We start from the raw sequence: 144,179 nt of genomic DNA on the forward strand, positions 1-144,179 counted from the left end.
GACCGATAGCCATTCGCTGCCGCTTCTTCAGCCTCAACTATCGTACAGTCTTGCAGTGATGCGCTGGTGATCTCGCGTAGGTTCGAATCAGTCACCGTTGCTACCGCTTTGCTGTTGCTCTGCCCCGCTGCTCTGGCGTATGTGGCTGCGTCCTCGTATACCGTCGTTTCTTGGGGTGGTAGTGTCTTTTGTAGGTATCCAGCCCTCGACTCTCTGCGTGCTTTGTGTAAGTCGAGATCCGTGTTCCTGGGTATGGGTGCTACTTTTAGTGTATTGCGATACTCGTCCGGAATTGTTTCGGTCCTCTGTATCTCTTGAAGTTGATCGGCGCAGCCTACTTTCTTCAGGAGCTCTCTGCCAGATGGGGTTTGCTGTAGTCTGCGCAGTTGGGCGACTAGTTGCGCCTCTCTCAATTCCTCGAAGGTGTTGTGTAGTCCTAAGGCTAGGAGCTTTTCGGTTTAGGTGTTGTGGGGAAGGCGGAATGCGGTTTTGTAGGCTTTGCGTAGCATCGCGTCCGCCTGTTGTACCTCACTCTTGATGGGATTGTAGTAGGGGAGACTGAATGCCACTCGGCTGACCACCAGGCTTCTGACCAGCTTGAGTGTGTCCTCCTCTCGCATGCCGTGCTGTCTGTTTGAGATGCTCGTGATCATGCGGGCCACTTGTGGGGTGGATGCCTTGAGTAGGGCGAGGGTGTGGGTGCAGCGTTGGTTTGACTGTATCCACATCCTCAAGATTCTGATGAGCGTCTTTTCCGGTATCGGCTTCCCCTCGAGGTAGACGTTGAGCTTTAACTCGTCGCTGGTGGGGACTGTGAGGTTTTGCTTTCCTCTTTAAACTCTCAAGAGCTCGGACTTCTTAGTGGAGCACGCTAGCCCTCTTGGTCTGACGTAGCCCTCTATGCAGGTGGCTGCCTCTTGTAACTTCTTTCTGAGCGAGCCTGTGTTGACCCAGATGGTGATGTCGTCGCCATACATGGCATGGTGTGTGCCGTCAATTTCTTTTAACTGTTTTGCCAAGCCAATCATGGCTATGTTGAAAAGCGTGGGGGAGATGACCGACCCTTGAGGCGTCCCTTTGTTTGGAGTAAGGAGCTTCTCTGATCGGAGCTCTCCCAGGCCAATCGTTGCCGTTCTGTTTGAAAGGAAGGCTTTGACGTAGCCGTAGACTCTCCTCCCGCAGTTCAGGTCGTTCATGCCCATGAGGATAGCCTCGGGGCTTACATTGTCAAAATCCCCCTTGATGTCCAATTACATTATTATATTCTCCCCGCTCCTGGGGACGTTCCCGAGTACTTCTTTGATTTGAAGCAGTTCGTCTTGGGTCGATAATTTTGCTCTGAAGCCGAACATGCTGTGGGGATACAGCTCATTGTCCTCCATGTACTGTTGTAGTCTCAGCGTCACCGCTCGTTCGTACAGTTTTCCCAGGCACGATGTGAGCGAGATCGGTCTGAGGTTCTCAGTTTGCAGTTTCTTGCCCGGTTTAGGAATCATGGCTCTTGTTCCACTCCTCGGGGACGGTCTCCGCTTCCCAGTCGGTTAATTCTGCGACTAACTCATCGCTGAGCTTGCGGATGAGTGCGTTATTGATCTTGTCTGCACCCGCGGCCGTGCTTGTGGACGTGTTTTGAATCGTTGCGTAGACCTCGCGTTATGGGTCTGTCCAGGTTATCGTTTTCTCTTCAGAGGTAGCGCTCTGCTTAAGCTGCTGGGTTTGTGTCCCCGAAGCACTTAACACGCACCTTCTCCAGGAGTTCCGAGTCTGGTCCCTCGAACTGGTGAATGAACCGGTAGATGGCTTTGTTGTTTTCTGCCTTGGTCTTGGTCGGATCTATGAAAGCCTTGAGGATATGCCACGTCCTCACTGTGCTCAAAGTTCCGTTGAGGGAGTCGCTGAATTGCTGCCAATTTTGCCTTGCCAGTTGTGCCGCGTACTCCTCTGCTTTGGCTGTGACTTCTGCGATCTTAAGCTTTACCTTCCTGTTGTACTTTTGCTTCTTCCACCTCTTGGTGAGCCTGCATGTAGCTCCCCACAGCTTGAGCAGCCTGGCGTCTACCTCGGGTGTCTGCGTCGTTCTCGAGATTTCTTTGGTGTACTTGCGCTGTTTTTCCTTGAGCATGTTTCCCCACTCTTCTATGATTGGATCTCGTTCTCAGTGAGATTCCCATCGCATGCCTCTCTAAAAGCGATCCAGTCCGTAATCTTTGCCGATCCCAGCTGACGCTTTAGCCTGTCCGAGGTTACTTGCGTCTTGAGTATGTTGTGGTCACTGCCCAGGTTCCCTAAAAGGTTCTCCCACACTGCTTGTTCCGCACCTCTTATGAACGTGAGGTCGGGGCAGTTGTAGGTACTAACGCTGTTTCCGATTCTGGTTGGAGTGTCTGGGTCTGTGAGGAGGTTGCAGTCGATGTTCTCTCCTGTCTCCACTAGTTTGCCTTTTGGGTTTGCTATTTGGTATCCCCAGCATTTGTCCATGGCGTTAAATTAGTCTCCTAGGATAATTAGCACGTTGCCTTTCGCTAGTTTGCGTGCGCCGTGGAAAAGCTCGTAAATTTTGCCTTCCTCTGTTTCGTAGGGCTGTATGCATTCACAATGAAAATACTGCCCCTCTTACTTTTCTTCTTTGGTATGATTTCTACTATCACGTGCTCTACGTCGGTGTCGGCTATCCTGTCGTGGCTTATGGCGATGAGTGCCTTGCTGACTAGGGTTGCCGTTCTTCCTTTCTCTTGAGTCTCGTAACACGTGCATCCTGCGAGTGTTGGTGTGGTGCCCGTATCTTGAAGCCCTATGATGTCGGGTGGTGTTTGTTGTGTGTAAATGTATTGTTGGAGGAGGCCCTGCTGCTTATGGTAGCCTCTCAGTTCTATTGCCATATATGTAAGGTTTCTTGCTTGCTTAAAGTTGTACAGCCCATGTTTTAGCTTCGGTGTTGTTTGCGGATGTGTTGGCGAGGGCTGCCAGCGCGGAGCGGTGGTAGGCCTTCTCTCTAATGTTCTTCGGTAAACTTCTGCTTGCGGATGCTGCTCCGGAGCTCTGTGACTTGTAATTGCACTTGCTGTATTTGTTGCTGCTGTTGCTGCATCATCTGCTGCACCGTTTGCAAAATCTCTGCTTTAAACCTGGCGAAATCCTGGTTGCCTGCTTGCGACGGGGCTTGGGTTTGTACGGTTTGCAGCTGCAGAGGGCTGTTCGACCTAAGGTCTTGCACTGCCTTCATTAGCTCTGCTATCTGGCATTCTAGCTCTTTCTGCATAGCGCGTGATAGCTCTAATTCTCGTCTCACGCTATTTTCTCCGCGTCCTCCTGTCTAGGCTGTTCGCGGTTGCTGTTTGTGTTGTTCTGTTTGTTAGCTACCCCACCCGAGTGCGGAGCAAACCAGGGGTTCTCGGCTCCCCAGCTCACCTTGACGCCGCCGCTCTTTCGGGTAGGCTCCTCCTTCCTCTTCTTCTGTTGCTGCTGGCTCCCTCCCTTGATGGCCGGGGGCGGCAGGGGTGGGAAGGACCGTGAACGGCTCCGCGAGGTCTCCCCCTCCGAGCTGAACCACCTCGGCTTCTTGCCGCGGTCGTCACGGCTGCGGCGTCTGCTCTCGCGTCCACCGCCGTTGTTGCCGCCGTTGGCCGTGCCTCGCAGCTCCCTGGCTTTCTGTAGTCGATCTTGGCACTCCCTCGATCCGGTAGCGTGGTTGCCTCCGCAGATCAGGCATCTCGGGGTACACAGGTGATCGTTTGGCGGGTTCTGCATCCCACACTGTTTGCAAGCCTTGGCTTCCGGCGTGGGGCACACGTCGGAGCGGTGACCTTGGCAGCAAACGTAGCAGATTTGTCTTGTAGACCGGTACGGGTAGCACTTGTACTCGGCTCCGCAGTGGATGACGTGCTTCGGTGTGATGGGTCCGTCAAAGGTGATGGCGGCCGTCTTTGTCTTGCCTAGTCTTCGGGCGCTGTGGATGGTGACAACCTGTGTACGCGTCCACAAGTCGGCTTTCAGTTCCTCCGGTGTCGCTCCGTGTATCACGCCACGCCGGGTGTCCGCCGGTGCGGCCACGTAAGCGTTCACGTCGTATGAGTGTCCCTCGATCGTAAGGCTAGTGATGCGCCTCGCAAGCTGGGCGGCTTCTTCGTTCGGCGTGCGCATGATTATTATGTTGGATGCTGTGCGGAGCCTGGTGATCAGGTCTCTTCCCTCGAACTTGTTGCTGCATGCCGCGGCTACGGCCCAGGCCACTTGAAATTGCTGGAGCGACTTGACTACTAGTCCTTTCGGTCGCAAAATAATCTTGAAATTGTCCCTGGGAAGCGGGGGCAGCTCCTGGCCGCTGCGCTCCTTTCCCACCTTTTTTCAGCGCGCCAGCTGTCAACGGAGGAGCCGGGGATTCCCCTCCGAGGTCACCTTGAGCGGGCGGGGAATTCCCGGCGCTGGCGGTGTTCCGTCAGTTATACCTCTGTCGCTTCTTTTGGCGTTTGGTCATGGCCAATTCCCAATTTGCTTCGTCTTCTTTTTGGGTGTCTTGCTGGTCCTGCATGGCGGAGTCCTCGATCTCCCCGTCCGCCGAATTCTCGGAGTCGGAGGCGCCGGGGTAGTCGTCGTCGATCTCTTTTACTTCTAGCAAATTCTGGGCTAGTCTGCTCGTCGACGGCTCAAAATTCGGATACTTCGTGGAGCGGGAGTTGGTTCCAGGCTGCATCGCTATCGCTGAGCGGTCCTGGCTGCCCGCAAACGCCCGTAGTCGTGCTAAGCCTCGGTAAGCTTAGCGGCGAGCGTTTCCTGCCTAAGTCGCCCGAGCCACGTGGAGGCTTCAAAGTCCGGTAAATTGCCAAAAAATGATCTTACCGTCTTGAAACCGGTGTCCGCGGGCGATACAGCTTGTGAGCTCTCTCAGATCCAACCAAAAGTTGGCGGCCCGGTGGGTCGAGATAGTCCGTGGGGATCGGAATCTACGGAACTCATGCGACGCACGTCCGCACTGCTCGACCTCGTGTCAGCTGTCCACCTGGGGATCATTAACGTGCACTGGCATCGCACAGCACACAGGCGCCCTTAGCGTTCCGCCTCCATCGAAACGCGGCCGCCGCGGTCGGGTTCGAACCCGGGTACTCCGGATCAGTAGCCGAGCGCGCTAACCACTCAGCCACCGCGGCGGGTCTCGTTGTTGTTCCGTTGTGCGGTTTTGCGCGCTTCTCGGAGCCACTTCACGTTTTTGTTCACATATGATGACGTTCAAGTACGAAGACATTTTTAACATTCCTTGACAATTGGGAAAGGCTTGTAAAAAGTCGTCGTGGTTTTCTGAGCGCCTCAACAGCCGCTGTTCTTCGTTTGACTATTTTCAGCACACTGCATACCTGACAGAAAAGCTGAAGTACAGATATCTGACGATTTCAAAGCTTAGCCAAGATCCTCTTGAGAATCTGTTCGGAATCATAAGGCAGTCTTATATATATACACACACATTTGGGGTTTGCTGCCCCAGCGGCCAGTGCCGCCGAAGGAGAGAAAGCTGAGGAAGACGAAGCTGACGCTCTCGAACTCTCGAAATGCTGTATTGAATCCATGTCAAATTGGTTTCAGGCCGGGTTGTTCAATTTGGTGTGCTCATACTGACCTTGAGAGTCGTATTAAATTAGCTCGCAATAGAAAACAGTTTGCTGCGCTTGTCACCTTGGATGTCAGTAAAGCATACGACAGCGTGGAGCACTCGACTCTATTACTAAGATTACAGGAACTCAACTTCCCAAGCTATTTTGTAGCCTGGATTTCTGTTTTTTTTAGAAAATAGAGAATTTTACTGCTGCCAAAATGGTGTTTCCTCAAGGAGATTTCCACAAACAAGAGGTGTTCCGCAAGGATCAGTTCTCTCACCTGTTCTTTTTAACATTTTTTTAAGCTCAATTCCATGCATTGAAAATGTGAAAACTTATGTGTACGCCGACGATATTGCATTTTTTGCATCAGAAGGTGACATTCACACTCTTTATCGAACCCTGCAAAATTACCTCAATGTTCTTGACAACTGGCTAGGAAGAATTCATCTGTCCCTTAATGTGAAGAAATGCGCATTGTTAGTATTTCCAGTTTCTGTTCCTGTAAACATCTGCCTGGTCTATAGAAATAACATAATACCTCAAGTTCAGACGGTGAAGTATCTCGGTGTCATATACGACTCTACTTTCTCCTGGCGGCCACACATTGAGCAAGTTTCTGCAAAAGGAGTTCGGGCCATTGGCATCCTGCGCAGGCTTTGTAGTGCTAGGTCAGGCATGAGAAGGCATACGCTTCTGATGATTTATAAAATGTACGTCCGCCCAATTTTGGAGTTCGGGTGTGTTTTATTCTCAGGAGTTCCTGCCTATAAACTTCGCCCTCTTGTGCTTTTGGAGCGTGAGGCGTTGCGCCTTTGTCTGGGGCTTCCAAAATATGTCGCCAATGCTGTTCTGCACCTTGAGGCGCGAATGCCTTCGTTATCAGCTAGGTTTCGCCTTTTAACAGTTCAAACATTTTTAAAATTGTGCGACTCACCTCTTCACGCTTCCAGTATAATATTTCTTAGTCAACCTTCCGCCTTTTTAGTGCTGCCTGGTCTCGATTTCATACCCCGCAGATATGTTACGTGCAGTCTCTCCTTGATCGCATAAATATTCATTTCACTGATGTCCGCCAAATATATAACAACTCCTCATCTGTCCAGATTGAATTCGATGACATTTTCCCATCGAATGCAAAGCTGCAGCCCTTCCCGCTTCTTCAGGGTCTATTGCAGGACCACCTAAGGTCCTTTCCCTCTCATGTTCTTATTGCTACTGATGCCTCGCAGGATCGCGAAAAGGCAGGTGTGGGAATTTTTTCACCTTCACTGGATTGGTCTTTTTCTCTCCGTCTTCCTGACTTCACTCCAATTTTTCTGGCTGAATTATTAGCAGTAATCTTAGCCTTACGAAAATTAGAATCTACCGTTTCCCAGGTCGTGGTTATGACAGACTCTCTGTCCATTTGCTCTTCCTTATCCTCACCCACTGACTCTCGGCCATTACGCCTCTTTAAGTTCCTGATTCCGCTGCATCTAAATTCGGTAAGGTTGCTTTGGGTACCAGGTCACATGGGCTTTCACTTAAATGAGGTTGCAGATTCCTTAGCAAGAGCCTCTCTCAGCGGCCCAATTGTTGCTGTCCTACCATCGTGTGCATATACAGCTGCGGTGAGGTTTCGCAGCTACACAATATTTCAGGAATTTGCTGCCTCGGCTCTTACATCATCTCCCGAATATCAGCATCTTCTGCATCCTTGGAGTAGCAAAGACTGGCGCTCACGCAGACTAGAGGTCTCTTTCACGCGCTTGCGTTGCCGGGTTCCCCTTCTAAATTTCTACCTTCACAGATCTGGCCTGGCAGCTTCCCCACTGTGCCCTTTTTGTGCCGAACCTGAGACAATAGATCACTTCCTGCTGTTCTGCCGCCGCTTTTCTCATTTGAGGAAGCGTCTTTTGCAAATTCCATTTCATCAACTGGGCTTGCCTGTGTCTTCCGCGGTTGTTCTTTCCATTGGCGCTTCTTTGCTTGGACGAAGCGACAGGAGTGTGCGCTCTGCTGTGCAAAATTTTCTTCAAGAAACGCAGCGACTCCCATTCTAATTTCTTTTTCCCGATCTCAGTCAGTAAGACATTGTAACTTTACAGGCATTGTGTACTATTATGCACATTAAGCAATTGTCCCGTCTTCGATCTCCAAGTTAACTGGACCGCTTTCCTTCCCTCTTCCAATCTATCAGACTACATACTATTTCCACTGCTTTTCCCGTCAAAAATTTCCTGTATCCAGTAATTAACCGCCTGTGTCTTGGCCACTCCCCCGTAGTGGGTATGTGCCAGCAACGTCTGAGGCCTTCCTTCCTTCCTTCCTCTTGGCTTGGAGCTACGCTGTGTTGACAAAGATTTTGCCTGTCCACATTTCTTGTGCGTCTGATTTGCGTCTTTACATTTGCGTCTTGACGCCCTCTCACGCTCCCCTGTGTCCTCTGAACTCGACCAACCTTCTATTTCCAGCCTCACGCCTTCTTTCAATACCATTGATATGGCTTCTGAGCAGCGCAAGGATCCTTGGATAGCTTCTATTCTCGATATCTTAGCCAACCGCTCTGCCAGCCCCCCTTCTAGAGCACTCCGTCGTCAAGCCCGTCACTTTGTCGTGCGTGACCAGCTGCTGTACCGTCGCAACTACCTACCAGATGGTTGCAAATGGCTGTTCGTGATTCCCCGGCATCTCCGCTCCGCTATTTGTGCCAGTTATCATGACGACCCGCAATGCGCTCATGCCGGTGTGCTGAAAACTTTTACCCGCCTACGTCTTCGGTATTATTGGCGAGGCATGTACCGTTCTGTCCGTCAGTACGCCCGCTCTTGCTTCGAATGTCAGCGGCGCAAGGATCCACCACAGCACTCACCGGCTCCTCTGCAACCTTTACCTTGTCCGGCCCGCCCTTTCGACCGTGTTGGAATCGACCTTTATGGCCCTCTTCCTAGCACTTCTGCTGGGCACCGTTGGATCATTGTCGCCATAGATAATCTCACGCGCTATGCGGAAACTTCCACGTTACCAGCTGCAACGGCCTCCGACGTCGCCGGTTTCATACTTCAAAACATCATTCTTCTCCACGGTGCGCCTCAGGAATTGCTCAGCGACCGAGGTCGCGTCTTTTTGTCCGGCGTCCTGGAGGCCCTTCTTCGGGAGTGTCACATCGTCCACCGTACAACTTCATCTTACAATCCCCAGACGAACGGCATGACCGAACGCTTTAACCGGACCCTCGGCGACATGATGGCCAAGTACATTTCATCTGATCACTCCAACTGGGACCGCATTCTACCATTCGTTACCTATGCTTGCAATACTGCAATGCAAGCAACTACTGGTTTTTCCCCGTATTTTCTTCTCTACTGCCGGGAGCCATCTTCAATTATGGACACCATACTCCCTTACCGCCCAGATTCCTCCGAATTTACAACCGTCTCTCAAGCCGCTGCGCATGCCGAAGAATGCCGTCAACTCGCCCGTTCCTTTACTGCTCACGATCAGTACCGTCAGAAAAGTGCCCGCGCCACTTCTACCTGTCTGCCGCCGGCTTACCTTCCTGACTCCTTAGTTTGGCTTTTGGTGCACTCCTTCAGCCCGGGCCTGTCGACAAAACTGCTAAGCAAATACCACGGCCACTATCGTGTAGTTCAGCAGACATCTCCAGTTAACTACCTCGTCGAGCCCCTCACGCCTTCGTCTGATCATAGACGCCGCGGCCGCGAAATCGTCCACTTCGTCCGCCTGAAACCTTACTACGACCCCGCTATCACCTCGTGCCCTTAGGCCGCCAGGATGGCGCCTTTTCACCCCGGGGGTATTGTAAGACATACAATTGGGGTTTGCTGCCCCAGCGGCCAGTGCCGCCGAAGGAGAGAAAGCTGAAGAAGACGAAGCTGACGCAGTTCAGTTGGCGAAGAAGACGAAGCTGACGCTCTCGAATGCTTGGCTTGGAGCTACGCTGTGTTGACAAAGATTTTGCCTGTCCACATTTCTTGTGCGTCTGATTTGAGTCTTTCATTTTAGGTTCCTAGTTAGATCCTAGTTTCATTTTATGGTCTCGTAAAATGAGTATCGCAAGGTAATCATCCTCAGATAGTGATAGATTATCTGCTAAACTTTGAATACAGATGTGATGGAGCATGCCCAGATAAGCAGCCTTCAAATGCACTCATGAACAGAATTCAGCTTGTATGCCAGCGCATGACCACGATGAGCACATAGCTAAAAGTGACTGTAGACTTTTGTTACGATAGCTACATTACGGTAGCATTTCGAGCCTTCAGCGTAGCGGCGCCTCACCCTGTGGCTTCACCGCCACGTGGTTAGTCACGTGGTGCGGTGCAGCTGCTGCTGCCGGCGGCGCGGCGCGCCGGCGAAACCGAGCTGCCACAGCTGTGCGCATGCGCCGTGTCAAGTGGGACGAAGATGAAGGAACGCCCAGCGAAACGGAGCGGCGAAAGACTGACTTTGCAATTCAACTGAGGAAGTTTCGCTCGGCCAGCTGTAGCTATCGCGTCACTCCAGGTTTAACCAGGGCTAAACCACCGCCATTTTTTTTCTACCTAGCAGGGTATGTTGCACGGAAGTGTGTATTGAAGACAAATTACCAAATGTGCATAAACTTGCTTACAATGTAGTCTCCTGATGAAAACTTTTTCTTTGCGAGGCTGACAAAATACCGCGACCGCGGAGGACTGCTGTACCTATCGGCGCAGCTTTATGGCTTTGTGTTGCAACTTGAAAACTTCACAGAATGGTTTAGCTGGAATGAATTCCATTCCGAAAGTATTCTTGATGTGTTGGAAGTGGTTAGAAGTAGACCGCAGCAAGAAGTTGGTTGCCCCATTGGCGCAGAAGACCTCCGTGAATACGTCATAATGTTTCATGACTGCACTTCTATGTGAAAGAAATTAATTCAAAAAAGGTAGAAAAACGCGAACGGGCGAAGTACCTTAAACTGCATGAGTCGTTGCTAACGCTACTCTGAAGTGCTTGAACAAGTTTAATGAAAAAGAGGCGAAATGAGGAAATGAGCGAGCATATATATGCAGTGGTGGCAAATCTGCCGCATTTGTTTCAAACAGCACTGGCTGCATGACTGCCCAAATAAATAAGAAGTCATTGTTACTGTTATCTAAATGGCTTGCGGATAGGTGTCTACGTGCCGAATTCCTTCTACCTATCGTTTTCCTGCCCCTCTGTTTTCTGCTCATCTCGGCTCGTTGCAAATGAAAATAATTGTTGCCCCCGTCACTCTTTTAATTCCGCGTTTGTCCCTGGCACGAATCAAAGGCCGCTACACCACATGCTATTACTATTGACGTTAATTAATAGAAAAATTGTACAACTCCTCTGTGTGCAGTGCATTATAATCTCCAGCAATACTCCCTCATGCAAAGTCCCTTGTGAACCTTTGTGAAATGAATAAACATGTGCACAGGCCAGAAATAGAGTTCATTTCAAGGTGTGCTTAGCCATTTTGGTGACACCCAAGCGAATGCCGCGATAATAATTCAATTCGTCGGCGTGGCTACCACGCCTACTGCAGTGCATGCCGAATGCGCCACTCGTTTTTTTTTTTTTTTTACCAGTGAAGACGCGTGCAGCGCCACCTCACGCCGCCACGCCATGTCGGCACCGGCGAGGTCACCCCGAGACGTGCCTGTGAGCACACTACCCAATGTAGCGAGACTGTAGGAATGCGCAACCGGACAGGAGGAGGCTGTTGCGAGACCAGAGGAATGCGTAGTATGAAGTCTGTCACCATGGACGGAGTAAGGGAGCAGTTACCGTGAAAGGAGATACGGCGAGTGCGAGGATGCACAACCGGAGGATGGCTTCCATAGGAACCGTCCAAGGAGCGGCCACTGCGGAAGGAGGAGCGAGAGTGTGGCATGAGCGGAGGAATGTAGCACAGTCTGTCTGCGGCTGCTGCGAAACGCGCCGCCGGAAAGACTCGGTGGAGGTGGTGTTGTGACTTTGAGGTGGTCCCGTAACGCTCGCCACCCGTTTTGTGACAGAGCGTCGCCAGCTCTCAGTCGGTAGCGAAGACTCCGAGTCAGGCGTCGATGAGAACAACGAAAGGGGTTTTATACATTATGTACAGAGCATTATACAGGACGAGATCGGCACAGGGGCCGAGAGCTAGCAGCAAACGCGAGTGTTCTCGCGCGGTGACGTCCGGCGAGGCTCCAACGCGTCACACATCACACTCCACTCGGGAGCGGCACACTCAGCACGAGCTCGGAAGATCGGAGTCCGGAGTCCTCTCCAGGCGGCAGCGTTGGGGCTTATATAACCCCGAGAAACGGTCGTCACACAAACGCACCAATAAAAAGCGAGCTCTTGACAGCCGTCCGAGAGGTCCAACCAGCGACCGCGCTGGCCACCCGCTTCAAGTTTGCCGCGCGCGGTGACTCCCAGGGGGAAAGGGAACCGGCGCCTGGCTGTCTAGCAGTGCTGCAACACGTTTGGACATGTTGCTCGCCGATGCTTCTCCATAAGACGCGCTGCCTAGCGGCGCAGCATCATAGCTTGTCCAGGGAGTGTTAGGGCGCTGTCGCCTTGCGGCTCAGCACCGGGCTAGTCCAAGGGGTCTGTCCAAGGGCGTTCGCAGGAGAATTTGTGAAACTTGTAAATGTGGAATCCGGGCTGGTTGTCCGGGCACAACAGTGGCGCCGCGCGCCTGGTACGGCGAACGAGTATTTGTGGAAAACAAAATAATAATATCTGACATCTATATACATGCATGTCGCTGTCAAATTCTTTGCCTCAATGTATTATGAAATGAAAAACACGACGGATACGAGTGTATAACGCGAATGTTTGAGCGTTAGCTGTGGTATGACAGTAAATAATTTTCATAGACATGTTCTGTTCTACAGCTACAGCTGTTAAGCGCCCGTTCCTGGGTCCTGCGTCGGTGTAGTAGCAATAGTATTATGCGCAACCGTGGAAGGAAGGAGTAGGGTATGTGAGAGCGAAGGAATGCGTAACCAGAGCGTGGTTACCACAGTAACCATTTGGAGGGTGGTTGCTGTGGAAGGAGGAGGGCATGAGAGCGGAGGAAAGCGTAATCGAAGGGTGGCTACCATGGAGAGAGCAGGGTATGGGGGCTAGAAGGCACCACAGAGCAGGGTATGAGAAGCGTGAGGAATGTGCAACCGATAGGCGGTAACCTTTAAAGGAGAAGGGTATGGGAACCACCCGGACGCTGGTTCCCGAGATGATAGCACGTCTCGGTTTTGGTTCCGCGGCCTGCAGCGCCTTCACCGGCGATCGGCGGACCGGCGCTACGATAAAGCACAAGGCAGTGAGTGTTATCAGTGTGGCGGCGCATGTTCAGATGCAGGCTATCTCAAACCAGGCGTTATCGGTAGGCGTCGCGCATGCAGCCAAAAGCTATCCTTTCGAGCGCTCTAGACAGATGTGCTGACGACTGTACGTGGTTTTCCTACATATGGCGGCCACTATGACATTTTTTGGAAGTCATCACTAGGAATAAGCTTGGTTTCATCATTCTGCCGTGGTGGCTTCTTTAGGTATGAAACGCGAAAGTGCGCATGTAGTGAGACTGTCGTCATTCCATCCCTGCCGCTGACGGGAGGAAGCTCTTATGGCTTGCACATGTGATCTCTTTTAATTTCTTCTATTCCCCATGCTTCTGCGGTGAATAGGCTCGACGGCCCGATGCGACGCCACACGCAATTGCATGATGCCGCAACAGGTGAAGCGAGGACCCTGGAAACTGCAAGCCAGCAGCAGAGTTTATAGTGGAGCCGCGAATTGTATGCCGGTTCCCTTCCGGGGCATGCAAAGCTGAAATGATTACATTACTTGCTTGTTGCAAGTAATAAAATTGTTAAGTAACCCACCTCAGTTGCAATTTTTTTCAGTTCCGGCACATTGATGCGTGCGGTGAAATATATTTTATTTTGTGTGTGTTGGGGGGGGGGGGGGGAGAGAGAAAAACGAGCCTTGAGGGTATAATGCGATAGCATTAATGGCTCCCTTCAGCTGCCTGGGGGCCTCTCTGCGTATCGCTTGACCTAGGTTCTGCCTACATGTCCATATGTGCGGAATTGGTCATTCTTTACACTCATAGATCCCTGGGAGTCCTCATACCCCTCGTGGTGCAGCGGTTAAGCGATGCCCCACTGCCATAGCAGGTGGCTGTTTCAAACACAGCCACTGGTGGGGCTTATGAGACCCAGGTTGCTCCCCCAGCAACCTCTCGCGACCAATAAATTTAATTGCCACCTGCCACGGTGGGCTGTTTGCTCATAATCCGGTGGGCAGGTTGTGGTGACGTCACAAGGTCATGTGACCTAGGTGACAGGAAGACCACCTGTTTTTTCGCTCACAACGCCGACGCCGGATTTTCTTCAGAACGGGAGCCTGAACGCTATCGCGTAAGAACTTAAATTTTAAGTGCCGAGGACGTCCTGGGCGAGTGTCACGAAGCCAACTGGTCCGGCAGCTGCTCCGAGGCTAGCCAAGCCCGCTACGCTGGAGGAGAAGGGTATGGAAAATGGGGGGCCCGAATGGCAACGGGGCACTAAATTAGCGTAGGGTTCGGGACAGTTGGGGCATGCGCAGGAATGTCGGATACGGAAAAGAACAGGCAGGACTAAGGAGTGTATGTAGGTGTATGCGCCGAAGAATGCGTAGTTGCGTGTGGTGGGAGATTTGTCCTGAACAGGAAGGGACCGGACACCTGAGCGTGAGCGGTGGAACTATTTCTGTGGGAATGCATGCGTGACTATGGCTTTGTAGATAGTGATAGTTTCTCCCTCCTATCCTTTCTGGCTCCGCCTCTTTGTTTCGCCTCCTGTTTTCTCCCTGTCCAATTTGTTTCCGCCAATTGCAGATCAGGTGCTTAAGACAACAGATAGCAGTATCCGCGGCTGGCGCCCATCTTTTCTTTCGCTTCTTTTTTTTAATAAATCTACCACCACTGTTTGTTACAGAGTAAAGTGTATGCCTATTCAGCAGGCTACCGTTGAGAAACGAAACCTATTCCGAGTGCAATAGGCCGAATCTTTAAAATGCCAGTTCATCCATTGGCCTTGGGGCAGTGAAGGCCATTCCACTGCCACTAAATTGCGGCCATATAGAGAACTGATACGATTCTGAAATCATTACATCACTGGTTTGCGAGCACAGCATATGGCTACGCTGCGCGCCGAACAGAGGATATCGCCTATTAGTGAGGCATCAACGGAAGCATAAGCATGATCATATATTTTTGTGGCGCAAGAGCATATATGCCAAAGAGCGCCAAGGCACAAGGTAATTTTCTTCTACTCACGGTGGGGTCAAAGACCCATTTTTCTAAGCATTTCACTGCAGGTAATCCGAGCACCGCGTCAGGGAAAAGCTTGTGCCCGTTATATCACTGGTGGGTACCCGGCGGCACTGGGCATCGAACCGCGCACCTCCCGCTTGCGAGGCGGATGCTCAGCCACTTGTCCACCGCTGCGATCGAAAGCGTTAGCACCGCAAAAGAGTGCTGATGGAAATGTCGGGGGAAACATTTCGAAGGGATTTTGTCTGACACGTTTGAAGAGAGCATTGGAAACGCAGGGCGGCAGAGGAACTAGGCGAGCTGAGCAGCGCTCCCTGTGGAATGCGGTCAGCGGTCGACAAACGAGACAAAGCCACTTCCCCAGGGATTGAAAGCATCTCAGCCTCTCTTTCCGGTCAATATCTCAATTTAAGAAACTACAGCAAGAAAGGAGCAAAGACTGAAATTCGGGGGACACTAAAGCTCCACCTGAAGGGTATGGCGCGCTAGCGTTAATGGGTCCCTTAAGCGCCTAAACTAATTTTTTTTTTAGATTTCGACCTTTTTATCTTTATTTACTTATTTTTGTTCTGTTCTTATTCACCACAAGACACGCGACCAAGGGGAATGAATGTTCCTCAGTGGTCGAGCGGTAGCGGTTCGAGCTCAGTGGTGTAGGAATGACGTCACGGAACTGTAGACCAATGAGGAATTGTGTAGTGACGCCATCACTGTTGCACTGCGTGATCGTTGTAGGGCATTTGAATTACCCGCGCGAGGTCATGTGGTTGTGGCGCCACGATCCTCTAGACCAATCCTGATTTTCTCGACATGACAACGCCAACGCTAACTACAGGCACTACGATGGTTTCTCCGTTGAACGGGACCCTTAACGCTATCGTGCTAAAAGGGGCAAACGAACGATGGTGCGCAAAGTTTTATTTGAAACCCCGGCGCTTTTATACCAAAGAAATGAAAATTATCTGCATCTTCTCTTTTTTTTATCTGCTGACGCCGTCAACCAAAAACTCAACTTCTTTCTTCGATAGTGCCACAGATGCAGTGCTGCAGTTTTCACAAAATGTACCAATTAGCGAAGTTTGTTTATGGCGGTTTAACGTTCCAAAGCGACTTAGGCTAAGAGGGACATTGTAGTGACGGACGCTGTGGTGAAGGACACTAGTGAACGGACGCCGTAGTGAAGGGCTTCGGATAATTTCGACCACCTGGGGTTCTTTAACGTGCACTGACATCGCACAGTACACGGCCTGTAGCATTTCGCCTCCATCGGAATACGACCTCCGCGGCCGGGATCGAACCCGCGTCTTTCGGGTCAGCAGCCGAGCGCCATAACCACCGAGCCACCGTGGCGGCCAACTAGCTAAGGATCCACCCTTTTAATATCCATAAGTTGCTACCTACGCTTTTTTTTTTCTTGCACTCGTGTCGCAAGGATACGCAGGGTGTTCCAATAAGTAACTTTACATACGGTGCTTACAGCCTTTCACGGACTACGAAGTAGCCTTGAGACTTTTGAAAAGTTTGTTAACAAATTAAGAGAACGTAAGTCCATTGCCATGCACCAACCGGTGGTTCGGCTTCTGCTGGAAGATGGAGAAATAAACGAAAACTAAAACATATTGCTCACTTTCAGCCAAATTAAGCAGGCCACAAACCGCGCCACCAGATTACAGTGGCCGCGGCGGTGGCTGAGTGGTTAGGGCGCTCGGCTACTGATTTGGGGTACCCGGGTTCGAACCCGACCGCTGCGGCCGCGTTTCGATGGAGGCGAAACGCAAAGGCGCCCGCGTGCTGTACGATGTCAGTGCACGCTAAAGATCCCCAGGTGATCGAAATTACAGATACAGATACAGATAAGTTTATTTCCCATTTCAACTGGAGGGTTTCCTGGCTAAAAGCTGCATGGGCAGCTTGACTGGGTCCAGGAAGCAGTAGCACAAGCAGTACAAGCAGTAGCACACGAACGGTACAAGAAATTTTCAAAACTCGTCACACATACAGCAGTAAAATATTTGAAGAAAAACACTCGACACATATATACACTGACTCGAATAATGTTAAAAAAAGAACACTAAAATGGCCATACATATGTTGAAAAAAAAAACATTGAAAACATTAACACTCAAGCAAAACTTTCAACAATCAACAAGTGGAGGCATAGAATGGTATTTGAACAAAATATTTCCGCAGCTCAGCTTCTGTATATGCCGTTGTATGTTGATAAGTGTTTAAAACATGGGGAAGATTGTAAGACAACATTTGTAATTTATAGTCGGTGCGAAAGCGGGATATGTTCCATGAGCTCGTACTTCTTGTATGTATGTTAGCACCACGCGTGTCTAAATATGCTAAGGTGGAGTAAAAACTGATGATAGATGCCGTGGAAAAATACATTTTTTGCAATAACTTAAAATTATACAAAAGATCAAAGCAGACAATGTTATGAGCTTGGAAGGCGTATTTCGTAGTAGTCATGATATCTATATCGGCGATTATTCGAACAATTTTCTTTTGCAATACCAGAAGCTTATTTATGTTATTCTTAGTCGTTGTGGCCCATACTAAGCTACAGTAGTTAAGGTGAGAGAAAAATAATGCATAATAAATTTTTAATTTGCATTTTAAAGGTAAAGTTTCACGGCATCGCGAAAGGGCTCCGCAGACTGACGAGAGTTTTTTTTTGCAGAGGTGTTCGACGTGGGCATCCCAGTTTAAATGACACGAAAAATAGACTCCAAGGATTTTGTGCTCTTCAACAATTTCTATTTGTTGATTTTCAAAGTATAGCATGCAATTCGGTGTTGTCGGTTTGTTTCTTGCGGGAAATATTATAGCCTTGGACTTTTTAGGGTTTATCTTTAATTATTCATCATTGACCACGTAGATAATGTATTGAGTATATCATTACATTTTACAACTAAATCGTTAAGGTTAGGGCCTGAAATAAGTATTGTACTATCATGATTATCCATGATTATCCAGAGACCTCCACTACGGCACCTCCTTCTTCCCTTCTTCTTTCACTCCCTCCCTTGTCCCTTCCCTTACGGCGCGGTTCAGGTGTCAGCTGAGACGTGAGACAGATACTGCGCCATTTCCTTTCCTCAAAAGCCAATTTTCATTTTTCGCTTTTTGTCAAAGGATACCTGCAGTTTGTCCTCCGTTTTTCTCCATGCACGCAGTCTGACACCGTGTTTCGAAATATTAGCGGATCAGTATAAAAAAAAACGGCCCAGCTTTCAAAGGACCGTGGCTTTAGGCGCACCGCGGGACTCGCGCCCCTTTCGAAGCTTGCCGCCGCGCCGGGAACGCTGCGGCGGCTCCTGCAAGATGGCTCCACCGGTCGCACCGACCCTGCACCTATTGTCCAGCGCGCACTCGTCGGCCGCGGGTCAGCTGTGACCGGGCCCTTATGAAAACCGACCATGATTACCCGATAACGCCCGGCCAGCGCTCAGTCCAGCCATGCTGGACTACATACTGCCGGACTTTTTCGCCGAAGAAAAGGTGCGTACACCGTGCGCGATCGGGCGACGTTTGAACCGTTTCCTCGGTAGTCTGCTCCAATAGCGGCGATCTCTCGTTTGCAGGCGACGACGCGCTCGTAGCCGCGCTCCTCCTCGGTACCGATCTTTCTCGGGCGAATTAGGAGCTCGGCTACGCCGCTGCCAGCCTTCCACCGCGAAACGGCGTCTGCTCGGCACTCAGTGCACAGCGCTCACAGGGGGCCTTGTGCGGCTAAGCCTAAAAAGCGAATGATGCCCGGAGCGGACGCGCAAATTGTGATTCATGAGCGCAGCTTCTTTTGAAAGCGCTGGCTCGGCAGTCCTCTCGTGTGGGTGGCCGCGGGGCTCAAACGGCGCGTCGTCCCTGTGCGATAGTTGCGCAGCTTTTCTGCGGTGTCGCGGTGCTCGAGAGAAAGCCCACTTCACGTGTGGAGAAAAGGGCATGTGAAGCGAACGGGCACAAGCAATGACTGAACAGTGGTCGCCGAACAGGCATGCGTCGTTGTTCCCAGTGACCTTCGCGTTCATCCTGAGGTGATGTCACGCCACATATCTAGCTGCATTCGTGGCTGCTTGTGGGTACTTCTCTGCTCGACAGTGCGAAATATCGGCGTTGTGATTTTACCTACATTTCTCGCTGCCGTTTCACAACGGCCCCATACGAACTAAACTGTTGACCTTAACTTCTGACGCAACTTTAAACTTCATTATTCTAGTTGCCCAAACCCGCGCATACCATTAGACTATTGCTGATTACGATGAATTCATTACATGCAGTGTTTGTTCCGCGCCCCAGTATTTGTTTGTGTGTACGCTTGCGAGCGTCCGTGTGGGTGAAGCTTTAGGTTTTGTTCTCTTGTTAACGCCCTGTTCACGATGTTGCTAACCTGAGATGGCTTGACACTTTATTGTGTAGGGGTGTTCAAAGCAGCTGCTACTGCCGAGCTCAGAAAAACCATTGTACTCATTGTCATTGCTTCATTTATGCGTGCTTCACCCGAAAGTGATCATATAGGAGTAGTATACTCACATAGACATATATTTTCATGTTTATCTGCCCACGCATTGAAATAAAATGACGATGTTACTAGCTATGAGTGTAATGTTTCGTCCTTAAGACTGTCATCAGGCTTGCTTTTTTTGCGTGTTCCTCAAAAGCGGTGAATCTGATTCGTCTAACAAAGGTTTGGTTCACTATAGTTGAAGCACAGTGACCGATATTTAGGTTATCATCCCAGCTATCTAGCAACAGCCTTTAAGCTTTGTGCACTCGTTTCTTCTTGAATGGTTCAAAGTAAGAAGGCTTTCATTGCACTAGAGTTAAAGAACAAAAAATACAGAGGGCAGACATTAAAAAAGGCCGACTTTAAGGCTAGGTACCTAACCTTCCAGTACGCTCACCGCATATATCTTGCTTTGCCATTTCCGGCTACAGAGGCTTCCTCACAAAACGATTATAAAGCTTTTTGGGACGAAACTATGGCGACTCATGCCAATGCGCTAGACATCCAAGGGGTCTCGCTTCTATAGTCGCTTCTTTTACGGTGCAATGTGTATAATAGCGTGGCGACGAAATCGGTCGAATGTATGATTTTGCTTTTAGCTCTGCATCAGTCCTGAAGTAAACTGTTACCATGAATTATTAGATATAGTTTGAGCAACTATTTTTTTCATTATTGGGTTATTTGTTGTGCTTATCCTTGTCACTCCACATTAATCATGTGTGTAGTAATTCGGGATAACTTCACGTTTCTTCCAACATGTGCCGTGAGTGGCTTCGAGTGGTGGTGGTGAAAACTCCGAGACTTAAATTTTTCTGCAGAAAAGGTAGTGTTTCCGCTTACATGAAGCTAGTAATAAGACTGGACAATGAACAGAAGTTGCAACATGCACTGTATGCCGATCCGGTGTAGTTCTGCAAATTTTCTGGAACCTGCATAAAGCAATCGGTGCCTTTAATATGTTGCGCAGGATAAGCTGGGGCCAGCACGAGAGGTCATCTGAACAAAAAAGTGGTAGGGTTTTAACGCAGTTAAACCGAGTAAACGTGCGAAAGCATGCGTTCATTCCTCAACTGGAGGGGACATGTAAGCTGGCCTCAAGGGTATGACGTGATATCTTCAGCGGGTTAAGGCCCATACGTGCGGAATTGGTCATTATCCGCTTAACATTCGTAGATGGCGGCGAGTCCTCATATACCCCAACCAGTGCAGTGGCGCAGCGGTTAAGCGATGCGCCACTGCACTGGCAGCAGGTGGTTGTTTATACGTCACAGCCACCGGTGTAGGGACTGTGCGAGCCATGTTGCTCTCTGCGAGCAACATTGCTATGTGGTGGGCTGTGATGACGCCACAGGGTTACGTGACCTCGGTGGCGCGACGCCGTCCTCCCATTGGCTACAGCTGGCGTGAAGCTCCTCCGAACTTACCCGAGCTTACCCGAATAACTCGGGTCAGTTCGGGCACGTACGGAGCACAAGATAGGATGACAATGCAAGACAAGATTCTTGCTCGGGGGAGGGTACGTCTCAAGTAGAGCTTTCGCGCTAAAATGAATCGCAAGAGTTTTTTGTGTAGTTTACGATGAAAGGCGATGTCCCACAGAGCTACGCAGGGTCCACTACTGTTAAGCTGCATGAAATGGCGGTTGTCGGCAAATATCAGCCCCACATATACTCTTGCTATCGAAGTGGTAAAAAAAAATGAAGAAAAGGTAGAGTGCGAAAACACCGCAGCGTTTTAGGAAATCAAGACCTGTCGACAACTACAATTAAGTGAGCAACGCGTGGTAGTTTAGGATTCACTTATATAAATTATGTACGAACGACGGAGATTGCCTAGTAGGGAGTGAATCGTTCTTCAACCTATGTGGAAAAAAAAAGAGTAAAAGAGAAGGAGCACCCGCACAAACAGAACAGGTGCCGAATCGCAGTTTCTTCATTCCGCGGCAGCCGATTATTTTTAACGTCTCGCTTATAGCCTTAATTCTATCGTTTCCTGGTCTTGTGGGTTTGATGAGTTTTCCCCTTCAGAGGCTACGAGGTCGGGAAGTTCCTGATTAAATAGGAAAATACGACATAGTCGGGAGCATTAAACGGACGCTTGCAAGCTTACCCGCTTCTGGGGCGTTTTCTAGTTAACAGAAAATTCCTCTTTTCAGAAGCCAGCCGATCCATGCTGGGAAAGGTCCAGGCAATCAGTTGAACTTGTCGGATTCCAAAAACCTTGAATCTAAGAATGATATGTGGTTTTGCTAATACCATATGAAATTTCCCTTAACGTCACTGGTTATAATTTGTGCCATGGTTGTTGGACTAGAGCATTTATAATTTTCCGTGGACTGGACGGCACGCACGAAACTTAGTCTCAGATTATTTTCCTCAATTTGACCTTTTTTTTTAATCTTGCACACAGGCGGTAGTTTGTTTACTACCATGATTAATACTGCACATAGTGAGCAAGTCTGCGTTTTCTATAAGCATAAATAATGCCTTATGGCCCGAACCACACAGATGCTACAAGAACTGACAGTCATTATATCTGGGCTCCTCAGCTTGTTTCATTATATTTAGCCGCAGCCATTTCTAAACTGTTATGTTTCGTCATGTCAAAGCAAATTTTCTGCTGATATGCTCTATTAGACTCGAGGACCATAAAATGTCGTCCTTGGGCTAAATGTTTCGTGTGAGAGACGCAGCTTGAGGCTATCTCTTTGATTCTCACTTTCATAGGCTATCATAGAAAGTGTAATCCAAAACGTTGCGATTTTCTTCAAAAGTTGTCGCGCTGTATTTTTGACTGCGGCCGCGACAAATCGCTACGGCGCAGGAATGTATCGCTGGTGGTGGCCAACTGTTAAGTTTAAATTCCGTCCCAAAAGAAGGGATGCAGATTTAAAGCCATATAATGAAGGTTACTGCTGCCTGTTGCGTGGAAAGATACGGTGCCACCCCCGCAGTTCCTACACTTCGCTCACCTAAAGACCTTCTAGTACAAGAAACAATCTGACGGGAACGCGTATGATGATTAGAATTTACAAATAATTCAGTGCACCGGCAACTTCATTCAATAAAATGAACTACTTTCGGAAGTATAGCTTTCTAGGGGTTCAAAATTTTCTTTAAAGTGGTGGTTTAATAGGAACGGTAGGGTGCATTGCAAGAACTGTCTGTTGTAGCAAAGCATTGGGTGTAAAGGGCTCTTCACATCCAGGGCATAAACACAGCTGTTTTCGAGAACAACTTCTGGATGATGTCAGGACGGCGTGAAAAGAACAAGGACGAAGGAGGTACAAGAACACAACAGGACAGGCGCCAACTTGCAACTGATATTTATTCGCCCAAACCCTCACATTTTATGAAGCACCCGAGCCATATCGCAGAAGCCTATCACACAAGAATAATAGATTGTAAACAACAATCAGAATTAAGGAATTAGGTGCTACTTCTAACAGACCGGAAGATACATTCATGCATTCAGCACTACACTCCTGATAAAAGCAAACTTTGTTTTGGACTAAGTCCCAAGATTATCCTAGCGCAAAACCAACAGGAAAGCAATTCATCCTCACAACAAAGACGCACGCTTGGCCAAGGCAAACAGATCGCAATATCAAAATTCGGCCCCATCAAAGCTGCTGTCAAAGACTATGACTAAACCGGAGAAGAAACGACCGGTTCGCCCTATTAAACATGAAAAACAGTTCACCAAATGCAGGTCACAAGTTGTGTATCAGATCCCTTTAAGCTGCGGTCTCGTTTATATAGGGCAAACCGGTCGATGTCTCAGTGAACGTGCCAGTGAACACTTGCGGAATGTGCGCAACCAACATGGAAGCTTCCTTGCAGACCACTGCAAAACTTGCAAAAAGTGTCGTCCGGAAACTTACCTAAACAATTTTTTTGAAGAGCGGAAAAGACAAATTTGGGCGAGAAGTAGTAGAGGCATATTTTATTAAGAAAGCGGAAAGCGCATGCGTTAGTATCAGTGACGCTGAGGTGGCTTTTCTCGAAGGGTGTCGTTAGGTTCTAATGTGTTGAAGTTTTCTCTGCATAGTTTGTTGTTCCTGGATGTGTATTAACAGCCAAACGAGAATTGTGTAGAATCCAGTACTTTTAGTTCTTTGACGCTGAGAGGATTTCTCGAAGGTTTGAAGTTTTCATGTCCACCATTTTTTCCGAGTTTGTTGTTGGTCATTCATTCATTATCACACGATGTGTTAAAGCAGGAATTTTGATATTGCGATCTGTTTGCCTTAGCCAAGCGTGCGTCTTTGTTGTGAAGATGAATTGCTTTCCAGTAGGTTTTGCGCTCGGATAATCTTGGCACTTAGTCAAAAAAAAAGTTTGCTTTTATCCGGAGTGTAGTGCTGAATGCATCTTCCGGCCTGTTAGAAGTAGCCCCTACTTCCTGAATTCTGATTGTTGTTTACAACCTCTTATTCTTGTGTGATAGGCTTCTGCGATACGGCTCGGGTGCTTCATAAAGTGTAAGGGTTTGGGCGAATAAACCTCAGTTGCTAGTTGGCGCCTGTACTGTTGTGTTCTTGTGCCTCTCTCGTCCTTGTTCTTTTCGCGCCGTCCTGACATTGTCTAGAAGCTATGCACCAACTAGCCCAAACCAAAGTACTTCTCAAGAACAATGACGGCTTCAAGCCGAAAGATGATACCGCAGTTGCGCTATGGGGATGGAAGATCATTACTGTTTTGTTTGACTGGGACCCAAAATTAATTAGAGGAAAAAGCATAGTACGGCTGGACAGCGTTTTCTCTCTCCCTTATTACGCGCCTAGAGGAATGCCGAAAGAAGGCGTCAAGCGCTTTATGCGGCGCGGACGTGGCTTTCCGCGTGCCCGTACAGGACGCGTATAAGGGACCCGAGCGGGCGCCTTCCCGTGGTGGCGCCTGTTTATAGTGCGCGTCGTAAATGTCAGCCTCCTTAAGCCGTCGAGCTCGCGCACTTTCCTGATTCGCTGCTCGCTGTACAGGCGCAGAGGCAGGTCGGATCTGCCTGCCTGCTGACAAGAAAAGTGCAGGGCGCCACTGGACGACACAGGATTGCAGAGGGAATAAGCGCCCCTTCCAGTCAGTTCGGAGGATGCGTCGGCGCCTTTCGCGCATTGGCACTGGTCACGCGCGCAATGTCGTCCACATCCGGGTGGTCCAAAGGGGTGACATTAAGACACGTCGACGCCTGTGCGGACGGAGCTTAGAAAGGAGAAATCCTTCGACTTTTCCGCGCCGATTCACGCGCAGTGAAGCGGTGTGCCGAAGTTAGCCGACGCTGCACCGTCCCTCTTACCTTCCTCGGCATGGTGCCGCTGAAAGGGCCATTCTATGCGGTGCCAGCTGCCTTGGTGGCATTTCTGTTTTACTCGTTTCCTTGACTTGTGAGGCACTACCCTGGATGGCGTTTGCGGTGTGCACTGTACCGGGTTATCTGAGCCCTAATTCCTCCCTTAAACACCGCCGCCTTACGCTCCGTCGTCTGGTCATGGGATTGCAGAAAGGGTGCACGTAAACGGAAGAGCTCTTGACGTTCCTCGGTTCCGTTTGCGGTGCACCGCACGCATTGGAATGAGAAGCAACGCCACGCAGCATGCCGTCATCGAACTGCACTTTGGACAAAGAGCTGAAGAGCATAACTATTTCTGGCGAATTTTCGCATCTTTGAATGCTTAACGATGTGACGGTTGAAGCGCGGTCAGCGACGCGACTGCGTAACTTAGCGAGAATATCTCGTAACTGAGGGACGTTTTCGATAAAACGAGCGAGCCATCTTCGAACCAAGATTTTTTTTTTCAGGCACAGAAGCAGCATACCAGCATTTTGCGTGGAAAATTATTACGAAACATTTCTGCTTATTTCATGGAAACAACCACCGAAACTTATATTGGTCATATATTGCGCAACCTGCGTCATTCACAATCACGGCTTGCTCGGAAAATAAAGCGACAGAAGCGCACATGATGTAACGATCACCACGAGACGTTTTTGCAAAGGGACGATAGAGTTGAGGACTGTTGAGTGTAACCAGGATGAACATGAACACGGGGACAGCGGAGCGGAATATGCCAGATAGCACTGGCTGGTAACGGTCACCACCATCGACAAGAAAATAGCCGCAGGTGATATCCTTTCAATAACCGCGCATCACTAGTTCATCTGCCCACACCATGGAGAATAAGGCCCGCTGGGACTGCTTCGCAAAAGACGTTTCATTTACTTTAGCATCACTGCTTTTGGCTCACCTCTTTAGTATTCCAGTGAGCTCACTCAAAATATCAAGCCTATTTTCGAACCCTCCTGGCTTCACTCAAGCGCGTGCACACTGGACTGCTCAAGCTTAAGCTCAGCAAAGCGCACGATAACTGGGAGCTCGGCTCGTTCAGGCTTAAACTCGCTGCATTATTTAGTCGTACCTTGATTCATGATGATTCGCCATCTTGAGGGCCAGTGGCGACTCTGCTCGTGCGTGCTTACGGCGCGAATGAACTCGAGTGAGCTGACTCCTGAAAGAGCCCGTTAAATACTGGCGCTAGTTTACGACATCATCGGCTTAGTTAGGGGAACAAATTCTATCAGAGGGCCAAGACTAGCGTTCTGCTGCGTCGCCCGCACTTCTCCATGCGAGGCATCAAGAATACCATCGGAGGAAGCGGCGCTTAGCAACACTCTGTGAACACAGTGGCGACCGATCAATAAAAGCCCTTCACGTCCCATTCTTAGCAGCTAGCCCTGGAAAGGCGACAAAGGAAGGGGGCAAAGAGCAAAACAAATCTGGCAGGTCACGACAGCTCCTCAAGTGCCGCCCTTGAGAGGAGAGCCCGCAGGTACCGTGACACTGTCCGCGGCCTCACTGGCAAAGGGAAGTGCGCAGACTGAAACGCAGCGATATCCAGGCACAGGAGATCTACCTTTGCTCAAACGTCTGGAACTGCATAACGTTGGATACAATTTCACCTCGACCCGGCTGATCACCCTTTCAGGTGGGGACTTGCCTATATTGTTGACGAAGAGCAGTGCCTAAGATATGTTCACGGTGCAGTTTATGGCATCGCAAGAGACTTGCTTTGTCATCTGGCTGTGAGTTTTTTTTTTTTTCACGCGGATCGGAGAACGATGTCACGCTTGCATTTTTGTTTCCAGTGAATGATTATCGCAGATTCATCAACCATGATTTCCTGCTTTCTGTAAAGCGGTAACCGCATGAAGCGACGTTCTTGGCGACGCCACGCACGATGGCGACGGCCGTCGCCTATCGCCGCCGTCGGTACACCCGCACGAAGCGGAGAGACTTAAGGCGATAGAGCGGCGCGTTTTCAGTGTTGCTCTGTTGCCACCACCTCGCTGTTCAGTCACCTCGCGCCATCAGAGAAGTATGTCTGCTCTAATACCCCGTTTCTAGTACTACATAAATAGCATAGAGGGCGATAAAAGCACTGGTGAAAATGCCTCTTGCATCTGTAAAAGGAACACAGCGCAGTGGTTCCAAACTGCACTCAGCGGTACTGAGACTTGCAAAAAGTGACGTTCCTCTCCCACACCTTTCCATAATAATTAACAATATATAAGCAACAACAGCCTCTCTTGTTCTGCTAATCCTACCAACCTTTCACTAAACTATTTCGATGCATGGCTCATACGTAGCGAGCGTCGGCAGCTTCCCTGAAGCTGCGCTCGCAAAATAGCTAGATTGGAAGTGACATACTCTCAAAGCCTCTGGCTATTGGCTAGTCTCGCGAGCTGCTTCCGTGCGATGAGCGAAATTTTTTGCAAACCCAGGGACTGAGCGACAGTGGCTCCGCGGCCACCAGCTCATCGCGCAATGCCATCGCACGGCGGGTCGTCATGAATTATCACCAATAGCGTTTAGCGCTTTAGTCTAAGTGCCCGTGCGCCAATGTGCGGCTTGTAAAAATTGTTGCCAGCCAACATTGGCTTTTCATGGTGATCTTAGGAAGAAAATGTACCGCCTACTTGATCCGTCTTGAGGCTTTGTGCTGAATATCAGATGTTGTACTGTTATAAATCAGGTGAATATCCTAAGCGTCATCTTCTAGTGATTCGCCTATGTGACAAAGATATCGGAATAATATCAGGTTAGGTCCTATTACAGTTCTATGGACGCTTTCGAAAAACCTGCAGTTCAGACGCTGTCAAAAGCGCAAGAACGCAGTTTTCAGGTAATTTCGGAAAGTCTGCTTTTCCGCGTGTGTTTAAAGTGGCCCCAAGAGGCAGTGCAACGGCTGTCAGCATTTTCATTACGATGCTACATGTCTTGCCACATGGACTGCCCTGGATGGGAACTATGGCCAATGATTTTTTTTCTATTTCTGCTAATACTGCTACTTCTAAACTTCTGATGGCAAGCACGTAGCCAGGATTTTTTTTTTTCGGGAGGGGTCCGATATAAATCCTTGTTTTTGGGTAGGGGAAGCTTAACAAGAGCGCTAAAGAGAATTTGAGGACGGGGGGGGGGGGTGGGGGGGGGTGGAGGCCCTCAGCTCGGGCCCGCCCCCTTTGGTCTCACACGCCGACGACGGGATTTCGCGGGGTGTACCTACTACTGCTATTGCAGCAAAAGAAACGAAACAAATGAAAAAGAAATTCGAATAGGTCTTGGACGTATTCGCTCAAAATTCCAAATTGTCTAATAAAATTATCGAAGATTCTAAAATACGTCCATTCGACCGTTCAGCAAATTTCCTGTGGTACACTGTCTGTCACGAACTTGTAGAGGGTGGCTGAACGGGTATCTGGAACTGCATAGTGCGAAAGAAACTCATTCGCGCATTCGATCCACGATTTCTTTTGTGCTTCCCAGCAGAATCAGCAGTGTCAGATGACTACACTGGTAAGAAAACTACCCTGCTAACGTAGTAAAACTGGGTGCATCACCAGGCACCAACCGGTAAAAAAAAAATCATCTTCCACCTACGAGCGTCGACCCGCCGACCTCCGCCTTAAACTTACTTCCAATGCGCACGTGCAGATGCCTCCATCCGTGAATGTGCACTAGCGGCTGCGGTATGCGATCACAGTGTACGCTATGCTAAATCTAGTGTTTACATTAGATATTTTATTTTACATTTGCAGTATTGATAGTTGTTATTTGACATTAGTTTATTATCTTACAGTTACAACATTTTTATTTTTCATTTATATTTTTTTACAGTTGTGTTGAGAAAATTTTTTTTTTCCGCAGTTGAGTACTACTGAAAATTTCTCTATATGTGCACCCGTATAGTACACGGGCGTTTTCTTGCCCATTCTTCAACCTAACAGCCGCCGAGGCCGGCTGCATCTGCCCAACGCAGTCGCGTAACACCTAAGCTTCTTCTTAGGGTTGCTTCGCTCCCTCGAAAGGTAAGGACCAGAAATTTAAGAGCGTCTTATATGTCTGCAAGGTCCAGTGATAAGCACTTTTAATCTCGTTGGGAGGCATGGCAGGCACGTAGCCAAAGGGGCGAAGTGGCAGGGGTGTGCGAATGAAAAGGCCCAGAATCCCTCACCCCCCCCCCCCCCCCCCCCACCCAGTTTTAAGGGCAGTGCTTCGCCAGCAACCCTTTCGCCTCGGTCATTTTGCTAGGTTGGCTGGGCCTCACCGAAAACAATACAAAACAAAACTGGAGAGGAATCAACTGATGCGGCGAAGCTGTTGGAGCAGGGTACTTTTGCCTTTCGCTTTATAGTGGTCGCCTTCCCACTGCATCTTTGAATTTGATTTCGCTGACACTTGTTCGTTTCGCTGCTGCATGGGCTTCTGTAGGGCGGAGGTGGGTGGCGCTTCTGAAGGGTGGGCAGGCACGTAGCCAGGATTTTTTTTCAAGAAGAAGGGGGGTGGACGTAATTCTATTATTGGGGGAGGGATGACGGGCAAGCCCAACAAAAGCACTGCTAAGATATATTAGCCCGGGGGGGGGGGGGGGGGGGGGTAGAAATGAGCTCGATTTTGGAGGGGACGAAGGCCCGGGTCCCCTCGCCCCCTCCTTTATACGTGCCTGATTACTACTACTACCTCTACTACTACCACTATTGCTGTTACTGCTACTACTAGTTATAGTAGTAGTAGTAGTTGTTGTTGTAGTAGCACTCGTAGTAGTAGCAGGAGCATTAGTAGCCCTACTACTACTACTACTACTACTACTACTACTACTACTACTACTACTACTACTACTGCTACTATACTACTACCACTACTGCTGTTGCTGCTACTACTAGTTATAGTAGTAGTAGTAGTAGTAGTAGTAGTAGTAGTAGTAGTAGTAGTAGTAGTAGTGCTACTAATGCTCCTGCTACTACTACTAGTGCTACTACTACTACTAGCTCTGCTACTACAACTACTGCTGCTTAAACTACTAGCGCTACTGCTACTAATAGCGCTGCTACTACAACTACTGCTTCTGATATTACTAATACTACTACTACCACTACACAACTACTACTTTTTAAACTGAGGTTCATCGTACCAGCAGTACTACAACTGCTGGACAATTCAGAGGAATTATTTGTGATTTCTACAATATACACTCGGCGATGGTTGCTAGGCGTTATAGAGGTAGTTGTTATACAATGGGACCTGAATGCAAAGCACTAATTACAACGTCTAGTAAAACGAAACATACAAAGCGCAAAGAATTTATAATAAACGATATATTACTAATAATAAATTTAACTCTCAAGGTAAGAAGTGTTAGCGCTGAAACTAGTTTATTGTCAAGTGTATTCCTGACGAATATTTTACGCTAGACAAGCGAGTATTCAGCACATTTGCGGCAGGTTACAGAGAAGTTAATTTCGAAATTACGCCGTTACCAGAAAGAGTAACCCAAGGAAAGGAAGGGATTTCTGCTGTTTCAGCCCTGTAAAACCGCTTAGTCAGTTCGTATAGCAACTTTAGTCTAAAGGAACGATTGATTTGATTAAATACGAAAGGAATTGCCTTGCCGAAAAATTCTGCAAATGAAGTCCGCGTGAAGCTGCCGCTGCATTTACAGTAATAATCGAGAAAGAGTCTAAATAAAAATGTTAAAACTCATCGTAGCTCGTTCTGCGCCAGCAGGGTTCTAGGTTCAAATTTCCAACGTCACACACTGTGATCATGCTGGATGTGTCCATCTCTAGTTCTTGTTTTCTTTGCCATTATATTTTTATGAGAGAACTGAGCAACGTTTCTGTTCATTTTTTTTATCCTCTGCCGCTTTTAGTTATTCTTAATGTGGGTTAACATTTGGAACATCGTTTCCACTTTCTCGTCTGAAGCCTATGAAAGCCTTTGTATAGGTGGTTGCGCTACATAAAAACCGACAAAAAGTGATGAAGACGTTAGATAAGCCAAGTTTCGAGAATATTATGCCTTTCGCATGCGAGTACTTAGAGCAATTGAATCGTCGTAATCGCTGTGCGGCGTGTGCCACTTCTCTTGTGAGGCGTCTTTGCCACAGCGTGACCGTATTTGCGGTGAAGCCCGATTAAAAGTGAAAGGAGAACGGAAGGCGCGATTGTCAGAACCGAATGGAGTTCTCTTGCATATTACAAGGAGCGCAACGTGCTTCTAACAATGACAGGAGTTCTCTTCCATATTACAAGGATCGCAACATGCTTCTAACAATGACAGGCTCAGTTTTCTCCACAAATTAACGCACTCTCAGCTTTACGTCGCATTTAAGGGGCCAACACATGATTTGTAGTGGATGAACAGATTACACACACATAGACTACATAAAATGCAGAAAAAGGCCGTTCGCATTATTGTTCGCATTATCATTGTTGAAAATAACACCAGTTAAGGAACTTTACAATGCATTGGTCAGTCACCATTATGAAAGAAGCCGAAAAATACACGATTCCTTTTTTGATCAGTTAGCTAACCTGCAAGCAGTAACTAAATATTACATAACACGAAGCAACGACAGCTGGTATATGCCACCTTTTATGGCCAATTACGGTCGTCAAATGCTTCGCTTTCAAATTCGTAACGTTCTTTATTCTTACAGCAAGTTTTAAAACCTGGCATTCAGTTTGATTTGTTGAGTACCTCCTTATATTTATTGTATGTTCCTGCTCCTTAGGCCAAAATGTATGTTTAAGGAGTTCTATTTTGTGTATCATTTGTGTCATCTCAATGCTTGTGTCTGTTTTCAAAGCAAATTCTGCCGTAAGCTTCGTTGCCTTTTTTTGCTGCTATCTGTACACTGTTTCTGCTATCTGTACACTGTTGCTGCCGCTGTTTTCTGAAGGAGGGGGGTGCACTACTTTGTCAAGCCAAACTAAGGCTTTTTGGGTGCACCTCCTCACATCACCTGATGTTGAAATAAATGCATTTTTATTAGTATTTGAGTTCGTGAACAGCGAAAGGGGACGAAGAGCCTATTGAAACTTTAAAAACAGGGCCTTAAACTGAAGAAAAAAGTATTGAAGAAAATAACGGAAATCTGGAGAAAGGACAGAAGAAGGAAAAATAGAGGGTGACCTAGAGAAAAAGTCAATGGCTCAAAAGATTAGTGTAACCGCAACCTGCAGATATTAGATGATTTTTTTTCATGCGGCGGCATACAGAAAATCACAGCATGAAAGATGACAATAGCATGATTTAATTCATGAGTTCATGTAGCTTGTCCTAGCGCAAGCGCTCCGGCCCTCGATAGTGCCTCCGTGGCCCTCTTCTGTCTTGTAATATGACCGTAAGGCGCCGAGCGATCGCTCTGATCGATGACTGAAGATGGAACGGCTGACATGACGGTGACAATGAACAAAAAAAAAGGGGGGGGGGGGGGTGACTGCCAGCGAACTACGTTATAAGATGAATGAGGTGGACGTTTTCCCGCGCGCAGTGCTTCGGGCCCGTCTACCGTGTTACGTTGATCACTATACTACGCATGTTCTCATCCTTGTCCTTAAGTGTATTTCTACCGTAAGTACTGATACAACAAGCCTACACGTAATAACGTTCACTAGGTGAGTCCAGAAACAAAGACACTTAGCATGCAGAAAGAATAAAGCTGCAACCTTCTTTGAGCTATATGCTGGGAAAGTTTTATCGTTGCATTATAAAGGCTCCATCTTCCGAAATATGAAATGGATAGCTCACATGACAGCAAGCTAATTAAAAAGGCTGGGTGTGGACAGACAGTGCCACGCGTGCACAAGCAGTGCGCCGCAACGACCGCTCGGCGAACATCGTAAAGTTGGGAAACCACGTAAGCACGGTACACCTGCCCGGAAAAGAAAGAAACGCTCCCTCATTTCGAACTAGATTTGTGACCGAACTGGCAAAGCTGTTCCTGTTTTCAGGTGTTTATGGTTTAGTTTAATTTCTAAATGAGACCCTGAACAGTAAATGACCTAAAAAGTATTACCACTTTGAGTATAGTTCCTGTTCAAATAGTAGTGTCTTATTTTCATTCACAAGAAAGTGCGACGCAATCATTAGACACCATACAAGGGCCTACTTGAAAGCATAATGCCTTTTAACGCGAATTTTATTGAATTTTTTTCCGTCATCTAGTGATGTTTTCCGAATATCAAAATTTCCTCTTCGGGTATGTGCATAACAGGAACCGAATTGCTGCGTGGACGGAAGAATTTTTTCTGCATTGTTTCTTGCAGCGAAGACAGTATCCAGCCGTATAGTATAGCCTTTCGCTGCGCGATGATTTGAATCTCATGTCGATTTAATATAGCAGTGCGTGCGCTTGTGCTTGCAAAACTGCAAGAGGTTGTGTGTGTTTACCGCCTCATCCCTTATGCTCCTTATGCTCTTCCATAAACTATCTTCAAATGATCATTCCTTTAGAACTATTTTTAATGTTGTCATCAGTGAAAAATTCGAGGGGCACTTAAGCTCCGCCTTAAAGGTATCACACGACAGCGTTAAAGATTATTTACTACTTTCTTTCTTAATTGGTACCTAACTCATTAGCATGCATAAGTATGCATACTAGACCACGTGGCTTCATGTTAAGGAGATGTTTGTGCCATGGAGGGTGAATTGCCGCCTGTGCAACACACCAGAGACAATTGACCATCGTTTTATTCTGTGCTTTGATGCTATGTTCTTCTGGGACATATAGCAACGAACAATTAAGGACATTTACATCACACCCTACAGTATCCGTTTTTTGCCTGTGGAGAAAAACTGTGTTTTGCCATATGATCTATTTATGTTGCTGGGACTATTTAGTCTCTGGAAGAGCCGCATGATGGACCGCCACGCCGAATCACCACGGTCGTCGAAATATTTGTTCCGTGAGCAGTGCGCCTTGGTGCGGGGCGTATATGTGCTGCGCTGGAAGAGCCGCTTAGCTGGCTGCCGTGTCTAAGTGCGTGTGTGTGCCTGCCAGACTTTTCATGTTCGGTAGGGTGGGGACATGCAGGGGTATGGTGGGTTCGTATGACGCAGCCTGGTGTTCTTGGCATGAGCATATTCAGATTTTCCTGTGTGGCAATTTTTTCATGCAATAAAGAAAAAATTGCTGCAATGGCCAAAATGTAGCATGTCTGATTCGCAACCCAAGGGTCATGGGTTCGATTCCGAACTAATAATTTTTAGCGTGAAAGCGCTATTCCGACGGGTAAATCCGGAGCAAGATCTTGCAATGTTTGTGGGTCTGTGCCAAGTGGAATAATTAAATAAAGAGGAATCAAATAAATATTCGCGACTGGGATTCGAACCCGCGGTGGCGAAAACAGATCAGCTACGCTGGCCACTGCGCGAAAGCACTGGGCTATCACCGCAGCCGAATACGTGTTATGCTAGCTTCTCGCTCATTTTTTTTTTCGCTTTTCTTCCGTGCAGGCTCGGATGTCCTTAGAGCCTTTGGTTCAGGAAGGAGCCCAGCACGGAGCCATATGCCACAGTCGGAGCTGCAGCCCGACAACGGGTTTTCAAAACCCAGCATTCCGAACCGAAGTCGTAAGAGGTAAGAATGAGCCAAACAGGCGATTTTTTTTCCACTGCAAACGAATCTGGCGTCATTTTTTTTTTCTATACCGGGCACACCACCTACACGGTCCGCTGAATGCACATTTTTCTTTCTTCTACCAAGGCTGTTTTCTCTGGAATGACGCTAAACCGGTCAGGCTATTCCGTCGGGAATCTAACCGTAGACAGCAAGCTCTCGAGATGCTGCTGTGATCAGTTGCGTCACTGGGACGAACTTCCGCAGAATCCGCGAAAACTCGTCGTTGCGTTCCAATACCACGTCCCTGACTGAGAGGGACAGGATTGGTGTGGTGTGCGAAGTAAGGTGTTTACAAACAACCAAGGTAGCGACGACAATAACTGGACCGTTTGCGGAACATGCGAGGCTTGCCTACAACGAAAAACTATCTGAACCGCGAGAGCGCAGCCTGTCCTCGTAACACAGTTAGGTGCACAAATAGCGCCTTTAGTGCGATCCAGATGTGCGCATGGCCCTGCTAACACCTGCCGCGTTGTGGCTTACCAGCGTTGCAGTTAATTGTCGCCTTAAGAATACCTTTCCAATGCCCGGTGGGTGGCCGCACATGGTAGCATTGGTGTCGAGAAACAATGCTGTCTGATCCCTCAAAGCCTAGAACATGATTATGCAGTTTGAATATCCGATTTCACAGATCGGAAAGAAACGCTTCTCAGGATACTGTTCGCAGATTCTATGAGAATTTCTCCGTGATCATGCGCAGAGCCCTGCAAGGTGTCCGCCGTAACAAGGAATGCCGTACCCCATCAACACCAGCCTGCTGGGCCGATAGAAGAAGACGCCGCTACGACAGGTTAGGCTCCAAATTTGCTGCGCCACTAGTGCAAGCACTCGCGTCTAACGCTATCACGTGGCACTTTCGGGAACTCAAAAGAAGAGGGGAATCAGTGTGATCGACGACAAGACAAAGAAAGGGCCCGTATATGAAAGAGAACAATTCGTTTGCACAAAAAAAAAGAACACATTGCGTCGTTATTTTTGCTCCAAAGTAGAAAATATGGTACGCTTGTTATTCGTCTAGCAGAAAACTAAACGTGAAAGAGGTAAGAGTGCGCTTGTAATTATTGGATGAATGTTCATCGCATGTTCTCTTTCTTATACCGCTACCTGTACAGCCGTGAAGGAGAAGTTAGAATCATCGCCTTCGATTTCGAACGGCACTGATATATCACGTGACGATGCTGTGTGCGTTGTGTGTCGTTCTGGCTGTTGTTTGCGAACTGAATTATGCTGTAGACTGCGACATTGACCGTTCTTCCAGCATGCAGTGCAGCTAGAAACGAGAGGAGGGGCGTCCCTTACCTTAGGTACAGATGCGCGTCGATTTTCAATACAATACAGTTTATTCGGCAGTTTTTCATACTCACAAGTCTGCTGGTCAGCCTAAGCACATAGCGCTTGTTGGCTGACCTGGCAGTTGGTGGATACATCATATGGTTTATGGTTTATGGGGGTTTAACGTCCCAAAGCGACTTACGCTACGAGGGACGCCGTAGTGAAGAGCTCCAGAAATTTCGACCACCTGGGGTTCTTCAACGTGCACTGACATCGCACTGTAGACGAGCCACTAGAATTTCTAGATTAGAAAACCTAGAAATTCCGCCTCCATCGAAATGCAAATGCCGCGGCCGGGATCGAACTCGCGTCGTTTGGGTCAGCAGCCGAGCTCCATAACCACTGAGCCACCGCGGCGGCTTGGATACATCATAAGTTACAAAGTCACAACGTTTACGCTTTACGTTTATGATCAGGCAGCAGGATGCCGTCCTGCCAGACAAAAAGAAAAAATCAGATCAAAAAGGAAAAAGGCCAGTAGTGCCAGTAATGACAAGCGCAGAAAAGAACGCCAGACACATCAGGCATGAAAATACTAAAAAACAACGGTTCATACATGCAAAGCCACACATAGATCTCAATCTTTTATTGTTGCTAAGACCACATCCTACGTTTTTCACCAATGTACAGATCATCACTAAGATCGTTAAATACCGCAGAGACACAATATTTCCTAGCTTTTCTTTTTACCGTAGTTTATGGAAAGTGTTGGCTTAATGTATCTTTCTGTTTTTCTGAGTGTTACTTCTTTGTGTACAGGTACTCTGAAATCCCTTGCGAAATAGTGCCGCGTAACCACTGAAAAGCGAAACATTTCGCATACCTTGAGTATGCCTAGTTTGGAGTACTTTTCTTTTTTAGAGGTCGTGTGTGAGTCGGTGCCATAAGCGATACTATTTTCTATTTTTTTGATAAGCGTATTAATCGTTTGCATTTTGTATTTTATGCATGTGCCATATAGAGTTATTTCATAGCTCAAAACAGACTCCACTAATGCTTTATATATTGTAATTCTCAAATTAAGAAGACATTTCCCACGCAGATTGCAAATTAAATCCGCCTATTTCGTAACATTTTGCGCAAGTGCTCCACATGGTTATTCCAGGTTAAATGTTGGTCCAAAAAAGGGCCTAAATATTTTACCATTGATTCAGGTCTTAGTGGCACACATTTACAAGTGCAGCAAGCAGAAGTGTGTAGGTGTAAAGACGGTTGGGAGGGTAGGGTTACAGGCTTACGTAGATTTCTGAACCATAAAATAATTGTTTTGAGGATTGAAAAAAAAAACAATTTTCGCCAAACCAGGCCAAGATTTTATGTTGATTACGGAGCGAAGTTGATAACGGAAGAAAGGTTTGGCTGGAAAAAAATAAACAATTAAGGCGAATGCCCATTATCAGGGGCGCGGTTCGAGCCGCATTTAGCGTTGCGTTATGCGTCCGTAAGCTTTCTCTCAGACCGCTGCTTGCAGTCAGTGCGAGAGAATACGGCAGTCGCGCGGCGTTCTGGGGAAGTGCACCCTCCGCTAGGGGCAGCTGGACCACTGGAGCTGGGTTACGGCAGCTGTCGGCACCTTCTTCCAAATTGTAGTCGATGAAGTAGTGACCTGCGTCAATACACTAGGGTTTCCTCCTAGGTTTAAGCCACGTCGATGAAGACGACCTTGGTAGTTGTGAAAAATTCACGCGCTCTAGACTGTTCACCACTTGACAGCATATCAGCCACCTTACGCAGCAACATTCGCTGAGTTTCGATCTCAAACCGCACGTAAAAACAAAAAGAGAATGTAGCATCGCTCAAACCAGAAAAGAAAGCATCGAAACAGAACCGGACGCAGAGGACAAAGGCGTTGTGTTGTGTCCAGCATACAAGCACAACAGCGATCGCTTCCACGCCGAGCTTCCCCTCGCACCCAGCCTGCGTCACATCAGCAGAATGGGCCTGTACACAGAGATGAGCAGAGCCGTCACGCCATCCCACGGCGCACATAGCGGAGTGTCTGCTCTCATCACTTCATGCATCACCCATGGACTGCGTTCATTTCGCGCCAGGTCTTGTCAATGTTGCACGACGCGCGGCCCCGAACAGGAGCGCTCCCGGCAACGCCCCGGCGGCGAGCGGCATGCGGGCGGCGGCCAGCTGTCGGCCTCGCAGTCGCTACTGCGCCGTGGCTCGCGCCACACTGCACCTGTTCGCGCCGTCGAGCGACTCGTTGCGACCACGTCCGAGCACGCAGGGCGACCAGGTGGCCAGCTCAGTTTTCCTTCCCGAATTCCCCGAGTTGCCTCGCTAGAACTGAGGCGTGGATAGACTGGCCCGTGTTTCTCCGTCATCGATGTCATTCCTGGCGGAAATGCGTTCTTTCGCTTCGGCAAACCGCTACGTGAAGGCCTCGTCCTCCGCGTTATTTCCGGGGGCAGTTCTTTGCTGTTAAACAAGTGGCGTCCGGTGGCACTTGCATTGATAAGTTTAGATTAGTATCAAAACCCCGTCGTGTTCAGTAAGTTTACACTATCCAGCAGATTCAACTTAGCTGGCTAGTACGCAGTAACGGCGCATCTACTACGAGCTTGGACATGAAGGTGAAACAACTGCCGTACACAGTGAGTTTGATAAAACAAGGTCATCGCTGGGACTGAGAGTTCGTTAAGAGGAGCGCCAAGTGAAATTGTTCGGCTGCGGGACCCTGCTGGCAGACCACGAATCGCACCGAGTCCGCGTGCTGACCGCCAACACGTCAACATGGACGGCAACATGGCTGATGACGAAAGCGAACGCGAGCCTTTCGCGACTTGCGTGACTCGTCGAGCAAGCAGACGCCCGTTGTTGGGTAAGGCTGAAAGGTGTCACTTGTGCGATTCTCGCTCCCTCTTCGTCTTTTTCGGGCTATCTCGATTTAGTGCATTATTATTCTTAACTCTTTTTGGTCCACAGTATTTGTCGTACCTTGCTATCTCCGCTGCAAGTCTCTTTCACACGTACATTGGACAGACGAGGAAGAAAAGACAGTGTGAAGTGGGAGGGTTCGAAGGGACTGCCGGATAATGCTGGCGACATCCAACCCACCTCTTTCTCTCTTGGGAGCAGGGTTAATGGCGTCGTTCTCTATTCACCGTATTCGTTTAAAAAACTCCACACATTCAAACGCATTGTCTATTACGAACGGATGAATCAACAGATTACGGTTTAGTGCTTTAATTTTTTTCCTCAGTAGAAAAAAAATTCATATGCTGTGCTGAGGTAGCATTGTATGTATGATCAGGTGCATACAAAGCAAGCCTTTATGAGCTGGTTTTCTTCCAGACTCCTCATATTGTAAGATTGGTGGGGCAAGAAATGTAAGCGGCGTTAAATAGTAATAGAAATTTATATTTTTTTTCGCATCGCCATTGCTCTACCCTCTTTACACCCAAACGGAAGCCTCCCTTTATATTTCCTCACCCGCCGCGGTGACTAAGCGGTTTTGGTTCAATCCCGCTGCGGCAGCCATATTTTGATGGAGGTGAAATACGAAAATGCCTGTCGATGTGAGTACACATTAAAGAACCCCTGTTGGCAGGGGTGTAGCCAGGTGGGGGGTGGGGGGGGGGGAGCTTATGGGGCTTCGTTCCCCCCCCCCCCCGAAATTTTTTCGAACTGTCACGCACCGCTGGCCAAAACAACCATTGGCGGGGGAAGTCACTCTGGATTTTGCCACCTACAGTGTCTTTTTCAGACTTTTCTAGACATTTTGGCGCGAACATTGCTAACTCGAGTTGGATTTCGTGGCAACTCCCATGCACCTGCAGTCATGTAACGCAAGGGGCCCCATCCTAGCACAAACTTTCAAGGGCCTATCGATGGCTCGCTGTTGCGACTAGAATTTCGGTGCAATTACTCGCAATACATGACCGGCGACAGCTGTTGCTGCGCAGTACACTGGAACGAAGGACAGCGTCATTGAGATTTTTCCCTGCCCGTTGCACACTTACAAAAGTGTAAATGTTCTTGAACGACAAACACTCATTAAAATATTTGTCCTCTACATACTAATTTCATGGCCTTTACGTTTTTCATATCAGCGGCATGCACTGCTTTGCTGGTTCCGGACCGATATAGTTCTAGACTTCGTGTGATATTTTCTTCACTTAATTAATACGCAAAAACATGGAAGCATTGGCATCAGTTATGTATCCAACGAGTGAACGATAACGGGATAGTTGGTGTGACATGATTACAAGACCTAAAACTGAGCAGGGGACAAGACACAGGACAGAAGCAAGCAGGACGAGCTCGTCCTGTTTGCTTCTCTCCTCTGTCTTGTGCCCTGCTCAGTTTTATATTTTGTAATCATGTCTGCCAAGATTTTTAAGACATACGAATACATTACTTTATTTAAAAAAATACATATTTCACTTGTCTAGACAGTGCGTAGTGTTATCTAATACACAATGGCATTGTCGATGGCAATGCAGTTGTTATTGTTGCGTTTGATCCTTCCACAAATTCTATGAGGAGGCCGCGCTGCAACATGAGCCCGTGATTCATCTTAAGTGAGAGTAGTGCAGCGCGAAAAACAGCGACAGAGGGAAAGACACAAGCAATAGGACTGGCGCTGACTAACGACTGCCGTACTGCAACTGTAGCGAGGTGTACTGGCACGCAAGATATTTGCGTCCGCAGCGAACTGTGTCCTTGTTGCGAGAGCATTTAGACGCGGGTTCGATCCCAGCCACGGCGGTCGAATTTCGATGGAGGCAAAATTCTAGAGGCCCATGTACTGTGCGATGTCAGTTCACGCGTTAAAGAACCCCAGGTGGTCGAAATTTCCGGAGCTCTTCACTACGGCGTCCCTTACCTTTGCTTTGGGGGTTGCTGTGGGACGTTAAACCCCCATAAACCATAAAACATTTATCTAATAACACAGGACTTGATGTCAATGAAGAAAACCTTTCGGCATGTGGGACGGCGTACTTTTCCTTGCATTTTTGTACCTTACCTCGGATTGTGAATGCTTGTGTTGAGCGAAGCGCAGCGAAACAACAAATATCTGTTACGTGCACGTGGCTTTCAGCAATCTGGAGAACCAAACTCGCGACGTGCGCTGCACGGCATTACTGAGGTTTTGTTCTCGAATTTGATGATATCGATAAAGACAAGGCTGCTTGACGAGTGTTCGTCAAAATGCTATAAATGGTGAAATGTTTTTAATGCGCGAAAATCTGCTTGCCTTTCACTGTGCTGCTCCTAAAAGCGTACTTCTGCCGAACTGAAATGCAGTCAGTAAATTGCAGCTTCGGACGAGGCAAATAAATATGGTGGACATCCATTTGAGCGCAGCGATGCAGTAAGTGTAACTGGTCTCAGTTTATTCCGAATGAATACCCAAAATAAGTTATACTGACTCGAAGCTCGCGCTGACCTTACTGTCTTCAAATGACACCCCGCTATGCAGTAGTGGTGCGAGGGAGGTCGTCCTTTTTTACATCAATCTGCTCCCTGTCTTCTAATAACGTCCGATGTTCTCATTCTCACCACGTCCGAGTGGGCCCCTTTTTGGGCTAGTGCCTCAGGATCCGCTTATTCGACACCGATGCACCGCCGTGCGCCTCTAACAGGCTCCATAGCGGACGAATGTACTGCTTCAGGGCAGGCGACTTCATAGCGGCCGGTGAAAAGCGCAATCATTCGCGGCCTTGTAGCAGCGCGGCGTCCTTGCGCCGTGGCCGCCCTACGGCCAAACGCGCGCGTGGCGGCTGGAAGGAGGCTGAGCGGGCGCCCGCAGCTCGCAGGCGAGACGAGCGCTGCTGCTGCGGCGAGGCCGACAGCGACCAGCGGGGCCCGCCGGCGTCCGGGGCTGGTTCCCCGGAGAAGCCCTCGACCAGGTCCACCACGCCGTCGCCGTCCACGTCGTCCGCCGCCGCGGCCGCGGCGGCCGGGCTGTCCCGCAGAGCCGGCGGCGCCGACGGAGGACGCGTCCAGACGCGCATCAGCACCGACCTCACCCCTTTACACACAGCGGTCATGTGAGGGTGCCTCTTTGTAAGCCTGCGCTACACGCGTGTGCCTGTGCATGTCACGGCGCGAGAGACGATGGCATGGACAGCCGCGAGCGTTGCTCGCACGGGTCACGCGGAAAACGTTTTTTTTTTTTCATTATTATTACGGTTAACACCGCTAACGCTTTTGTAAACCTGCGTATTTGCAAACGTGCGTTCGCCTTGCAGTTACCGCTACCAGATGCAGAATTCATTGGAATTTGTCCTGGGGCTTGTTCGTACCAACGGCACCATAAACGAGCTCGTAGTACCAACTTGCTCGAGAGGCATTTTTTAATGCGACAGCACTACTTCACAAAGTCTAAATGGCTCACCGAGCTTGTATGAGGCTTGACCTTGAGGGTGACCTTGGCCAAACAATAAATAGACAAATAAATAAACTAAATATTGTCGCGACTCATACCCGCGGCGATGCGAACAGATTAACTTTGCTGGCCACTGCACAAGAGCACCATGCACTGCCGCCGACGATCTAATATCGTGGCCACATGTACCAACGACTCAACAAAGCAAAACCATGAGCCAACCATGCAGGCTAAACACAAGCTTTCGCACGTCTATTCGGTTTAACTACGTTTTAAAACCCTACCGCTTTTTTTTTTAATTTAAAAGCGCCGTTTACGGACAGAGCAAAGCATATAAGCACATCTTGAACCACGAAAAGCCGTTAGAGACTTAACAATTTCGAAAACCGCTATTTCTGCGTAGAATGTCTTATTTATATTTCGGACAATTGAAAAAGAGCATGACGCGACACTCAGACATCAAGAAGCATGGAACGCATGGCTCATAACAGCACTTATTTGCTTGGGAATGCTAATCACCAAATGTCAACTTTCTTTGGGCCAACTATAGTGAACGTAACACCAGGCAAGCGTCGAGTAGCGTGTGTCGCAGACGTTGGCAATAATACAGTGCAGGCTCCCCGCACATCACCCTACCGCGCACTCAGCTGTCGCTAAAACACAAATGCTAAAGATAGCCTCAAAAACATGAAAATAGCCTCGCTTGATGGGCCACTTCCTACCAGCTAATCTATCAACTAATTAGTCGCCGACCGACGCACTAATGAATTAATCAGATAATAAGTGAGGTAATCTTTGAGTGTCACGGCCCAACTTTTTTTTTTTGCTTATGTTCGGGTCATGTTATTGATTTGTACAGTTCTCCGGATGTCTTTTAATGTGAAATGCCCGCTGACTAGGAGCGGAAAACATTGGCCCCCGATTTACCTACTCAAGCTTAATGCGAGTCTGGTGCGTTAGCACGTTTTCCCTTGTTTCGCTTTCATTCTCTGTGTAGCTTTTCTTGAAAATTCGAGTTGCACCAAAATTTTCTTGCAGTCATTCCTCTGCTTTCTTCTCGTGACAAGCCGCCTGAGCAGCTCCTTGCGATTCGAGTCGTCGTTCCCTCTGTTCGGCTGTCACCCGTACGCGCCTCGCTGTGTAATGCACGTTCCTCCAACGACTTCATCATTCGCCTCTTCTTTCTCGCTCTTCTTCACGTTTCTCGCTCTTCATTTATCTCCGCAATAAAGGCCCGCCAAACTAACCTCGATTTATTCTGTGCATTATTATTTTTTTCGCCTGCCGGCCTGCTGCCTCGCTATATCTGCTGGATATAGCGAGGCGCTTTCTTTAGCGTTGCTGTGTGCATGCGTGTGTGTGTGTGTGTGCGTGCACTAGTGAACTTGATACGCCTGCTTTCTGACGCCTGCACAGCTGCCTTTTGGGGGCATTTTTTTTTTCAATGTAATTCATCTCTGCTGTTGAAAAGGTGAGCGTGTGAGCGGGGGGGGAGGGGGGGGGAGTGATGAAGGGACGACTGCGGTGGACGAGCCACCACCCAGGCGAGGCACGGATGCGCTGCTGACGTGTCTGATTTGGCTCTACGCAGCTCGGACTCTGAAAACACGACGGCCTCGGAGTTTGTGTCCGAGAGGATACAGACTCTGGTACGAGCCTTTTCGCACCGATCGCAGCGGGTCAAGGAGCGCATCGCGGAGCCGCCTACGCCCAGCCCATGTGAGCCGCTTTTCTTCCCTTTTTTTATTCTTTTTCCTCGACCGTTTTCTCCGCCCCAATGTGTGCAATGGTCGCAGACGACCCAAATCGAGAGCGCCATCAATATGTTTTGTGTTGAATGTCTGTGTGGCGTCACCACAATTTTTGTTGCATTTTAAAGCGAAAGCTTTACTGGCCGCGAACTTGCGATTTCGCCGTGGCGGTGCTCCGAGGAGGCACATGACGTCACAACGCCCGCCTCGCCGCGGAGCCGCACCGGTCTGACCGGGCCGGCGGCGGCTGGTGCACTCGGCGCGAAATAGCAACGTGCTCCAAGTCTCCGCCAGTGCGGTCAGAGTGCGCCGAAGCCGCCGAACGCGTCGGTGGTCAAGCGCAGTTGGAGTATAAAGGGTCTCGCATTGGCCGACGTGACGTCACCGTGCAGCGCGCCTTAACAGAGCCTGCGCTTAACCGCTAACCAACGTATTCGGTGGCGGCATCTATGGGAACCACTGAAACCCCCCGCACACTCACTAAATAAAAAAGAAACTTGTGCCGAGGCTCAGAATGGAACCAGGTCCTTTGGCGTTTGAGGCGGAGACGCTACCACTCCGCCACGACGGCTTTTTTTCTTTATTGCATGGAAATAGTGCTGAGAAGGAAAGTCCAAGCTTGCTTACGACACAAAACACCAGGTCACCTTACCCCTGCGTGAGCCCACCTTCCAAAACATCAAAAGTCTGGGAGGCACACACATGCATTTAGACACGGCAGCCAGCTAAGCAGCTCTTCCAGGGCAGCAGTTACTCCCCGCACCAAAGCGCACTTCTCACGAAACAAATATTTCGACGACCGTGGTGATTCGGCGTGGCGGTCCATCATGCGGCTCTTCCAGAGACTAAATAGTCCCAGCAACATAAATAGATCATATGGCACAACACAGTTTTTCTCTACAGGCAAAAAAAAACGGATACTGTAGGGTGTGATGTAAATGTCCTTCTTAATTGTTCGTTGTAAAATGTCCCAGAAGAATATAGCATCAATGCATACAATAAAACAATGGCCAATTGTCTCTAGTGTATTGCACAGGCGGCAATTCACCGTCCATGGCGCAAGCATCTCCTTAGCATGAAGCCATGCCCTCACAGGCAGCGTGCATGTGTGCAGTTTAAAGAAGAATGTTTTTGCGGCAGAAGAAATGCACAATCGCCTAACACGTTTTAAAACGTTGGTGTCAAGGAACTCCAGAAAAGGTTGCTGATACAGCGGTACAGGGAACAAATACTCTGTAAGTGCCTGAGTCATCTGCCTTCTGGAGAGGCTATACAGGTAGTCTAAAGAAAAGCGCACAGTGAGGAAATTGAAGGTGTCAGCAACTTCCTGAATGAATCCCCATAAAGGCCCCTCACGAGGGTGTCCAGTCGGTGCGAATAGGAAAGGCAAACGAGCACTGAGACGCCTAATACGCACAGCAACTAAAAAAGGGTGGTTTGACGATTTGAAAAAGAAAAAAAGAACGCTAAACAAGCTGATGCACGAATAAGTGAACAATGCCGATTCTAGAGTCCGGTGGACTCCGCCACGACGGCTCAAGCTTTAACCATGAATTAAGGCGCATCTAGTGAATGCACTCTTCCGATGCAGAAGTCGCCGCGCTTTCGCTACGTATATTCTGGCCTAACAGAGCTAGGCCATCAGCATTTTTTTTTAAATTGCTTGAGCATTCCGCATATTGTAGTCGATTCGTTTTTCCTATAGTGCCATACGAAGACTCTGCAGAACCTTTCGTGCATGCCGGGCCCCCGCCATTAGATTCGAAATATGACGGAGAAATTTCACATACTCTGTCATCACTTGAACAGTTAGGCTTCACGGGTGACTCCTGTACTTAGTTTTGGAATTGGTTTAATTAGTTATGTAATGAACACTGTTGAAGCCCCTTGTATTTTTAGTGACTATAGACTCAGTCTGCGTGCCCGTCACGTTCTGCCGCCGAGCACAGGTCACGGGACCGAATTCTGGCCGCAGTGCATGAAGGGTTGGGGTGAAATGCAGAAACGTTCGCGCGCTGTGCGAAGTCCGTGCACGTTGGAGGACCTCAGGTGGTTTAAATTAATTTCGAGGCCTCCACTACGGCGTCCCTCATAGCTTATTGCTGCTTCGGTACTGAATATCGCTACTTATACCACTGATAAGCTCTACAAAAACTTGACGTTATTTTCATTTTATCGTAATCGTCGGGACGCACTTGCAGAAATATGCCTACTTTGCTTTCCGTTTTTTAAGCCTATTTTCCTGCAGCGCCCCCCTGCCGCACCGCGGAGGACATCCCTCCCCATTCTGACGTTGGCAATTGTCGCAGAACTCCTGTCGTTGTGCAGCTTTCCTCTAACATGTCTGACGCTACACTGAAGGCACGTGCCTGGTCACCAGAGAAAACATGACAGGAACAATGTCTGGGCTACGTCAGATGTGAAATACACAGAAAGCTGTAGTGTGTCCACTTTGTTTTCGTTTGGTTTTTCTTGTAATCAAATCAGTTTGTGGCTTGAGCACACTCGCGCATGACTGTTATTTCATCTCATCGCTATCCTCTTTCTCCCTCCATTGATTCCCTCCGCTTTTTACTCACGCTTTCATCACGTTTGAAGACCACTCACTTCAGTCTATATCCAGCTTACGCGTTTAAATGGTAAACGCGCTCTGCGCTGTAACAGTGTCCCTTGTAATGTGCCATCACATTGTAACCTCACGTATACCCCGGACGAGTGACAGACACATCGCGTTGGCACGTCATTTCTTTTGATCACTTCGGGGAGCAAGTTTGATGCAAAATGGCCTCCACGGTTTCAGTTTTCGCCCTCACCTCGCACCCCATGCACGGCACACTGTCTGGACGCCATTCCCATGCCCCACTGAACAATCTGGAATGACTCGATAACGTTACACCATAGCATTTTCCCTAAACTAACGCGTCATTGGGCACGAAATCTGCGTGTGGCTTGTGGTAGCGCTGCGGGCAGAGGCCTCAAGAGAGCATTCCTTCGCCACGCAGCTCCCCCACCCGAGAAGCGCGAGGACTACGAAAGCCGGCTACGGCTGGACTCGTTCGCGCTCGTCGAGGACGCGCCGGCCGAGAGCCAGGCCGAGTCGGAGCAGCTCATCAGGATAGCATGCTGCTCCTTCCCCAAGAAGGCCTGCCTTTTCCCCAGGACCATCGATCCCCAGAGTGAGTAATAACGCCAGTGTGTCCGCCTTGGGACTGGGACATCGCGGTCTGTCGAAGGCGCTAACTCGGGAGAATTGGCCACTGCGGCAGTAGAAGTTTCCGTTGCCGAGCAATGAGAAAGATGCATTGCCATACGGAGATTGACGTGTGGTTCATGTCATGGCTTGCAAAGGCACTCAAGCGCGGTTTGCAGTCATGTCCTTCGAAATGTACGCTTCCTGGACGGAGCAAGTTCTTTTGTGCCTCTTTCAAGCAGGTCAAAAGCGCGATCCAACTGCGCAGGCAGAGGTACCGGCTTTTCGCTTGCGCTCAGAGCTTCTGACCGAAAAAACATTGGCAGAACGTTGCAGTGGACGCGTCTCCGGGGGAGAAAGGGAACATGTCACGGAGCAAAGGCAACTTAGCGCGGAAGCAAGGATGAGTGTGCCTCGCGTCGCAGGCAAGCTGTACGTCTCGTGGCAGCTGGCGGTGAGCGTGTGCTTCCTGTACAACTGCTGGGCCATCTTTCTGCGCGCCGTATTCCTGGAAGGCACACACACAGACGAGGCCGGCTTCTTCGCCTGCGACTACCTGTCCGACCTTGTGTACCTGCTTGACATGCTGCTCTTCAAGGCGCGCATCAAGTTCCACTCTGCTGGCATGTGGGTGGTAAGCGTGCTATAGCGCCTTCCAATGACAGCCTTCTAGCAGAACAGCAAAGTTGCACGCCCTTAGCTTTGCCACTGATTAACGCGGCAAAATGTAGCTCTCTCGAAGGAAAGCAAAACTAGAATAAAAAGGCTTTTTGTCGACACTGGCTGTCTATACCTTTCATTTAAACTCCAAGTACAGCCACCTCTTGTTCTCATTAAGACTTCAGTTTTCGTCGTGACTTTATACTGTCGCCAACACCACAATTTACTTGTATAGTCGCCTCTTGTAATGCCGCCAAGAAATATGTTTAAGTATTTACTGTACACAAGTTTCATCTCTCGCAGGAAGACCCCAAGCTCACCCGACGGAATTACTTCCGCAAGTTCATATTCAAGGTAACAACTTCAACCTGAAACTTTTCAAAAGAAACTTCTTGGGAATTCGTTTGGCGCTTGCTATTTGCCTTACTGCACTTGTGTTAATGCTGGGAAGTGCCGATAACAAAAGAAGACGCCGGTTGGCAGGGGGAATGACGTAGAGTTTTGCTGGTTGCTATACGAAGCGTATAATGGCCTACGTTTAATTTTTGTTTCCTTCCTTAGCTTTTTTTTTTTTTGCTGAGATGTATGCAGCGCATAGTTCTACCCATCTTTTTTTTTAAGTGTCGTCCTGCACTGAAGTGTCACTGTAGCACCTGGATCACCTGCACATTTCCCTTATTTGTCATTACAACCAATATACCTTGAAATGGTCAGAGTGCAAAACGTACGCAAATTACATATCCGAATCACTCGCAACATTGCCCAGAATAGCTCGCGTTTCAAGTGAAAGACGACACCACGCGTAAACGTGGCGATGTCTTCCACTTATTTGGGGCGATGGGGCGTGCTGCGACGACGAGTTATAATTAAACCTGACGGTCAGATTCCGACGGAAGTAATGAAAAAGAAACGACCAGACATTTAGACTTCTTCGTAAGAAAACTTTCAGCGACAAGGATAAAGCTTAGGGTGATTTATCCTTATCGCTTTCTGGTGCATTAGGTGCTGTCTTTCCTTCTTTTTCCTGAGTGCGAACCCATGCAAACCTTACCACCACTGCATGTGGAGCACGGCTTGTCATGTTTTGATCAAGCGTCGCTCTATTCCTTCAGTGCGTTGAATTCGGCGCTTGTCTGCACGTATTTTTCCTAGACTCGAGCATGCGTTGTAACACGGATAAGTCCCGTATATGTAAGTCATTTTGTCAGTAAATGCCAGTTGATGTCCAGAGTATTCATTTCTAGGTTTTTCTTTTTATAGTATTTTTAGCGCTAAAATGTATGCTTTTACATTTAGCGAAAACTGATGAGGTCGCCCCGTAGCGACCGCTTGGCGAGTCTGCCACCACGCTCACGCTTACAGCGCCTTTTACAGCGCTAGCTGTCCTAGTTCCCCCACTTTGTGTTGTTGCCGTCGTTGACGTTGTCGTCGTCGGTGCTGTCCCGTTAGCATGCCTTTTCTCCTCCTTCTCTCTCCGAGGCGGAGAAGGGGAAGGCGGGGGAAAGAAGAAGAAGCGCAAAATAGAAAGGCACCGAGGAGGGAGGTTGCATGGTGGCGCGTGGTGAAAGTAGTTGTGGGCGCACACAATCTGGTGGAGGAGGAAACCTACCAATCGGGGGTCCCTAGCTAACCTCTGGAGGACAGGCTGAACTGCGAGGCCCGTAGAGGGCAGGAGACAAAGGGCATCCTTGCCGGACACCGCGGCCCACAACAAACGACTCCGAAACAAGACCCTGTACCGTCATCGCACAGGTTGGTCCTTAGTACATGACTATTACTATCCTCTGGAAATCAGAGTGAATGTCATCCACCTCTAGTACTTGGAAAATGTAGTCATGGCTGATGACATCAAAAGCCTTCTCCAGATGAAAGAAACAGAGGATGCCTGACAAGTTACGTGACTGAGCCTGGAGAAAAATATATCTGAGGGCAAAACCATGGAGATGGGTGAAGCGACCTGGAACACAACACGGCTGGTATGGGTCAGGCAGGTCCCCCAGGAACATAGTTTAACCTCATGGAAATGCACTTTGTGATGAGCTTGTAGTCGCAGTTCAGAAGCGTAATAGGAGGACAGGGCTCGCAGGTCACTGTGTCTTGACTCATCCTTACAGAGAAAAGTGATAAGCCCTTCCCGTTGAGTGCCTGACAAAGCCCCATCGTTGAGGAGCCTTTTCACTAATGAGGTAAAGGGACCTCCAAGCTGCTCCCAAAGTTTGACCTAAAACTCAACCTTACGTAAGGCCGCCCAACCTGGACTACGATTCCTTTTGAAATACTAACTGCGGCAAACTGTTCCTCTGTTATAAGTGGACCACCTGGGATGTTTATCACTTCAGGAAGCCTCTCAAAAGGGAAGGAGGCTGACAACAGAGCAGGAGCTGTTATAAAGAGCAACATAATTGCCATGCTACGTCGAGAACGCCCTCAGATCGGCCAAGGCGGAAAGTGTGGACTCGGTGCGCACAAAGTGGCGGCGGAGGAGGCGCCTGCTGCATCAACTTTCCCTCTCCCACCTCTCAGCGCGCGCTGCCGCTCTTAAGCTATTCCGCTGACGTTCGAGTAGTGTCCGATATTCCTTACGAAGTGAAACCAGTGCAGCGGCAATCCCCGGACCACTCGAGAGGGGCATTGAAAGCTGGAGGATCGCGTCGGAGACGATGATTTTCTCCTCGCGCTTTTTGCGTGCCCGTCGCATTCCCCAGGACCGGCAGCATTCGCAGACCTTCACCCTATCCCAACCTGTACACCGTCTGTAGTATCGTCTACTGAGGAAGCCAGGATAGTTGAGATGTCACTATCTCCTGGTCTAGGAGCAATCGTGAATTGAGACGTCACGGTCCCTTGCCGCGTGGAGCTAATGTGCCATCGACGAAGCGAAGGATAACCAGTTTATGATCTCTAAGTGCTGTTGGAAACGTCCACCCGTCCCCATGTTTGCGTACGCAGACGACCTGACTATCGTCGTCCCGGACAAGACATATGTGCGCTCCTTTTTGGACGTCATAGACGGGTACTGCAGGGCAAAGGGGGCCACGTTCAATAGATCCAAGAGTGCTGCCCTGTATTTCAGGAAAGCACCGTCCAGTCCACAGCCCCATCATGGTCTGTCCGCGAAGGACCAGGTTCGAATCCTAGGCTTCCATTTCAATGCCGACGGGCTATCGAGGCCAACTGGCTTCTTGCTAAAGAGAAGCTTGAGAGAGTTAGAGAATACGGCAAATTGGCGTGTTCCCTCACTGCACGGGCTGCTCTCGTTCAGGTACTTCTCGTTCCTGTCCTACGTCGGCTGCATAACACCTCTGCCGGTACGTACGAAGCTCCAGCTAGACAGGATTCTTTCCAGATTCCTCTGGAATGGTATCACACACCAGATTGGGAGGCATACGATGAAACAGCCTAGAGACAGAAAGGTGGGAGGGCGAGGGGGGTGGGGCATCTCAGACCTGGGCATAGTAACCGCAGTGTTACATGTCATATGGACCCAGACAGCCCTAATTCCGACATGTCCCTGACTCAAAGTTTGACCTTTAACAGCACCCGCCTCCGATTCTGCTCAGAGCACATACTCGCATTATATTCCTCGATCTGGCTCTCCATCTTCCTTCTACGCCCAGGCAGCAAACTGTCTGGAGCGTCGTCGAGGCGTCCAGGCCGATGTTAATATATTCTGAAAACTCCGCTATAGGACCTGACCAACCTTTCAACACCAAGTCCTCCACCTAGGTACAGTAGTGGATATCTTTCTCAGCAGCGTCTAAGTTGGAACCCAATACTGTCAAACATTCTGGATGCCAGCAAGGCGTCGTTCATGTAGCGTCTTGCACGTGGTTGTCTCCCAATTCGCAGAACAAAAGCATATTCTTGTTCCTTCTTTCCACGCACCATTTCCGAATGGAACCGACTGCCAAGCGATATCACCAACCTGGTATCTTCAGAATCCTTCTTGTCTGGATATCACCAACCTGGTATCTTCAGAATCCTTCTTGTCTGCTGTTTCGGCTCATGTATCGCAGTAGCGTGTCTAGTACACAGTGTATTTCGGTTTCCTTGTTTTTATTCTGTTCACTTAGACTGTTTGACGTCGGATGATTTGCCTGTACTTTTTTTTTTGCTTCCCGTTGGTCTTATTGAAATTTGTCCTCGTACTGTAATCGCCCTTTGTCGCTGTTATTTTGTTGTTAACACTTTGTAATTTTTTTTCCTTTGTGCACTCCTGCCTTGACCGCCAAAGGGCAGTCGGCAGTATGTATGAAATAAATAAATAAATAAATAAATAAATAAATAAATAAATAAATAAATAAATAAATAAAAGGGCGTTCATACGAGCTAGTCTGCATCCAGTTTGCCCGTTTTGTGGTGGTTGTGAGGACATTCTTCATCTTTTTTTTCGCAATGTCTTTTCCAGAGGCCCTTCTTCGCCGAGTGGCCGATTTGTTTAGCCTTCTAGGCGTGCCTTACTAGGCTGTTCGATACCTCTACCTTTTGCCAGGCCATGCCGTGAAGCAGTTTGTACTTTTGCTCGTCGAGTGCTTCTACCAAATTTGGTCAGCGAGATATGCCGCTGCATATGGTTGTATAGGGTGCCAGGCGCCTCCATGAAGTGCTCGCAAAGGTACGAAAAATAGTCTGGTTCCATTTGCGCCGTGAAAAGCGTCACCTCGGCAAGTAAACGCCTGCAGGCATGCGGTGTCATGCATTCGTCATCTGTACGGTCCCGGGAGACGTTATCACTGTCACGATATAAGGAATGGTGGTGACATTACAAGTGTAAAAGAAGGTCCGGCCACCTTGTCGGCTTGCTGCCACAGTGGTGATCTTGGCTGTGCAAGCTCTTCGGAGTGTCACCGCACGACTACCACTCGTGCCCGGGCAGGGCCATGATCCTGAACTAAAAACCTCGTTCCCACATTGAACAAGGTGGAAGGAAGGGGGGGGGGGGGGGGGGTGACGTAAGGATGATGATGGGTCAATAGGTTACGTGAGACCTTGGCGTACGGCGTTTCTTGTGCCACATCCTCTTCCCATCTGACAACGGCAGGGTGTTGTTGTTGTTGCCTTGGTCGCATGGCAAGGTGTTATCGAGAGGCGGCTCTCGCTCACCTCCGGTGACGTGTTCGTTTGCAATGCGCGTGATTAGCAGCTCTGCGCGCGTACCGGAGCAGTACTGACCGCCAGAGTGATGATAACACCCCGAGCAGCGACGTGGCACATCACTCGCGTTGCGGGAAGGCCATGGATGCAGCCGAGGTGACGCTACGTGCTCAGGATGTAGTTTGTATGCGGGAGGCCAGGCACAAACGTTAGGCGAATCGAACAGAAGGTGAACGCTTTCGGGACGCAGCCCACAAACGCTCTGCGCGACAAGATCCTCAAGTCCGCGCCCACACACTTTTCTGATTATTATAACTCTCCAATAACATAAATACAATCGTTCTACCGTCACGCGTGTCGTCGTTATTGGAGGTCAATCGTTTCGCGAGCAAGATAGCGCTGAGCACTCATCGTAGCTTTCTGGTAAGCGGCTGCAATTCTGGAGCGCAGCTCTTAGGCGCGCGTCGGCGTAACAGGCCACCTGACAGCCGTGGCAGATGGCGTGTCCTAGCGAAACGCCTCCTGCCACGGAGAGAGCGGAGGAATGGACGACCGGAAGGTGGCTGCCACGGGAAGATCCCCGAGGGTGGCTCCACCTGTCGGCGGTGGCAGGTGGCGTGTGAAGAGCTGCGCTAAAATCTCCCATTACCGACTATCGTAATCGTCTGTCAATTTTTTACCACCCTAGCTCCACGTGCATGCGCACTTTCCGCCTTCTGTCTCTCTTTTTGTGGTCGCGATGGGAAGAAAACGAAACAGCTGTACACACGGGCCGCTCCGCGTTCTACAACAAATACCAACTACCCGTAAACCTCAATGGTCACACATCGAATCCGCGCCAGGATCCGTACAAGGATGAACTGCGACGATTTCTTAGAAGTAGCTTTTCTTTGTCGCAGCTACGCCCTGACTGATGTGAAAAAGAAATTGTGTGGAAGATTTTCTTTCTTTCACTTTTTCCATATATTGAAACAGGTGATGTGATGTTTGTTTCACTTGTCTCTTTGCGGAGAAATAATTTCAAACATATTACAGCGCGCTTTAGGCACAATGCCTCCGGGCAAGACTCCCTAGCATACAATGTAGTGTAACCCCACAAATAGGTAGCGGTGAATTCGCCTTAAAATATGTGACAGCTTTTATTTTTCTGCCACGCGCGGGCCAAAATTCGAAGTAAGCCATGAACGGCTGTCACTGTAAAAGTGACCGACCTCTTGCCCTTGGCAGACACACAGCGACTGCACAACAAACTGCATGGCCTGACCACTGCTATTGCAAGCCCTGGTCGACATAAAAAGTGTAAGATGTCCTCTTAGGTGACAATATTCACCGCTGTACCACAACGCCAGTGTATGCGTGTCAGCAAAAGCGCGAGTTAGTGGTGAGAGTTCATCGACGACGTGACCGCGCGCACGGCTCTCTCTGACGGTAAAGGGCGAGATAAAAAGGCGGGTCAAGAACTGACTTAGCTGCAATTACCCGCGCTAAGTCTGGTCGCCTTGCGTGTTGGTGCGCGTGAATCACGATCGAGGCCTCGTTACTCGTCGCAATGTGTCGCAGATGGACGTGGCCTCCCTGCTGCCTCTGGACCTCCTCTACTACGTCTACGGTGTGAACCCGCTGCTCAGGCTGCCGCGCATGCTCAAGGCGAGTGGCCGTGCTCTAAACACCTACCGTGAAAACGTCGGTTTTTGGCAGGCTTCTACAACCCGCACTAGATGCTTATCCAACACACATGACACTTCTTTCTTTTTGGGGGAAAAGAGGGGGGACAGCGCAAACGGACGAAAGACAGGAAAGGAACAGGAATACACAGATTCTTTCCTGTATGTCGTCCGTTTGAGCTGTTCCACTCATAATGAACTATTACCAACTAGTCTAAATGTTACACCTTATAAACTGCGTATTTATTTCTGTACAGATACAGACATTTTGGGAGTTCTTCGACCGCATCGATGCCCTTGCCAAGTCGCCTTACGTGATCAGGTAAGCGAGCTTAACGAAACAAACGGTATGCAACGTAGTCAGGCAGTGAAATGTTGAGTGGTCAAATCTCAGTCTGAAGGGCAGGATTACTGTTTTTGATTCAAGCTGTATGCTAGCGAAAAAGACTTTTTTTTTATTAGCATATGGCAAAAAAATAAGACTAAAAGGTAAACGCAAGGTTTGGAAGCTGTATTTGTTTTTGCATGTCTTTAGAGTTATTTATTGCAGTGTGAGGGAAGCTTTAGCACAGGGGGCTAAGATATCGAGAAAGAGCTAAGCAAGTTCATCGCATGCTAATCTCTTAGCATACCAACAACCATTAACGAAAAAATATCCGTACATACACCCCTCTAGAAGGCATATAGAAGTTTAACCAAGATGGTTATATGCCTTGCAAGACAGGGAAAATAACTTTACCAATATTTTGTTGGAGGCTTTAATTGCGGCAGTTTGTCCTGAGATAACAGGATCTTCGGTTTTCCCCCAGGGTGTTGCGAACGCTTCTTTACATGATGTACCTGATCCACCTCAACACTTGCGCCTACTACGCCATTTCCAAGTACGAAGGCATTGGCTCTAATCCTTTCGTCTTTCAAGGCGGCAACAAGACCGCGTAAGTAAACGTTAGAATACTTTTTTCTAGACCTTTCTTTTTTTGTGTGTTCCGGCGCCTATACACCAGCATTACATTGTCATCCGCTTGAAGCTTAACAAATCGTTCTTCTATTGAATAAGCTAAAATTGTAATGACAACCCCGCACAATGAAATGTCACGAGGAATGAAACGAACTGTCAGCAGCGCATGTAGTAAATCGGCGATACCGAAAGGGTAAATGCAAGGCAAAGCATAGGGAAGAGGCAGGTCGCTCAGGCCCATTCCTGCGTGATGCCACCCCGCTTGGCCTGCGAGAGCGCCGCCCATTGCAGGTACGTGCGCTGCTTCTACTTCGCCTTTAAGACGGCCACGTCGATTGGGAAGAACGCCAAGCCGAGCAACGAGCTCGAGTACGCGTACATGACGCTCTCGTGGCTGCTGGGCGTGTTCCTGTTCGCCTTCCTGATCGGCCAGGTGCGCGACATCGTGGCCACGGCCACGCAAGGCCGCACCCAGTGCCGCCAGGCGGTGGACGCCTGCGTGCGCCACCTTCGCCGCCTCGGCCTGCCCGACGACCTGCAGCGCCGCGTCCGCCTCTGGCTCAACCACACCTGGGCGCAGAAAAAGACCCTCGGTGAGCGCAACCGCTCTCGATTCTCAGAGGGGCGCCCGAAAGTGTTGGCACCACTGGTCGATTAAGAAGCTTACACCCCTATGACGGGCCCTCAATAATAACAATAATAATAATAATACTCACTCAGAAGGCTGGCGTTAACTTAGCCCCACTTGCGGCTGTCTAGCGCCTCTCTGTAGTGCCTCTGTTTGTTCGAAATTTATTTGCATTTGAAGAAGCGCTCGTCGGAGGTAAAGGCTTTGCACTTGCGCCAGTCTCTGCATCGCACTCACCGCGGCGCCTCAGTGGCTTTGGCGTTAAGCTGTTGAGCATAAGGGCGCAGGGTCGAATTCGGCCGCAGTCGCACCTGGGGTTCTTTATTTAACCTGCACCGACGTCACACAGCACACAGATTTTCTCGCATTTAGCCTGCAACGAAATACGCCCCATCTGCTCAACGCCGAAGCATGCAGGTGTGGAGCTCTCATTTTGACATTTAAACCACTTTTTTCATTGTTTCGTTCTTTCTACGGCTGAGAACGAAATTAGGTGCACAGGTAAAAAGGAATTATTGTATGTGAAGAAGATTGACCCCGTAACAGGACACCAGCCACTCGACAGCTTTTTCTACCGAATGGATCAACTTGGGGAATAAGGCTGCGGGCTTGCACCCAAAATTCAGTGGAAAGGGATTTACGAATATGCTGCTACTGACAAATGCAGCCAGTGGTAGGTCGCAGCCTAGTAGTAACCAATTTCTTTCAAACGTAAGAAGTCCGTCGGAAAGCAACTTGTGGCGTGGGAGAACGTGCGTGCATTGTTGCGTCAAGTCAAAAGGCGTGCGACCGAGCCATGAAAGTCCAGAAAATTTCATATCCTTTTTCCCTCGCAGTCTAGAAGCGGATGAACGCTATCCGCTTGATGTTGCTTTTGGCGCAGGGTTTTCTTCGACGCAGTCATAGCACCTCTTAACAGACACACACACAAAAAAAAAAACTTGGGGCCTTCTTGACCACATTCTTAAAGAAGAAAATGCGATAGCATTTAGTCTAATGTTCTCTAATGACCAGTGAGTGTATAATGTTCTTGCGATTTTCCCACCAAATACTCCTGTTGGAACAGGTTCCATTAACCTTTATGTGGTATGCATGGGTCATCAACTTGTAGAATGTTAGGGTACGGTACCTTTTACTGGATTATCGTAAGGGATTATACTAATGCGACCAACAAATGCACCTTGATCCATTTTCTCGAGTGGGTCTACTTCCAAAATTTTGAAGATCCTTAGAATTTTTTTGGCGATGGGGCAACTTTCAAATTTTGGGGGTCCGGACATTTTTTCAACTTTGTAGGTGCCTATGATTGGTCTACTGGTGGTCACGCGGTGCTGATGACGTGACGACCCTATCAATCGCATTCATAGATGGTGGGGAGTCCTCATACCGCGCGCTGGCACAGTGGCTCAGCGGTTAAGCGATGCGCCACTGCCCCGGCTGGTGGCTGTTTCAAACACAGCCACCGGTGGGGCTTGTGACCCGGGGTTGCTCTTCCCCAGCTTCCGCAATGCTGAAGCGCAGCGCTAAGGTGGGCTGGTGGCAACTGCATTGAATGTCGCAATGGCGGGCAGCTTGCTCAGAATCCGGTGTGCGAGTTGCCACCTTCCATTGCGAACAGATTGTGATGACGTCACGAGGTCACGTGCCCTTTCTCTACCAATCAGGGAATTTCGCGGGGAATTTCAAATTTCGAAGTGCTCCCTGATTGGTCAGTTGCGTTCACGTGACCCTGCTGACGTCATCAGAAAATGAAGCAATTGGGGGATTTCGTTACGAAGCAGGAAACTGCATGACGACAGCCTAAATGCTATCGCATTAATATTCAAGGCGTAGCAAACGGATGAAATCGCACGCATGTCACGGCGTGGGAAACAAGGACCAGAGCCTAGCGACTTTCTTTCTTCGGATAAGGATGCATATAGGAGTAGTTTATATAAGCAGTACATGCAAGCTCGTCTGTGTAATCGAAGATAAAACGGCCACTTTCCCGTGGTGCCTTTCTCTAGCGAAAGGAGCGCGCCACGCTGTTTTGCGTAACCAGTTGCGTAACACTGCCAGCTGTGTCAACGGCCATTTGCAATTCAGTAGCTATCTCATTGACTATTCTAACGCTTTAAACGGAGGTAAATTTACAGCTATAGTTTCTTTTTCCTTCATTGCGGGGGCGTTAGTTCAATGTGCACAGCTTGGTTCGTAAATTTCGTGCCAGATCAGACTAGACTCAATCTACAGTCGACTTATATTCACAACTATCCATCTTCTACCCAGCACAACTATCCACTTGTCCAACTTCTTTCGATTGCAGACGAAAACTCCATACTGGCCACGCTCCCTAGAAAAATGAAGACCGACATCGCCATCAGCGTTCATTACAACACACTGGCCAAGGTTCAATTTTTCCAGGTGCGTTCAGCGCGGCAAGACTGAGACATTAGTCTTCGCTTTCCTAAGATAGGCACATTTCTTTCCTCACTTTTTTTTTCTGTGTGCAGGACTGCGAAAGGTCAATGCTGCGAGATTTAGTATTAAAGCTACAGTCGGTTTTATTCCTTCCTGGAGACTACATCTGTCGTAAGGTGTGCATGTTTCTTCTTTTGTGTGCCGTAACATCAAATTTCATTTCATCTCTTCGTGCACTCTGTCCAAGCTGCGCATCATTTAATGTTTCTCGTCTTTCGCAGGGGGAAATCGGTGTGGAAATGTACATCGTCAACAAAGGCGTCATAAACGTGATCGGCGGCGAGAACAATAATGTCGTGCTCGCCACCCTCACCGAAGGCAGCGTGTTCGGGGAAGTCAGGTGCGATCAGGCGACATTCTCGGGGCTTCTCGCAGAGTGGGATTGCACCCTCTTGGTGGAAAACCGCTGCCACTTGCGACAGTGCCTCCGCGTGTTTGTTGCCCTTCTGTATAAAGCGTAAAAGTCAACCTCTTTAATCACATCCCAGCATCGCGTGGTATATGTCAATATCAGCAGCCGATATTTTATTTCTCGAGCTTTCAGTATCACTGCACAAACACCGTGGTCCAATTTAGCGTCATCCACTGTCCTCGATACACCAGCCGAGGCCGTTTGCACAGAATGGCCTCCAAGAAGAATATTTTGCGCACGCAACGCCCAGAGTAACTTATTAAGAAAGACACTCCACTGCTGCACGCATACTTCTGCACGTCATGCTCAAAAAGAATACTGCTAGCCTATGACAGCAATAAAAGAAAGCGTGTCTTACTAAGGTAGAACTCCTAATAACTGGCTCTGCCTGTACCTCAGTAAATGCACAGCGGGAAAGACGAACACTCAGCCAAGTCTCAGCTGTGCGTTCCGTAATGTCACATCACACCAACTAATTTCACTGACTGTTCGCCTTTTATGTTTATACCTGGATAGTGCAACGCACGTCTATTCGTTCGGTACTCAGCGGTGACGGCCCTGGACGTATATCATTTGACGGTACACCACAGCTTCGTTGTATATTGACGGTGTTATGTGTCATGCATTAACAGAGCGGCGGTAACGGTATGAAGTGTGCAAACCGGTGGTACTTGAGTGGTGTCCTCTTGGCGCACGCGATGCCCTTCATTCCCGCCTGCAGCCTCCTCGGACTGCCTGGCTTCAATCGGCGCACTGCGGACGTGCTCTCGGTCGGCTTCTCGAACCTCTTCGTGCTCAGCAAAGACGACCTGAACGACGTGCTGCACGACTACCCCGACGTCGAGGCCATGCTGCGCCGAAAAGCCAAGTGAGCTCGTTCGCGCCCTATTCATTCTCGCTGTCTCGTATCGTATAAAAATATTTGATTGATGCGTGAGCTACCCACTGCGCCCCGAATTTGAGAAAGCACTTAAGTGCATTTGCATCTCCGCTGCATGAACAACCTAAACAGGGAGTAGTCGCCGTCCTCTGCTTCGGAACGTATGGTAGCCTGTTGACGCAAGCACTTGCCCCTCGCAGCCATTCCTTACACTCGCCCAGATTTCCACCCTTTTGTTACGCTTTAAAATTTAGTTAATCACACAAGTTTTCCCAGTTCACTGTACGAAACAAGAGAGTAATCCCAATATAGGCGACTGTCAAAAGCGCTGCTTCGGTTTTGTACTGGTTACATGCATTACTGCACTTTTTTTAAACTTCAGTTCAAAATTTATTTGTGAAATACAATGAAGGCTGAAATTCAAGACGTCAATGTTGTTCTCTTTAACCCTTTCATGCGCCGCTTAGCAAACATTTTATTACACCTAAATAGTATACTTAGGCATCAAGGACGGCAATTCTTTACGCTTATAACGCGAAACTCCAACGGGGTAATTTTACAAGCATGTAAAAAATTTCGTCAATAGTTGAAAATTGTAACACTGAAATAGCAGGATTTGACAAACACTCGTTAGATCGTAGAATCACGTTCCGTTTCGAAGAAGCATATGAGGCTAGAAATTATGGTGACAAAATCTATTGGCATGAAAATGGAGGACGTGTTAACATGCTCACTGTTTTATAAAATATTATCTGCTGCGTTCACTAGATGACATAAAAAAACCACAAGTTTGCATCACGAAGGATGCTAAATTCACCTCAAACAAAGAAATAAGCGCTAAGTGTAGCAGGCTAAGAAAAAGTTCGCTTCTCAGTTCGAGTTCGCTTTGTACACAATTCTGTACATAGAGCCTCATATAGTTAAATTCTCTACTAGGCATAGCTTACAGAATTATGCATCTATAGTCGTCCACATGACTGCCTAGAGCACTCTAACAGTGCACCAGGTGTACACTATTGCCATTTACGAGTGGTCTCTGACCTTACAGTACATGCACATTCCCTTGGATTGTGTTAACTCCTCTTGTCTTGAAAAGCTGTATCGGGTCCTCCATACTGTGGCGATTGTCATGAATGCACAATACAGCCCGCTGTTCAACCGTTGTGGACAAGTATGTGGACAACTGTAGTCTCATTACGGAGCTGTGGACTTCTGGAATATTTTTTTTTTGAAATTCTGCTACTTTTACATATATTCATTTAAAATTCAGGGTCTTAAACAAAAGGCTGCTTGCAATAGGCATTGGATATGACATTCCTCATTTAAATGTATCGAGTTTAATTCAAATAGATTCACTGGGCTTTGAGGGAAAAAAAAATCTTCGCTTCTGTATATTTAGGTGAAACAGCCCGAGGCAAGCCTTCCTTCAAAGTACATTCTGTTTGGTGTGTTGTGTTTTGTGGCGCATAAGCAGCTGAGGCTATCACGCGCCAAACACAGGGTTGGAAAGATCTCACTGTTGTGCTGACGGACTTCTAGTTTAAATATGTTGCAGTCTGTTTATGACATTTCCTTCTTTTAAGAGGCTAACAACTCGCGATAAGTCTACTATTGCATTCTCTCCTCACAGTAGATTGGGGTGGAAAGGAACGTGTTTGTCGTAAAATACTGTAAGTTGCTTTTTTTCTTAGTTTTATTACGTTTTCTGCATGAAAATAAAACCTGGTTTACTGCGACCACTTCACCATATAATTCACAAAGAGGATTTCCTTGTTTCATGAGCATGAAGTCACGTGTAAGGTGCGTGTGCTCAATGCAAAGACGGCTTAAGATGACTTCAACAAGGCATTCTTGGTGTTGACAAGACTTCCATTCGTTGAGGTTCGGCTTTACCGGATGCAGTTTGTTGTTGATTTCAATATCCCAAGTGGACTCCCATTTTTTTTATTAGTTTACTCTCTACCAGCTTCAAGCAATCTTTGTGCGGTATATTTGCTTTCTCTAGTTTACCTCCGTGAGCTCGTGCAGCACACGCGTCAGCTCTTTAGTTACTGGCTATGTCGACGTGGCTCTGGGCCCAGCATAATTTTATTGCTTGTTCGTATATGTTTTGGCTGTTGCTATATTGTGGGTGATATCTCCTATTAACAGCTGCACTGAGTTTCTGGTGTAGATTATGCTGTTATTGGTGTGCTATTGTAATATTTTTTTCTGATTTCGACAGACATCAAAAATTTATGAGCTTTGCGGTAATCGTACTGTTTTCTCCCAGTATTCTTGCACAACTGCGCTTACAACATAAAGGCCTTTTTTAAAAAGCATTCCAGTTGAAGTTTATGTTTTACTGTCATTCACACTGGCTCGTCAACCTGAACAAAATCCACGTTTTCGATGCGCCTGGACAAGTTACGCCTGGAAGAATAGATCGTAAGGACGGCGCACGGTAAGTGCGATGTTTTAATGTGCCTGCAGAAGCCAGATGATGAAGAACCAGGCGTCCAACGAGAAGACGCTGGAGAGCAAAGCCCGACGTATCCACGCCGAGCCAATCATAAAGACACCTCCGGCAAGACCGAAAACTCCCAAACTGGTGCAGACCGTGTTGCAGGTGGGTGTTGAGACAAAATACTTTTTAAACAGCAGCGCAAATTTCTTTATTATTACATCTCATCAAGTCTTACCTAAACAACTCATTAACAACAGCGCAATAAATTAGGTGATCGCAGCCCTCAAATGCAGTGCTCAAAAAAGTTGAACTTCAGGCCTTATTTTAAAGACTAAAACTATTTCCTGAGGGCCATTTACAGCATCGGGTCCGTAGTTCTTCGAACTTAGCAAATGAGTCTGCGTCACAAAGTATGCCTTAGCCCCACTATCTCCGCTCAACGATCGCTGGCATCCCAGAAATCTAGGCCCCTTAGTTGGACTGACTGCTCCTGTAGAGCGTGCTCTGCCACAGCGCTTTTCGTAGAGGGGAGAAGCTACCTTGCAGCGATTTTCACGCAAAGTTGACTCGCTGCCGCGCAGGTGCTTCGACCGGAGTCGAAAACTGGCTCTGCCCTGGCGAGGCGCATGTTCGGCGGCCTAACCAGCCAGCGGCCGACTAGCGGCAGCGAGTCGGACAGCAGCAGCGACTCGAGCGAAGCCATGGGGCGGCCCACGACACTCAGCTTCCGTGACGAAGACGGTGTGGAGATGCGGGTGGACACCTACCACGACGTGACCCAGAATGCGTTAACCCTCAGGGCCACCTCGGCCTCGGGACTGCGCGTCCCGCGTTCAGTGCCGCCGCGCTGCAAGAGCTCGCCCGCAGGTGAGTATCGGCTGCCTGTGCCCACCGGCACGTGCAACGGGCAAGCTGGAGGGCACAAAAAAGACGTCTTCATTTCAGAACATTTATGCCGCGCACGCAATCTATTGTGAGGCGTAGCGAACTTGCTCTATTGTGCAGAACACTATGTCTTGCCCTCTTATGTTTAACGCCAGAGGTCCAGTAACCCGAACCACGTCAGCAAAAGTACCAGTACGCACGCCACACGCTGTCGTGGCACCTACGATATCGAGGCACTGGAGTCGCGCAGCTGACCAGCCTTCTGCCCAAGGCGTTATTTATTTGAGGCGTCTTGTTGCACAAAGACAATTTCTCGATAAAAAAAAAAGGGGGGGGGGGGAGTAGGTGGTCGCCCTTCAGCTGCGGAACGAAAAACCAACGGCGAAATCCAACATTTGGGGCAAAATGCGACAATGCACGAGGCAAAATGATGCGCCCTTCAAAAATCACGAAATTACGCAGTCTTGCAGTTAACGCACATTGAGTCGGCTCCATTGGCACCAAGTCAATCGTTTTGAGCCTATCGGTACTGCGAACACTGGATCCAGACAGAACCCGGCACTGTTTTGTTTCATGACCCGCTACACAGCACGCAGTTCTACAGCCAGGATTTGTGTGTAGCATGGCTAACGATTCTTTACAACTTCCTCCCCTTCTTTTTTTCGATTTGGTTTGATTCGCAGCACCGCGAACCGAACAGTGATTGTTCCGCAGTAGCTAGGTGTGCTGTGCACGTAACCATTCTTATTCGCCGGAAGAGTGCGGCGCATAGGTTGTAAAGAAATTTTGTGCATTTTCATCCCCTCATATTCCCTTAATTCATTTCCTGTTCTGTGGCGGGCGTCTTTAGGGAGACGAAAACACTTGGCGACACGGGCGCTGCTTGATGTGCTTTTCAGTGTTTTCTTCATGTGTTAGTCGCGCCGATATACAGAGCGACTTTCCTATACTTTTACACAGGATATTCAAGGGAATAATATGCGTGTTCGTTGTAGCCAATAATCTGGTTTATGGCTTATATGGGTTTAACGTCCCAAAGCGACTCAGGCTATGAGGGACGCCGCAGTGAAGGGCTCCGGAAATTTAGACCACCTTGGGTTCTTTAACGTGCACTGCCATTGCACAGTACACGGGCCTCTGGCATTTCGCCTTCATCGAAATGCGACCGCCGCGGCCGGGATCGAGCCCGCGTCTTTCGGGTCAGCAGCCGAGCACCTTAACCACTGAGCCGCCGCGGCGGCCCGCCAATAATTTGAAATACGACTATAATCATGCCGTCAGTTTAGGAGCAGTAGAGAGAGAAACTGAGGCCGAGTTCGTTCCCTGTGGCTGCCGCAGTGATGCGGCACGTGGAGGAGCGGCGATCCGAGCGGGCGACTCCACCAGCACGGCGGCCGCGGCCCTCACCACTGCGACTACTCGGCCGCTGCCTGGGCGCCGACAGCCCAGAGTCCGCCGGACGCCGCCACTGGCGACCCCTGACGGCACGCAGCCGCGTAACGCCTCTCACACCGCCGGCACCGCACGACCTGGCTGCCGAAGGGCCCCCCGCCGACGAGGCGTCTGCAACGTTGCGGCACAGCGGCGGCTCGGCACCTTCCTCCAGGGCAAGCCTCCGGTCCGCGTCGCTCTCGGGAAACGAACTCTCCGACAGGGACGAGTTCCGCCTCGTGTCGCCCGGCTTCCCGTCGAGCTCATCCCCAAGCTGGAACTTTGAGGAGCCGCCCTGCTAAAGAGGCCCGCCACGCATGCAACCCGCGCTTCCACAAATAGCTGTGTCGCGAACGTCGTCGATTTTGACGGCCTTCTTGAAGCATAGGGCGGATGGGCGCTGATATGAAACCATGAAAATTCAGAGTAGAGAAAGCCTCACAGGAAGCCATTGTCTTGAGAAGAGTAGACGCGAAACTGTCCACCGAACATACAAGAATTATTTGCTTTCACTTGTACAGTGGTATGTGAGCCACATACCAAACAGCTCGGAATTTCAAAGCGGAGTGAGCAATGAGTGCCCTCTCACAGTGTTTTTTTTTTACAATGAGCACTAAGCTATCGCGAAGCGAGCTGAGGAGCAGAAAAATTCAATTTTATGCTTGTCTCTACTATGCGTACATTCAAGCTAGACACCAAATACATCCTAATGGTGGAGCATGTTGATCAATGTACCTGAGAGTCGAAGTAGACACCTGCGGCGGGACGTTTTTCTGCCTAACAAATGAGCGACGCAGGTGAAAACCATAGTGTGTACATTATTAGCCTTGTAAAATATTCCAACCGAAGCACAATATGGGGCCATCATACCCGTGCAGCGGTGTCTTCACTAGCACGCTAAACGCACATGTTCAGCAAGTTTGTACTCTGTACAGTTCATCCATAGAGGCTCTACGGCAGCTTTAGCTGCTTTACAATGCAAAAGCCAAATGCCATTTTTAAGGCAGCTAATAAAGAAACCTTCCTTTCTAGACATAGAGTACTTGCAGTGCAAGACTAATGCGTCATCCCCTAAATGCAGGTGAAACAATAAACTAAACAGAATTTACAAACCACACCAACAATCCCTTTACTATATTCGTTCAATACAGTAATCTGAAAACAAGCGTGCGATTATGAACTACCAATGCCTCATTTAAAGAACACTTTTCTGTATATAATATGCAGTAAAAACAGCACTTATCACGCACTCCTACAAGAATGATCACATGCACCCTGACATGAAGTTTCCATTACCCTTCCGTGCATGAAGGCAATATAAGCAGCTGCACAGTGCAGCAGTTTTTGTTCGTGTAGCTCAAACCTTGTGCCAAAATGCACCGCACACCTAGTAACACTGTAAAAGTTGCAAAGAATTTGGTGCTTCAGCATAATACGATGAACAACTCTTGAATAATCAGTCGACACCCTTCAGGCTCCCAAGAAGCTCTTTCAGTGCACTTGTATCATACAGCTTACTAAGCTTGAGTGAACAATATATAGCAAGTCACCCTCAGCACAGCTAGTCTACAATAGCAGCCCATTTATTTGTACATGAATGAAACTAACTACCTTTTTGTCAGCAGTTCTCTAGCAAAGCTAGAGTCAGTACTAATGTACTTAATTACAACACTTCAGTGATGAAGAGACTACCGATGAACATCATTGCGCAGTGCGCTTTCACAGGCCCAGAAATAAATTTTCTGGCATACTTTTTTTTTCTCAGGCTCTCATCAACCTTGAAAAAATAAAAAAGATGCAAGTGGAGGGATAGCTAGATTTGTGCTTTATTAGTGTGTGCACATTTTTATGTATGGTTTCTCGATTGGGTGGTTGGTTACGCGTTTATTTTCTACTTCAATGCTCATATGCGCACCTTCGCCTACGTCAGTAGGCTATGCACTCAGAGTTGGAATTTTCACATCCATGGCGGTGAGAATGCTCCTGAATAATCTGGTGCAGTGACTTTACTTGCTGCAGCTGTAAGCAGTGCTTAAATGGGCACAGCAGCGAGTGGTGTCACTCTGGCTCGAGTGGCTTTTAAATCAGTCAAAATCCTTTAAGGCCATTATTTCCGCAGTCATTCATACTTTTTATCCATAATTATTCAGGCTACAGTATGGACTTTCTGCATGGATGCAACTTTAGATACAAACAAAATCCTACAAATGCTGAGCATGGTTTACCTATATGACTCCTGGTTGTGCTGTTAAATGCGAGGTTACATGTGGACTTCAATGTACTATTGTGGGCAAAAGTAAGAGATGCACCCGTCCAAGTTCCGACCTGTACCACTCTGCGTGGGGCACCTGACCAAACATTTCTGGTGTTGAGACCGGCGCAGTGGGCTGGTCTTGACACCAGAAGTGCTTGGTCAGGCGGTACCTCCAAGCAGAGTTGCACGGGTCAGAATTTGGACGAGGGGTCTCTTACTCTTGCCCACAACTGTACAACTGCCTTGGCTGCAACTTTAGTACATGTATTTATTTGCATCCATTTTTGTAACAAACAGCATTCATAAAATTGGCCAAAAATTTTTAAATTGCATCACATTATAGATTAGCGGCAGGCTTTTCAACAAACCCTCAGTATGAGCAAAAAGTAAAGGGTGGTTGCAGGGAGTAAAATGAAATTCTTGCATATCATTTTTCTGAAGACTGTGGGTTGATAAACTTCTTATGAAACTAAGGGTAGACAGCTGGGCTAGTTGGTGGTTTGCATTATTATGGAACATGGTACCAGCGCAAGAGACGAGGACGAAGGGAGAAGACAACACGAACGCCAATTTTTTTTGTTCGTGTTGTCTTCTCCCTTCGTCCTCATCTCTTGTGCTGGTACCATGTTCCATAATAATTATTATGAAAAGTGCAACTTATTCAGTCTGATATTCAAACAAACTGAACCAAAACATTCAGTCAAACCATATAAATTTTGCAGCTCTTCCAGCAGCAGTTCATGATAGTAGGATGCTGTTCATTCACAATATGCCCAACAATAGTTCCTGCTTCTGCATTGCACTGGCGAAGGTGAATGGTGCATAACTATGGCTGAACTGGCCCAGAAATGCTAGCCAAAACCCTCCTGGAGACAGTGTAGAACAATAAAAGGATGCCCAAGTAGCTTTTAGCAAATGCACTCTTCAAAATGTGACTTGAGCACCATGCCCTGCTTGCTTCATATTTTGTTAAGGTGGCTGATGCAAACATATGTTCATCTAGTGGTGCTTTACTTTCTGTAGTCCATAAAGACTTTTTATCTCTTTCTTGGTGCAACTGCACATTTCATTTAGAATGCATGCTGCAAGACAACTGCGCATAACCAGGCCATAGGTACGCAAATGCACTCTGGATGTAAACAAGCTGGGAAGGCTTGTATGCAGATGTGATTCGGCACTGCACAGCCAATGCTTACACCATGAAGCAAAAAGTTGAAGTAAAAGCAAGACCAGATAGAAGCATTATACTATAAACAAGTACTCATGAAAAGCATGATTTAACAGTTCCACGCTATGATCACTTGCACTGCTAGACACCCCGTAGCACACCAGCTCAGTGAGCACGAATTTGACTGCAATATTAAATCGCATGCAATCTGCATGCCTTCAGGCCTGGTAGGCTACTGCATTCCGTAATATTCATCTAGCAATGGTAGTCACCCCATGCATAAGCCTGTTCGCTAGGAAACTCATACAGTAAATTTTGCACCTTCACCCCAGTCCCACCCACACCTGCTGAACAAGGCAGGCAGCCGACCACGGAAAATGTGCAGAGCAAGACAGAGCTACCTCTATAGTGTTAGCAACCTTGCACTTCATTGACAACTGTGCACCTCCGTGCCCACCAACTTGTTCTCCTAGCACACTGATTACAGCCTTCTCCCAGGGTGCTCACAGACATATACCTTGCACTGATCGTCACCATGATACAAGTTCTTCAAATAAATTTTCTACCATTTGCAGATTGTATCTTTTCCTTGACTGCATATACATTTGTGTACACTGCCAGACCATCTGACTGAGAAATATGCATAATTGCAAGTAAGCCTGCTACTAACCACTTTTGTCACTAACCTGCACATACTCTCATCCCCCCCCCCTTTATATATGGAGTGGATGAGTGGACGGCATGCTCAAGCACACCATCAAAACAAATTCTGAAAAAATTACAGAGCACTCACAAAAGCTGCAGAAGAGGACAGCAGGTGACAGTCTCTTTCACAAAGGTTGTGCAGTTGTTTTCTGCTTATTTCAGTGACTGACATTATCTAATGCAGTTTGGGACTTCGCTTTTGCCTATTCATCCGGATGAGCTCATTGACAAGAGTAGCCAGGGGACACCATGTGTATGACCCACCTAAACCAGTTCCCACTACAAACAATGAACATTGTCCAAAATCATTTCCTAATTTTCACTGAAGCTCCGCACTTGTATTCACATCAAGCCAGAGCATGGCTTTGTTGTGCTTTATCATGTTTCCTTTATCCTCATGGAATGTGTTGGTTAACGGTGTTTACAATACTCATTAATGCCAAATCAACACTGGCGCTCCGAGGTGCATCATAGTGGAGGGCTCTGGATTAACTATGGTTACCAGGGGTTCTTTTAACGTGCACCGAAATTTTAGCACTCAGGTTTTTCTACATTTCGCCTCAATCGAAATGCAGCCGTGATGGCTAGGGTCAAGCCCTCGAACTCATGTTTAGCGGCTGAATTCTGAAGTCTCCAGCTTCTTTCCCCTTTGGTCTGTAGCAAGGTACTTGCACTTTGCCACAGTGGATCCTGGCCTGCAGTGGATCTTCCTTTAGCTACAGTTGGCTGACCTGTTTCGGATTTCACTATAATTGTAAGAATATTTTTTAATATTCTCCTGAGGTCTCAAAACTCCCCCACGAGCTGTGTCCATGCAAATAAGGTAACTTAGTCATTTTATCATAGTTTTGTCGTCTGCAACAACAACTGTATCAAAAGATGATAATTTGGCTGCCAACGCAAACTTCCACGAAAAGTGCTTAAATCCGTGACTTTTTGCAGAATTGTGGGAAACTAGGGGCCTTAGTGATGACCTAACACTGCAGTTCCATGGGCCATTTCTCAGTTTGGCATTTTTTTCAGGCTCGTTGCACTGCCGCGCATGCAACTTTCTCCTCAAGAAAGGGGGGAGCTATGGCGAGCTCACCAGGAATCGTCCACTTCATCCCGCCTTCGTTTAGGGGCATTTTGCTAGCTTCACCACTGTACGCTCCTTAACTTATGTGGCGTACACAAAGAATATACACCCGCAGTACTCACTTCACAATGAAATGCACGAATGGTAGTGCCGTGCCGCCATCTTTGCCTATCAAACGTGTGGCAGCTGCATGCACCACTGTCTTTTCCATGACACAAAACGCACGCGGCAAGCACATATGCACTGGCAGAATTTGACCTCATTCCTGTGCAGCATCTGTTCTCTACAAAGTGCACACTCCCTCTCCCCCTCCTTCTACTGCTCTCTGGACTAATTCCCCACCCCCCCACCCCTTTATTATGAGGTCCTCGCATCAATTGAAAGAGCCATCTTTATTACTATCTTGCACTACCTCTGCATTCAATCCACCTCACCCACTGCTACTTACTCCTTCATGCCCTCTCTAACACTTCTTTCCATGCATCCACTTAGCCTCACCCAAGTCCAAAACCTTTCTACTGAAGGACTATTGCCTTGCTACAAAGCCATGATATCACAGATACTCCCAACAATTCAAAAGGATCATGAGCCTTTGACAGAATCATTGTGCAGCATCATTTTACACCAAGTCCACATTCCCTCTCACCCTCACCACAGCTGCTCTTCATGCTTGTTCCTCCACACTCCAGCCTTTTTTTTTTTTGTTCTGCTACGAAGGGGCCTTTAAGAAACCAGTGCAAATTTTCATGTTTTCATTGAAACTCCTTCCTACTTTTGCATTTCACTAACCTCACCTGCCATTGCTCATTCCCAGCAAGGTCTCCAGCCATACCTAGTTTTTATCACTGTATTTGCTCATTCTTCCCACTAAGTCATCACATCAGGTGATTTGAAATAGGTTACCAAGTTCAGACTATTGTCCTTAAAATACTACACAATAATGTGCGACTGGCCAAACACTGGAAATGCTGCACAAGCTGCACAAGATTTGGTCCTCTGTCTTCTAGCATGCTCCTAATTACTACTAATGCAGAAAAAATGAAACACTCCAAAAAGATGGCAGCTACCAAGAAAGTGGCTGTTTCAGAGTTGCTTCAAAGCCACTTGTTTCAATAAAGGAACTAGAAAGCCAACAGAATACCACATTGTTCTATGCCTCGAGTGAATATTTTTAAAGCCTGATACTAATACTTGCAAACAACAGTCTAGTGCATCACTGGAAAAGGTGGCCTTAGATAGATTTGCAGACTCTATCAGCTGACACAACACAAATTACTCTTAACTGCTCAATTTGAATGTCAGTTGGCATTTTGAGAATAAGGCAGTATTAGAGCTATTTCTGTTTAAAGATGAAGTTTTCAAACAAGCTAAACAAATTTTGACCACAGTTACATATTTTGGAAGCAGGAAAAGCATGTCTGATCACTGTAATTGCACAATTCTAACCAGTTCTTACACATCCCATTTTGTACCAAAAAAAAAAAAGAGGCAAAGTGACACTTGCAACAGGAAATCTATTCATCAGCCATCACTGTTTCCTAATTTTACATTCACATTCCCATGCCATAAACACGATTTGAATGCCAAAGTTGTAAATGGTCCATTGAATCATCACAGACGGTGCACCGAGTACAGCAGACGGCGGGTTTAGGCTAGGTGCACCAATAAGAAAAAGGAGCATTCACACAAGTCACGGTGCTATGCACAGAAATTTACAGACAGACTAAGCCGTTCCTTGAACCATAGGTGCAAATAAACCCACCTCACATCACCAGAATAAGAGCAGGAGTGTGGACACAATGCACATGAACCATGCTCGAACGTAAACGCTACTGCTGCTATGCAAACACTGTAGCAGAATTGATGAAGTGGTCAATGAAAGATGATGATGGTTTATAGTTGGTTTATGGGGTTTAACGTCCCAAAGCAACTTGGGCTATGAGGAACGCCGTAGTTGGAGGGCTCCAGATAACTTCAACCACCAAGGGTTCTTTAATGTCCACTGTAATCGTACAATACACGGGCCTCTCGCATTTTGCCTCCATTGAAATGCAACAACCATGGAATGAAGAACAGTAATGCTGCCAGCATGTGGTGGTGCCAAGCACTCCATGCAAATGCCTTGTGCAATGTGCGAAAAATGAAGTCAGTGCTTTGTGTCGATGGTAGGGGCTGCTCATATGGTCACAGCTTTTCACCATACTCAAGTGCACTCGCTTTCAAGCACTGAACAAAAAATTGTATGTATGTGCAAAGGAGCACCTGGAGAGGCACCATGAGAAAAACTATGAGCTTATACAAGCACACACATATGAATAATCTATTTCCTCACATGTCAACTCAAAATTGAAGACCAAGGGATTGTCACTATTCTATATGACACATCAATTACCTGCTATATATGCACCAAATGGTTAACCCTCAGAATTCTGTCAGGAGCTTTCCTTAAAGGGGCTCTGAAAGGGGCTCTAATAAAGCTCCAGTATGGCTGGGATGTTGAAGCACGCCTCTTCACAAATACTGTCCAGCAAGAAATTTTCTAATGCGCTTTGTAGAAGCTGAGTTATCTGTAGTAAAAATTCGAATTCCCGCATCTTCGTGCTTTTCCCTCTCCTCTCGTCACTTTTTGCACGCTGGAAGGTTGGCGTTCCTCCGCTGGCCCCTCCTCCAGGGGAGAGCTTCCCGACCCGCCGGAGCTATGCAGCTTATTGGCCGCGGCCACGGTAGCTGCTTGACGTCTGAAAGAATACAACCAGTAGCCACCTCTCAACATGTATACGTAGATGCGAGCGAAGGAAGAGGGTGCGAGTATGAAAAAGACGCCGGAAAGGGTTCGCCAACTTTCGCGTGTGGTTGTGGGTCCTCTGCTGCTTGTAGAAGTGTACTATTTGGCTCAGGTTTTCATGACAACACAATGCAGTGATTGAGCGAGTTGATGCGCTTTCCTCGGAAGGTGTTTCAGAGCCCCTTTAAGAGCAGCACAAGAGAATAGGTAGGATTTCCGTACCGAAGATCCAAAATGAAGGAAAAAGTGTGGTGGGAGATATGTTCCGTCGCACACACAGAGGCAGAGGGAGGTTAGTGAACTTTCACAATAATTAAGCAAAAAGTAATAGTAGTCACCAATCTAAGCATGTAGGTGATAATTAATCGGGTAGTCTATTGGCACCAAAGCAACAAAAGGCCAAAGGAGCCAGTATGATGTATTCAATGCATGACGCCGCCGCCGACAAATTTTTATAGCGCAAGGGTCGCTTTGGCCAAAGAGCACTATGACACAAGGCATTTTCGTCTACACAAGGTGGGGTCAAAGACCCATTTGTCAAGCATTTCATCCCAGATAAGCCGCGCACCATGCCAGGAAAAGGCCTCTACCTATTGTATCCCCGCTGGGTACCCGGCGGCACTGGGTATTGAACCTTGCACCTCCCGCACCGGGTGCGAAACCACTAGACCAATGCTGCAGTTTTGTGCTCATTGCAATGAAGATTTAGCACTATAATGGCTAATATTCTATGGGACTAAATATTGCAGTGAAAAAATGACATGCCATTATGTTCATGAAAGAAGATTTATCCTGTGCACTTGAAATGAAATAGCACTGATGCCCCTGGCATGCAAATACTTTGCGCAGTGTTACCTACATACGGTGATTAGGCAGCATGCATCATTATATGTACCTAAATTGAGTGGACTTTTACGTAACTTAAAAATACCCTGTCAAGAGGCTCTCAAGGTTCCTCATCCAATTAGGGTGAAACGATATGTAGTTTTTGCAACTCTTCAAAATGCTTTCGTCTTTGCTGTTCACAAAGAAAAGACATGGTATAAGTATGTGAATTACAAATAATGCGCCACTACAAGGCGGACATTCAACTTCTGGAGATGCACGAAGTTGGTTTTTTATTTACACATACTGCAGGCCCTTCTCGGGCCCAAGCATGCACGAGCCTGAATCACAGACTGGGGAGTCAAGTTTTATAAAAGCAGTTTTCAGAACTGCACCTCTTCTCAGTCCTTTAAAATGAGCTTAACAAAGTGGACTTTGTAAAGAGTCATCTTTCTCATTCCAGCCCTGCTGCCACTGCTCATGCAATATCATTTCAGGTGGTTTCGTCTGGTCTTGTGCTGCTCTTTTTTCTATATAATCTGCATGCTCATTCCCTGCGATACCAAAATAGCTGGGAACACAGCAGAATTTCGAAGTACGCCACTTTGTAACGAGTCTAGAGCTAGATTTCAGCGACGAAGTGCAAGAGACAAGCATTTTTTTGTTCACAGCATGGGCTTGACTGTAGTCGTAAAACTATGTGGGTGATAAGATAAAAGTATTTTATCCCAAAGAAACAGAACAAGCCACGATGTAAAACAGGACGTAAAGAAGATACTTTTGATGTTTTTTATAACACTGAAATTTGGCATTTATTGATAAAAACATGAAACTTTTATCTTGGCTAGTTAACTCCAGAGATATGCATGCCAACTAATAATAGCAGCTTTTACTAATCCATCAGGCTATGAAGACAGACAGAGAGTTGCAGCAGCAGCCATCTAAGAAAATGCACTACGATCTTCAAGATGCAGCACAGTATGTTCTACCAAGTCCACAGAGGCATCAGACTTGCGTCCAGTGGTATTATTCTCACGTAACAAAGTAACTAAAATTTTTCCACATTCTTTACGCAGAAGTACGCTGTGATGTTGCTGTCGCAGAGTCTTTGGTGGCAGCTGTGACACTATTACTTGTGGTCTCACTTTTCACATGCTCATCTTCAGCGCTCATGTCTTCAAAGTGCACATTGTCTTCAGTTGGCTCCTCACCTGTCTCAGATTCAGTTTGTGGAAGACCAGTAAAGTTCTACAGGAGAAAAGAAATTAAGAGAACAATGAGTACAGTAACAAAATGAGTATGTTGCCCTGGCTGCCTGCCCTGTATGTCTCCTTAACAGTACTGCACAACCTTAGGATCCACAGAAGAAATACAAGAAAGCTTCAGAGGCACCCAGGACAGATGTTCTCAATCTTTATAGCCCCAGAGAACCCCAACGGCTTTCAAAAGACGCTGGGAACTTCCTTGTGTCTCAGCTGCAATCTCTTCCATCCTGACAAGCATGCAAAAAGGAGCATGCTGACACACGCACCTCAAAAAATGCCCAAATTCAATTAATGACTGGCTATACAGTGAAACAGTCTACAATCAATAATTACAGTGTGAACAGTCCCACAATAAAGTGGCTAAAGGAAAGATGGGGGACGAGGCATGCATGGATTTAGGTGCTTGGGGAACTCCAAGAAACCCCGCGGTTCTGCGGAGCCTATAATTTGAGATGACCTAGATAACGAACTCCTACATGCCTTCTACAGTCGAACGCGCATATCTGAACTCGCAAAAGAACGCCTGCAAGTTCAATATAATGTGAAATTCGATATAAAAATAGCAGTAAATTTAACAACATACAAACAGCGCGTGCAGATTACCAAGCGAAACAGTGAAATTTATTACGTTTCCATATCTTCATTGCCTCGGAGAGAACACATATTTCAATGGTATCGATGGACTCCACAAGCAGCCGAGAGTGCAACCTTCTATCGATGCACAATAGCGACAAACCATGCTGAGCGCAAAGAGCACACTGAAACACGTGGGCACAGGTTCTCTCAAGTTTTCGTCACACTTCACATCAGTGGTGTCCTGGTTATCCGCGAACCTGGCAATGATGTCTTTGTCCGCAAGCTTTCCCGCAGTCTCAACGTCGTCTGCGGAGACAAATTCGCCTACAAATGCCCCATCACAAATAGCACCGGGAAAATTAGACAACAGGTTCCACAAATCATCAAGCCCCACAACGCTTTTATTTAGCTACTTTAATACTTCCTTTGGCAGAAATGCTATACTCCTAGCCTCACAACAAGAGCAGGGCTTGAATGTCTGATAATAGGCCAACCAGAAGTACGTATCTTATATTTGGTTCACATGACTTACCATCCTTTGTGCACGCTCACAGCAGACGGTGTATGCAAATTCACTGATCTGAAAACAAGTGAAGATAAAGACACAGTAAATTTGGCAGATATAAAAAATGAAGAAAAAAGCCAAGCCTTAGGAAGTAAAGGCCAGAATTCTTACAGAAAATGAACTTGGTATGGCCAAGCCTTGAAATCTATACAGCAGCCCAACAGATGTGTCCATGGCATGAACCTGGGAAAAAAAATAACAGCAATTAAACAGCCATATCTCAACAAAACTATTTTCAGTTAATATAGCCCGTACACAACAGCAGAGTAATGTTGTGCTTGACACTACATACAGCAAAAGCTCGTTAAATCGAACTTGAAGGGACCGGAAAAAATATCTGAATTATCAAATGCCCCCAAAAAACTGCCTGCATCATGCTAAATTTATTTGATGAAATATTAGGTAATAGTTGCCCAATTTTGAGATGAGAACAGCACAGCAATGAGTCGTTTTCACGTTTCCATCAATGCTTTAATGCATACATACTGACGGCAGCATCAAAGCAGAGCTGCTCCAAAATCGTAAGGGCCTCCCGCATTCCCCATGGTGCGGCTCGATGGAGCACCACCGCTACCGCGTCACACACCTCATAAGTGGCACTATTGTGTGTGAGGAGGCTTCACCGCATAATCAGAGAATGGCATATGATGAGCACACAGTTTCAGCGCACTGGAAAAATGGAACCACGAAGAAGGAAGCCAAGGAGACAGCTCAGCGGCACCGAAGCAGCGAGAAAAAAAAAAAATGGGGAAAGAAAAAAACCCAGTGACGCGCCAATCAATGTCCGAAACGGTGCTCAGCTGGGTTAGATTGCTTAGCTGATGCTGGCTGGTTGTGCAAAGTTCCATCTGGACGCAGGTTCAGCGTTTAGAAAACTTTATAATGTTCATGCCATCTGTTGGGGCAGCGGTGTACATCAGGTCACAGAAGTTTTCCAGTGACCGCTGCATGCCGGCGCCACTATGCCACTTCAAGCAAAGATGATATGAAATGCCAACATGCACTTTGCTACTCATTTAATTACTACTTCTGTAATTATAACTGCTTTAATTACACAGAGTCATTAGCATACACTTTGTAAGACACCACTTTATTTTAAAGACCACACTACATACATATAAAACACTATTTGTGCCAAAGCCATACAAGCGTGCCTGTATGGCCTAATCTGTAGTGTGCCTACCTGGGAACCGAAGAGTCATGCGTTCGATTCCAGACTAAAATTTATAGAAATTTTTATTTGCATAAAACCCATTACTTTATAAACTTAAGTTGTTTGAGACATACACTGACCTTTAAATTCACATTACAAGTCCTCTTTTCAATTATATTTTTACTCCAGGCATCCAAGCTTGACGTGGGTTTCTTAACACAAAGCCAATGCTGCCTTTTCCATTGAATGGGAGTCTTAAAGCTGTTGCTTTTAAATTTTGTACAATGAACTACAACTGTTCGAAAATGCAGCAAATAAACATCAACCACAATTTGTCAAATAAGACTGGAGAAATCATGGGACCAAAATTTTCTTCGAAGATGCGCATACACTAGAAACCCAGAATGAAATGATAGTGCTAAGAAGAAGGCAACGACAAAAAGTGCAGTAGTGCAGGACGGAGCGCACACGCTAGACCCACAGCCATTAAATCATATTTCATCATGTCATCAGGTCATCCCATTCCTTCGCATGCCACAATATTATTAGTACAAATGAAAAAGTCTGTCTAAATTACCAAGGCGAAGGACATGCTGCCAAACTGTTTTCAGAAACCTTTACTGCGCTTGCTAGCTGATGTGAAAAAGGACTCCAGTTGTATGCAGTATGCAGAGTGCTAAACTAATCTCAAACAAAAAAATTGCACAGCTAGCTTCAAGAACCCTCTCAGAAAAAGCTGCAAGTTTACTATTCACACCCACCATCATAAGTTTATGAAACACAACTTGGCTGAAGAAATTTAATTCCTTTGCATCCAGTGGTAGAGATTATGAGCGCAGTGCGTAACGAACACCCTCAGAATTAGGGTGCATATTCAAGGCCGTGAGCAAAGATGGTGGTGAAAATAATTCTTTTTACTGATTTAATGTTCCAAAAACTTTTGATTGTAAGTGTACATAATTACTACATAGCACCTGAAGGGTTAAATACATGCTACTTTGATGCCATCGCGAGTTTACTTTATATGTTGCATCACAACAAAGCTTACGCAATAACACTTACAGAAACAACCTTGAAACGGCCCATATGATCCACAGAACCAATCATTGGTCCTGAGCTGATATCCACATGGTCTAGCAAACGATACAGCGTCACTGTGTTGCCACTAGGTGAAGTAGCTGCTATTCGGGGGATCTGCTCCGCCTTGTACCTTGAGCACAAAAGAAAAACCCGCATTACAACAAACCTTTGCACACCACTTATGATGAAACGAGCACAGTAAGCAGTGCCATAAAAAAAACTGATTCACATAAAATTATTACATCACAACATTTTGTCAAGCTCGTGTAGCAAATCAGAGGATAAATTAATGTTTGTTCTACAAGTGCTGTGCATATTTCTAATGCCTGTGGTGTACTAGTTCCACTTTAAGCTGTCAACAGCATAAAGCACTTTGCTTGCGGTGAAATCACACTACTGAGAATAAATTGTGCTAAATATGACAAGCAGTGCTTAAGACGGAGTCAAAGCACACTTTGAAAAGCATGGCACTCACAGCTGTGCCATAAACTAAGAAACCTAGTAGCAAACAGAATGAAGCAAGCGCTCTACTTCATTCCATTTGTTTGCACCTGGACAGCAAAGCATACCACCCTACCACAAAGCACAACATACACTCCAGCCATAGGCTTCACACCGCAGGTTATATAAGGCCCAAGAAATGACCGGTGTTTTTTTGCATCTACAACTACTGCTTCCACTGGAAGTACTGCACAATGACAACAGTGTTTGCACATGAACCACACACATGCTGCAAGTCTATCTGACACGTTATTCATTTGCCATTACCAACAGCTTATTACTTGCAGTTGAAAGCATAAGACAGCACACTGTACTAAAATATCATTCAGAATGACTTACTAAGTACAACCTTTCAATACAAAAGGCCAAGAAATGTGATCAACAGGTAAAATTACAGCACAATAAAAGCAACAATCAAAACTGCCAAACAACTGCAGTTTAACTATGGAATGTTTTAAAGATATCTATTAAAATTAATGAAACAAAAACTTCAGCACAAAACCTGCAACATGTTAAATACTACAAAGAATTCCAAAAATAAATCATGTCATTTTTTATGTCTGCACGGTTCGACCTCAGTACTACAAATGGAGGTTTTTATTGTCCACTTCCTAAACCTAAGAACTGATCTTTGTGATACTACACAAATATTGCAAAAAATGTCATGCCCAGTTCATTAGATTAATTCAGAAACAATTGACTACACTTTCAATTATTATCAGGAGGTACCCAGAAATCTACGAGAAGATTCATAAGCTATCACTTAATTATCTTCCTAACTGTATTAACTGCATAAGTTCGTTCATTCCACTGCCAAATAATTTTTGAAACCAACAATTTCTTGTGAAAAAGTTTCCACATCAGTTCTTTTCCTCTTTATTTGCAGTTTTATTCATAAGGTAAGTTGTTGGGCAAGTTGGTTTCGATATTCCATGACTACAGCACAATGAACGGGACATAGAAGGCCACAGGCAGGGACACAACACAGCGCTGTGTTGTGTCCCTGCCTGTGTCCTTCTTCTACGTCCCATTCATTATACTGTAGTAATGGTTTATTCATAAACCAACATAAAAAAAACAACTTACAAGAAAAAGCACACAAAGAATTGAACAGTGACCTAGCAACCTGTTCTACTCGGGGCAGTTAATTCGTGCCAATCGTCAGGTACACATCATATCATATGTACTTTCAATGCATAATGCATTGAAATTCGTCATAAAAATAGGTGTCACCATATAAAAGCGGGTGATTGAGGCTCCGCTGTAGTCAGAAAAATTGAACGTAAATGACTGTCCCGCATAAGACCTGCACCCTGTCAAAAGTGCAAAGAAAAAGTGTAGCCCTTACTTGAGTACCTATGGCAACAGTGACTGGCAGATTTTTTCATGTTGCATGCTAGCATTATGCATGCTAACATTACGCATGCTAACATGATGTATGACACTACCAAGCATAAACAAAGTGAACATTCAGCTACTTTTAAATTAGGCCCTCACACAACACCAATAATGTTTGGAAGTACAGCAAAGTCCACTTGCAATTACAACCACCACGGTTGCAATTACAACCACGGTTCCAATTACAACCAGAGCTCGCTTATTACGAACAAGGGTAGCACTACCATCAAAATATGTTTTAGAGCAATGGCACTGCATCTCAGACACAACAAAAAACCGTGGTCGCACCACTCGGTTATAGCGAACGAGGTGCCATAAGCTCTTCACATCGACCCTGTCTACGACGACTATTATCCCAAGCGTGCTCGCGACCCACCAGTGTGTAACCATTGTGGTATACTCGGACACATATTCCGATTCTGCCACCGCTGAGGCCAGACTTTACGTTACCAGTGCCAATGGCCCAATCGTCGGCCTAGTATCAACGCGGACGTTCGTGACCCGACCTTCACATCTCCTCAGGGCTTCTATCGCTACACACCACTCCGGAACGACTCTCCTGCCTCTGACCAGAGCCTGACTCCTCCGCTCAGTGCTCCCGCCGATCGCCTTCTCCCTGCCGTCCTTCACCACCACCAGGAAACTAGCTGGTGCGGCCGATGGAGGTGCGGTCGCCAGGACATCGATACTGCCAATTACTCTGCCCGTCGTTATGCTAAAGAACCACTTGGAAGTGTTAGGGGACGGTGTTTGCATTATGGCCTCAGTGAATACTGGTGCCACAGTGTCGATGATGGGTTTAGGTTTCAAGAACTGCCTTGGTCGTAAAATAATGTTCGGATGCACCGCGGTTGGAAAACTCACACTTCCCGCCACTGCGGAGACCAAGGAGCTTTCTCGCAGACCACGTGACCCCACCTCAGAAAGAATTTGGCGACCCCCCGCCAAGAAGCAATAAAAACCGTAAACTCAAATTCATGTTAACCGCCGTCCAAGGGCATGCCGAGCGGCTAAAAGGTGAATAGTATGTACATGTGTGTGTGCGTGTGTGTCGACTGCGCAAAATGATGACATGGAAGCAGAAGCGTGGTGGGCATGAGACAGGGGCAGTGTTGAAAGCTGAACTACTGCACATGGTCAGGGATCAACTAATGGCAGCGATTGGAGAAGTTTGAATACTAGTCACATGGTATGCCTTGCTGGCCAATGTGGCGTGCTTCGTTTGAGTAACTGGCTCTTTACCTTCTGCACTGCTCCCGCGTGTAGGCACCGTGTAAGCAGTAGATTGCATGTACTGCACGCAAGTGTACTGCATTAGCTTCGTCATGGAATCTTTACAATTTTGTCCAGGATCAGATCAGAGATAATGAAGCCTCACTACTGCGGTGCGGCAGGTACTGAGTGCAGCACTGAGAGGCGCAGGTCCAAGAGAATGGTGGGGGAGTGAGAAGTGATGAGCCAGGATACCGCACTGGGTTCCGCTGGCCCTAGTGATGCCTTTGCGAGCACATGGAGCTCCCACCAGTCACATTAAACGCTTCAACTACAACCAGTTATGCCTAGGGGCTTTTATTTTTTGAAAATTTGACATACTTTTTCGGTTTGTATTTCAGGATGCTACTTACGCTTTTTTTCGGCGAATATTGTTTTCGACAAATGAAATATTGACTTTTTTCGGTGACTTAATGCAGCAACTCTGTGTGGTCAAAAGTCACTTAAAGTCTACCTCTGTATTATTGTTATCCTGAACAATTTATTTACCCCTAATTAACGTGCAAATGGTAGTACATGGAGCTGTGCTTGAGGAAAAAATTGCTACCCTCATTAAAAAAGTAACTAAAGTTAAATAAGGCAGCCAGCAGACAAAAACGGAAGTGGAAATTTACTTCTAAGAACTAGATTGACATGTTATCGTTGGTTTGTCACATAGTTGTCAAGCTGCATTGAATGCGAGGGCGGGGCATCATGTGATGTGTGGATTGACGGTAGTGACACAACTGCTGCGCAATTGTCGCGGTACCCAAAACATACCTTTTTGTGACGCCCCTTCGTGGTTTCGTGTCAATGCCCTAGAAGCATTTGATTAACCTAATTAACCAACTAACTGTTCTAAGCAGGTGATGATAGTGAAGAAACAGTGCTTAGCTAGAAGACGGTGAGGAAATGGTGCTTCCCAGTCTGCAGAGGCGTGTAAGCTAGTGGAGCAATACAGCATAGACCACTTATAACGCATAACACGGGAGTCGGGAAAATCCGCATTACAAGTGGTACTCCACTGTGACCAAAGCATAGCTTTTCCATGCATTCGCGTTTTCCGAATGGCCAGCCTACCTTTCAAAGTGCACCTGACAACGCATCAGATGCACAACACTGCAATCACTGGCAACAAAGAAGTTTATTTGATCTTTTTGTCGAAGCGTCGTAGTGAATGAAAGAACGGCAATATTTTAGTCTTGCTAATGCATTTTAGCATTGCTAATGGCTTCATATTCAAAAACAGTGAGGCACTTCAGCGCTTGCTCGCTGAGGTTTCTCTGAGCACAGTAGAGGCGCCGTTTATTGCAACAGTCGAGCGCATCTTTGCAAGAAACCTCAGCTGCACTTTCACTCAGTTCGTTGGGCTCATCCTCGGATAGAGGCTCATCGTGACCGCGCACCGCTGCCACAATGGCTTCATCAGTGGCAGCTACTTCACACACAACGCCGTCAGGGTTGGCGACGACGACGACAAGTTTATCTCGTGCCGATCCTTGAAACGCTGAATCTAACTGTTCAATGGGTTGAAATCATCATGCCCCAAAATGTTTGCAAGGCACCTGGCCTTGGCTTGCAATATCGAGCCACTCCCAGGAACACTCTGGGCCCGGACCTCGTGAAATCGTTCAAACAAAGCGGCAACATCTTCATACTATGATGCCCGAATCCGCTTCCTTGCAAACGACACGGATTCCTCCTGTAGCTGTTGTCGCAACTTGTCGCTGTTCTTCCAAATGGCGGACATAGTAGCGTCGGCGACACCAAACTTTTTTGCCACCGTAGCCTTTTTCAAACCGCTCTCGACGTCCCTCACAATTCTCTGCTTGGTTTCAAGAGCTAGCCGTTTCCTGGCTTTTGGAGGAGCAGACGCCATCAGAACTGAAGACAGCCGAGGTTGGTAGACTTGTTGACGTTGTCAGCTGACTTGCCTATGCAGTCGACTTTTCGCTACACGCAACGACACATATCTCGCTCATGGGCTCAGGCGTGACAAGATGCTGCCGCACACGCGCGTTATACGAGCAGCAATTGCAGCGTCATGCCTTGCGCTCACCGCCGCCACCGCTCCAGCATGCTCCAGTCTGGCTGTGACATCCCGTGCTTTCAAGTTTTGTCCAATCAGTGTGCCCGATGAAGGTGCATCGGAGAATGAGAGGAAAAACGCCTGCTTTGCGACTTCTATTTTTTTTAATCCTCTCCTGCCTTCTGCCTTGCCTTGAACCACGCTGACAACGCGCCCTCACCCCGCCTGTTGCCCCCTTCTTACGTAATCTGGGAAGCACGCTCGTTGCGCCCACCAGTACCCACGGGCCCGCACCAGTACGCGGGCCGCCAGGCTTTCCAAAAACCGCACTATATGCGGTCTCCAGTTATGCGCTGCCAACAGGCAGCGAAGAGGCAGTGATGGCGTAGAGGTACAGCGTCCACCTTGCACGCAAGAGGACCGTGGCTCGAATCCCGGTGCCGCGCAATTCTCAGCCGGGTTTGAAAAAAAAAAACTCCGCATGTCGATGGAATTGCCTAAGTAGGCCTGGGGTGTGGCCTGATCTCGGTGACCAGAATCGACAACGCACTCCCTCACCAGAACAGGATTTGGCCACCCTGATGCAGTACTTGGCTACAACCTTCCATGAACAAACCAATTAACCCTCGGCCCTCAGTCCCCAGCGGCTGCAAAGCAAATGACCAATGCGGCGGTCAGACCTGTGACGCAATGAAGGGTGCTAAAAATGGCTCCGGACAGGCCGCCATTGGAATCTGAACCTGGCAACGTTTAACGCTAGAACCTTATGTAGTGAGGCTAGCCTAGCAGTGCTGTTGAACTAGCAGGCATTAAAGGGACACTGAGGAGAACTCTATCAGATTTTTTTTGTTAGCAAAATCTGATAGTTCGGCATTTCATGGCTTTGTTGCTGCTTGTTCGGGAGCGAAAGATGCATTTATTTCAAATAAATTTGGATTCGAAGTTGAGAAACTTTTTCCCGCCGCTCTGATTCAAACTTGAGAACTCTTATGACATCACGGAGAACTCTTCTGACGTCGCAGGACGGAGTGACATGAAACGTGACGTAAACGCAGACCCCGTGATTTCTGGCGGCTAGCGGTGCGGTCTAGCAGCGGCCAAAATGAAAGCTACCGCCGCCGCACGCTGAATGCATCTATCGGGGGTCGCTGCCGTCGCTTCGTTTACGTTTGCACCGGCGTCTTGCCAGCGTTACAATAGATCCCGTTCCCGAACACGACGACGTAGTTCTCGCAAAAACTCCGGCCTGCATTTCAGCGACCTCAGCCCCACAGAGCGTGCGATGCTTTTGAGGGAGCACGGTTAGGTTAGGCGCCGGCGGCTCGTTTCCCCCTTCCTCAGTGAGCAGCCGTTGCTAGCTAAATATCATAACCCCAGTGCGGGGAGTCGCAAGGGGCCAAGACAAGGTCGGCGCGTTGCACCCATCGGAAGCTGGCCGGGGCTTTGGGGCAAACGGATTGCGATTCCTTGAACGGCGCGGAAAGGCCAAGTTATTTATTTTTTTTGCCACACAAAACGGGTGGGTGCTCAAAGGCGGTCACGTTTTAAAGTTGGAGGCTTGAAACTAAAGCCGGCGCCCGACGCTTCAATGGCTTCCGCTAGATCCAACGGGTCCACTGGATCGGCCTCTCTCGCCCACTTGCATGTGCCTTCAGATGTGTACTGTGAATGGATTAAATTAGCCGAGAGCTCGAAAAGAACAGCTCCGCCCAACTGCCGAAGCTATTGAATTATGTCACAACGCGCACCTCGCCGGGGAGCCGAACCAGTCTGGCTGGGCCGGCGGCGGCTGGCGCACTCGGCGCGAAATAGAGACATGCTCAAAGCACTCCCGACAGTGCGGTCAGTGTGCACCGAAGCCGCTGAACGCCTCGGCGGTCATGCGCAGTTGGAGTAAAGAGGGTCTCGTTTTGGCCGACGTGACGTCGCCGTGCAGCGTGCGCGCGCGCACTACACCGGTGTATAAACGCGCCTTAACAGAACCTGCGCTTAACCGCTAACCAACGTATTCGGTAGCGGCATCTATGGGAGCCACTGAAACCCCCCGCCCACTCACTGAAGGCGGAGACGCTACCACTCCGCCACAACGGTTCGAGGTTGACTAGCAATAAAGGCGCTTCTAGTGAATGCACTCTTCCGATGCAGAAGTCTCCACGCTTTCGCTACGTATATCCTGGCCTAACACAACTAGGCCATCAAAAATCTTTAACTGCCTTGTAACTTGTCTTCCGTCCTTAATAAACGATTTCTGTTAAGTAGTTTGAAGTTGACTGGCAGAGCCGGGGATGTTTCGCCGGGCGAGCGTGCGAAGACACAAGTGCTCTTTATGCTGCGAACTGCCTTCCGATCGTCATACGATCACCGATCATCGCGCCATCATAGTTTTTCATCGACCGTGGCGATCATCTGACCTTAAAAGGTTAATTAGCACTTGAAGCGGCACTTGGAGTTCCTCTGCTGTTCGGCGTTTGTATATCGAGGCGCGTCAAAAACAAAACCAGGGGACACGCAACGCTCACAGACGCAAAGCGCCATAACAAATCGAAACTCTCCTGGATGCCTGTGGTGCCGCCAAGCATCGGTTTTCTTTGCTTCCAACATTCAGCTTGTCTTTTGTCTGTCTTCCTTGTGTGATAAAAGTGCACTATCGGAGTCAAAACAAAACTTACTTCAATATTGAACCGTCCAACCTTCCTTTGTCAGCCTCAGAGATTCGCGCACCATGTAGGAAGGAAAATTCCTCCAAGGTGGCGTGTCTTGTCCTATGACGTTGCCACGCTTGTACTTGCGAGATAGGCCTGTGGTGGCGATACCTGTATTTCGGTTGTTGCTATTTTCTACCTTACAAGAGCTTTGTTTTCAGTAAGAGTGGCGTTTTTGTGATCAGGAGCTGGTATTCTATCGATACAAGCCAACTTAATTTCTCCTCAGTGTCCCTTTAAATGGGATGTCATAGGGCTTAATGAAGTTAGGAGGACAGGTGAGGCATATAAAGTACGAAAGGACGGGCACGTACTGCGCTATCATGGATTAGCGGATAGACGAGAACTAGATGTGGGATTCGTCATTAATCAGAATATAGCTGGCAACATAGAGGAGTTCTATAGTATTAACGAAAGGGTGGCAGCAATGGTAATTAGGCTTAATAAGAGGTGCAGGCCTACACGCCTACATCTAGTCATGATGACCAGACTGTTGAAACCTTCTATGAAGACGTGGAATCAGCAATGAACAAAGTAAAAACACAGTACACAGTACTGTTGGGCGACTTCAATGCGAAAGTGGGCAAGAAGCAGGCTGGCGACCAGGCAGTACGCGACTATGAGATAGGTTCTAGGAATAGCAGGGGAGAGCTATTAGTACAGTTTGCAGATAGAAATAATTTACGCATCATGAATACTTTCTTCCGCAAACGAGAGAACAGGAAGTGGACCTAGAAGAGCCCTAATGGTGAGAGTAAAAATGAAACTGACTTCATACTATGCGCTCACCCTGGTATCGTGCAGGATGTGGAGGTCCCCAGAAAGGTACGTTGTAACGACCACAGAATGGTAAGGTCTCGAATTAGCTTAGACTTGAAGAGGGAATGGAAAAAGCTAGTGAAGAGGAAGTCCATTAACGAGTTAGCAGCGAGAGGGAAAATAGAGAAATTCAGGATATCGCTGCAGAACAGATATTCAGCTTTAACTGAGAAAGACGATCTTAATGTTGATACAATGAATGATAATCTGACAGCTATCATTACGGAGTGCGCAGTAGAAGTAGACGGTAGGACGGTTCAACAGGATACCGGCAAGCTATCTCAGGAGACGAAAGATCTGATTAAGAAACGTCAAAGCATGAGGGCGTCTAACCCTACAGACAGAACAGAACTAGCAGAGCTATCGAAGTTAATAAATAAGTGCAAGGTAGCCGACATAAGGAAGTTTAATACGGAGAGAATCGAGCATGCTCTAAAGAACGGAGGTAGCCTAAAAGCGGTGAAGAGGAAACTAGGCATTGGTAAAAACCAGATGTATGCGTTAAGAGACAAGGAGGGCAATGTCATAGCAATATGGATAAGATAGTTAAAGTAGCCGAAGAGTTCTACACAAATCTATACAGTAGCAAATGTAATCAGAACGTTAATGAAAAAGACAGTAGCGCACAGCAATGCGCCATCCCGCCAGTAATGAAAGGGGGATAAAGAAAGCCTTAGGAGCAATGCAAAGAGGAAAAGCAGCTGGCGAGGATCAGTTAACAGCAGATCTGTTGAAAGACGGAGGGGAGATTCTGCTAGAAAAACTAGCCACCCTGTACAGTAGCCGACAGGTAATTCGGACTCCAATAATTCGGACTTGTGGGATATTTCGGACCTCGATGAGGCACCGTCAGTCTCCCCATAGAAGCGCATACATATTCACGTTGGATATTTCGGACTTAAAAAGTCCGAAAGTTAGATTTTTCGGACTAATTTCAGTCGCCTGCGGACCAAAGTCGGCCATCTTATCGGCTTTTCGGCGGCGCAAAAGGCACCATCTTGGATTGAGGTGGATTTATGCTGCAGTTGGCTTGGCTTGACACACTTTCGGTACCTATTCGTTGCTAGTAGAGGTCCCTGCGATCTCTGACACTTCGAGGTGGCAGCCGGACTGTCATCGCCGCCAACTTGCTTTTGTCGCCGACATTGTCGCAGGCAGTTATCGCTTGTCCCATCCGTTGAAAATTGGTTGTTGGGAAGGAAATTGTGCAGGAGCTATCTCACATCTCAGTAGGAAAGGATAAAGGAGGGACTGAGAGAAGAAAGGAAAAAAAGAGGTGCCGTAATGGAGGGCTCCGGAATAATTTTGTCACCTGAAGATCTTTAACATGCACTGACATCACACAGCACACGGGCGCCTTTGCGTTTCGCCTCCATCGAAACGCGCCCACTGCAGTCGGGTTCCAAGTCGGGAACTCTGGATCAGTAGCCGAGCGCCCTAACCACTGAGCCACCGTGGCGGGTTTCATACGTTCGCCATTCGCCGTTTCGTCACTTGGGTTTCTCTGACCGCGTTGACCGAGTGGCTCTCAGTCCTCACTAAGTTACATCTGTTCGCCGTTTTGTGATTGCGTCCGGCGGTTCCGCCGCTTTGAAAGAAAAGTGCCTTATCTTTGCGTGTGTTTAACGAGCGGTGTAGTGCACACTCAGATTGTGGACAACATGGCCCCGCTGGGTCCGTCAAACAAGCGTGGGAAGTATTCCAACTAAATGCTTTAACCTTGCTGTCTAGCGTGTACAGTGAAAGCACAATCTTGGCACAAATACAGGCGCAAATCGTTGCCAACAAGAGAAATATGCCGCAAGGTAGAATCAGTGACATTTTTAAGCCGATTTCATCTCAATAAAGTGATTTTTTTGTACTTCACGGATTTTTCGGACTGTTCGATTATTCGGACCATTTTTCGGGTCCCTTCAAGTCCGAAAAATCGGTCGGCGACTGTTTAAGCAATGCCTTATGACCTCCACCGTACCAGAAGCTTGGAAGAACGCAAATATAATCTTAATTCATAAGAAAGGAGACGCTAAGGACTTGAAAAATTACAGACCAATCAGCTTACTGTCCGTTGCCTACAAGGTATTTAGTAAGGTAATCGCTAATAGAGTCAGGGCTACCTTAGACTTTAATCAACCAAGTGATCAGGCAGGCTTTCGTAAAGGATATTCCACAATAGATCATATTCACACTATCAACCAGATGATAGAGAAATGTGCAGAATATAACCAACCTCTATATATAGCCTTCATTGATTATGAGAAAGCATTCGACTCAGTGGAAACCTCAGCAGTCATACAGGTATTGCAGAATCAGGGTGTAGATGAGCCTTATGTCAAAATACTGGAAGATATGTATAGGAACTGTACAGCTACCATAGTCCTCCAAAAAGTCAGCAATAAAATTCCAATAAGAAAGGGCATCAGGCAAGGAGGCACGATCTCGCCAATGCTGTTCACCGCATGTTTACAGGAGGTATTCCGAGGCCTGAATTGGGAACAGTTGGGGATAAGAGTTAATAGAGAATACCTAAATAATCTGCGATTCACTGATGGCATCGCCTTGCTGAGTCACTCAGGAGATGAACTACAAATCATGATCAATGAGTTAGACAGAGCAGTATGATAGGTCTAAAAATTAACATGCAGAAAACCAAAGTAATGTTCAACAGTCTAGCAAGGGAACAGCAGTTCACAATTGGCAACGAGGTGCTGGAAGTGGTAAAGGAATACGTCTACTTAGGGCAGGTAGTGACCACTGATCCGTATCATGAGAGAGAAATACCTAGAAGGATAAGAACGGGGTGGAGCGCATATGGCAGGTTCTCTCAGATCATGAATAGCAGGTTACCAATATCCCTCAAGAGAAAAGTGTACAACAGCTGTATCTTACCGGTACTCACCTAAGGGGCGGCAACGTGGAGGCTAATGAAAAGGGCAGCACATAAAGTTAAGGGCAGCACAGCGAGCTATGGAAAGGGAAATTATAGGTGTAACGTTAAGAGACCGGAAGCAGGCAGAGTGGGCGAGGGAACAAACGCGTGTTCATGACATCCTAGTCGAAATCAAGAGGAAGAAATGGGCTTGGGCAGGGCATGTACTGCGAAGGCAAGATAACCGCTGGTCCTTAAGGGTAACGGAGTGGATTCCAAGAGAACGCAAGCGTAGCAGGGGGAGGCAGGTTAGGTGGGCGAATGAGATTAGGAAGTTTGCAGGCACAGGGTGGGCGCAGCTGGCAAAGGACAGGGTTAATTGGAGAGACTTGGGAGAGGAATTTGCCCTGCAGTGGGTGTAGTCAGGCTGATGATGATGATGACATATTAAGCGGTATGCCAATACATTCAACTCTATGGGAAGCGAAAGCGGTTGTCACAAAAAGCCGCATATAATGTGGTCCCGTATTATAAGCGGTTAAGTTATAAATGGTTCGAGCTGTACCTCAAATCGAACAACGGCACTGCTTATCCTACAACACCATTGTCACATCATGCCCCTGGCTTTCCCTACTTAGTTAAATTTTCAACTTTAAGTGAGTGTAACTCACATCCAGCAGCCAGCTAGCTATGCCTATGCCTTGCAAGCCAAAAATGCTGACCTTTTTCAGTTGAAACCAAATTTCGGAAACTGATTTCAGCATACTTTTATCGTTTTTTTTTTTTTCTGGTTTAAACCGAAAGTCTAACCCCTAGTTATGCCGCATCCGTAAAGGTGTTTGTAGGCATCACGGGCATCAGCAAGGAGCACATGAATGCGCTGGAGGGCATGGAAAGCGCCGTGATAGGGTGTCTTTGAAGAAATAGATGTACATAACAGACTGTTCAAAGAAACTAGAAGCCAGTTTTGTCTGACTGTACTTTTGGCTGTAATATGGGAAGACCACTTATTACGAACTACTATACAACAAATGGATTCTCCGCGACCGTCAGGCTCGTTGAAGTGGTCTCGACTGTTTTCCCACACAAGATGAGTGATGCATATTTATGTGCTGCAACTGCTATAATTTGATACAGTTGTGACATAAACTTAGCATTAGAAACATGCTAACATTAGTAGGCAACTCAAAGGCACCACTCAGAACCAAGAGACATCATCAAGAAAGGCAAAGAAATTGATGTGAAAAAAAAAAAAAGATCACTCACTTGTTGTCTTCAAACATTTGAAGTGCTACCGAAGCATCCACTTCCAGCCGTTCAAAATGGTGGGGCTTGGTTGCAAGCCGCCTACCCATCCCAGAGAGCACGTCCAATTCATCCTGTAGAGCAATGTGTCTTTTTTTCAAACACCATCCCAGCAGCTGATGAAACACAGGCTTTTATAGTATGCTGCTTTTCTTGTGAACCATATTAAAGCCAGAAATGGGATCATTCTAAGCTAGACATGCAGCAACAAAAAGAACAGCATATGACATGGCAATCAGCACGCGAGAAATGCCACAGCTACAGACTCTTTATTTGCCGCCCAAATGCAACAGGTGTGCTCACACAACAGCTGTAGCTGTTCTACCTCATTTTTCTCGTTATAACGAAATTAAAAATACATTTTAGTTTGCTTCTTTCCTGGTGATCATAGCTATGCAAGTTGGTCCAGCAATTATAGACTTATATGATGTTATTCCTGGAGGACTAAGACAAATAAGCTAAGAACACCCCTCTCAGGGTACAACATTTTAATATATATTAATTTTTAAATGTACGTAGATACTTAAACTGCAACACTCAAGAGTGATGCATGGTTACTGACTATGTATGCTTTGTATTCTGCACAACTGAATGTCATGAAATGTTGTTCGGGTTGATGCTACCTAATGACTTAGTACGACTTAATATTCCCTGGAATGTTAGACTGTTCACTTGTGCACTTCTTGGCAATGAACATTTCATCAAAGACTAAAAACTACTTTTATCAAGGGCCAGAACAAGAAAACTTGAAAGCGAGGTCATAAAAAGTATAACTAGCTCACCCTACGAGGCTCCCAGTTTTCAATGCCAAGGTCCACATTGTACACAAAACTTCCAGATCGCACTGCACATGAAAACAAATGTGATTACTTACATAAAGCACAACAAATACAGCTAAACCTTTTAAAATCAAGCATCAACACTGTAGTAACTTCACTCTGACATGACCTGGCTAACAAAGGTTAACAAAATGTATACACAGCATGATCAGTGCTGCCCACAAGCATTTTTTACAGTGAAGTGACTACACATAACCTTTGCCAACTACCCATGCAACCAAATCTTACTTACTGCTAGAGTAAATGATGCCACAGCCTTTTTCGTGCACTTTCAATCCTCATTTACGAAGCTTGGCTAGCAAATGCATACGATGGCTTGTTACATGTGAAGGAAGTAACACAGCTTAACCAAACCTCAAAACTAGGCATATGGCACAGGCCCATCAACTGCCTTAGATCTCCTTAGGGATTCCTTGCTACTTTTTTTCACATAAAAGGTTTCTCTCCGTACCTAGTATTCATAGAAAAATGAAAGTGCTTCAACTACAGGTGGTTGGCTTCATCACCAAATGAATGCCACAAACATGAGCACCAAAGATCAAACAATCATCATTATTTATCCTTCATATAAGGCTCACTTATCGGTGCATAACACTCTACAATTCGCTTTCCTATAAAGGCAAGATAGCTAACAGCATGACATTTATTAATGTTGCCAGCAACATAAAGCAGCATATGCCACTGTGAATCAAGGCACAAACGACAACATGAAATTAAAGTGTGGCTGTTGAGTGCAATACATGAGCAACAAAGAACTTTGCCAGTTTTTTCAAGTACCTTCTCTACATTTACAAGTTATCTGCTGATCCCCACTGGCACTCACATTCTTACTGCTAGCCATGGCTTTACAGCAGAGAGAGCTAAGAAGTGTAATGCACCTGTACAACAAACCTGCAGCATTTTTCACCAGCTGCTGCAGATACACAATCAGTTAACTGTTGCAGGCTCTCAAATCCTTGCCGCTAATCCCGACTTTGCAGTATATGCAATTGGAAAGCTCAGTACAAGATATTCCACAACTTCCAGTTTATTCCATGGTATCTTGGAAAGCAAATATCAAATGCCGCCATCACACACAAAAAGCAGCTAGAAGAGACAGGTATACTTGCTTAAACGAGTATAGACACCTAATTTTTCGGTGCATGTTTTCCTCTTTGTAATTATGCATAAGGCATTAATATACATGGATTACCATGAGGTATTCGCTTACAACTGCTATTTAATTTTTACTTCAAGTTCACTTTCATGCTGCTCCGGTTTCAACAGCCGAATGATGGCTGTGACGTCAAAGTTGTGTATAGGTCATGCGAAGCATGAAAAACCGCGATATAACCACTTCTTCGCCGTTTTAATTCACTATGACGCTAAAGCCAGCCCACTTCAAGAACTGGAATGACAACGAATGAAGATGGTGGTGGTGGTGGTGGCATAAATACGAATGAAGAAGCAGCGATTATATTGCAGTTTCTTCATCGCTCATGAGACCAATACGAAACTTTGACGTCACAGAGCTGTTGAAATCGAAATCACAACAGCATGACAGAAAAATCTGATTATAAATTATTTAGCGGTCATAGGTGAATATCACGTGGTGATCCACGTATAGTAACATTTGACGCATTACTGCAAAAAGGAAAACATGCCACCAAAATTAGTAGGGGCCATGAGACCCAATTTTTGTACATAAACTTACACTTTATTCCCCACATCAAATTAAAGTTTCTCAATATCTGAGTTCATTTGGTGCAGCAGGTAATTTTAAAATCAATATTTTTTTTGCCTTTTGCGAATAGCCAGCTGGTCTAGCAACCTTAGATCAGTGACGCCAAAAAGGCATTCCCATCCCATGTAGTCTGCTGCGCGCTGTTCTCTGTGTGAGGTGCTTCCATGCATGCAATAGATAGCGGGGGCTCGAAAAAAAGGTTTTTTTTTTTTTCAATCAGTGAAATAAGAATACTGTTTTTTTTTTTTTTTTCAGAAGCCTTCAGCATAGTAAGTGTGCTTTGTGATCCCTGGAGAAGTGGGCTTGTCAGTGGTGTCTGTATTGAGATCGTCGAGGAAACAGAAATCGACGGGTTCAAGCTACATTATTAAATTGTGCATTTAGAAACATGTTATTAATATGTTATGGGAGTGGTCTTTTTTTAGCACCCAAGTTCTCCTGCATGTGAAAGCCATGCCTGCCACTGCTGATATGCACTGCAAAGAACGTATTGGTGGCACAACTTTGCCAACTATGAAGTTTCTCTGCTACTTCGTTGGCTTGCTAAATAAAAACTCAAATTAGTCCAACGTGGCCTTGACTGAAACTTGTGCACAAAAGCCACCGTCATCACTTCGATCCCAGCTACACTGCTTTGGCTCCCGATGCTATATGCTGCTCACTTTTTTTCTGGTGCTTGTTAAGCAAATAACTAGTGTATTCACTGAATGAGTGCTTCAAGGTAAGAATACACCATTCAGGATTTATCATGCAAGCGTAAAATTCCCCTATGAATGCGTCAATTACAACCGCACCCCAAAACTCTCTAGTAAGACGAGCTTTTGGGCAAGTTGATTGCTTAGCTTCGACATAACTGCAGCGCGCAAAAAAGACAAACACAATGAAAGGAAAACACTCACGACATGGACAATCGCTGTTCACGGACAGCGATTGTCCGTGTCGTGAGTGCTTTCCTTCCATTGTGTTCGTCTTTTTTGCACGCTGCAGTTATGTCGAAACCCCAGAACTCATTTGCATCTATCTGTACAAACGACTACAGTAAAAGCTCGTTAATTTGAATTTCAAGAAACCGGACAAAAAATTGTCGAGTTATCCGAAGTTAAAATTAATGAATGACCTCAAGGAAACTCACAAGAACCGCTTGCCTTGTGGCAACTTTATTTGGAGAAAGATGGTCAATGCTCACCAGCTTTTGAGATGGGAACAACATGACATAACTATTTTTCACATTTCCATCAACAACTTATTGCATGCACACAGTCGGGAGCGTCAAGGCAGAATTACTTCAAAACGGTAAGTAAGGGCCTCCCCGACATCCTTCATGATGTCACGCGGTAGCGGTGAGCCCCTGTCGCTTGTAAAGAGGCTTCACCCACGATCGCCTGGATCAGACATGCAACCGTGGTTCACTGTACAAACAGCCAACAGCATGTGACTAGCTTCAGAAGAATGAAAAACCACGAGGTTGGAAGTGAGGGAAGCGTGAAGCAGTGCCAATAAGCGTCCAAAACGGCGCACAGCTGGGCTCAGGCAAAACCGAAACTGCACAGTCGGACAATTCTCGGAAACAGGGCCATCCATTTTCACCACGCCGGTTGTCGCGCTCATGTCAAAGGTGCGCGGACAACTTTGCAACATGCAATTCGGGGTTCAATAAGGCTATTTCAACGACCAGTTGCAGTGCCAGCCATCATAGATGCAGCCTCCCTTCAGGAGTCCACTCAAAATAACCAGTGCAAGACCCATAGCGGTCCGATTAGCGCGTGTATGATGCCATAGATTTACATGGGCACTGGCCAGGGCTGCACCAGCAGTTTGAATTATCCAGATTTTTTAATTAATGTGGTTTGAGTTAAGAAACTTTGTACTGCTCATTTGCATGGCATAAAACAAGCAGAGCTGAACTCATTTTAAATATACCTTTTCTTGCACACCAGTTGCAGCTTTACTTGACACAGTACAATAACTCTGCAAGAAGTGCCGGTGATGTGACTGGCTGCCAGGGAAGCCCTTGATAGCTGAGTTCTTGACACTGCATAGGACCATGAGCACTTCCCACGATATCGTATCTGCTTTCTCCGACGGGACCAATACTTGATTTAAAACCGCCTTGTCCCAAGACACCTTCGGTGCCCTTGTGCATTACTTAAAATGGCCCAATTTGTTGCCCACAGATGATGCCGACGACTGCTGCCGGCCAGACCAGTTCAGACCTATCAATTAATTTCCGCTTACTATACACGTGTCCTTCGAAGAAAATGTCGATTTCAGATAACTGTTACCAAAACTAGACTGAATAGAGCTTATTCACGTGACAGCCCACCTATGCATGCAATCATGGCGCACAACAAAATGTGGTCGTCGTGGTCACACAAGTGAGATAATCCTGTTGTCTGGCAAATCCGATAACGACCCCCCCCCCTCACCAAGGTGTGGCAGAATCGACTTTTGTGAGCACCCCTGGGCACACCTATTTGAGAAACGGAGAGCAACGTCTGAGATGAGCTCCCCTTGGTTGGAGCTTTCAGTTTCGAGCCTCAAAACAGTACAGTAGTTGCGGGAAGGGGGTACAGGGTAGTCATGTAGAAGACTCCTCCCGCCCGCCAAATATGATAATGAACAGGGTTCTACAGCCATTTGCATTTGCTAAAACTTGTAATTTTGCTCTCAGCAAATGCTGAAACTGCACCCACGAACCTTGCAGACCCGCTAGGGTCTTGTTTTTTACACAGGCACAGGCTCTTGTTTTACTAAAATACAAAACTGAAATATATAAAACAGCTACATCATGGCCTCTTTAAGGAGCATTAAATTCAGAGAAACTGTGTGCAAAGCTTCAAGAAATAAGTGATGAGCATTTGACATGATTGCGTGGGTCATTGCACTCAAACATGCAAAACAAAGCGCACAAAGTGAATAGGCAGTTTTACATTAGCGTATGCATACTTACGTATGCTAAAGTATTTTGCGAGACGTTACTCTGTTTATAGCATCCGCATTTTTAGTTCAGCACATGCAAATGAAGACACAATGATACTGGATTGGGTTAGACTGGATGCTTCAGCCTAGTGGCCTTATTTGGTTTTCAAAACAGGAACCACTTTTCTCAACAAACTGATGCTTTTCTTAAGGCCTAGAAGCAGCAGAATCATCTCTAAATAAAAAATTAAGCAAATTTATTGCTCATGTGTTCTGTTATGGGCCACATGACATGAAGCAAAAGCTCGATACCCCATTTATATAAGGACAGTAAATGTACTGAAAAATGCAGTAACAACGAATTCACTCCTAAGCACGCTACCATGTACGCTAAACTCTTGAAATAGGATACGTGATGCAGTAACTTAAGGCTTGATTTGAAATAGCATTTGGCACATGTGCACTACGAAGCACGCTATTTTTATCGTACGCTACCTCTTTGCATATGTCTGCATATGCTATATACTAAAACTGCCTAATAATACACAATGTAATGAGCATCTTGCTATCAATCATGATGCAACATTTTTAATTTTTCATTATTTCACACCTCATCAGCATTTGACTAAGCAGAGATCTTGAGGTATGAGTATGGATCAAGCGGGATAATGGATCCAAAGTTATTCCAGTTTTGCAGAGGCTGAGTTTTTTTAATGCAACCATTTGGATGCATGCAATCGGTCTGGTGCACTAATGAATCACCCTAAAGCCCTTGCAATACAGGGGATCCTTGCAATAGTAAGATGCACTGTAAAGAACAAATAAATGTCACAAAACATCGATGAAAAGGCAAATGGATAAACGGAATAAACCACTGTTCCGTTTCAGTTCCCTAGAACAAGCTTCTCCTGTGTCCAAAAAGGACAATGCCACAATTTTGTGAATTCTACAAGCCATGTAGTGCCCAGCCTGCACTATGAGAAAACAATGGGAACATGGCAACTTATCGAGGGACGTTTTGCAGTGTTTCTCCAAACCTACACATGATCACGCAAGCTCACTTTCTCCGCATTAATCAATGCAATCATATACAAACCTTGAGGCTGTGGCCAACTGTGGAGCTGCACGTAAAACTGGTCCTTGAATGCCCTTTCTATGATGTAGCCAAGTAGGAAACTGCCTGTTCGCCAGAAAGCCTGCAATCAAGTAAAAAATGAACACCACACTAATGAAACTAGAATCCTTGCATGCTCATCACTGGTCACCCCGTGCTGGTGAATATTAAGCCCAGTCACTAGACAATATCGACAAGATGATAGGCACTGTAACAGAAAAACAGAGAAATTGACAACAGATGGGAAAGAAAGCAATGAGCAGCATACCTTATTGGCAAAGTAGGGATTTTGGTCTTTATAGAAATTTAGCCTGAGCTGGCAGTCCTGCACAAGTGGTCTGCTCATATCCCATGGTTCTCCATCAACCTCTGCAATGGCTGCTCTTTGCACCAGGCTCTCGTGAATGTCTGCCAGATCAAACACAAAGCACAAGTACTTGCTATGTAGAAAGCACATATCTGGCATCATAAGCAATCTACCAGCACAAACGTACTTCACAGACTACCTGCTGCAGCCAGGCAGTGTTTGCCGGAACAGGTAAACGGCTGCCACTCAACGACTGACCAGCCATGTGTAGAGGTGGGTTGATGCAGCAATAGAATCAAGAAAGCTTACAAAGATGGACTACCAGAAGCATCTAGAAAGGCTAGTTTACTGCCCAAGAATACGTGCAATATATACAGCATGCACGCATACGAGGCAGCTGCTACTTCTACAATGACGTTTAAGGGGAAAGCTTATCGCTGCATAAAGTAACAGGAATGGATAGCCAAAAGTAGGCCTGCATCATACAGTTGCAAAGATGAAGAGCATCTGCGAATGATATGATTTGTGTGGTAGAAATGAAATGAAAAACTACCATCATCTGCAAGCCAGGTCAAAGGAATAGTATTTTAAACAGAAAAGTGGATTGGTATCACCATTCATGAAAACAAAATGAGCAACCTTGCTGCTTGCCTCTACATTTTGTAACCCCTTCCGAAAGATGCCGACACCAGTCCATTTCAACGGATGAATTTCTGCATCGAAGAGCTTGGCTTGCAGATAGCGGTGGTTTTCTAAACACTACAAGCTACGGATGCAAATCGGGCAAATACTAGTGTGAGAAGCATTAATACAAGACACAGTTTTCAAAACAAAATATCTATTTGACACCTAGATGCAGACACGGCAGCAAAAGAGAAGGAAAAAAATTTAATGTGTGTCATGATAGCCACAGTACATCATACTAAGTCTTCATTCAGCTTTTAACGATTGTGGCACACTTAACTGTTTCAGGAAACAATGATAACGGCACAGTATCGTACCACAGGAACATCTGCATTAATCCTCACACACGAATGCAGTATAATGGCCAATGACAACTTTCCTTACAAAACATCTCACCTATGCACATCACTGCACTGAAAGGACGAGCAAGTCAAACTTTGCAGTAGCATGAGACAGAGGCAGTTGTCAAGAAAAAAAAATAAATGATCAAACTGCTTGAACTGCCGCACTCATCTTTACCGCACCTTGTATTCAGTTTTGGTTATAAGTTACTGTCAAGCGTCAGGAAATAAGTAGAGCTACCTCTCCATCAAGTGACACACAAAAATAAATCTGCAGCGGTCAGTGAAAACTTCAGTACTTACGTTTTGCGCAGTCGTGCGGTGTAGAAATTCCCTTATTCATAATGAGCGTACAATCTTCCATTGGACCCAAGTATTGCACTTCAATCTTCTCCACGCGCGTAATCAGGGATGCCTGACGTTCTTTTTCAGCAGTGAAAAGCGCATCTCGCTTCTTTCTGACTGCTTCATTCGTTAAACGAGACTCACTTGTGGCCACCGATGAGGAGCAGACTATCATCAACCAAAGAAACAGCGAATGCAAGAGATAAGTTTCATCATAGACCGCTTTGAGGCATGCACCATCAAGAAAACTGTTCAACAAGAAAAGAAAGAAGGCTGCATGAAACTTGGAGTACCAAAAGCAAAATGTTAGCTACACTCCGGTTCCTAAAAGCATGCACCTTATGATTCCCGTGTAACTAACATTGCTTGGGTACAAGATTTGTGACGCACTAACAGCATAGGTTGGCCAGTTTAGGCTGCGAAAGAACGCCTACGGCTACCCAAAACTCGACAACTGCAGAATTGTCGCACAACCTACGTCGAAGCGTGAGCGTAGCACGTGCAGGTACCAACAGCCCGACAAGCTTCAACTGATGAAGTTTACTACTTAGTACTCACAATATCTATGCCTTGAACACGCCCCTCTCAGAAGAAAGAGCACGCGATTTGATGAATTAATCGACATTGTCGCTGCTTTTGTAAGTTTTGCCTCAGACCGCTTAAACTAAGGTGTTTAGATACATTTTTATGATAGCGATGCTAAACCCTGAAAACGATGATGTCCATCACGAAGAGCAGCCTGAGAACGAAAGAGTTACGCATGTCGCCTCAATGCTCACGTGCATATAAGAGTGGCCACAGCTGAAATAGTACTACAAACAAAATATACTCTGCCCCTTAAGTGCAAACGCTCTTAATGGTTTCCGTCAGTTTTATTCCAAAGATGCATGTAAGCAGAGCTCCTCGTTTCGGTATCGAAGCTCGGAGCGGTTGCGCGCCAATGCTCAAGCATCTGTGTAGGTGAATAAATTTAGCATGCTGAACATCATGCTTTATCTTAGGATGATTGTTACTGCAACGCAAGAATGTACGTAAGTCACATGTAGGCAGCCAGAACATGAAAGTTTTTTTTTTTTTTTCTGTTATCCCGAGGCAGCGGTTAATGCACCTTCCTTTTTCTTTCAGCTATGCACAGGCACAGCTAAAAACAGTCTATTCCAGCTGCATTATTGAACCGGGAATCGTGACCACATGGAACGTTTTTTCCGTCCAGCCGAAAAATTTACACTTCCAGCTAGTTACAGCTGGAAAACTCAGTTTCCAGCTACATCTAGCTGAAAAAGTGCTGATTAAGGATTCTAGCCACCTTAGTTAAAGTGTACCAGTACACTTTACCTTAGTGCTGATCTAGCTGGATTTGGTGCATGCATTTTTACAGGAAGCCCATTGGTGGCACTTGGTTTTTCATTTGTAAAAGATAGCTGTAACTTTACCTCTGCACTCTGAAAAGATCCTTCGGCAAGTTGCAAGGAACATTTCTTGCCAGCAGCTATGCACTGCATTTGCTAATAAATGCCGTCTTTTTGTTTCGGTACTTTCACCAAAATACTGCCTATAATTGCTACAGCTAATCAAATAACATGCCTTCATATTGTGCAGCCACAACACAGCTGGAGCAATTCAGGCATGGAAGCTTCAGGAGCAAAACTGGGCCAATTAGTAAGTTTGCTCCATGGTAGACACAAGCACTGAACCACAGACGACATAGCAGAGGAAGTAGACAGGATAAAATGCATTTCTTCCACCTATAGGCTCAAGTGGAATCGTGCACACCTGTATACAAATTTCAGAAGAAAAGGTAGGCTCTCCTAGCCCACATTTGCTTTGAAGAAACTTCCCTTTGGAGAAACTATGTTGGAGAAACTCTGTTTGAGAAACTCCCTGTAGGAGAAAATCCCAGTTAGAGAAACTCTATGTTCGAGAAACTTCATGTCATAGAAACATCCTGTTGAAGAAATTCCCCGTTGGAGAAACTCCCTGTTTTACACACTCTATGTTGGCGAAACTCCCTGTTGGTTAATGACCTTGCACTCCGTCCCCGTGTAAAAGCGTGCATGGCTGCAAGAAATCATTGCATATGTGTGTGTCTGAATAAGTCTGGTCTACTTCTCCTCCGGGCACGGTTATGTTTTAAATCATGCGACACCAACTGCACCCTCATTGCATGCTCCTTGAATTCTAAGTAATCAACTGGAAGAAGCGACGCACCATGCCTACTTCGTCTGCCACATGGTCTGTTGTCCCCAATTGTGCACTTCTCCAATGTGGGGTTTTTAGCAGTCTAATATTTTACTTCAGACGACACAAAAAGTGCTTCTGCTAACTAGTTTTAGCACACACATAGTTGACAATGAAGCCAATAATGGAGTTTACAATTTTTACGTACGAAGCTAGATGACTGCCTATACTCGATCAGCAGCTCTACATAGTCACGCAGCTAAGAAAACACACCTCACCATTTCTTTTGCTTCTCCAATTAGCTGAAAATGCCAAGATACAAAACTGTAATATGCTCAAAGGTTAGAAGAAAACATTGTGAATGCCTCAAGAGCGAAACAGTACCTTAGATGAAAGATTAGAAATAATCCTGTGACACGAGGTGTACTACCTGGAACAAAAATCTCCATGGCACGAGGGGCAATCGAAGCCAATAGCTATGTTATTAGTGGGTAACTTGAGACCACACCCGTGGAAGTGAAAAACAGGCTTATGTGCTTTAATCTGTCAATCGGGTGATCACTGGCAGACATTGCACTTAATTATGCATGCTCATTGGGTCACGTGCATCCTGGTGATATTCTTCCCAGATAGTACATTATGCACACAAGCAAGTGAGGCATACTCAAATTGCACCGAGGCTGCAAGGCACACAATAAACTACAGATTTTGACCACCTTGGGTTCTCTACGATGCAGCAAAATCTCAAAACATGCATTTTTGTACAGAGGAATCTATTTACCACAAACTATAGGATGCACACAAATTTGTTTGATACAACCAAACTTTTGTTAATAGCTCATTGTACATGAGGTTGTTGTCACCTTGCCAACGAACCAAAGAATGCTGCATAGCAGAGGAATATCAGGTCTCAATACACGAAGGAAAGAAGACACAAACACATAGATTTGCATTAAGGTGCAAGTCCAAAACGCAGATGAGCTCAAAGATGGAATCACAAGTTATCTAAATCAGACAAAATTACTTTCAATTAGCAAAAAAAAAGATACTACTGCACAGAATGTCTGGCATTCAACAAAAAACTATCACTCAGCATGGCCTTGAAAGTAATACAGGGCCAGGCACATTGTTGACAGGGGCTCTATCCTGGCTCAAGCTCTGCTATCATTTACTCATGTATTGAGAGGCTGCAAGATGCACTGAGAAATGCGAAAAGTTATGTTTTGGAGGTGACAACTCATATCAAAGTTAGCCCCAATGTCCAGTTCAGACCAAGCAATGCATTGCTAACTCAAGCAAACCAATTTCAATTTAAGGCATTATTTGCTGTAGCCAGGTCTGCTGTATGTGGGTTGTACTTGTCTTGCAGTTGTCAGAATGTGACAGCCGCAACCAAGCATCAAGCCACACCAACACCGATCACTTCTGCACAAAATGCATGCAAGTCGCACAGAAAATGTACACTGTGGAAGATGGGGCCAGAGCAGTCATGGATCCCTCTAACCTGCTCAAGGGTAACGTAGAGAGAGAAAGGTGAGAAGGGACATAAACCTTACGTCTTATCCCTCTTCTGTTAAAGAACCCTTTAACATGAATATGCATTCCAGCTTTTTCTCACATGCAAAACTGCGATTTTTTTAGCAAGACACGTGGAAACAGTGTAAGCACAAATACTTCTTTTTATTGTGCATTAACGACTGCATGACTATAGACAGAGCTAATTTATCAGAACAATCAACAGACCTTGCAGACATTGGACAGAGTGGTAACAGCATTACCTTTCAGAGCAAGATGTACCCATCTTGACTTCTTGCTAGCTTACAACCAGAAATAGGGTCCAGTGTCTGGTGATTTTTTTAAGCACGGTAGAAATAAACCAGATCTGCCCTTGCATATGCAAACTCCCAGACAGGGAGAGAGGTCCTGTGGAGACATGAGGCCATTTCCACACCACAATTTAATACAAAGGGTACCAACCAGCTATTTCTGCGACAGTTTAGCCAGCCAACACATAAAGGTAGGCAAAGTTCTAAACAGCATTCAAATGTCTAAAATAATGCTAGCGTACAACAGTTCACAGCGCAGGACATCATAAAAAATGCTGTTTTGTCCTTGCACGTATACAGTACAGAAAAGTACTGACAGATAAATGGTGTGGCATGAGGAACACACAAAAAAAAAATTACGCTACTTAAGCACTGATGCTTTCAGAAACATTCCACGCCTTTCCATTGACATTCTTGAGCACAGCCCTCAGTGTGACGCCAGGACCACACTCAAAAGTCCGAGGAAACTCTTCACCAACATCTCGGTTGTAAACCACTTGCATTAGTTGCTCCCACTTGACCGGCATCACCTGTAATCAAGACCCAAACAAAGGACTTAACCTGAAGTGAACTTATCTGTCAGGAAAAACATAGCACATACTTTTGTAACAGTAGCTTGGTTTGGGCTAGTTGGTAACAGTTCTTAGAAAACATAGCGCAAAAAGGACACGGACGACACAGAAGTGGACAGGACAGGCGCTAACTTGCAACTTTATATTTCGAAAAGCCACCACGTCTAATATATAGGAGCCGATCACCACCATCAAGCGATGAGCATGCGCAAAGAAGAGCACAATCAGGATTGCAGCGTGTGAAAAATAAGCAAAAATTACGATAAAATAACAAAATGAAAACACGGTGCCGGGGGAACACTGAAAGAAAAGAGACATCGTGTACCGAAACTTACTGCAAAAAGCGCTTTACAAGCTTGTCAATGTTAAGAACCAAACAGATAACGCGGCAAAAAGGGAGAGAAACAGATCGACTAAAAGATGAGGGGAGTGTACAAGGCTCCACACTGAGACAAGCACGTGGTGAAGAAAGACAGAATGACAATGGGGAAGCAACATTGATGGGTCATGGCAATGGAAGTAAAATATAGCAGAAATTTAGGCCAAAAACAGATAAGGGTTGTGATACTATACATAATCAAATGAAAAAATATTGAAAAAGTTTGAAATTAGGAAACAATGAAAATATATGTATATGAAAAATACAGAAAGACCTAAACAGAAAAAGGATAAAACTAGAAGTACAAAAACACGAGTGTAGAGGGCTCCACGCTAAAACAACGAGGGGGGGGGGGGGGGGGGGGGGGGGCAAATATGAGAAAGGAAATAACAACTGAAGTAAAAGTCAATAATATGCCAAGGAATAGTAGCAGCAGGAAAAACCCAAAGGAAAAGCGGAACCGTTCCAGTTCACAACACCATAAATATTTTTTACACATGGTTCACACCTACAGATAGCCATCAAGGAATTCAACTTCACTGTCCAGTAATTGAATAGAAGGTGCGCTGACGCACTTTTTCCCAGCTTTTCTTATAAAATACGCCTCCATGACTTCACGCTCCGTTTTTCCTTTAGCTGATGTTAAGAATTCTGTTTTATCTATTTTTGGATAGCATCCACTCTTTTGCTCTGTGTCACATGCTTTGCAATGGTCGCCCAGGTTACTTCCTGTTTTGTTGCGTACGCATAATCTATGTTCTCTGGCCCTGTCATTGAAGCATCTTCCTGTCTGCCCAATGTAATGACGCCCGCAACTGGTAGGAATTCTGTACACAACGTTCGCTTTACATTCCGTAAACTTTGTTTGATGTTTCGTCGTGCAGTCATCTCGTTTTTCCATTTTCTTGGTGCAGACCTTGGAAAGCTTACATGGGGCAGAGAAAACTACTTGTACATTATAACGCGCTGCCAGCTTCTTGAAATTATGTGAAAACCTATGATAATATGGTATTACCTGGACAGGAGTCTTGCCTTTTATCTCTTCACTCCCCTGCTCACTATAAGAAACTTTGGGGGCTTTCAGCTTTTGCAGAAGGCTTTCACACACTGCCAGTAGAAGGACTACGGGGAATCCAGCCTCCTGCAGGCGCCTGAATTGCTCATGGATGCTGGCGGCCATACGGTGTCCGAGAACGGCACCTGGCAAAAGCTTGTTAGCTCCTACCTTCAACGGCACCTTAACACCTTGAAGACTGAGGATCCGTTCCTCATCCGAAGCTCTAAAGAATTGGTCGTCAACCTCGAGCAGGGTCCTTTTTGCGACGTGAATGGTTTTTCAATAGACATAGAAGACCTTTATTATTCAGTACCTCATGGAGAGTTGCTCTCAGTGCTCCGAGAAACAATATGTGAAAGCGGGGAAATAGCCTTCCAGAACGGCGCGGGAATCAGCAGCGATTCTTTCCTGTCTTTGCTGGAATTCTACCTTGCGTCCACAGCTATCTTTTCAGAAGGACATTTCTATATTCAAAAAAGAGGCATTTGTATAGGTTCCTCTGTTGCGCCTGTGTTATGTGACCTATTTTTATCCGCGATTGACAAACGCATTCAAGCTAATCTTTCTGACCTTCCTGTTTTAAAAGTGTTCAGATACGTTGATGATTTCCTTATTATTTTTAGAAAATGTAATGGAAGAAAATGCAATCTTGACAAGGAAGTGTTGAGAATTTTTTCGGAGCACGGTGCCGGGTTAAATTTTACGTGGGAATCACCTACAGATGGCCGCATTCAGTTCTTAGATATTGAATTAGATTTCACCAACCGTAATATCTGCTGGATGTACCATCCACGAACCAAAAAACGTCTGTTACGCTTTGACAGCAAGCACTCTAAAGTTGTTAAGCGGGGTATCGTGTCTTCATGTCTCCACGGAGCAGCTACAAAATCCTGCACGCACCGTATGGCCGCCAGCATCCATGAGCAATTCAGGCGCCTGCAGGAGGCTGGATTCCCCGTAGTCCTTCTACTGGCAGTGTGTGAAAGCCTTCTGCAAAAGCTGAAAGCCCCCAAAGTTTCTTATAGTGAGCAGGGGAGTGAAGAGATAAAAGGCAAGACTCCTGTCCAGGTAATACCATATTATCATAGGTTTTCACATAATTTCAAGAAGCTGGCAGCGCGTTATAATGTACAAGTAGTTTTCTCTGCCCCATGTAAGCTTTCCAAGGTCTGCACCAAGAAAATGGAAAAACGAGATGACTGCACGACGAAACATCAAACAAAGTTTACGGAATGTAAAGCGAACGTTGTGTACAGAATTCCTACCAGTTGCGGGCGTCATTACATTGGGCAGACAGGAAGATGCTTCAATGACAGGGCCAGAGAACATAGATTATGCGTACGCAACAAAACAGGAAGTAACCTGGCCGACCATTGCAAAGCATGTGACACAGAGCAAAAGAGTGGATGCTATCCAAAAATAGATAAAACAGAATTCTTAACATCAGCTAAAGGAAAAACGGAGCGTGAAGTCATGGAGGCGTATTTTATAAGAAAAGCTGGGAAAAAGTGCGTCAGCGCACCTTCTATTCAATTACTGGACAGTGAAGTTGAATTCCTTGATGGCTATCTGTAGGTGTGAACCATGTGTAAAAAATATTTATGGTGTTGTGAACTGGAACGGTTCCGCTTTTCCTTTGGGTTTTTCCTGCTGCTACTATTCCTTGGCATATTATTGACTTTTACTTCAGTTGTTATTTCCTTTCTCATATTTGCCCCCCCCCCCCCCTCGTTGTTTTAGCGTGGAGCCCTCTACACTCGTGTTTTTGTACTTCTAGTTTTATCCTTTTTCTGTTTAGGTCTTTCTGTATTTTTCATATACATATATTTTCATTGTTTCCTAATTTCAAACTTTTTCAATATTTTTTCATTTGATTATGTATAGTATCACAACCCTTATCTGTTTTTGGCCTAAATTTCTGCTATATTTTACTTCCATTGCCATGACCCATCAATGTTGCTTCCCCATTGTCATTCTGTCTTTCTTCACCACGTGCTTGTCTCAGTGTGGAGCCTTGTACACTCCCCTCATCATTTAGTCGATCTGTTTCTCTCCCTTTTTGCCGCGTTATCTGTTTGGTTCTTAACATTGACAAGCTTGTAAAGCGCTTTTTGCAGTAAGTTTCGGTACACGATGTCTCTTTTCTTTCAGTGTTCCCCCGGCACCGTGTTTTCATTTTGTTATTTTATCGTAATTTTTTGCTTATTTTTCACACGCTGCAATCCTGATTGTGCTCTTCTTTGCGCATGCTCATCGCTTGATGGTGGTGATCGGCTCCTATATATTAGACGTGGTGGCTTTTCGAAATATAAAGTTGCAAGTTAGCGCCTGTCCTGTCCACTTCTGTGTCGTCCGTGTCCTTTTTGCGCTATGTTTTCTAAGAACACATACTTTTATTGGGAATAATGCAGCCATGTTACAAAAGATAGTAAACTTCAGCAAGTCGTACTAATGAAATTATTTAAATAATGATTTTCTTACACTGGGCTGCTGGGTGCTATAAGTGCGAATAATAATGTGCATGCAAAATCCAAGAACTACACTTTTTTCTCAATTAGACACAGCTACCTACATGTCACAACTAAGAAACTGGGCAGTGTGTATTAAAAAATCCCCCAAAAGTGAAAGTTTTATTATTTTACACCACTAGCAAGTTGCAAGCAAAACTGTTTCGTTACTATGCCTCAAAAGAACAGATAAAAATGAAATGCAGAATAAAAATAGGATCAAAGTCAACTTTTCCAGCATTTTACTTTTAATTTTTACTTATGAAAGAACACCGCAGTAATAGTACTATAACATACAAACTTAAGGCCCTGAATTTAGGAAAACAATGGTGACACCTTTTTTTCACCTTTACCACTCACAAGCTTAAAATATGTTGAAGTTTTAACAGTCGCGCAAGAGAGCAAGGGATGTGCAGGATGTGTATGATGTCTTTGAACATATAATATGCACCAGAATCACCTCATGCTGAAGTAAATGCTTCCAAATAAGTATACTAACACCTACTTAGGAAAGTAACGAATATTGCCCTTCGAAAATTGACAAATACATGACTATGCCAGCTGCCTCTGCCTCTTTGCTGTACAAGAAGCGACCTCAACATGCACTATCGCACTGTGGCCAGAACAGTCTACTGAAGCCCCCCTCCCCTGGATAAACCACTAACCAGCTGTTCTTCCAGTTTGCGGCGTATTTCGTCCGGGTTGCGGTAGGCTATGCCATCCAGATTGGAATGAGTCATGATGCGGGGTGCTTTGATGTGCACTGCCTGCAGTGCCTTGGCTAGTGGCGCACGTGCAGGACGCATCAAAGCAGTGTGGAATGCCCCACTCACAGGGAGTCGCTTCATCTTCTTTACACCGAGGTCACGAGCATTTAGCTCAATAAACCTCAGTGCCTGCAAACCAAACAGTGCATGAGTTTACAGAAAGTAATTTCGTGGTCACCTGCAATCTAACTGCAGGCTTATCAATTTAGCTCAGTTGACTAAAAAAAAAAAAGATCCTTGGAATCATGAGCACTGCGTCAAGCAAGCTCACAGTGAAGATAGCAGGCATAGTGGGGATGCATGGTCGCCATGTGCACAACTATTCATTCTAATTAATGGACTGCCTACCACAGTGGCTATTTATTTGGCTGCCGAGATCAAGGTCGCAGAAATTAATTCCTGTTGAGGAGATTACATTTCAACGGAGGCGAAATGCAAAAACCATTGTGTTGTGCGATTTCAGCACAGCATTGCTGAAATTATTCTGGAGTCCTTCAATAAGGTGCCTCTCACAGCTCACAAGAAGCTAGCGACAGTAAACCACCCCACGTTACATTTAACCAACTCCACTAGGAGAAATTCATCTCTTCCCAATAAAATAACTGAACTCAGCAGATGTGCACAAGCTGGGAGCATTAGTGAGACACAAGTCCACCAACATTTCACTTCAAACCTGTAGCTTTATGAATGAAAAATGCTTACCACTTACCTCTTCATTACCTCCAATGACTTTGCAATGAGGAAACAAGTAGTTTGCCACACTGCATACTGGGTCTTCAATATCTTTGCGAGCACACCACTCCTTGGCAAGCTTACAAATGAAGTTTGCGTTCGCCGTCGTCATCAGGAATAGAGTCATCAGGCCACTTGGCACCAGTTCAGAGGCTGCTTGCATTGCTTCTCCTCGAATTTTCACCAGCCGCACCGCTAAAGGACAAATATGATGTGCCAAAATAATGCTTCACATCTTAACAGTTAAGAGCACTAATGTTGCAGCTACACTTGACTTCAATCATTGGAGTACAGAAATGAAGGCCACAATTTCAGTCTAGCAATACTAGTATTAAAGGCAAGCTAGGCCATCTTTTGTAGCTCTAGTTTAAAATAAATTTACTTGCAGAGAGGTCTGTGGCTGCTACAAAAAGAAACAAGCCCATTAAACCCCTATCTGCATGTTAACCATGACACAAATTCTCGTTCTTGGAACTGCTAATTCTAGTTCTCTAAATAGAATTACAAGCATGATGCAAAACTTGTCTTTATGCCTAAGTCAAAAGGTCGTACCATCTTCAAAGGAAATCGCCTGACTGAATACAAGGGCTGCATACTCTCCAACGCTGAAACCAGCTGCTGCCACACAGTTTTCAATGGCCTGCACAAAAGAAAACAAAAATCACCATTTTGGGGGCCAAAGATAAGCAAGCAGCAGTGCTAAGCTATACACATGCAAATAGGGGCAGATTTAAAGAAGGGGGAGGGGCAATAGCCTTCTGTGCGTGCAAAATTTTCTGTTGCATGACCACACCAACCTCCCTTTTTTCTGCAAATAATGCTAAATAAATACATGGTGCATATGGGACTACCCTTTGCTTCAAGAGCTGGTTATAAATCGATCCCTGTGTGGAAATATGAAAAACAGTTTTTCCTAAATTATTCTCATTCCACATTCAGGTGGCATAACGATGCTCGGAAGCAAGTCAGCTAAAAACAGGGAAGAGCATAAAGAGTTGTACTCTCAGTTCAGAGTCTTAGGCAATAGCATGCTCATGGATGCGGGGACAGAAGGCTCATTCAGCGCACCCATGGCTGGGTGGCTCGCAGACGCTCCACTGCTGCCAGAGAAGTGACCAGCACAGCAGCCTGGCAGTGCACAGTCTTGTCAAGCTGCTCCTTGGGACCCTCAAGGCAGAGGAGCTGCAGGTCATAGTTGAGGATGTCACTAGCACGCTCATACATGGCAGCCACGTTTGGGTACTGGAGCAGGTGGCGACCCATGCCCACGAACTGGGAGCCCTGCAAAGCAAGCAAGCCAATGTGAAGCCCAGGAACATCGCACAACCCCTGTAAGCTAAAAGCCAAATAAAATGTGCCTGAAAAGAGAACAGCATCACTCTAATGAATTCTGGGTAGAATTGTAACTTCCGCTCAGTCAGTGCACAATAACACATTTTTACAGTTTCAGTAATCTGAGGTGCTAAATTGCAGTGACGCATAATATTAAAGAACCGTAAACTTTGGCTTCTGGATGAATGAGAAATGAATTAAGTACCCTAGTAAAGTGATTTACTTTGGTGTAATGCTCTGTGCACTATGACGTGCACCAGCAACGGATTATAATATGAGCACGACACAACTTACCGCTATTCACAGGCGCACTATCTTCAGTTCTGCGCATGCGTGAGAATATTAGAATATTTGTGAGAACAGGTAAGAGGGCAATTAAAATCCACTGTTTCAGTCGCTGCTGTGGACTAGCGTTCTGTTTTTGGATGCGCAAGGCAGCGGTCCAAATCAACTTAACGGTTCGTGTCCGCTTTTCACTGATGCGCTCTGTCTCTTCTTTCGACGAAGCATTCACAGCATGCAAATTCATTTACCACTGGAGACGTGTTCACTTTTAGGTTGCATTCTGAGATGCTTCTGAGCCAACTCATTCTTTGAACCATTGTCTAGAAATCATTTTTTTCAATCTCCTTATTTTATCCTACCCATAACCTGTAATCACCTGCACGCAAATCAGTTACCACTCCCCTCATGACGTGATTTACCCCTTAGGTTCCATTATGAGATGTTTTGGAGAGAAATTAGCCGTTTAAAAAGATAAATACCTGCTTGACTAGGCTCTTTCCAGATGGCGCTACATCGTAGTGCATAACGCAACCTTTCGTGTGAGTGCACTCCGTGGTGCTTGGAGCACCTTTACTTTGTCACACAAAAGACCTACCACCTGACAACGCACCTGACTGCTAAAGCTGTTCTTACGTCAAGCGGACGGCGAAAACGCATCGGCGTCACAAACGCCATGTGATGAAACAAAAGCTGGCTTTAAAACTAAGCAACCCGCTTGCGTTTTTGCACTCTACCAGCACAGTACTGGAATAGACGAGACCTACCTGGCCTGGAAACAAAATGACACTGGTATTCTTTGGGTCGATGCGGACAGTCTCCTCGTATTTCTCTTCATCAGGGACCTTGAAGCTCACAGGGTAGGCGGGTGACGACCACACATCTGTGTTCTGTTGCCGTTCAGCGTCGAACGTAGCCGACTCGCGGAACAACCGGGCTACATTATCTTTTTTATAGTCCGCATTCTTTGAAGCCTTCGAAAGTGTTTCCTCGTTGTCATTGGCGAAGTTGTCTTGACTGTGCCGCAGAACGGTGGAGGCGATGGCGCGACGCAAAACCGTTGACTTCGACTTCGAAACAAGACATCGTGAGCAACGTTCCACTAAGGACACGACGGGCAGCATCTTCTGCAACTTCCAGCAGTGTGAAGAATACTCAGAGGGAGGCGGAAGATCAGTGGTAACTAAATGAGCATTGTTTCAAGCCTTTGCAACGCGAACAGCGAGGAGCCTTTGCTGCTTAAATTCGCTAATAACACGTGCAGACGACGCAAAAGAAAAAAATGCTGTTGTATGCGTGATGTCGATGACAAACGGTGTGCCGGCATATGTAGAGGGTCGTTCCATCCCAAGCATCCCAGCATGTTTGTTGTTGATGTTGTTGTTGTTACCCTCATACAGTGGCACATGCCCCATGTTTCCCGCGAGAAACCGTGCCGTTAGATTCATCTTTTCGGATTATTCTTGTCATTCTAGCGTCACCTCACTAAAGGCTCACGCCGAACTTGATACGCTATCACATCGTCGCAAACTAGCACGCATGGCTCTTTCCATAAACTTTTCCATCATGTTCTGCTGCATGACGGTTTTTTCAATCACCTGAATCTTTTTTTTTTTTACGTCGCGATCACCCGCTGAAAGTTAAACGCATATCATGCCACACTTCTTCTTTTGCGAACTCTTTCATACCTCGTACCATAGTCGACTGGAATAATCTACCATCACACATCGCTTAAGGAACCTTAACAATATTCAGGATCTACTAACCCAAATGTCTGTCTAGCATTACTCACTTGATTGTACCATATGCTGGATTCAGCTGTTTTGTTATTTGGTTTTGTTCCAACGGTTATGTTAAGCCTCTAATGCACTATCTGTTCTCTTTTCGTGTGAATTATAATGTATATTACAGGTTGTTTTTCTACTTGGGCTTTGTTCTGTATTTATGTATTGCACCTTGGTGCTTGTACATTTTTTTTTTTGCATTCTTGTGGTCAATGCTCCCCCCTCTGTAATACCCTCGACTGAGGGCCTTTAGGTGTTTATTGAATAAATAAATAAATATCCGCATGTCCTTTTCAGATTTTGCAAGGACATTCCTTGGATGTCAGTGTTGTCAATGGAAAGTGAGCACTGTTCGTTTGCTTGTCTTTCTGACTGGTATTCGAAGTTCCCAAGATGATATTATAGTATTTTCATGTATTATTCGTTAAATATTTCATATGCGCCTCACCAAAACTGCCTGTTTTGTGTGCCTCCTACCCATATATTTCTGCTAGAACCGACAAATATGCAAAATTTTAGTGCAGTAGCACTACTAGGCGGATTTTTCGATTTCGGGCATACTTACTCGTACGTCCTGAAGCCCGGCTTGTGGCAGACGGCCCGCCTGTTCACCGGGTTGTGGGCAACTTAATTGCCACGTGTATGTAGTACCTGGCAGGCCTTCACCTAAGTGAATGCCTTTGCGGTAAATGCCTACAAGGTAAAGGTCTTTAGGTCAAATGCCTTTGGAGTAAAGGCCTCACAGTAAAGACCTTTACGATGAAGACCTTCATGGTAAATGCCTTCCGGCTAAAGGTCTTTATGGTAAAGGCCTTGAACACGTAAGGACCTTAAGTGCCCACTGGAACTAGTGATACTGCACTATATTCCGTGCTTAGCGATGCTATACCGTCTGATAATTTTTTTCTTCCAATCTCGGGCACTATCAGCGTCAACTAAAAGTCTCTGATATTTTTTATTGTTTGTGCTCACGTTTCAGCGTTTTGTTCGCGTTTCATTTGACGCTAATGCTACATCTTTGTAGCTATTCGACCATGGAACAAACTCCCTCACTAAGAAAAACGCTTAGTACTGGGCGAATGAGACACAACAGGAGAACGAGGAACAAAAACGACAACACAGGCGCAGACTTCCAACTGTTTATTCGAGACCGAAAGGCAAACGCTATATAAGGGGTGAACCCAGGCGCATAACCATCTCTGTCATTCACACAACATGCGCCTAGGTTCATCCCTTATATAGCGTTTGCTTTTCGGTCTCGAATAAACAGCTGGAAGTCTGCTCCTGTTGTCGTTTTTATTCCTCGTTCTCCTGTCGTGTCTCATTCGCACAGGTACTAATTAACCTTTTTTCTGCAATGAACCAACTAGCCCGCAGGAACGTTCTCCCTCACTTCTTTGTTACCATCACTAATCCTGAAAAATTTCTCATTGCGGTCACTGACCCTTTAAATGTTTTTGATTACCACTTTTGTAATCTATCTGTTCTGTTATCACTGTTTTACTGTCTGTCATCAGCATCTCCTTGCACTGTTTTTCTTACCATATTTGTATAATGTTGAACTGTTATTAAGAAGTCGAATGGGGCCACGCGATTTCTTCATTATAGCCGTTGCTTCGTTACAGCAGTACAGAATTTCGGCTGCGACTGCCTCATGCCAGTGGGCTACATACGTGCCACTGTGTAATACGAGAACAAATATTAAGCCGACTTTTGGTCACGTGCCACTGATTTACAGGTCCTTCCAGGATGAAAGGAAACTCCGGGCCACGTCTTGGCCGCTCTGCATTCTGTTGGCACTGGCTGTTGGCTCACGGCACCGGCGCTCCTTCCCCGGCTTGTGCGCCTCCGCCATCACCGGGGAGTCATCTCACCGGACTGGGGCATCTGCTTTCCTGGTGCGGGGGAATCCCACTGCACTCAACTTCGTTCCCTACCGCGCCACCTTCATCCCGGGACCTCCCAGGGCGCCCCCAGGACTGGTTTCAGTGCCTGTGCCACTTCATCTGATGTCATCGCCTCGCCCCTTTCTATCGTCTGTCGTCCTAGATGTGTAACAAAAAGTCTGTGTTCAAAGATGGCCGGTATGGGCTGCTTTTCTGGTCCCACCGTAGCGACCATAAGGTGGTGACAGTGACTGTTCGCTTCCGAACCTCACAAAGGTGCGGCGGTCCCAAAATTTTATCGTGCGCTACCACTAACGTCCCCAATCACTGATTTCGCCGATATTTGCCTAACCTTGAAATCCCACCCTCAAACGGAAAGCAAAATGAAACGCGACGTTATAGTTCGCATTTGGCCAATTAAGATAACTGTGATTTTCTCCCAGCTTTTCTGAAACGTTACAAAAGAACATTGCAACAACCTTATCGATGGCAAAGTAATTCTCTCCAAGATCAGACATCCGCCAGTTGCGAGAGTAGAGAACTTCAGCCGCCGCGGTGGCTCAGCGATTAATGTGCTCGGCTGCTGACCCGAAAGACGCGGTTTCAATCTCGACCGCGGCGGTCGAATTTCGACGGAGGCGAAATTCTAGAGGCCCGTGTACTGTGCGATGTCAGTGCACGTTAAAGAACCCCAGGTGGTCGAAATTATTCGGAGCCCTCCACTACGGCGTCCCTCATAGCCTGAACACCAAAGTTCAGAAAAAAACTAGAAGATTGTGTAAGCACACCCTCGATAGCTCTAACAAAACGGAAATTAGACTATTTGAGCCAGGTTCTGTTAGAGTAATTAGGTCGTCCTACCCTAACTTCGAAGTTTTGATGGTTACGGTTTCTGAATTCACCTTTTAGCTCTTGTTGGCCTTTTTGGCATTGGTTATTTTCGTCCTTCTGCTTTTGACGGCCTTTTCGGCTATTTTCGCATTTTATTATCATTCTTCTTTTATCGGCCTTTTGGCTATTTTATTGCTGTTTGTTTTCATGTTGTCATCGCATATTGTCATTTGTTACTCTGTTATTGCCTACCGGCGTCATCCTTTTACCGGCCATTCAATTTTAGTCTGTTCCCAGGTACAGCATTACTATCTCGTGTCTTTTTTTACCTTGGTTATCTTTCTGTCGCGTTCAAGCCCAGCATAATGTTCCCCATTTTTTCCCGCCCACTTTTACTCTCTCTCTCTCTCTTTGTTTATGTGTGTGTGTGTGTGTGTGTGTGTGTGTGTGTGTGTGTGTGTGTGTGTGTGTGTGTGTGTGTGTGTGTGTGTGTGTGTGTGTGTGTGTGTGTGTGTGTGTGTGTGTGTGTGTGTGTGTGTGTGTGTGTGTGTGTGTGTGTGTGTGTGTGTGTGTGTGTGTGTGTGTGTGTGTGTGTGTGTGTGTGTGTGTGTGTGTGTGTGTGTGTGTGTGTGTGTGTGTGTGTGTGTGTGTGTGTGTGTGTGTGTGTGTGTGTGTGTGTGTGTGTGTGTGTGTGTGTGTGTGTGTGTGTGTGTGTGTGTGTGTGTGTGTGTGTGTGTGTGTGTGTGTGTGTGTGTGTGTGTGTGTGTGTGTGTGTGTGTGTGTGTGTGTGTGTGTGTGTGTGTGTGTGTGTGTGTGTGTGTGTGTGTGTGTGTGTGTGTGTGTGTGTGTGTGTGTGTGTGTGTGTGTGTGTGTGTGTGTGTGTGTGTGTGTGTGTGTGTGTGTGTGTGTGTGTGTGTGTGTGTGTGTGTGTGTGTGTGTGTGTGTGTGTGTGTGTGTGTGTGTGTGTGTGTGTGTGTGTGTGTGTGTGTGTGTGTGTGTGTGTGTGTGTGTGTGTGTGTGTGTGTGTGTGTGTGTGTGTGTGTGTGTGTGTGTGTGTGTGTGTGTGTGTGTGTGTGTGTGTGTGTGTGTGTGTGTGTGTGTGTGTGTGTGTGTGTGTGTGTGTGTGTGTGTGTGTGTGTGTGTGTGTGTGTGTGTGTGTGTGTGTGTGTGTGTGTGTGTGTGTGTGTGTGTGTGTGTGTGTGTGTGTGTGTGTGTGTGTGTGTGTGTGTGTGTGTGTGTGTGTGTGTGTGTGTGTGTGTGTGTGTGTGTGTGTGTGTGTGTGTGTGTGTGTGTGTGTGTGTGTGTGTGTGTGTGTGTGTGTGTGTGTGTGTGTGTGTGTGTGTGTGTGTGTGTGTGTGTGTGTGTGTGTGTGTGTGTGTGTGTGTGTGTGTGTGTGTGTGTGTGTGTGTGTGTGTGTGTGTGTGTGTGTGTGTGTGTGTGTGTGTGTGTGTGTGTGTGTGTGTGTGTGTGTGTGTGTGTGTGTGTGTGTGTGTGTCGCTCAGCAATAAAAGAACTAGTTGATGTCAGCGCTGTGTCGTCCTATCTTTCTCAGTCCATGTCTTAAGGGTGCGCTGTTTTTCCAAACACCTAAGTAGACAACTTCAACACTATTCAAGGAGCAAAGGCCAACGAGGGACACTCACACTGCAGTACTGCACAACTAATGCACGCAACCCACACCCACCTTCTAACGGATATCATGGCCCCAAGCTTATAAAATTGGCTGTGGCTTTTCTCTTCACTGCTACATTAAATACGAGACATATTGTTGGCAGAAAATGTGTTTATTTATTTACAACTCTTCTTCTCGTCGTTCTTCTTGTTGCTTTTCAATTGTTACAAAGAGGGCTCTATGGTCGGAGAAGTAGCAGGCGGCCGTCTCAGTGGTTCCAACGCAGAACTTTGAGTTCAAGGTTTGCCTCTAGTAGACCAGATCTATGGTGGAGCCCCATTGCGTGGTCTGCATGCGAGGGTCGCTGGCCAGATCCAAGTTAAACTTGTCTTCAAGGGGAACGCTAAGCGAGTCCGAAGTGCGGTTGAAGTCCCCGCGGCCACAACGCATAGTTCCTCGGAGCTGCATCGTCCCGCCTTCGCTTATCGAGACGTTCTGCGCGTTCTTCCTCGATTTCTTCGGCTCGTCGCCTTCGCCTGGTTTCGTTCCGACGGCTAAAAGCCTCGCTTGTTCCAGCCTCTCCGACTCGCTCTTCATCTCTGGCCGCAGCGCCTCCGACGAACCGCGCTCTTGGCGCGCCGCTCTCTTCTGACGTCATGGCAGATGGCCCGGCAGCGGTCCCTAGGCAACGGCGCAAGGAGCGGTGCGACACGGCGCGACCACCGCCACAGCGAAATTGCGACTTTGCGGCCAATGTAGCTATCGCTACAATAGGCAGTCGTGACGGTTATCCCACAAGTGATAGTGGTGGGTGGGTAATATGTTAAGTTTTGTAATAAAATTTTGGAGTTGTGCATGTAGTCTTTGACAGACACCATCTCAGATATTCAACTCTGAAGTTCTGCTAGTTGAAAACATCATTACTGTGCGAAAAGTGCGAAGAGTACTCGGATGCAATACTTGAAATTTTTGGTAATATTGTTATTTGGACATCATAATAACATTCGAAATGTTCAATATTGTCAAGTTTATAGTTACGATTTGAACATTAAAATAACATTAACAAAACAATTAGCAAAATGGCGAGTTTGAACGTTAAACTAACGTCCACAGTGCGACATATGCTCGATGCTGCCTGTGGCGGAGCGGAAAGACATGTAGCTGTTCGATGGCGACAATTTTGTCCTGATATTACACATCAGTGATAATTATACAAAAAATCATGCTCAAGCATCCTCATGCTTCTCTTTACAGAAAGTAGCGATGCTGTTGGATTCCAGAACTCCTCAGGCGTGTCAGCAGGTAATTTTATGAGGATGCTTTAATTTTACCTTAGTGTGACGTGTCTGGTTTGAGAACCAAATTTATCGTCAAAAACAAAGGATCTGCATCAGATCCTGCGTAGCTTTGGTGCTTAGTAACATGTTTTTTAGCATTTATTGACCGCGCCCTTAACAAAGTTGAACAGGATGGATGGATGGAAAAACTTTATTTAGCAACAGAATTCGAGGCCCGCAGGCCTCCTGGGTCTCCGCACGACCCTACTCACGGGAAAGGAGTACTAAAAGTTTTCAGGTATGTTGGCGATTTTACGATAGTTTTTAAAAAACGAAGTGGCTTAACCTACACGGATGCTGTAAGCACTGTTTTATACAGTTTTAAAGAGATTGGGCGGAGGTTGGTTTCTCACGCATGAACATCCCTTGCGGGAAGTTTGCACTTTTTATATTATTGACTCAGAGCTGAGAAGTGGAGGAGGCAAAAGTGGTTCGCCATCTTGGTTTGCATCTTACATGGCCTCTAATTTTTCGGTTAGACCCATTATTATCTAGGCCTGCGTAGTGCAACAACTGCTGGCGCTATGGCCATAGCGCCGGCAGTTGCAAATCCAACTTGCGGCGTTCCAACTGTGGGGATGGTCATGCAACGAGCACCTGCACTGAGCAGAACGGGAAGTGTTGCGTTTGCGGTGGGGCCCACGCTGCTAACTACTCAAACTGTCCCTCTCGAGTGCAGGAAACCCAAATTCCTGAGATAACTGACAGGAGACGCTGTTCGCGCCGTAACGCAAAAATTGAGACAAAAGAACCTGCGTGCCCACAGTTATGCAGGTGTGACTGCTCGTCAAGGTGTCATGTTAGACTCAACGCTGTCCCAGGCAATTGCGGCTGTTGTGGAGGCTTCCATGGCTAAAATGGTGGAGAGGATTGTCGCAAGTGTATCGGAGTGCCTTACTAACGTTCTAGCGACTCAGCTTACACATGCCGTACAGGCCGGTTTGGCCCCTCTCTCGACAGCGATTGCCTCTCTTCTTACCCGGTCTACAATTCCTGAAGCATCTCAGTCCCGGGAACGAACTTCTGCCCCTTCCGCTGTACCTACCTCGGGTACTTCGAGGGATGTTGGTATAATCTATGATTCCGAGATGGTGGAGCCTGATGCGCGGGTTCTCAAGCGCAGCGGGTCCCCCATGTCTCATTCGTCGTCTTCACCGCGTACTCAGCCCAAATAAAAAAAAAAGCAGCAGTTTAAATTGGCACCAAGCCTAAAGATACCATTTTGGAGCAGGCAGTTGCTGCTGTTAGGCTTTCGCAACCATATCGTCGTTGCGAGTTCTACAGTGGAACTGTCGCTCTGTTCTTTCAGCTTCCACAGATTACTCTGTATTTCTTCCCAGCTTAATTTAAGCCGGACGTCATAATTCTAAAAGAAACGTGGCTTTCAACCGACAAACAATTTCATTTAAAAATTACTGTTCATTCCGCATAGATCGCCAGTCAATAGGAGGGGGTTTGATATCTTCAGCCTCTTCAAAATTTTGCCACAGGGCTAAGGTACCTTATCAGCAAATGTCTTCTGACTGTGAGATACTGGCATTAGACTTAGTACTTCCTGGGTGCTCTCCATTTTCCATAGTAAATGTTTATTTTCCCATAGAGTACAGGATATTAGACCTCTGGACTTGCTACTCGCTAATTGTAAAAACTCAGTTCTCGTGGCTGGGGACTTCAATTCTCACCATGTGTCGTGGGGTTTTAGGACTAATACATGCGGCAAGCGCCTTTGGGACTGGGTTTCTGATCACAACCTGATGTGCTTAAATTCAGGATCGGCCACTTATCTTCGCTCACACACTCAATCTGTTTTAGATCTCACGTTCACTAGTCCTGGCATTGGCGTAACGATTTGGTCGACTGTTGATAGCGGCACCTCAAGTGACCATATACCTATTCATTTTGATATCATATGTCGTGTAACTCCGGTGACTTCTCACTTGCGGTCACATGTAAATTATGACAGATTTTAGACAACGTTGCGGTCTGCCCTTGCGTCAGTTTCTAACATCGTCGAGGACCACCAGTCAACATGCATATGTCTGGCTGTAGAGGAATGCCGTAAAAAGCCGAGTTTCTGGTGCGGCCATCGAAAGGGAATGCTTCTGATTGGTGGAATGCGGATTGCACGAGAGATTACAGGCGGAGGAAGGCAGCATGGAAAACGCTTCTTCATAACCAATGATCAAATAACTGGAATGGCTATAAATTCATAGCAGCCACCTTTAAACGCACAGTTTCTCGTGCGAAGGACAAATATGACTAGGAACATTTGGAATATATTTCAAAGTCGGGCAACCGACGTGCACTATTCGGCTTTCTTTGGTCTACAAAACAGCTCACGTCCTCTATTAATTCACAATCATTAGTTGTGTCACCTAAAAAAGCTATCGAGACGGTTGAATCAATCGCCACCGGCCTGTAAAAGCGATTCTCGTTTCTACTACTCCCCAGCCCGATCATCGCACAGACCACCGCGTACGGACGTTGTGCACGTCGTTCGCGTGAAACCCTACCACGACCGTCGTTCTGATTGTACTTGAGGCTGGATGCCGCTCGGGTCTCTGTGTTGTGATACCCGTGTCTACCCCCGCGCGCCTTTCTTTCAGCTTTTCCGCCCGCCGGACGCAGGCCGCATCGAGGTGACGCTGCAGAGGAGGGAGCAATGACAAACAGCTGAGAAGTGGAGGAGGAAGAAGCAGTTCGCCATCTTTCTTATGCCCGCTCGGCAGGCTGGAGTAGTTCTTCTGTCCCCGATTGCCTGCCGTGGAATATTCGTGACAATATTACCGTGGGCTAAGATCATCTATGTTGGCAGTACGCACCTCTAGCACGGAAGGAGCTGCTACCTTATGTGTCAGCTCGTTAAATAACAGTACAACGCGCAATTGCTAGCGATTGCCTCGAATCTGCTCTCGTGAAATCTTGTCACCATGCCATTTTTTGTCACCATGCCGTAGCAAGTAGGGCGGTTGGTGTCGGCAGGCTTCCCATGCTCGCTCATCACAGCTGTTGATGAGGCCCTCCTACACGAAAAACCAAAGGTGTCAGGTTCAAAAGCCGTGCGAGCAAGGAAAGCAAGCTGTGAAACCAGAAGTGGCTCCTTATGTTCACTGTATCTCCCACAAGTGGAAAAGGTTGAGAACAGACAGGGCGTGTAAGTCTTGTTTTCGGCTCCACGAAAGCTTGCACAGCTTTGCGTGCGCACTGAGAGCTAAGGTACGAAGAGCCGTTGCAATAAAAAACATGGCATACAGTTTGCGAAGTCCTGCACCGGTGAGGTGTACGAGATACCATTGACCTGCGGGAAGGCCTGTGTAGGTCAAAAGGGGCGATGAGTTAAAAACCGTGCAGCTGAAGACGGTGGTCGCTAAAAGAAGTATGAGGCGCACATCTTTCGCAACACTGTGCAGAATGCAATGTGCGTCACCCAGCGGCAGACCATTCGCCACGGGCCAAAAACTTCTGCTCGCTATTTCATTATTCACCACGGAGATAATAGCCACAGCGTATATGTTTTTTTTTTAGTTCAAACAGATTTCTATATCGAAGGCTGTGAGGAAACGTCGGAGTGCTCAGTGCTGAAGCGTAATGGACACCTTTTAAATAGAAATTATTTCCGCGATCCTTCCGGTCTTTATCTTATAAGTTGAGGTATTGAAATGTTATTATTTTCAGCAACTATAACAGTCTGTAAGAAATTTTGCACATCCCTGCAAAAATCAACCGCTAATATTTTGCGCTAGAAAACTAACAAATTGTCTTTATTAAGGCCGGAATATACTATATAGGCTGAAAAATACATCATTTCAATGAAAAAAAAATGGCATGTCAAAGGGTTAAAAGCTGAATAAAGAATTGGGGGAAAATAATGTGGTTTTTATTTTTTTTACCACAGGGCGCAAAATTATACTGCGAAATTGAAGGTCTTAAACACTGAAGATGGACCCACTTTTTTAAATTTCTGAATAGGCATCGTGGTTCGATATATCGAAAGAGGCAATAATGTCACGCGTGCTTTGAATGGTCTTTCACACATGCCTGGTGATTAAAAGTGATCATATTATCGTCCTGCGTCGCATACGTTGGCTTATGTAAAAAGTACAACAGGGAACTTTAGACGAGGCTGGCTGACCGGGCAAACTAGTGTTAAGATGGCATTAGGGGAGCGCAAAGAATACTTGACCAAAGGGACGACTTGCGCACTCGACCGCTACTTCCAACTATTACGCGCGATTTTTACGGAGATGTCCCTCGCGTGAGCCGCATGAAAAAAAAAAACAAGAAAAATACAAAAGCAAGGAATAAAAAAGGGCCCTGAAATTTATATCACCTAAAATGACTATCTTCGTCCTTGTCCTTTCTTGCGCTCCAGTGTCTAATGCCAACTAAGTAAACGAGACGCACGCCATGCACGGGTGCGTTTTATCGCCCAATTAGCCACTTCCGGAGACTAGCTCACAAGGACCCAGCTTAAGCAATCGGCCAGTCCGAACGTCAAATCCTGATGCCAAATTTGCAGGGCGTCGCATGTAATCAAAACATTTATACGCGCCAAAGTTACACCTGTGCCATGAGGAGCGCGAGTGCTCCCGATCCGTTTCTACCACGTGCAGGAACGTGCACAAGACTCTCAGCATGGCGAAAGAAAACAACAGCTTGCGATCGGTGCTGAAAGCAGTGAGAGAGTGCTCCATTTCGGCTAAGCAGTCATAGCCGTTGATGCCTCGTATAGAGCGCAGGCGTGCGCTGGGATTTTCAGTTGTATGTGTGTTTCTGCGGGGTAGGGTTGTATCAGGGACCTTTACTACATGTGAAGGCATTCTGGAACTATGCTGCTATGGTTGTGAAAAAGCAGCACAATCCATTGAATGTTTATTCTTGGCAGCATGGCCACATGTCTGCAAGAGCAAAATGAAAACGGAGTCCTTTTTTCCCATTTTCGTGCGCTGAAAGCAGTATACGCGAAACAGAAACGGAGCAAGATAATATGATGTCCACGTTGGTTGCGAAGGCGGTCCGAAGAAAGGAAGAGGGAGAGAGAGAAACCCCCACGTGCCGGAAGGCAGTTATCGCTCTCTCCAGGCTGTCTGAGCGAAACAATGTGTAGTTTCGGATTGGCCCCTGTCACGGCGTCGGGATTTTGCTCGTTCGCGGAAATCGTCTACGCAGCATTTCCCCTCTTCGAACGCGGCGGATTCGCACAGTTGCAGCGTGCACTCTTCTCTGCGGAGTGAATGTGCACGACTTACGACCACATTGCGCCCATGATGTTCGCTTGCTATCGACGGACATCCTACGCATGATCGCGGTAAGTTCGCAGATTTGTTTACTAATATCGTTAACTTTCACGTTATCTGCAACCGCTTTCCAGCTTCGTTCGATATGCCTCATGGGAACTTTGGCGAGGAAGCAAAGGCTGAGCGCTTGTTGTAAATGTTAAATTCGCCACCACAACTCAGGTTCACTCTGTGATGCCCAGGAAATGAAAGTTATCGACAAAAGTTCTGAACCTTGAGTGTTTTATGGTTTCTGGCCCTCCAGTCTGCACAAAAAAAGAAAGAAATTTGGTGGTAGACGCATTTAGAAAAATGATATTGCTTCTGATTAAAATCTAGAAATTAAAACTGGGAAAGATTTCGCTGTGGCTAAATTTGCGCGGAGAGCCGTGGAGCTCTTGACAGAGAGAGCGGTTCACGCTGCCCACTCTAGGCCAGTTGTTTTGGCCCTTGCGATTTTAATAGTTGGCGCAGTGTTCGAAGGCGTAATTTAGCCCGTTCCTGCAAAGTTCCGCGGGATCACCGAATAATTGGAGAATTCAGCCCAGGATTTCGAAACCATTACCATCGCCACCTGGAGGGAGTGGCGAAAACGGGGGAGGGTCTTGACCTGACAGGAACATTGACATCATCATCATTAATTATTACGTGCAATTATTCCTGTTACCCCGCAGAATTATTGTCTTCGGTTGCTGGTAATGTACAATATTTAATCAATATTCTGGAAACTTTTACTTTGATAGCGGTATATCGACTTCGCCGGGCTCATAAAGATGCACTATTATCATATTCATCATCATCGCCATCACCTCGAGGGTCAACGGCATGTGTCGTTGCATGATCGTTGCAGTATGTCACAAATGAGAACTGGCGTGTTTAGCTGCTGGACAATCCGAATGTCATTAATGTGGACCGAGCTGTGGGCACTCTGTAATGCGTCATGCGCGCATATGTAGTAACATGGGATCCATATGGACCTTGAAATGGGGGTGGGTGGAGACCTGGTATGACGTGAAATTACGTCGTCGTCACGTGACTAGGTTTGACGTCACATTGCATCGCTGTCACGTGACCTGGTATACGTCACGCTTATTATGATGTCATCACGAATACTAATTAGGATCAACGTTATCTAATTGAATTAATAAGCATCGGTTAGACATGTTGCTCAGTGTATGTCAATTAGTATTAATTAATGCTGTGACGTCACCATTTCGTCACGTGACTCGTCTGCTCGTGACGTCACATGGTGCCGTTTCTTGCGGGCACTTTTTTGCGGATATGACCTTAAAAACTGAGCCATCTAATGCTTTCGCATTAATAAAAGAAGCCGCTCGCTTGTACACAGACATAAATACAACGCGCCCCTGTTAGTGCACTACAGTCGCAGCTTGTTTTCGAAGGCAGCATACACAGGACAGAAAAGAGCGTTTGCTGGGTGGAAAAATTTTATCTACACTGAGTGCTTTCGCTGTGCAGGATAGAGCTTAAAAATCGAAATATACTGATATGCGTCCGCGTAGCTGTCACATTGGAAAGCACAATGGCACAATGGCAGTTTCTGTACATACGTAATTCTCAAGTCTAAGAAGAGTATCGTGAAATCCCCTCCACCTTCCGCATTCCCAATGTCTTGTAGATGGTGTAGAAGGTCTGTAGCCCTGTTTACATGAGCCCGACAGCGGCGGGTCGAGTAGGGCCGCGCCAGATGTCGGGCTGACCACCCGACGCGACAGCGTTTATATGAACCCATTTTCTGTCGGGCAGAGATCGCCGCTACCCCTAGCGTCGAGCAAGCAAACCACGCGCGGATGCTAGAAGAGAAGGAGGAGCTCCCAGGCTTGCACAGCGCCGCCAGACCAGACAGGAGGCAGGAGGCAGGAGAGGAGGCGCTAAGCCGATGCGGCAGCGTATACATGGTCCTTCCAACCGGGTCGGGCCAACGTCGGGACGAGTCAACCCACCCCTGCAGCCGGGCTGGCCCATCTCGACTCGACGATCACTTAGCTCGGCCCCCTAGCGTATACATGAGCCCGACAACCGGTTTTCTGCCCGACAGCCGACTTAATCTGACTTTTGTCGGGCTCATGTAAACCCCCAGTGTGTTTGCCAATTGCGGGTTCGTGCTTGATAGAGTGAGAGGCTTCCAATACGAACAAGTATACGCGAAGCAGTTTCCGAATATTGACACTGATAAGCTTACAATTAGTGAACCAAACTTCATGAAAAAAAGTACCCTCCGACGTACTGGTGGTAACCGCGTAAGGGACACCCCTGTCCGCAGGCCATAAACTCTCCGAGAGTTCATCCTAGAATATAAGCTTCTCCTATTGCGTGCACATTAATAGTGTCTGTACACATATTATTAAATAATTACAGATCACTTAGTGCCGCTATTGTAATAACTAGCAATCACAACTGCCCCATCATCATTTTAGCTTTCCTGTCTCACAGGATTCTCAGAATTGTTTTTAACTGAAAAACTTCTTAATCGCTTTTTTTTCTGAGGTCGAGCAGCCGACCTCAACCTCAAAATCTCAACCTCAAAATTTGTGTTTGAGGTGAGGTTGAGTGAGGTCGCCAGTGGCCCTGGGAAAGGTGAGGTGAGGGCGTCTCTGGAAACCTCAACCTCAACTGATGAGGTTGAGGTTGAGTGAGGTCAGCAAATTTTTTTTTTGAGGTTGAGGTGAGGTCGAGATTTTTGAGGTCTCGCGCTTGGGTGACTCTTCTGATATGTTCTTGTCTCACATTCTAAACCTTTGTGTGTGCCCGGTAGGATTGTTTGATGGTGTCGCCTCGCATGATTTGTACACGTAATGCCCCGAATGTCTAAGCCAGATCTAGTATGGGATTTGCGACCAGTTCACCTAGGTGGCCCTCACTGGTATCGGGCACGGGTCGCATGGAACATGTAGCTTTTTATTTTTCCAGTGGATACACAAATTTTATAGGCCAAGCCAACACACCGTTCTAAAACCTAGCACTGGCATGCTCGAAAACCGTTTCTACCTGTTTCTTAGTAAATACTACTACCTTTTTGTTCGTGACTGCAGTGCTGTTCACTAACTTCTTAATATAGCAACTTTCACTAGTTCTACTTTTACTATAACTCCAGTTAATAGGAAGGTTGCGATCTGTGTGACTGGTATCTGGAATTTATTAAGGAAATTCTCCGACCTTTTTCTTAACAGTGTACATTCCCATGCAAATTTACAGCTCAGTCATAGTAACGCATGCAAGGCGGTGAGGATTGACACAAAAAGACTCCTGCGTTTATACGTTTATGGCGTTTATACGATTACGCTAGGCGAACGGGAAAGGGGAACAGCCATCAGCTTCCTTTGTTGCTCAGACGAAATGGCAGACGAAACGCCATACGCAACAACTGCGTCACACCAGTGAGGCATTTCGGGCCCGTATCAATTTCCTTGCGAGTGTATCTATACGGACTGACTTGAAACATTGGAAGCGAATATCTCGGAACATGGACATTCTACGAGAATTCCGTCAAATGGAATGGGCTAAGAATACGACAGCCTTTTTGTTTCCAACGTAAACATGCACGCTAACTGCAGTGGCTTAGAAGTTTATTAGTTACTGTTATTGTTAAATAGGAGACTGACGACGCCAATTATCCTCCACATTTGTGTCTTCTTTGCCGCATAACGCACATGAAAAAACGGCTTCCGTGTACTGCTCATTGTCTCTTTAAACATACTGAAAGTCTAATTTTCTAAATTTCCGCACCCTTGTGACGGCTGCTTACGGCCGGTCGGACAGGCATGCGCTGCGCGCGGTGATGGAGTCACCGACCTTCCCGCAATTTCACAGGGTAATTCTCTTTGTGACTCAAAAGCAGGTTTGTAGATGGTTCGAGGAAGAACGGGCCGGAGTGCGGAGGTGACGCGCTGACGCTGTTTATTGGCGATTTTCCCGATTTAGAGCGGGTGCCTCAGTTGATCCAATATGGCTGCGTTACGGAGGACTGCTGACATAGAATCGCGCTTGTTTTATCATTTCACGATAAACTCGCGCTTATTTGTCGATGGAACTGCGATCCAAACAACTTTTTTTTGCGGTGGATGTATAAGAAATAAATGAGCGAATGGAAAAAATCGTTCTCTGTCGCTTGAAAATGTCCTGCGGGGAAAGAGCATAGCAGTAGGTGGTTCAGGCGCGCTTTGGAGAGAATTCGACATGAATGGCGTCCAAGGGGAGGTCTCTGGTACAACGGTGAGTGACGAAAGGAGGTGGCCAGGTAAGTAAGACCCAGCGACTGGTGATCTGTCATATGCTGCTTCACAGAAAACAAGAGAGAAAAGTTTGTCAGTCACGGTCGCTTGAGTTATAACTTAAAAAGCTGGGTCCTTTTGCGCCTTTCCGTGCTCATAGGTTTTATTATGCACAGGTGGAAAACGAGAACAATGAGGTCGAATTTTCCGATCACTGTCTTTTCGGAGCAATTAGCCGCGCCTAGTACTCTCAGTTTGTTTGTAAGCAGCGTATGGAAGGCCGCTACCACACAGTTCTTTCTGACCGATTCTATTCTGGTCTTGCCCTCCGCCCGTCGGTATCGCTGGTTCCAGCTACACTGATGGCACAGGGCAATGAAAAGGGCACAGAGGGCCAAAATGTAACGTAATTCAAATGAAATCATTATATCACCCTCCCCCCGCTCTCCGTGGATAACAAACCACCATATCAGCACACACGCGTCTCCTTGTAAAGCCTGCGATTAGAGACAGCCACGCACAAAACTCCACGCTTGCAATGTGCCCGTTAGTCATGTGGGCCTCGCGTTGTTTCGTAAACAACTGCACCCCGTATCTACATAGGCCATTCTAATCCAAGGAAATCGTCGTTTTTACAAATACAATCGGAGTGCCTGGTAATCACTGCGCTGTCGTGGTCCTGCAAGCGTTCCACTGCAGCGCGTAAACCTCGTGTTCCCATACTCTCTCTGCACTGATCGCACCAGAGAATTCACGCAGCGAGGCTTAGCGCCTGTCCTATCTCGCTGGCGTGCACAGTGCACGCATAACAGCGCTTTTAAGATACATTTTACACCAAAACTCTGAAACAACTGGTTGCCTGATCATAAGGCAGCCAGAGCTACTTTGACATGTCAGCAGAAACGTAGTACTATACCTGATGAAAGGATCACGAGGTCTGTGTACGATTGGGACCCCTTAGGTGGATTTAGTGTTCTTGAACATCTGGAAAGTTCTTACATCGAATTAGAGCTCCAATTTAGCGATTCGACGCTTTCAGCCGAGATGCTATGGTTATAGTTTTCAAGAATAACGTTGAGCACTACTTGCCAAAATACGTACCAACCAAAGTCAAACCCGTACGAAAAGTTAGTCCGTGGATAACCCGACAAATCATGCAATTGAAGTGCAAGGTTTCCAGCCTAAGAAAACTTATAAACACATCATCTCAGTATAGATACAGTGATAAGTTCTGCGAAAATTCCCGTGCATTGGAGCAAGCCATTATGCTAGTGAAACAAAGATACCTAAATGTCACTCTAAATAACTTTATCAAATCTTCTACTAAAAAATTCTGGCGATGCCTTAATTTCAGGCTGCACAAGGAGTGCAGTCTGACGCCGGATGATGCTCTACATAGGGCAGAAGACTGTAATAACTACTTTAAATCCGTCTTCATTAGTGACAACGGCGTTTGATTGTGATAGCGCCAGTAAACTCAATGAAATAATAGTAACGGAAGCCGGAATCCTGTTTTTATTGTTAGCAATTGAGATTAAAGGGGCTGTGAAGGGGGCTCTAATAAAGTTGCGGCATGCCTGTGATATTGAACCACGCCGCTTCATGAATAGTGTCCAGCAAGGATTTTTTAAATCCTCTTTGTAGAAACTGAGTTATCTGCAGTTAAAATTTGAATTTCAGCGTCTTCGCGCCTTTCCCTCTCCTCTCGTCACTTTTTGCACACTGGAAGGTAGGCGTTCCTTCGCCGACCCCCCTCTGGGAGCGGAGCTTCCCGACCCGCCGGAGCTAACCGGCTTATTGGCCGCGGCCACGGTAGCTGCCTGACGTCTGAAAGAATCTAACCAATGGCCACCTCTCACCTTGTCTACGCAGATGCGGGGGACGGAGGAGGGTGGGTGTGGGTCGTCTGCTGCGTGTAGAAGAGTATTATTTGGCTCTGGTTTTCATGGCAACACAGTGCAGTGATTAAGTGAGTTAATGTGCTCTCCTCGGAAGGCGTTTCAGAGCCCCTTTAAGAAATCCAGTGGTTCTGACAATGTACCTAGCATTTTCTTAAGGAGATATGCTGCATGGGTGAGCAAATACTTAAGGCTCATACAGGGTGTTTAACCTAAGACTACACACTATTTTTAAAAATAGGCTTTTTGAGTTAGAAGAGCGGTTTTTTCGGCATAGCATCGACAGCGGTGTAGTACATTAGAATACAGCTAAGACGTGCTAACTAGTAGGCTGGTTAATTAAATTGGAATAGTTAACTTTTAACTACTGCTATTAGGCTCCTTAATTATTGAGAGGCGTGCAGTTCACCTTAAGTAATGTCCATGTCAGTTTCTAGAATTCCAAAAACGCGTTTACCCTCGGCAGTGTGGCTCAACAAATTTTGCTATTTCGACGAGTTACGTGCACTGGAGAGGTTGCTTTGCCTGCAAGCTTCTCGATATCGCATGCATTTTAACGCGATATAGTTAATGAGAATTTCTTGGGCCACAGCAGCGAGGGTAACAGCGTTTTCGAAATTGTAAAAACTGGTATGAATATTACTTACGGTGAGATTCACGCCTCTCAATAACTAAGGAGCCTGACTGTAATAGTTAAAAAGTTAATTAATGAATAATTAACTATGTTCGCTGTGCGGCAGCATAAAGACCATAGAGTCCTCCACAGGGAATGTGATGAAATCCCGTTCACGAAAGGTGTCAGGGGAACACAATCGCTCCACTAATATTCGCCGCATGTTTGCAGGAGGTATTCAGAGAACTGGATTGGGGAAAGATGGAGACAAAAGTTACTGGAGAATAACTTATCTTCGGTATGCCGATAGCATTGCCTTGTTACGCATCTCAGGGGAACTGCGACTGAAAATGGCAATGAAGTGTCGGCTCGGTGCGTCGTGCCGACTTGCATCCCAGTGCCACTCAAATAGCGAGCGTCTCACAGAGTCGGAGATTGAGGGGATAAATTAGTGTACCGCTGAAAACGTACTGCACGGTAGCTGCGTCCGCAGCTGGGGCGCACACTTTTGCTCTAGCTAGACGACGCCACCACTGCTCTGAACTATTACCTTAGCGTAGGTCCACACCTATAATGTAAGGATTTTTTACAGAACAGAGAGGCTGCAGGCTTCCAGCTTTTTGCAAGCCGTCTACTTCAACTCCGGATGTGCGAAAGCGCGTACGAGCTAAACAAAAAAAGTTTCACGCCGCAGGCGGACACCCTACCGAAAAAAAAAAATTCGGCCCGCTGCATCAGCAGAGCGAACGCAGTGAGACTTATAACACTACTAGATAACAATACATTATTTCCCGGGATGAGACATTTTGCGGATTCAATTCCGAAGCTACAGGCCGGGGTTGTGTTAAAATCGGAGTTATAAAACTGGCCTACCATTCGTTTATTTGCTAAAGTGTGGAAGAACGGAGACAAGAATATTTGGAATACATATCCACACTGAGACGAGGAAGTCGAAAATAAACAGGCGCACCTCCACAGTCATTGCTTTTTTAGGAGGAAATACCAGGCTTCAAATCTGTGGTCACAGCCGCAACATGCACTACATCTTTAGCACAGCTTGCCAATTTTTGCTGGATTCTCTCATATAGGATGTAAAACGTGCTGTCAGTGCTCCAACAGTCTTAAGTGTTTCCACAGTGAGCCGTAAGACTCTGGCTGAGGCGCCGAGCTCCCCCCGCCATCTCATGCCGAACTCGGAGGCGCGCGTAGCTCCGGAGTTAGAAGCTCGTGGTGCCTTAGCAAACCGGTGTCTTCTCGTTGTTAACCTCTCCGCCTTTCCTTCTCCTCCCTTTCTCTCGACTCTGTTATAAATTCGATAATTCGATGCACGCGCTTTCGCATGCTCAGGCACTGATATTTGCATTTGCTGCCATTTTCTTCCGTTCCTTTTCACAGCGTCAATCCAAACGTTCAACAAAAGTCACAAAAAGATCGTTTTGTGTACACAATAAGCGCGTGAATATATTCAGTAAACAAGTCCCTCCGACTTCTTGTGGCGCTTACTGGGCCGCAGAAGTGATGTTTTTTTTTAACTTTCCTAAATGACAAATGTGCCTTATGAATTGTAGTGTAAGCAGGGTCTGACGAGGTTATGTCGGATCTTTACGCTTGTCTTTTGCGCTCGGCGAATGCAGCGCAGTCTCCGGTGACGCGTTTCTCACTGCGCCGCTGCATCAGCTGTCTGCGATACGCCGTGGCGGCAACCCTAATCGCGTGTGCATGGCTCAGAACATTCCTTGTGAGATCTATACGACATTCAAAACTTTATTTTTTCCAGCTCCCGAATTTAGAGTGTCGCCCGTTACGACGGATCGATAAATTTGGGAGTGTTTATGGTCGTCATGCTCAGCTGACACTAGCACGAGTTGTAAAAGTCACTCACGAGATACCAATTCACGCTACTAACTTACGCCCTTACTTCAACTTCTTCCATTAACATTCTGATCGAGCAAAGCTTAAAACTGGTTTCTTAACTACGTCTCTTAACACGTATCCTTAGGTGGTGATGGCGGCCAACTTTTCCCACGAGTCGTTCTAGCTTGGAATGCGTAAGGGAGCGCGAGAAAGAAAACACAAACACGTGTAAGGAGTAGTAATCTGGAAATTCACCCATTTTGGCCTTTATTAATCCCAACCAACAAGAAGGATTAATAAAAAAATGCCATAAAATAACATAAAGAAAAATGCAGGAATTTTTAAACTCCCACAGAGAAAAAAAAAGCGACGAAAATAGAGATTTTTTTTGGGTCTGTGTAAGAGAATTTTCGGTAACGCCATGGAACATCAACATCAACAACATCACAGAGATTTGCTTCTACAGCGCGGAAATCACGGCACGGCGCATGGAAGTGGGATCTTCGTACAAGCGGCGGAAATCGCTCATAACGATGTGCTGCTGAGCGCCGCTGCATGCGGCAACGCCCGTGCCACGGAATTCGACCGTCTTGATAGGTCCAGACGTAATTCTCTGTAGCTTACTGAGCGCCTCACCACACTGAGGGCGATCTCATTCGGACTTAATCCGCTAATAACCGAGGGCTCCGCAAAACACTTCGCCTTCGGCAATCCGTTAGCAGGCTCTCAAGGTTCATTGCCGAACATATAACCGTCTGCTGGAAAATCTGGGAGTACTGCACAAAGGTCACAGCGCAGAATACGTATTGTTTCGAAACTTTATGAGCTATATTTTCTAAGGCTGTCGTTTTCCATCCGTCCGGCAACTGTATATCGGATAGGGTATTCCGAAACAATACTAGGGAGCTTAATTTTTGCTATTGCAATCGAAAAAAAGTAAGCCAAAAGAATTCTGCTTTGCCTATACTGTCGAGTGCAACGAAAAACAGTACTCGCCATTTGCAGGCGTAGCGGCGCTTGTTTCTAGCCTCAAACTTAATTTCCCCCTTTGACAAAATAAAAATAAAGCTCAGCACCGCCGTCAGCCAACATCGACCAGCGGAGCCTTATCAAAGGGCCCAGCAGCAGACTTTAGATTTTTTCAGATTTGAGGTTTATTTCACAAATCATGTACAAAGTGTGCAAATGCGTTTGTATTAATACAGTATGAGGAGGCCTCAAAGTAGAAAACTGTCAGGGCGTCCTACTATTTGTAAGTAGCCAAAAACACCAGAAAATACTTGGCAAGGGATAAAAAAAAGAATAAACATGATTTCTTTTATTTCGAGGATTTGCCATGTGTCATAAGATGGGGCAGTCAATATATACTATAGGTCTTGAAGGCTATTTTCATCCAAAAACCTAAGCAGTGTTAATTGTCTCTCAGCGACGGGGTGAAGTCTTCCTCCCTGGTAGCCGTTAGACCAACTTCCTGTATACTAGCCTTGTTTTTGAAGTCCTTGTTCGGGGCAGGCCCACAGCAGATGGCGAACATCCCCGTCAGTGGCGGGCGTGGAACATTCGGGACATGTGCTAGGGACTATTCCTTCTTGAGATCCCCATCAGCACGTCACGGACGAGGTAGGGGCTGCCCCAGCCTAAATCCTAGTAAGAAACATCTCCTCCAATCTCGTTAAATTCTGAGAGAGGCGGTAAGTGCACGGGAAAAATCACGGAACGTGTACTTCTCCTAAGGAGAATGCCAAGATGGGAAGGGCGGAGCGGATATCAAAAGGGAGATTAGTTGGGGAGGCATTCATGGTTAGGGCTTGGTGCGTTAAAGCGTCTGCTCTCCTGTTGTGAACGCTCTGCGCATCTTCTTGCGTCCGGTGTACCTGGATGCGCTTTGGTTTTTTGTTATTCAGAGCACGTATCTGTTGAGGGATGCTTAGTTGCTTTGTAACTCCTTTCAGTTGTCTATAGCCGCTAAAGAGTCCGTGAGAATATGGGCTTCTGTTATAGAGACCAAGTGATTTACAACCTCCATAATAGCATCACGGATAGCGTAGAGTTCCATACAAGAGGGTCCAGGCGGTTAGAGGCATATTCCCGATGTGTGATGTGTGGAGAAAACGCCAACAAAAGGCAAACATTATATAAAAGAGATGGTTGTGAAATGCATAAAATCGTTGGTTGTGTGCACATAAGAATTCTGTAGTTTTCTTGGAAAAAGGTTACATATCACTAGAGGGGCAAAACGTCTCTTTTGCCATTTTGCAAATTGCAGATTTCGATCCGTGCTGAATGAAACAAAATTTCGTCCTACCTGAATATTTTTTTAGTAATCATATGTAAACTTTTCTGTTTGAAGCAGTGTAAAAAAAATAGCTCTTGCAATTTCGCTGCACAAAAAGTGGCAATTATTTGTAGAAAAGTTCCGAAAAGGGCACTTTTCAGGGCGACAGTGGGACACAAAGAATTTGACGCTGAAAAATTTTCGCCGTATTTATGGGTTTTTAGAGATTACCATGAGAGAAAATTTGTTCTAAACAGGCAAGTTTCTTTTCAGTAGTTTCTTTAAATCTTGCGGAATTTAAAAAATGCAAAATAATGATGAACTTTGATTCGCATTTAAAATAAGCTATCATCGTCGATTTTGCGCAAAATTTCCCTGAAAGACCTTGAGTACCTGGTCGTTCTAGAGCAAGGGATGAAGTGTTGCATTATTTTGCTTAACAATATAAAGCAATGCTTAACAACGATATATTTTACCATTACTTGATACTGCCACGAGGTCGACTCCGCTGTGACCCCACTTGGCTGCACAGCAACAAATTTTTACAAAATAATTTGGAAGCAAATTTTTTTGGTAGCTTCTTTAATAAGTTAAACATAAATAAATTTATTTGCGCGGCTTCTCGAGGTCTGTCTAATGCGAGCCAAAATATTTCCGTACTTCTAAGGTATTTCAAGGGGAAATCGACTTGGTACCAGACTTATAAAACGCTAAGGTCAAACTTTCGCTGTCTCTTTATCAAGCATAGCCCCTTCAATGTAACTTATACCAAAAGTGCGCGAAATTTTGAAGTCGTACTTTGTGCATGTGGGACTCCGAAATGCGCCAGAAAAGCACCTTAATGCTAAAAACATTAAAATTCTCTGAATATGTCGACAAGCTACTTTTCCTCGTACCCTCTGCAAGTGCGAGCGCTGCCGATGAGAGGTAATTTTACACCACAGAAAAAGTGTGCGTTCGAGTGGCATTCGAGCAAAATCCACAGCCGCATTCATTGTAGTGTGTCGTGTTTTTCAGGCCAAGGACACCGACAAATCCGGGTGGCTAAATGTCGCCCTTGATGTTCTCGGCAGATCGGCGGTTGAGCGAGAACTTCACGCTGATGCCAGGCGGCGGCCTGAGTATTTCCGAGCTTGTCTCTACTTTATCCATGTTAGAAATAAGCGCCAACATTTCAAATGTCCACACTTCAACACTGACCTGCGACGATCTCTTACCAAAATTTTAACTGACGATGACCTTTCGCGACCAGTAAGCGGATTTCGGCGATTGTGGAGAGTGAATTCACAAGTTTTTAGCAAATACAAATGACCCTTGAGTGCGGTTTTTGAAAACAGTCGCCTGCAATCGAGTTTTGATTACATCGCGTGACGCGCATACACTGAACGGTATAAGCGCCGGTGTGACCAAGACTGCCGAGCAATGCTTTAGGCGGCCAGCAGCAATCGTCGCCGTCGTTTGTGGATAAGAAATTAAGCGATTTCAAATAATGCGAGCGATCACCTAACGTACCTCTGATTAAAGCGATTTAAAATAAAGTATTGGTCATACCGGAGAAAGCAGGGGCAATTAGCGAGAATCTCCTACGCGATGTCAGCAACCCGGTCATTGTGTATTTTCCAAGCGGGCGATCGCGTCGGTGCTTATAAAACGTAGCCCGCATGGAGCGTTTTTCCGGGTGATTCGTCGGCGTCGACGGCAGCGGAGCGTGTTTTTTTTTTTTTTGTTGTTGTTGTTGTTGTTGTTTTGCCGCCGGAGAAGACGTTTTTCCCAAATCGTCGGGTTCTGGCGGAACCAAAAAAAAAAAAAACGCCCACGCCGCGCCGACGCCGGGAGAGGGCAGAAACAGAGGGCCAATGAGAGCCGGAGCGGGCGTCACGTGATTCTGGACTTCTGGACGGAGCCACGCCGGTGCACGCCGGCCGAGAGAGACGCGCTCGCATGGAGGATGCGCGCTCGCGAGCATTTTGCGCGCGAAAACCAGCGGCTTCACTTCGCTTCCTGCGCATCCGTCTGATTTCAGTATGGATGGGGGCGCGCGCATCGCACAACTGGGCGGCAAAAAAAAAAAAAATGCCGCTCGGCTGCTGACCATGCGGGAGTGAATTCGTCAGCGCCGGCGCGGGCGTCGGGCGCGCGACTCTATTTCGCGGGTGTTAAGTGGAAGCCCACAGGGCCGATGGGACAACCCCCCCCCCCCCCCGCACCTGTTACCAGGAGCGGTCATGCCCGAGGGGGAAATCGAGGAATGTACGTCGAGGCGTGACGCCCGCGCTTAGGGTGAGCTGCGGCACTAATCCTTTCTGTCCCGACGCGTGGCAATCGGTGGATCGAATGCGCATGCAGCGAGCTGCGTATGCGGGGTCACGTGTCCTGCACGTTTCAGGAGGAGCGGGGTCCACTGGGCTCGGACCTGTAAGCCCTGGGCTCCGCCCACTAGTACATACGATGCAATTGCTTTGCTATTGGTCCAAATTGGGCGAGAGCTAGATTACTCAAGCTCCGCCCAATTATCGAAGGGGTTAAAACCCGCGGGAAACGACGACTTGGGAGGAGCGCGCCGAGTCTCAAGCTCGGCCGTTTTTAACAGCCTTTTTTATCAGCCTTTTCTTTAAACTGCCTTGTCATCACTGCCTTGTATTTCAATCCCATTTTTAATAAATAAGTTTTGCTTTGAGAAGTTGGAATTGCTGCCCCAACCGGCAACGTGTCGCCGGACGAAGACCTGAAGTGCTCTTCGTACTGCTAACCGCCGTTCCCATCAGTAGGAGGGCAGGGAAGATTAACTGCGGGCAAAAAACGCTCCATGCGGGCCACGCTTAAACAAGCGCGGGTATAAGCGATATAAAAGAGATTATTTAATATAAGTAGAGTACATCTTTCGTTTTGTGTCATGCAAACGAGCACAAGCTGTTTGTACTCAGCGATGAGTACTGGAGTGCAATCGTCCTCATCGGCGCATTCCTGGGGAAATTTCACGCTCACGCGGTAAATGCTTAATGGTGTACTGTTATCTTCAAGCGCTCACTTAGCTGGTATGCGAGCTATTTGACGAACTAGCATCAGAAGAAAGAGAGCAGCAGATATCGAAATTAACAGCCGCAGAGTCGAAGTAGTCGCGTGGCATGGCTGTGGGCGGGGCGAAGAAGGGACGCGTTCGCGATTCGAATGCATTCGAAAACCTGGAGTGTCTGCGCCGTGCTTCGTCGACTGGAATGTCATCTAAACAGAAAGCCGTTGAAAAACTTCGTGTAGCACCGCAAGTTCGGCAGTCGAGTCGAATGGCATTCGGTTCGACGGCATTTGAAACGCCCATGTAGCAAGGGCATTATACCCTTGCCGTTTCCTCACCAACGTCAAGCTTTCTTTCGCTCAGCCGCAGATCTACAGAGGTCTTGAAGGGCGACCTTCCGCCATCTGGATATGTCAGCGTCACTGGCTTGAAAAACATCACGCTACAACGATGCGCGACTGTGGACCGTGCTGGCGTCTTTGTCGATCCAGTGAGACCGCGGAGATTGCTGACGTCGTCGTCTCGTCACTGCGCAGACTGAAAACGAGCGGACAAAACGAAACTCGATGGCAGCAGCACTGTTGCAATACGGCGAGTGAATGCTGAAACTTTCGAATGCGTTTGGAAATTGTCGTGTAGCAAGCACCGCCGGAGCTCGTCGAGTACAAATGTCATTCAAAGTCTCGCATTCCATTATTCTCAGACGCCATTCCAAAGTACCCGTGCAGCACGGGTATAGGTTCAGTACTGAGCACGAGGCGCTGACGGCAACTTGAGAGCCGAATGATGATAGTTGAAAAGCTCCAACTTTTTCACTGTTATTAAAAATAGTAAGTTTGAAGGAAGGCCACAAACGCACTCCCCGCAACTACACAAGATACATGTGAAAAGGAAACATTGTTTTGCGCTTTCACTTTGCCATATATTCGGCACTTGTGCTTGTTTACAAGCCCAGCAAAAGCGTACCATCGGCAAAAAAAAAAAAAAGTTCCTATTTCCCGTGCGCTGGCATGTAAAGCAGCTCGACGCAGAAGTCCGGCATATTTCCGACGAAGGTATAAGGCCACTATGGTTAAGGCTGGCCGTTGGCGGTGTTGTATTGTCCCAGGATAATGAGCAGTACGTAAGATGACTATGAGTGAAGAAAAGTACGAATACCGTAGCATGTCTTGTGGACAGTATTTACGAGTATTAATCAGTACGCGGATTCCGAATGTGATTTTAAGCTGGAGTGATTTAATATGCTGCTAAAATTATAGCTGGCAGCCAAGAAAAACACCAAGAAAACACTGTATGAGAAGCATAAATAACATGGGAACCCATATATAGCTATAGAAAGGGAGAATATAGTTTGTTCTTGGAGCGAAATACCATGAACATAGTTTTACTCTGGTTAACTTGCATCGAATCATTTTACACCAGCGTAGAATATTAATAACACCGTCATATAACTTCGAAATGAGATTATAGGCGTTGAACTCAGATAAAAAAATTGTAGGGTTCTCTGCATGTTGTAGGCAATTAAAGTTTTTGAGATAATTGGATAGGTCCCTAACGTCTGTCAGAACGAACGGTGGACCTAGTACAGAACTCCGGGACGCGCCTTGAATAATTATTTTTGGTTTAGACAGTACATTAGCCACATCAATAATCTGAATGCGGTCATTGAGGTAGTTACGCATAAGTATGGTAATACCGATAAATGTAAGTTTTCGGATAAAAATTTTGTGGATAGTTGAATCCAATGCTTAAGTGCGGTCAACAAATACTGCCCCTGAAAGTAGACGGGAGGCTATGCAGCGCTTAATGTCATCAGTGAATTTAATTAGTGCCAGTTCGGACGAATAATTAGGTCTGAAATCAGTCTGACGTCTTAAAAACGTTAAATTTTTAAGGCAGTTCATGAGATGATTCACCATAAGCTTCATAATTACATTACTAAAAAAGGCAGAATAGTTATGAGACTATAATTAGTTGCTAGGTTACTGTCATATTTTTTTTGCAGATAGGAGGGACTTTCACAAGGCTTTATTTGTGTTGGGGGAAAGCAGCAGTTTTAAGAATCAGATTAATGACATGGGCAAGAGGGTGAGAAATGTCACTAGAACAAAGTTTTTTTTTTCTTCTTAAGGGGTGAATGTGATCGAGTCCAGCACCACTGTTTGCAAGGCTATTTATTACTTTGTAAACATTGTCTGGTGATGCCGGATATATTGGGATGTTGGGTATGTTAGGATGTTGGGAGATGCAAGTGATAAATACGATGGGCAACTCTTTTACTAAAGGCGGATGGAAGAACGTCGCAAAGTGCGTCATCTGTTGACTTAAAAAAAAGCTGAGAATACAAAACACTTTTTAACGCCACTTCTCTTTTTTAACAAAAATTGAATGCCTGTGAAAAGCAATTTTCGTGGTCTGTAGAATGTGGACGCCAGTATAGGAAAGAAGTTGATGTATACGTAACTGTATTTTGTACCGCTGTCTGCTCACCGACAGGAGGATGGGTGTTCGCCAGAGCTTCGCAAATCGCGCCTTATGAGTGGAAGAGCAAAAATTCTCTTCATTATGCGTGTAATTTCTCTCCACCCACCGTGGTGGCTCAGTGGTTAGAGCGTTCGGCGTCTGAGCCGGAGTACTGAGGTTTCAAACAGGGCCACGGTGGCCGCGTCTCCATGCATGGAGGCAAAACGCAAAAGGCACCCTTGTTCTGTGCGATGTCAGTGCGCGTTAAAGATCGACAGGTTGTTAAAATTATTCCGGAGCTTTCCACTACGGCACCTGTTTCTTTCTTCTTTCACTACCACCTTCCTAATTCCATCATAGCGCGGTTGAGGCGTTCACCAAGAAGTGAGACATTTACTGCGTCATTTAATTTTTCTAAAAAAAAACTCTAATTTCTCTCCTGATAGAAAAAAGTCTCGCGGTGGAACTTCAAATCGTATGTGGATGTTCAATCGACTGCCACTTGCGGAGCTTTCGCCTCAGAAGCCCCCATAGTGAGTAAAAGCCACCTTTGATTGACTTCATTAAACGGAAGTTGGAAGGGGGTCGCGAAAAAGTATGCCCTGCACGTGTCCAACCTTGCCACGGTCGTCTGAGCTGCAGACTGCCAAGCAGTCTGCGGCTCACAGTTTACGTGAGAACCAGGAAGGTCCTTCACTGCAGAAAATCTTCACCATAGCGCAAGGTGTTCTCTGGCGCCAGTAAGCTCATTACTGCTGTGGGTCGATGAATGTGATTTCAAGAACCAGTTAGAGGTCGGTTAGAGGGAAGTCGGACCCTAACGGGCTCCACAGTGCTGGCTTAGTTGAGAGAGTGGAGACGACATGATAGGCGGCACAGTGCTTGTTTGCAGGGCCCCGAGCTGCATGACATCGAGGCTGTTGTTAAATTCGATTAATTCGATCAGTCCTCTTGTGTGGCCAGCCGTTTCCTAGTTCCTTGCCGTTCCGAAACAAGCCTGTGTGGTCGCTGGTTTTGAAATTACAGTTGTGACATTCCGTGTGTGATACGAGGATCCACGTTCGACGGCGCGGCGTAGACGGGGAACCGTGACAGCGGCATCATCAATTGCCCAGCCATGCTCTTTGAGTGACGACCGGAAAAACCGGTCCCGCCGCCGCCCCGGGGAAACAGGCTTTGTCCTCCCCAATTTCCGGTTGCATTCCAGGACAGGGGAGCTGTCAGCGGGCCAGAGCGCGCCGTACCACAGCCGACGCTATGCGAAACCGCGAAGACGACATTCTTTCCCTCCCCCCCTTTGTCGTGGGCTATCGCCGGGAAGGCACCCACAGCTTCCCAGAAGGGCCGCGACGGACACCTGTCATGGCGGACAGGCAGTACTCGCCAAGAATGTGGAAAGACAGGCGCTAGTGAATTAGCTCCGAAGAGAGAGCCTGTGTATACTCTCACTTGAGAGAGAGTGGTGGCGTTTTTGTTGTTTATTTAGTTTGTATTGTTAACAGACTCTGGGGTCGAGGCTAAGCCCAGCCCAAGGGGTGGTCCCCATCTCGCATGTTATTTTGGATTGGAGAATTGATGCTTTGGGCGGGCCACTGGAAATGACCGCCCTTAGTCCTTTGTTAATCAAGTGCTTAAAAGCGCATGTAAACGGATGCAGTTGAGTCTGAGCTGGGGCTCCATGCTTAGCATGTAATGTGATGCTACTTAGGCACTAACCTGCCCGGTCGATGAGTAAAGTAGTGCAAAGTTTGTTCTGTTGTAAAATTATGCTCTGCTGTCATCATCTACAAGCTCGCCTCCTGTTCATCTTCCAAGCCGAACGACACTAGAGGAAGGGTTTGTGAACCATCCTCGAAGAAACGGAAGAAGAACGCTCAGGACGACATCGTTCGCCAAGAGGGCCTTCAGCGCCGAAGCCCGACGGCGTGCAGCTTCTGCCAGCAACCGCTCGAGCCCAACTCCGGAGCCACTCCATCGCCCCCATGAAGTCGTCGGCACGTAAGCTCGGACGCCCCAGCCTCTGATGTATAATCTTCATCATGTGTAATTATTGAATATACCTGTTTGTTTAAACTGAGCCATACGGTGTCTCTTTGCCTCTCCGTCCCGTGTGGACCTGCGCATTATGGGGGTCATCACACTGGTGTCAGAAGTGGGGTCTCAAAAGCAAATGTCCTCTGAATGCTGTGACATTCATGACTTCAAAATTGTAATCAAAAGGGAATCACGGGACTGATTGTGGGACTTTTACCCCCATTTGAGAGGCTTGAGGCACTGGAGGGCTTGAAAAAAAAAAATGACTGTATCTGAGGGAGCTCCCACTCCACAGCCGTCGCTCGGAGCAAGCATGCTGGCATTAGGAAGCGTCATTCCGACGTTTACGGGAGATAAGACAGGGGTTCCAATCTGCGATTTCTTTTCCATGCTAGAAGAGATTGGGAAAATGGGGGGATGGTCCGATGCTCAAATGCTGGGAATGGCGAGGTGTAAGATGGCAGGAGCTGCTCATGATTTTGCATGGCGAGACGAAAAAGTAAAATCCACAAAATCATTTGCGGAATTTAAGAAGCTCGCGTTTGAGCATTTTGACACTGAACCACGTCACGTGCGAGTACAGAGGTTCCGTGACGCCGGACAGATGGTAGGGGAGGACGTGCGAACGTTTGCGTCGCGGCTTCAGCGCTTAGCGCGCGATACGTTAAGCAGGGAGGAGGAAGGAGACCAGCTTAAGAAGAAATACGCGGAGGATATACTTAAAGAGGAAATGACCGCTTTGTTCGTGGCTGGTCTGCAAGACCCCGTGCGCCGGTTCGTGCTCTCGCGCAAGCCGAGCAATTTCGACCAAGCCGTGGAGGCCGCATTGGATGAGGAACAAAATGAGGCGTTAACGACAGCCGCAGCGAGAGTACGCGTCATAGAGAGAGCGGTGCTCAAGCCTGAGGTTGCTCTCTTGACAGAGCGGTTAGATCGCTTGGAACAGCTGCTAACTCAGCAGGTAGAACGCCAGGTTGAAGCGCGCGCTCAACAGCGCCCATTCGCTGGAAACCGGAGACCGCCACAAAGCTACAGGCGCGGTATGCGAGATTTTGAAGAAATCGTATGCTTCGCTTGCCAGGGTCGCGGACACATCGCCAGGTTCTGCCAAAACATGCGCCGTGGGGAGCCACAAAGAGAAGCAGGCGAGACACGCCCTAAGCAAGCCGACAGCGGGGCTCCAGATACCGAGTCAAAAAACTAGTTAGTCCTCCCCAGCCTGAGGAGCGTGGGGAGGAAGCAGTAGATGATGAGGTGGTGGTAGTTTGTGTGGCCGACGAGGCATGCCCTGTTGTGCGTTGCAAGTTAAATGGTTGTTGCATGGAATTGTTGATAGATACGGGGTCAAAGGTGACATTGCTTAAGGAGAGCAGTTTTAACACGCTTCGAAGGAAGGGGGACCGCGAGGTGTTGGAAGCGTCTGGTGGTATGGCAACCAAATTTGTAGGCATAACGGGGGATCCTCTTGGCATAAGTGGACTCTACCGGTTACACTTCTCTCTCGGCGGAATTGCATTGGAGCACCCCTGCTACGTATGCCCGGACACGGTGTCTCTGCCAAACGGAGTGTCAGGTATATTAGGGCAGGATTTTTTGAGAAAAGGGAAGGTAGTAGTCTCATTCTCTGAGGAAGAGGTTAATGCGGGCGGCTCAAAAGTTCCGTTTTTGAACAGGAGAGGGGCTGAGATTCGCATTACCGATATTGACACCCGTCAAACAGTGGGATCATTGGAGAAGGTATATTCGCGGGTTGCCGTCCGGCTGGTCGAGGAGGCGGTCGTCCTTCCTTGGTCGGAGCACATTTTGTACGCGTTTGTGCCTTCAGATGTAGAGAGCGGCGCCGTGGGAGTGCTTGAGCCGGTCGACTCTCTCAGCAATGGCCTGAAGGCAGCCGCGTGCCTCGTGACAGTTAATGACGCCCACAGAGTGCCCCTACGGGTGGTTAACTGTAGCCAGCAGCCACTGAGCCTTCCCAAGAACAAAACATTGGCTTTCTTCACCTCTGCGATAGAGCAACGTGAGCCCACCGATACGGTACTCGCAACTGTAGAGCATGCTAGTCCTTCGGCTGCTCCAAAGGTGTCGTTCGATCTTTCTCACGTAAAATCCAGGGAGAGGGAGGCTCTGGCTGGTTTGCTGAACGACTACTCGGAGGTATTCGCCGCGTCCAACCTGGATTTGGGCTGCTGTGGCGTTATAAAGCACAGGATAGAAACCGGCACTTCATCGCCCGTTTACCAGCGTGCGTACAGGATTCCTTACTCCCAACGTGAGGAGATGGAGCGGCAGGTGCAGGACCTGATTGATCGCGGCATTGTCGAACACTCAAAGTCACCCTGGGGAGCACCAGCACTATTGGTGG

The 144,179-nt window shown here is 46.8% G+C and overlaps 3 protein-coding genes across 3 annotated transcripts; 1 reads left to right on the forward strand and 2 right to left on the reverse strand.

The window, feature by feature from the left end:
• Nucleotides 1-18,248: 18,248 nt before the first annotated feature.
• CngB (Cyclic nucleotide-gated ion channel subunit B) lies at nucleotides 18,249-67,266 on the forward strand. Its single transcript, XM_077647398.1, has 19 exons — nucleotides 18,249-18,384; nucleotides 34,181-34,304; nucleotides 35,047-35,136; nucleotides 41,443-41,683; nucleotides 43,613-43,740; nucleotides 46,775-46,948; nucleotides 47,388-47,596; nucleotides 47,926-47,976; nucleotides 54,277-54,363; nucleotides 54,638-54,702; nucleotides 55,190-55,315; nucleotides 55,630-55,931; nucleotides 58,272-58,369; nucleotides 58,459-58,542; nucleotides 58,648-58,766; nucleotides 59,560-59,706; nucleotides 62,191-62,326; nucleotides 62,746-63,031; nucleotides 64,388-67,266. Exons 1-19 carry the CDS (start codon nucleotides 18,343-18,345, stop codon nucleotides 64,780-64,782), a joined length of 2,904 nt encoding a protein of 967 aa, XP_077503524.1. The 5' UTR covers nucleotides 18,249-18,342; the 3' UTR covers nucleotides 64,783-67,266.
• A 6,815-nt stretch (nucleotides 67,267-74,081) lies between these two features.
• mRpL39 (mitochondrial ribosomal protein L39) lies at nucleotides 74,082-99,815 on the reverse strand. Its single transcript, XM_077647400.1, has 10 exons — nucleotides 99,636-99,815; nucleotides 99,036-99,245; nucleotides 97,669-97,808; nucleotides 97,383-97,482; nucleotides 91,588-91,649; nucleotides 90,767-90,879; nucleotides 77,917-78,064; nucleotides 75,813-75,884; nucleotides 75,669-75,716; nucleotides 74,082-74,543 (listed from the first exon to the last, which is right to left on the reverse strand). The coding sequence occupies exons 1-10, from the start codon at nucleotides 99,700-99,702 to the stop codon at nucleotides 74,364-74,366; spliced, it is 1,140 nt and encodes a 379-aa protein (XP_077503526.1). The 5' UTR covers nucleotides 99,703-99,815; the 3' UTR covers nucleotides 74,082-74,363.
• A 3,101-nt stretch (nucleotides 99,816-102,916) lies between these two features.
• beg (malonyl-CoA-acyl carrier protein transacylase beg) lies at nucleotides 102,917-112,003 on the reverse strand. Its single transcript, XM_077647399.1, has 6 exons — nucleotides 111,477-112,003; nucleotides 110,164-110,376; nucleotides 109,648-109,735; nucleotides 109,073-109,290; nucleotides 108,262-108,492; nucleotides 102,917-103,611 (listed from the first exon to the last, which is right to left on the reverse strand). The coding sequence occupies exons 1-6, from the start codon at nucleotides 111,831-111,833 to the stop codon at nucleotides 103,447-103,449; spliced, it is 1,272 nt and encodes a 423-aa protein (XP_077503525.1). The 5' UTR covers nucleotides 111,834-112,003; the 3' UTR covers nucleotides 102,917-103,446.
• Nucleotides 112,004-144,179: the final 32,176 nt, after the last annotated feature.

The sequence above is a fragment of the Amblyomma americanum genome, chromosome 1 (genome assembly GCF_052857255.1).
Source record: "Amblyomma americanum isolate KBUSLIRL-KWMA chromosome 1, ASM5285725v1, whole genome shotgun sequence".
NCBI classification, from domain to species: domain Eukaryota; kingdom Metazoa; phylum Arthropoda; class Arachnida; order Ixodida; family Ixodidae; genus Amblyomma; species Amblyomma americanum.

Excerpts from the sequence above, each read along its gene's own strand:
- mRpL39 (XM_077647400.1), bottom strand. The coding sequence starts at position 99,702 with ATGTCGATTAATTCATCAAATCGCGTGCTCTTTCTTCTGAGAGGGGCG. Across the intron at positions 90,880-91,587 it reads AAAACTGGGAGCCTCGTAGG|GATGAATTGGACGTGCTCTC; the intron begins GTGAGCTAGTTA and ends ATTGCTCTACAG. Across the intron at positions 75,717-75,812 it reads CCATACCAAGTTCATTTTCT|ATCAGTGAATTTGCATACAC; the intron begins GTAAGAATTCTG and ends ACTTGTTTTCAG.
- beg (XM_077647399.1), bottom strand. The coding sequence starts at position 111,833 with ATGCTGCCCGTCGTGTCCTTAGTGGAACGTTGCTCACGATGTCTTGTT. Across the intron at positions 110,377-111,476 it reads TCATTTTGTTTCCAGGCCAG|GGCTCCCAGTTCGTGGGCAT; the intron begins GTAGGTCTCGTC and ends CTTGCTTTGCAG. Across the intron at positions 109,291-109,647 it reads GGCGATTTCCTTTGAAGATG|CGGTGCGGCTGGTGAAAATT; the intron begins GTACGACCTTTT and ends TTTGTCCTTTAG.
- CngB (XM_077647398.1), top strand. The coding sequence starts at position 18,343 with ATGCTGGACTACATACTGCCGGACTTTTTCGCCGAAGAAAAG. Across the intron at positions 18,385-34,180 it reads ACTTTTTCGCCGAAGAAAAG|GCTCGGATGTCCTTAGAGCC; the intron begins GTGCGTACACCG and ends TCTTCCGTGCAG. Across the intron at positions 47,977-54,276 it reads TCCGCAAGTTCATATTCAAG|ATGGACGTGGCCTCCCTGCT; the intron begins GTAACAACTTCA and ends AATGTGTCGCAG.